Source organism: Girardinichthys multiradiatus, chromosome 2, assembly GCF_021462225.1.
Source record: "Girardinichthys multiradiatus isolate DD_20200921_A chromosome 2, DD_fGirMul_XY1, whole genome shotgun sequence".
Taxonomy (NCBI): domain Eukaryota; kingdom Metazoa; phylum Chordata; class Actinopteri; order Cyprinodontiformes; family Goodeidae; genus Girardinichthys; species Girardinichthys multiradiatus.
The window spans coordinates 16,944,434-17,074,937 of NC_061795.1; the positions used below are offsets into that span (position 1 = coordinate 16,944,434).

At 39.2% G+C, this 130,504-nt stretch overlaps 1 protein-coding gene and 2 long non-coding RNA genes across 4 annotated transcripts; 2 read left to right on the forward strand and 1 right to left on the reverse strand.

Annotated features, from left to right (window-relative positions):
- Positions 1 to 8,439: 8,439 nt before the first annotated feature.
- On the forward strand, positions 8,440 to 11,014 carry LOC124859240. The gene is made up of 2 exons (XR_007036041.1): positions 8,440 to 8,529; positions 10,744 to 11,014. It is a non-coding gene; the product is annotated as an uncharacterized LOC124859240 (long non-coding RNA).
- Positions 11,015 to 15,430: 4,416 nt separating this feature from the next.
- Positions 15,431 to 37,366, forward strand: LOC124880413. The gene is made up of 3 exons (XR_007041327.1): positions 15,431 to 15,753; positions 15,837 to 15,884; positions 36,787 to 37,366. It is a non-coding gene; the product is annotated as an uncharacterized LOC124880413 (long non-coding RNA).
- A 33,839-nt stretch (positions 37,367 to 71,205) lies between these two features.
- On the reverse strand, positions 71,206 to 116,677 carry wnt7bb (wingless-type MMTV integration site family, member 7Bb). 2 transcript variants are annotated; one of them, XM_047380666.1, is made up of 4 exons: positions 116,077 to 116,677; positions 104,429 to 104,655; positions 76,596 to 76,867; positions 71,206 to 72,603 (listed from the first exon to the last, which is right to left on the reverse strand). In XM_047380666.1, the coding sequence occupies exons 1-4, from the start codon at positions 116,145 to 116,147 to the stop codon at positions 72,124 to 72,126; spliced, it is 1,050 nt and encodes a 349-aa protein (XP_047236622.1). In that variant the 5' UTR covers positions 116,148 to 116,677; the 3' UTR covers positions 71,206 to 72,123. The 2 variants fall into 2 exon arrangements, with proteins under 2 accessions (XP_047236622.1, XP_047236612.1); XM_047380656.1 differs by lacking the exon at positions 116,077 to 116,677 and adding an exon at positions 110,866 to 111,417.
- Between the last annotated feature and the right edge of the window lie 13,827 nt (positions 116,678 to 130,504).

The following is a 130,504-nucleotide window of genomic DNA, read 5'->3' on the forward strand; positions in this document are numbered from 1 at the left end:
TTCTTTGTCTATGGTCTTTGCTCAACTCGCAAATATTCAGTTTCGTATCTACTGTCACTCATTGGACTTGTCATTTATTTGACTGTATAATAAAACAACATTTTCCTCCAAAACCAGGAGTACTAACTGTTTTCACAGTCTGACTGTTTTCACAGTCTTTCCAAAAATAGCTGCTGGGTTGAGGACAGAGTGGAGCTAAAACTGCAGAGTGCACTTTCTTACGCCCATATTTCCTGTTTACTGCATTATATTCTCATGTGCTGCTTCCATGCATAAGGTATTTTTGTATCCTCAAATATGTTAAGGAAGTATTCCTAATTCAAATATACAACTTCTGACATGTTTTGAAAGTGTTTCACAAAACAACTGGTGGCAGATGTGTATCAGAGCCACCCTTGTTTGTGTGAAATGTGTTTTATCCATGCGTGACTACTTCTTTGAAGAAACCCACAACATGGGGTCAAAGCCGCGTGGTGTGTTGTTCCACTGATGGATGTGCCATATAGAGGACAGGCATTTCCTCAAACAAAAATATAGGGGAAGCCCACAACTGTATTTTTCACTTGTTTGTGAAGCAACCCCTCTCTTTCTGTTTTACTGACAATATGAATTACTGTGGTTTGAGTAGACACTCTGCCTTCTTCTAAGGATCCTTTCATGGGATTTTGCCAAAGCAAAAGTAGCCTACTACTACTATATATATATATATATATATATATATATACAGGTCCTTCTCGAAATATTAGCATATTGTGATAAAGTTCATTATTTTCCATAATGTCATGATGAAAATTTAAAATTCATATATTTTAGATTCATTGCACACTAACTGAAATATTTCAGGTCTTTTGTCTTAATACGGATGATTGTGGCATACAGCTCATGAAAACCCAAAATTCCTATCTCACAAAATTAGCATATTTCATCCGACCAATAAAAGAAAAGTGTTTTTAATACAAAAAACGTCAACCTTCAAATAATCATGTACAGTTATGCACTCAATACTTGGTCGGGAATCCTTTTGCAGAAATGACTGCTTCAATGCGGCGTGGCATGGAGGCAATCAGCCTGTGGCACTGCTGAGGTCTTATGGAGGCCCAGGATGCTTCGATAGCGGCCTTTAGCTCATCCAGAGTGTTGGGTCTTGAGTCTCTCAACGTTCTCTTCACAATATCCCACAGATTCTCTATGGGGTTCAGGTCAGGAGAGTTGGCAGGCCAATTGAGCACAGTGATACCATGGTCAGTAAACCATTTGCCAGTGGTTTTGGCACTGTGAGCAGGTGCCAGGTCGTGCTGAAAAATGAAATCTTCATCTCCATAAAGCTTTTCAGCAGATGGAAGCATGAAGTGCTCCAAAATCTCCTGATAGCTAGCTGCATTGACCCTGCCCTTGATAAAACACAGTGGACCAACACCAGCAGCTGACACGGCACCCCAGACCATCACTGACTGTGGGTACTTGACACTGGACTTCTGGCATTTTGGCATTTCCTTCTCCCCAGTCTTCCTCCAGACTCTGGCACCTTGATTTCTGAATGACATGCAGAATTTGCTTTCATCCAAAACAAGTACTTTGGACCACTGAGCAACAGTCCAGTGCTGCTTCTCTGTAGCCCAGGTCAGGCGCTTCTGCCGCTGTTTCTGGTTCAAAAGTGGCTTGACCTGGGGAATGCGGCACCTGTAGCCCATTTCCTGCACACGCCTGTGCACGGTGGCTCTGGATGTTTCTACTCCAGACTCAGTCCACTGCTTCCGCAGGTCCCCCGAGGTCTGGAATCGGCCCTTCTCCACAATCTTCCTCAGGGTCCGGTCACCTCTTCTCGTTGTGCAGCGTTTTCTGCCACACTTTTTCCTTCCCACTTTTTCCTTCCCAGAGTGCTGTATCAAGGCACTGAGGTGCCTTGATACAGCACTCTGGGAACAGCCTATTCGTTCAGAAATTTCTTTCTGTGTCTTACCCTCTTGCTTGAGGGTGTCAATAGTGGCCTTCTGGACAGCAGTCAGGTCGGCAGTCTTACCCATGATTGGGGTTTTGAGTGATGAACCAGGCTGGGAGTTTTAAAGGCCTCAGGAATCTTTTGCAGGTGTTTAGAGTTAACTCGTTGATTCAGATGATTAGGTTCATAGCTCGTTTAGAGACCCTTTTAATGATATGCTAATTTTGTGAGATAGGAATTTTGGGTTTTCATGAGCTGTATGCCAAAATCATCCGTTTTAAGACAATAAAAGACCTGAAATATTTCAGTTAGTGTGCAATGAATCTAAAATATATGAATGTTAAATTTTCATCATTACATTATGGAAAATAATTAATTTTATCACAATATGCTAATATTTTGAGAAGGACCTGTATATATATATATATATATATATATATATATATATATATATATATATATATATATATATATATATATATATATATATATATATATATATATATCTCCTTTAAGTAAGTGTCTCCCCAATTCATTACTCAATTCTTTGAGTGGTAAGGTATTTCAACAGTAAGGTATTTCAACAGTAGGTTACAGCTGCTCTGTTTTTAGTTTTTCTTCTGGCTCCTCATGCGTTTTGCGGTTTTGTATATAATGTATTTGGCCACTGTGTTCTGATGGCCTGCCCTGTGGTCACCTTCAGTTTGGGTTTCCGCTTCACGCTCAGATTAGCAGGTATCTCCACTGGGCCTTTCCTGGAGGCTAACTCATTCTTTGAGTATTTTCTTGTGTTTTAGTGTGAACTGGCACAAGTTTCAGCATCTCAGATAAGCTTTTCTGTGAATGACTCGATTCCCTTCCAAGATCTTTTGTATACTTTTCTATGTCTTAAACCAATGATTCATACATGAACCGCTTTGAGGATCAGCAAATTTCAAAATGATGTAATAAACCATCGTATGGATCCTATTACTTACTATAGGTATTTGCTCCCTATAAACATCCAAAATATTCCTGTTTTTTGTCAGAGCTCTGTTTTATGTCTGATTGACTGTCCCGTCAGCTCCCAAACAGTCCTTTCAGCACTTTACTGACTGTCTCTGCTATTTTTTGTGTCTGTGCAATTAGCAAGATTAAACTATGAATGTCACAAAGGCTTCTAATATCCAGTCAGAACGAGAAGGTTTTGCATGAGATGAAGCAATACCAACTGTACTGCAGAACTTGAGTTGATGATACTCCTCCAGAGATTTCAACCCATAACTCAAACAAGATTAATCCCAATAAATCTGTCAGATTGTGCTTTAAGATTTCCCTTCTTGCAGCCTTCCCAAAGCATTATGTCAAAGTTCAGTGACATCTTTCCCAGGGATTTATTTAGCTGTGTTGCATGATCTGCTTGCTGGGCTATTCTTTCTGCGAAAATGAGTGTATGTGGTTGCCCCCGAACCTCAGTGAACAGCAGTGATTACATTGCCTTTCTGTAAACTTTATCTGTTAATCTCCTACTCCCATGCCTTAGTTTACTTTCTCACTCTACGTCTTGTTGGCAGGAAGACATTGCTGCCCAAGCAGCTTGTAGGCTTCATTCTCCCTTTAAGCGATAAGTAAAACCACAAAGACAAGCCAAGTGTTGTTTCCCAGACATTTACTAAAGGGTAATGCAGCAACTTTCTGACTTACTTAAGTCTCATTGTGGTGATTAGCATTTGTAATCAGTTTGGCTCTACTAATCTCATCCCTCCAGCATAAATCCAGTACTATTGTTGGTATTCCTATATGTCTGTTAATCTTAATTGCTCAAGATCTGTTAAAAGATTGTCTATAAAGAAGAGTCAATTTTAGATGAAGAAAAGAAACAAAAATGAAACATAACCTTTGGGAGGATGAGTTACAAAGCAATGGTAGAAAAGAGCTAGAATAGAATGTGACCCAAGCTCTGTCATTCACATATGAGCACTGCTGGTTTAGATTTGGAGGCCAAGGCAAAGTGCCAGGGGCTCTTTTCAGTGGGGATGAGCATCTAATCTGAGTTTGTGTCCCACTGATGGGGCTTCCTGACCAGTTGAGGATGTTGTCTTTATTGGTTGATGTTGAACTTGCTCATGGGTGGGTCACAGAAGCCTTTGCCAAGTAGTTGTAGGAGGCAAGAAGAGGAGGGAGACCAGTGACTTGCTTCAAATACGTCCTTTATTCCATACTAAAACAGTCATTTTTTTATTCAGTCCCACATTATTGTTTTACATTGCCATTTTTATAATAGAGTTTTCTTTTATTTGGGTGTATGTAATCATGGTTTCACTCTTGTTTGTGTGGTACTTTGTGGCAACACAAAACAGCAAATCCCACGATAACAGGGAACAGGGGAACCAGCTCTCCTAATTATATGATGTCATAGTAAATACGTAAGGCCGGTAAAGTACGGTTTTGATGGCACTTACTAACATGACATTATCAGAGCCAGTCAAGAAAACCAAAAACATTTAAATCAGTTACAAAGCTTTGTTTGTGAATCCTGGAGATTTCTGGGGGTGCACATGAACAACTGTGCAACTGTATAATAACAAAAAGAAAATTTTAAGGGTTGGCAAAGTTACCATATTAAACATGCATCAATACTAGAGATGTCCCAATAAGGATTTTTTACAGTAGAATAGAATATATAAAGTAATTCACCAAAGTTGTTCCAGTATCCATATTTCTTGACAGCGAATCAGATGGATGTTTCTCGACGTAACAGAAAGATAGGGAACGGAAGCAGCAAAAACATTTTCTCTTTTCGTCTAAATGTTATTGAACAAGGGGAAAAACACAGATTCTTAAGGAGAATCAGTTTTCTTTAAATCCACAAAAATACCTTGCAATGTCTATAAGACAGTTTTGCAAATGTGCACATAAAACTTGGGCTTCGTTAAAAAAATTGCCATGCAAATTGCGCCGAGATTGGGACATCCATAATTAATAAGAATGACAACAACTGTGTTATATCATATGCTGAAAAATAAAAACAATATATTTTTAAGGAAAAGCATTAATAAAATATATTCACATATTTTTTTAGATTCCATCACTGTGTCCTGATCATTGTACAAACCAGGAAGAAGAAATGGCTCTGCACTATTTGGAGTCATCATTGTCAGTTTAGAGGATGAATTTTGCTCACTAACACACACACACATCAAACAAATAGTGTTGGTCTTTGTGAGGCTTATTTATTATCATCTGTTTATTTTATTTGGGCTATTTGTTTTAAACAGTTTGATTTAAATACTCAACTATGGAGAAACAAAAAACAGGAAGACAGACAAAATGCACACTGCTGGAAGAATTTGCTTTCACGCGAATTACCAAAAAGCACAAATTTATCTTGGAGCTTATGATGCAGATACTGATATCCAGGAGTTTGGAAATTAGCGGTTGGAATTTGCATGAATCCCCCATGTAGCTTTGCCAAAATTGTGTAGATGATTTGCTGATTGCTGAGTCAGTCATCTAAAAATCTAAAAAATATTTGGATGTGCTCTCTATTACCATAAAAATACTAAAAAAACATCAAACACTATATGTCTTTGACTTTGAATTAAGCAGTCAAATGTGTGGGATCACAAGAAAGAAGAGATCTTAAAAATATGGCTCCTTTGAAGGGATAAGCAATGAGATGAATTGTAATTTTATGGTGAATTGACCTAAGTCTGCCCAGGAGAGATTAGCTGAAAAGGCTAAATTTACTTTCTTGGTTCCACCTTAAGGTGTGGGAATAGCACATTACTGGCATTACATGCCAACCCACAGGTGGGAGCTCTCCTGCTTAGAGCCTTCATGGGGTCATTGAATGGTGAATAAAAGGGAAGGGCTAGCATTGAGGCAAACAGAAAGTCTGACTCACTGCTTGTCCAGACAAATGCCTCCAGAGACCAAAGACAGATAAGTCTGCCACACTGTCTGTCAGCCACAAATGATGTAACAGAAACTGGACCCCCATTACCCTCACTACCACCCACCCCTCCTTCTCTGCTCTGCTCTGCTGTCTTTGTCATATGCCTGTTTTGCTGACAGCTTCTTATAGACCAAGTTGGTCCAGGCCATTTGCCACAGAGCTCTCCATTTCCTCTTCTTTGTGCCACATAGTCACATCTCCGTCTAAACCAGCTGATTCCTGCTTGTGACTGCGATGCTAAAAACGTTGCATTATGTGATTGCCATCTGCCAAGCCAGACATGAGCTGTATTCAATAAATCGTGCTCTTCTCTTCAGCATCCCAGACGTCCGGCTTTAAGATGCAGATGTGGATTCAGGCTTATATTTGTCACGCACCATTTTCCCTCCAACTAAGTGGGGCACACAGCAGCAGTGATAGGGTCTGGGTAAAGTTCATTGGCACTCATTTTATCTACATGCCTAACATTCATCAATCAGGTATGGAAAGGAATGCGTTCACAGCAGTCTTGGCTCATTGCACCTCAGACATCAAACCACCACCATGCCTACCAGCTGAAAACATTCAGGAGAGGGGGAAAACACAGTGCTGTAATTGCCATGGGAGAAAGTAAAAGAGGATAAAACCTATTTTTGTGGTGCCTGTGGTCATGTTGACCTCATGGAAAGTTTAACGTGTTGATCACGAACGGAAGAGGTCAGTTTGGTCATTCTAAGTCACTTCATCATTTTAGGTGTATATTGACATATGCGCATACACTGAGGATGCTTTATGCCCAACCACTACCGGTCTCATAGTAAGTGCTTAAATTGAAATTACCACATGGGGTCATGCCTTTACAACCCATTTAAACTTTTCAGATTGAAGACTATGTTAGCTCTTGGAGTTAGTGTCAGGAGTTAGCAGGACAAAACTTTGAAAAGTTTGAATCTAAGCCAGGGGCCTCCCAGTGTGGAGTTTGCATGTTCTCCCTGTGTATGCATGGGTTTTCTTTGTGTACTCCCACAGTCCAAAAACCTTTGAAACATGAAAGTTGACAACTTGTGGCTATGTTTAAAATCTCTTATTTTGTAGTACAAAAAGGATGTCGTTTTTGAGTTGTGTTGGTAGTAGGAGAATAAAAAGTGTTCATCAGGCTGTATGACAACACTCAGTTACAAAAGCACTGGAATAGACTCCATAAATTCTTAATTCTTAAAAAAAAGTTTGTATTGCAGCATTTTAGGCTCTCGGTAAAAAAAAAACAAATACACCTTGACAGAAAAGATACATATATGGAGGCGACTGTGGCTCAGTAGGAAGAGTAGTTGTCTTGCAATCAGAAGGTTGTGGGTTTGATTCCAGCTTCCTCCTGCCATAGGTTGATGTGCCCATGGGCAAGGCACTTAACCTCAAGTTGCCTACCGATCTGCGTATCGCTGTATGAATGTGTGAGCGTTAGTGAGTGCAATTGGGTGAATGTGGCTCTAGTGTAAAGTGCTTTGAGCGGTCTGTATGACTGGAAAAGTGCTATATACCATTTATATTATTTATAAGCACTGTGACAATACAATGAATGGTTAACATTTAGCCACAAGGAATGCACATGTTAGCATTTGTAGAGTTTCATATTGACACAAATGTACATGACTGTTCCACATTTTTTATTGAATCTGAATTTCATTAGACCATCTCTGGTACAAAACTTAAATTAATTCAAGAATCAAATTTGAAAAGGTTTTCTACAATCAATACATGTTTAAAAACATATTTCAAGACTAGGCTGCACGGTTGGTAGCACTGTTGCCTTGCAGCAAGAAGGTCCTTGGTTTGATTCCTGTCTGGGGGTCTTTCTGCATGGAGTTTGCATGTTCTCCCCGTGCATGCGTGGGTTCTCACCGGGTACTCTGGCTTCCTCCCACAGTCCAAAGACATGCCTGTTAGGTTAATTGATAACTCTAAATTGCCCTTAGGTGTATGAATGAGTGTGTGCTTGGTTGTCTGTGTGTTGCCCTGCAATGGACTGGTGACCTGTCCAGGGTGTACCCCGCCTCCTGCCCATAGACTGCTGGAGATAGGCACCAGCTTCCACTATGGAATAAGTGGTAGAAAATGACTGCCTGACTATTTCAAGATTAATGAAGAAAAAAGGGAAAGTGATTGACAAGACCTTTGCTCGAGATTTCCCATTAACAGTGATACAATCACGTCTCCGGTGTTGGATGTTTTGTTTCACCCGTTTATTGTATGCTGTTTATCCAGATCACACGATTGTATAAATTAACTTGTTAATGACTGTAGATGCCAGTCAGTATATCAAATGTGTTATCACATAATATTTGCAATATTGTCTCTGCCATATTATTACCCCTGGTTGTTTCTTTGAATACAACTTTTTAACTCACTCTTACTTTTAAAGGACTCCCTGCTTTTGGAAAATGGACACAAGAGCACCTAACAAAGCCTCTCCATACTACATCTGAAGATAACCTCTCCACTTTTAATTCAAATGTACTAACAGTATGATTTAAACCCGTGCTTTTAATCAAATACTGAACCGTTTTTTTTGTTGTTTTCTTTCTAGCATTACAAGGTGTGATATGAAATTGTGCCAAAACTTCAGCGATGCAGTGAACAATATGGGCTGGGAGCAGTGACAGCTGATTGGATGTGGGTAAGAGTTACCAGCAGGGCCAGTAGGATGCAGCTCTCAACACCCGGCAGCAGAGCGGCTGAGAGGGGCCCTGGAATTTACACGCATAATTATCACTCTCAGCTCTCCGGCTTTGAGAGGCTCACTCTACTGTTTATCTGCCTTTACATGTGTGTGTGTGTGTGTGTAAGAAGACATATGCCGAAATGTTTATTTGTCTTAGTGTGGTTTTGGGAACAATGTCAAATTTAATTGTATCAGCATCACTCACCTCTTGCCTAATTTATATTTTGGTATAAGCCTTCCTTCTGTTTGTTTTCAAATTTAATTGTGGGAAAAACAAACATACAGTGAAGTGTTGCTTTTTTGCTCTGTAAAGCATCACTTGCAGGTACTGTCTTGCAAAAGAGTGTCTGTGTCGCCTCTAAGGAATGTGTTTAACAGTAGTTTTGTCCAACACTAGGGGTCAGTGCTGTGCATATCTCTTAAAGGCAAATTGTTCTTTGTTACATTCAAACATTCTTTGAATATCTCACACTTAATATATTTGTGCAAGACAGAAAATGGATAACAGTCCAAAATGCCAGGATTCAAATGTTGCTTTTGCAGATCTGAGGAAAACTGTGAAGACATGCCACTGTTCTGACTATTTATTACCCCAAATATAAAAACCACCATACAACAAAGAGCATGCAAAACAACATTATGTAAATGCTTTCAAATAAAGCGTTTGAAGCTTGCTGATTAATTCATCTATCAAACCAACATTTATTTTTGTCTGAAGTTTTATGAAACACCCAATAAAAACTCTAGAACACATGTTAAAGCAAAAATCCTCTAATAAAGCTCATTTATAGATAATACAACTGGTTTGCAAGCCTTTCAAAGCTTATAAATCTGAGCCACATATTATAGCCTATTTGTCAGTGTACTGTTATTAAAAGAAAACTGTTAAACAGAGAAGCACTTGACCCGTTGAATGTGTTATTTTTTAACACAATTCAAACACACAAAAACAGGATCTTGGTGTGTTGACTTACCCCTGCATTAACAGCTGGAAAACAAATGAGGACCTGTCTGTAGGCTGTGCGCTTTAGATAATGGGGAACTTTAGGGCAAAATTGTGTTGCTTTTATATGTTAAATTTTTGACCTGATCCAATCTCTTTTTTTCTTTCTTTCGTCATTTCTTTTCGTCATTTCGTCAAGATTCAAATACAAATTATTTAATTTAAGAAGAATACTGGAAATATGAATTAAACATAGAACTATCATATGTCAATATCATAAGTATGTTGTTCAACAAAAATTTGGTTTGGCTATCAAAAACTTTTAATTATTATTATAATTAATTGATTAACAATAATATTTAATAAAGCTAATGATTTTAATCAAAATTAACATGTCAGAATATCAGGATTTATTAGCCAAACAGCTCTCGGTCTGAGTCTATGTTCAGATTCTTTAACTGCAGGGCTGGGACCACTGGACACACACAGCCACCTCTTAAAGCTTCTTCTCCTAAGATTCTTCATTGAAGGTTCAAAGTCTTACACTACAACCAACAAGCTTAACTTGCATACATGTGAAAGGTACTGCCTTTCATTGCAAGCTGTCGGGGACAAAAAGCAACTTCTGTCTCAACGAAGGCTTCATACCTCAGCGACATCAGTGGAACTTAAGCCACTTCAGTGAATGCAGGGATATGTCGTTTCTTTAATCTGTTTGTTGGGATTGCTGGGCCCAACAATTCATACATTTTGAGGAAAATTTAATCATTTCATAAGATGCCTGCCTTTTTATGCTGTTAACTAGCTTTGTAATTTGACACATTGTTCTGCTGGATTCCAGCCACATAAAATTATTAATATACAATACTCTCCACACTTAGCATTGCCCCATTTTAAAAATAGCACTAAGTCTTCACCTGTAAAACTTCACATGCAGTGAGAGGGATCTTTGACCAGTCCTTTTTGCACAATGTCCAGAGTCCTGGGTCCAGGACTCTAGACAATTGCAGTGTTCTGCAATAAGGGATAGCAAGAAAGCTCTGTAGAAATATAGCAGAACTTCAAATTGACCTGACTACTTGCCTATTCGCTCAGTAATTCTGGGCATAAACTTAACTTTTTAGAAATCAAATATTTTGGCTCACACTTGTTTCTTGTACAAGCTTGTGAAAGACAAAACAATTCCTGGTTGACTTGTGTTACACTGTGAGTCTATTTGTGCGCAGGCGTTCCAATGTGGTGCAGAAAGGTGTGTGACGCCAAACAAGACGAAGGCAAATGTTCAGTTGCCATGGCCACGAGGAAATGAACCCACATAAAATGTGTTTGTTTTTGAAGCGGGAACACTCGTGGTAATAGCTGTGTATCCTTTATCTGTAAAATCTTAAGTACTGTGCAAAAGTGTGGAGTCATCCCTCATTTCTTCATGTTCAAAGAGCAAATATATTTCAGAGCTACAAAATTCTTCTACCTGGAATTAAATATGAATAAACCCTGTTCTGTCTTTCCATTTTTTTCAGAGAGGCCAGATTAAAATGCAATTTTCTGCTTATTGGCACCACAAAAACAGAGATAGTGTACAATTTTATTTTCCACAAAGATAATCATGTCAATTAAAAAAGGTGAGATTTGTCAAAAGGGCAGATTTGAATTCACCTTTCAAAAATTGTCTTTTGGCACCGAACACTTTTTGACTTAGGACAATAAAACAACTAGCCACCTGGTTTCAAGGGAAGGAACAACCCAAGGCTGACCAACAACAAAACAACAGCGTTCAAGCCACGGTGACAAGATACCTCTGAGACAATTGACACAACTGCAGGTCTCATTTGTGAGCATAAACTTTCTTTGGTAAAAAAATTTGTTGTTTTCAGTTTTGATGTGTCCTTTGTCAGTAGACAATATCTGCTGATGTTGAGGATCACTTACTTATTTAATTAAGTAAGTAGACTGTAACTGCTGTGATAGCTGGTGTAACTGGAATAACATTTTAACTGTTGTTCTTCTGTAGTCAGTTAAATATAAATCTAACTGATTATGTGTAGAAAATATTTTAGTAAACCTATAAAGCAGAACATTTTCTTTTTATTACTTATTTTCTCTTTGTAGAGCAACACTGAAAGTATAGTAAGCTAATATTAGCTAATAAATTAGCCTGACTGTTGGCTTGGTTAGCTAGCGTGCAGACTGTTAGCTTGCCAAATGTATGCTAAACAAAGCATTACCTTAACAACAGTAATGAGCAGAACTGCTTTAATTTCCATGTATTAACTCCCAAACACATCACTTTCTTCTTGTTAACAAGAGAAATGAGAGTTATGCAGTACACTGCAACAGGTAAGTGAAGGGCAAATGAAGAATGCCTTTGCGCCTTACAGCCAGATAAACCTCCAGTGTATTCAAAACTTTGTTAGGCATTTTCTAGAAAAGACTTAAACTATAAGAGTGGTATGACACAAATGTTTTGTTATTTTCAAACCGTAACTTTTTGCAGTCGCGGGAATAACCTTGAGGCTGGTTAATTGTTTTAAGCTATAAACATTTGCATTCATTTTTAGTCCTGTTCAATTTTGAGAAGGATTTTTTTTATTTTTGCCAGGTTTTCATGCTGTCTTTTAAAGTGGCCCTAATCACTGTTCAAGCTTTCTTTTGTTCTTTTGTATGGGTCAGTTTTAGCATTGAACTAGTTTTGTTTTGTTCCCATTTCTGAAGTTAAATTATTAAAAAAATACCAATGACAACCGAGTTTAACACATGAAACAATTTTCAGATCCATCCATCCATCCATCCATCCATCCACCTTTCAGAACCAATAAGGTGATTTCCAGAAAGCAGTAAGCTGAAAGCTTGGCATACAATTATTAAATAAAAAAAAAGGGTAGTGGATGTCACAGATCAGACATGCTAGATTGTTTTAAATGTTGTTCATCTGGTGCAGATGGTCATATTAGTCAGTTACACACAGCTCTGTCATTGTCAAGTACAAGCAAAACACTAAATTTATAAAATGCTGTCAACGTTTAAAGAAGAAATTTGAAAGAGCTTCAAAAATCCTTTAAGAATAATTAATCATAACTGTGATCTTTAAAAACTTTTTATAGTACTTTGTGTTTCAAGTTCTCAAAGAACATGGGTATCTGTGTTGAACTGGGTGCCTATATGCATTTGCATGCTGTGCGTGTCCCAGAGGAAATTGCAAGATTATGCCTTAGGCTTGGCCAGTAGTAATTACAGAAGAAGTGGTCTATAATCTGTGGTTGCTTCATGATGTGTGTGAGCATTACTGGGATGGCATTGTTGTGCATAGTTTTGGAACTTTCTAAAAATGTTGTTTTTGGGTATTTAAAGGCATATGACTTTACACCTCAGTTTTAGGGCAAAATATTATGTAAAAAGATAACCCCGGTGTTTGATTGCAAAATTATTCATCCATTGTCTTCCGCTCAAATGAGATAGGATCAATGGAGGGAAACCCAGACATCAATCTCCAGCTAATTCTTTGAGACCCCAAGGGAGTCCAAGGCCAGAGGACAACCTATATGACCTCCAAACTTTTCTGGGAGTGCCGTGGGGTCTCCTCCCAGAGGGATGTCAATGGACAATCACCTCAGCCAAGTTCTTTTGGATGCAGTGAAGCAGCGGCTCCACTCTGAGTTCCCTCCACTTGAAATACTTGAAGGTTATTTGAAATCTTTTGCTTGAGAAAAGCCTGATCCCCAACCAAGTGGGACCATTTCACCTTTTTCCACCAGGGAACTGTTTTCTCAGATTTGGAGAAGGTGACTGTCATCCTAGTTACTTCAGACTCTGCTGGGAACCTCTCTAGTACACGTTCAAGGCTATGGCTTGCAAGGGTGATGAAGGGGTGGATATAGACAGCACTCTCCTACAAAATGCTTCAAGGGACATGGGATAAAGCCTTCTCTAGATCCACAAAACACGTAAACAGGACATCTAAACCTCTTTTTAGCCACACCATGATGGTTGAGATCTGGTCCACTAATCAATGGAACAGAAAAAAAAAATGTATGACAAGTTCAGGAACAGAATAATGTGTTTTATTTTCATTATATTCATTTTAATAACAACCTCAATAAGAACTATATTGACTGAAGCTATGAACATAGCAAAATAAATAAGACTATGCATATGTATTCTGGAACAACAAAAGCTTTCTTTCTAAAGTTCTGCCTTTGATCTCACAAGATTAGTGACATGTTTAATAAATCCTCTGTTTTTCTTGGCTTGTTGTCTTTTGCTTTTGTCACTGTTTCTCTTGCCACCCGTTTCAACATCAAAGTTTCTCTGAAATTATTGATAGACAAAAAGTTATAATAACCATCCTATTATAGTCTTTGTGTCATTAAGGCTTGATAAAAGCTATCTTTTGGGGAAGGGGAAAACACCTGCCGCACCTGGCCTCGGCTCTTCATATGCTTCATGCAGGAGCTGCCTTGGCTGGCCTGTTGCTGGTTCACGTCCAGGCCCTGAAGCCTTTTACCATCAACACTCACACGGAGCGGCTGCTTTAAGGTTGGTGACAAATGACCCCTGAAGTCAAGGCAAATTAGAACACCACACCACAGCACTTTGAAATAAACTGCAGCTCATGGCAGTTCATGGCAGCTCTGATCATCCTGTCCTAACCAGGGCTTTGACGCACCATGCCTCACTTACGTACGTTGGGAGGTGTGTGTGTTGTTGTTGCAATCAGAAAATCCCCAAGTAAAAAGATGAGAGCTTTAGGTAAAAACAGTCTGAAATAAAAGAGAGAATAAATCAGTGTATGTTCAATTTTGAATAGAATTCCGCCAAAGACATAATCACAATTTAATTCCAAAGACTTGCTGTGTTTTTATAGAAATTAAAACTTTATATAAAATATCCTAAAAATCACAACAAAAAAGCTCTAGTGTGAAATAACTTATTAAACTTAAACCCAGGTTTTCTACCAATTTGTGTATCAGTTTTGCATGTGTATCTTAGTTTCAAATTACTTTTCCCACTGTTCTCTGTTCCCTCTTTTTATACTGATTTATGGGCCAGTCGGTTGCTAGGGGACTGGCTAAGTGGTTCCTCATCAGTCTGGATTGAGGAGATGTCCTGCTGGAACCTGCTCCGGGATAAGAGCCAAGCAGGAATGCATAGGACAAATAACCATAAATACATTGCTAATGTAGGAAAGAGACAAACTACAAAAAATATTCGGATCAAAAAGCATTCAAGTCAAAGACATGGTCATGAACTTCAGTAGACTATTGCTGTTCCTCCTATGTAGAAGCTTAAGACTACTTGTTTTCACATCACAGGCCATGCTCCTGCAGCTAATTTGGCTGAATCTTTGGCTCTTCAGCTGACCCCAAAGATCTATAGACCCTTGTTAATTTTGCAAGTTCTCGTAATGTAATGAAATTAGACTAGAATAAATCCTTTGAAAATTTCTTCTGCATATATTGTGACATTTATTCCATGCAATTTAGTTATAAACAACATAAATGCAACAAAATGCAAAAACTACAATGCACCTTATTGCATAAATGTGCACACCTTTCAACTAAAACATTTATAAAGCACCTTTAATTTACATTCAGCCTTTAGTGTTTTTTTGGTAGAAATCTGTCAGTATCCCATACTTTGACTTCTGAGCCTTCTCCAGGTGACTCCACACATTTTCAGTCAAAATGCATTATGGACTATGGATGATTTTATTTTCATCTCATTGTTAGGGATCTGGGTGTGTTATGTTGTGTGGTGTCTCATTTCCATGGAGCTGCAGGCTTTACCCGGAGGGTGAAGTTTAGCAGTGTGCTCCTGCACACCTGCTTCTGATCAAGCTCATCAGCTAGAGCCTGATAGGAGCTTGCAACAGGTCTTGTGATGCCTGAATGTCAACCTATGTGGTACCTCTGGCCCTCCATAATTCTCATTGTTTTCCTAGTGTTTATGCTAACCCCGCTCTTTCTGACTTTTAACAAGGTTACCTCCCAAGCTCTTCCTTGGATCTGTCCCCTAGTGATGCCTCTAGGGTTTGCTATTTAAGTCTCCTTGTGTCATGACCTAACTTACAACTCCCTCCACAACTGGCAACATCCAATTTCCTTTCTCCATTGGAACCTCCAGCCTGACCTGTCTGCACTTCAATGCTCCACCATATTTTCCATATCGGCACATTAATCTCCACATGGATCAACACCCCCTGACTCTGCTCACACCTCCAAGCCATCAACCTCTGACCAGTAACATCAACTATCTGATTCTCATCTCTCTATATTCATCCCAAGTATTCACTCCGCTCATGTCCCGCCCTTTTTTCTCACAGTGATCCATCTCCCATCCATCTCAGTGATAAAGAAAGCCAGCAAAACAGGTAAACTTTTATACTTGTCTCCTGGGGGTTTCTCTCCATGTGGGACAGAGGATTCCCATAAAACATGACATTCCTAATGTAATTTGTTGATTTTAGATGTATACTTTTGAGTCACAGTAATGCTGTGACTCTTCAGCTTTCTAGCAGGCAACTAGAGATTTTGAGCCCAAACTGACTGGCATTTGAAACTATTTATAATGTTTTTCATAACAAAAACCTGAGTTCCATCTGAGGAAAAGTAACCCCAGATAATGCTGGCACCTTTGTGTTTCACTGTGGCTATTATGTTATTTTAGTGATGTGCAGGGTTTTTTAGTTTGTTTTGTTTAAAGAGATTTTAACCTTGCCTGCATGTTTTATTTGGAATAAAAGGCTTCTGTCTCACAGCCTTACTGCTCAGTCCACATGTGTAGACAGAACAAGAAAGTCTTACTGACAAGTTTCTATCTTTGTTTTTCTTCTTTGATTCTGTGCCTTTCAACATTTATTTTCACTTATGTCCCTTATTAATGACATCCCTTACTTTGATATTTTGGACCTGACTATGCTACATTGTATATGTAAATAGTTTATGAGAAATAATTTATCATGATCTCATTTTGTTCAAAAGCCTGGCACTTTAACCATTAGTGCACAATTCCACCTTCATCACTGCTTTAATAAAGCAATGAGACATTATTCCTGTGGGTGGATTTAACTGTTTATAGTTTGAAAATAGACATTGTCAAGACTGCCTAATACTTCAAAATTATTTACTCTGCTTCCATGTGACTTATTGATGAAATACAATTTAATGCATTTCTAGTTATTAATGCAAAACCAAAAATGACCAAAAAGTTGTTTTGCTTCATTAAATTAGCACGAGGCTTGTGCAATAGCACAGAGCAGGTGACATGACATAGACAGGAAGCTGTAGCAGTCAATCCAGTCTCTCTTGCACTGTTATAGAGGTTAAAAAACGGATACGGAAACCTAAGATTTGTTGAATCAACAATGTCAAGGATGCAGTTTTACAAGCCATGCAAAGGAAAACAGTGTTTAATAAAAAAAAATAAAAAAAAACTGGCTGTGCAAAATGCAGCCACTTGGAGGTATTGACCAACAGCAGACCATCAAGAGTTGATTTTCATCAGAGACTCCAATACTAATCATTTAAAAAAGCCTCAGAACATCAGATCAGAAATTAAATACATTGATAATTGTAAAACAATTGCTTCAATCTATGACTAACAGACTAGTAGACAAACCTTAGACCCCCAGTTGTAATATCTATTTTAATCAAGAGTCTGGTAACAATATGTTGGCTACCTTAAAATAAATTTTAGCTTCTGAAGAATGTTAGAAATTATTGAAATATACATCAAGTTGATAATGCAAAATTTGCAAATTTCCCAAAATGCAAAGTTTGCAAAATTCTTGTATTTTAAGAAATTATGTGAATTTATTCCATGTGTGTGCAGAGGTTTGCTGTTCAGTAATGTCGGAGCTTGGCTCACCCCTTTCACTATTGTTCTAATACCACTGCCTTATTGGGCTTACTGGACAACACTTAACAGACCAAATTATTATTTAATAAAAATATTAAAATTTTAATAAATAATATATTCGTAATACCAGATTCTACTAACAGGCAGTAAAAGATGACTAGTCTTTTAATTCAGTGTTATGGAAAACAGTGTTATGTTTTCTATAGCACTGAATAAACCCCCACAACTATTGACTAACCTACACCACAACAGTGATTGCAGCCAGGCGCATCCTCTCTCGAAGGATGAAGAGGAGGCACGCCTGCAGTCACGGCATATTTCTCTGTCATCACACCCATTAAGGGTATCAACATACACTCTTCTTATGGACTGTAACGCTGTATGGGTGTGATTGTATATTTGTCTATGTGCATGTTGTCACATGTCTTTATAGATTTGGTTCTTTTTCAGCTTTCTGCTTTTAGAAATTGTGTTCAAAATGAAAGAGTAAAACAAACATTTTGTCCTTTCACTGTGTGCTAGAACTTCACTCAGAAATACTTGTGCAACCAAGAACTGAACTTTCCTGGCATGACATGCTGGTGCGACCCACTATGTCACCATGCAGCCATAGTTTACACATGATTTTATGGTAAACATCATGTACATATCCAGAAAACTGCACCATAGAACTTGAGATAACCAGCTTAATCTAGGAGAAATGGAATGTAGAGGACACTTTATGATTAGTTGGGAGTTCCAAAGGGACAGCAATGGGATTAATGACAGCTTCAACTTTATAGGGACCAACATATCCAGGGGAATGTGTTTCATTTTAAGAACTTTGGGGAAGGTATCAGGCTAGTTTGTGACATGAAGATAATTAAAAACAAATCTGTATGGAGAGTGTTGTGTGGCCCTCAATAGGTTATGTTGAAATTGAATCTGGAAAAGAAAGGTGACCATCACGACAAAAGAGTATTGAGTCTCTTAAGGGGCAGCAGATAAGAGGTTGATTGTGCTCGCTATTGAACGTTCATCCCTCTCCAGCAGCTTCCTCGTAAAAACTAGTTGGTCAGAAACTATTTTTCTTTGATGTCGTTTTACTTTTTAGCAGGAGAAGGATGATGGGCGACAAGAGGTCTGGAATGTAGCTTTCCTTTAAGATCAGATCCCTGAGGGAGTACAGCTCCCAGAATTTGAAGCATCCACCTCCGTTGTCATAGAAATTTTCCAGGATCTGTTTTCACCTTTCTGTCCTTAAAATCCTGTCCCAGAAATGTCACTGATGAGTGAAACTCATACTTTGCGGGCCAAAAGATAAAGCCAATTTTCCAGAAGGTGTTAGAGGACTATGGTGGCAGCGTTTGACAAAATGTCAACAAACCTCGAGACTTGTTTGATAAATTACAACCTATGTTGTTCCCCAGCCATGGGATGTAACATGGACTGAACTGTTCACAAATGGAGTGGTAAAAAACTCTGAATCCCTAAATGCACTGCCTTAGCCTACATTCAGTTTAGCCCAGGAAGGAGTCAAAGCTGGAATCCCATTGATGTCATGGAGCCAAGACTCTAGCAAAACCCTTGTCCCGGCCATGCCTCTTTCAGCACAGCTGATCGCATGGGGAAGGCAGTGTGCAACCACCTAAAAGTCTTGAAACTCGCTGTTGAATGAGACTCTACTTTGAAAAATCCCTGGATTCAAAATTGACTTCAATCTGATGTTAGTGTATCTGACCATCAAAGAACAACCAAAAGTTAGGATCTGCTGTATTTGCATCCAACAAATCATGGGGGCAATTAAGACAAGCGGTCTTAAACTTTCCTTCTCAGCTTTTGCAGAAAAGGAATCTGAGCCAGAGGTTCCCATGGAAGAAAAATCAGAAGACGGCATCGAAACCACAGTTTTGCATGCCTGAAGCGCACAGTCGAAGCAGAAGCTTTCTCCCCTCCAAGCTGCTACTGAGAGCGGCCACCATGGCTTCTTTGTTCGCCATGCAACCCACCTTCGCAGCCCAACTCAATGCCCTTAGGGCCTTCTTCACTTCTGTTCATCAGAATGTTTCACCTAAGCTGTAGTGTCGGGGCATAGAAAATTTGTTTAGGATAAAACCACCTAAATATTTTATGTTTAATTTTGTTTGTAGTTCTAAAGCTAAACTATTTGAGTGTCTCTAAGGCCACTAAGCCTTTAGGCTAGTTTATTTGTCCTGTGTTGTTTTAAAGTTACAACAAACTTCATTTGAATAAGCGGTTTAAACACAGACTGGCCATAACGCACCGCTGGGTCTTATATACACCTTAAAATTTGCATTAATGGTATTTCAAGCACATGTGAAACTACAAGGGTTGCTAAATAGGCTATTTTCCTTTGTTAGCTAAAACCGCTAACTGCTAATGCTAGTGCCAGGAAGGTCAAATAGTCATATCTGGCTCATCACCAAAGTGTGAGAGTCCATAGATGTTCCTCTCCACCATTTTAGTAGTCCATTACTCCATGTGATGGCTTGTTAGCAAAATTAAGATCAACTGTCCAAAAAGGTTAATGATTTCTAATTCAGCAAATAATTCTTTAAAATATTATTTTATTAAAATAATGTTTTATCATCCCTTCAGGTTGATTGAATACATACGAATTGTTCCCTAATTAGTTTCAGTTTGGATGTCATTTCCAAATTGCTCCAAAATAAACAAAATATCCACACTGAACTGTGGTAATTTTTATTGGTCCCCTTTTCCCTTTTATTTGTATATAGTTAGTTTCCCTTTTTCTCTAATTTTGCTTGGTAGCTTTAGTTGAATTGTTTCTAGCCTAGTTAAAGAGATAATTCATATAAATATTGTAACTTGCAGTCAAATAGTTTAATTAATAAATCCTCATATATTTGAAGAGAAGTTGTTGTAAATTTATTCCATATGTCTGCAGTGCGCTGTTTTTAGAATGCCAGTGCTTGAATCACTCTTATCTATTGTTTTCATAGGATAACATTTGACAGACTGAAAGTTGTTTAATTAAATATTAAATAACCAAACTTAAATATATTATTGCACAACAGCCAGCATGGAGATCAAGTTTAGAGAAAATTTAAGCTCCCCCAGTACCATCAAAATGCAAGAAGCTCCATCTATCTGCATTCTAAAGAAAAAGGTCCCACTCAGAATAGGAAGAATAATATCTAATGATTCCTGCACCTGAAGCATTGTAGTGTTTCATTTTATGTTTTTCAGGTTGGAGAATGTAATAATAGCAGCTGGGGAAATGTCAACTCAAGTTTATTTATATAGCTCTTTTCAGCAACAAGGCACTCAAAGCGCTCCCCTAGGGACTCTATAGAGTCTTGTAAACCATAGAATGGAAAGGAAGGGCTTTATGTTTACTCAGCAGCTGTTGAAGGTGGTGGCACTCCTCAGGAACATTAGTTAGTGTTACAAGAGTTTATAGTAAACCCGGAATTATAGTTGAGTGTGAGGTGCTCACAAGGGTTGGCAATCATCAGCAGGCTGGGTTGTAAGAATTATGAGTGACTTTCCATCCAAAGCTAAAACTGATATTGACATGAAATGAGGCTCTTCACCAAAGTGCCAGTGTTGAACTAAGGCATGTTCCATGTTGTTGTGTTTGGATCCAGGGTCAGCTAAGACATTTTGTATCAAAAATAGGAGGATTGCCTCAAAGGTTTGGGATCACCTATGCTGATTGAGTTCATCTTTTAGTTGTAAAACATTCTATACATTAAGAAACATCTGTTTGTGTATCAGGCTGTTCAACCAAGAGTTGACTGCTAGTGTATTTCAAATTTGGCTATGAAGTGGCTTCTTTGTCTCTCTGAAGTTTATCTTCCTAGCCTACTCCCTGAACAGACCATTAATATGAGAGATTTTCAATGCATCATCAAAACATGAAGGAAGAATGGCTGAAGACTGGAAGTCACTGAAGTGCAGTCCCACTAAAACTTTGCACTTCGCCACTGAAACATTCTGGGGATGGGGACCTGGGATTGGAAAAGTATACAATTGGGTTGAGAAGGAGAATAATGATCATTATTTATCTCATGAAGTAATTCTGCTAATTGTTCCAAAGTTTGGCAAAGTTTTGATGTTGACTGAGAGATTGAAGGATTCAATCATATTTAGGTAAACGTCCAACTTCCCCAGATTTTGCAGTTCTCTGTGGATCTGTTTTGTGAGGATAGCATACAGGTCCTTCTCAAAATATTAGCATATTGTGATAAAGTTAATTATTTTCCATAATGTAATGATGAAAATTTAACATTCATATATTTTAGATTCATTGCACACTAACTGAAATATTTCAGGTCTTTTATTGTTTTAATATGGATGATTTTGGCATACAGCTCATGAAAACCCAAAATTCCTATCTCATAAAATTAGCATATCATTAAAAGGGTCTCTAAACGAGCCATGAACCTAATCATCTGAATCAACGAGTTAACTCTAAACACCTGCAAAAGATTCCTGAGGCTTTTAAAACTCCCAGCCTGGTTCATCACTCAAAACCCCAATCATGGGTAAGACTGTCGACCTGACTGCTGTCCAGAAGGCCACTATTGACACCCTCAAGCAAGAGGGTAAGACACAGAAAGAAATTTCTGAACGAATAGGCTGTTCCCAAAGTGCTGTATCAAGGCACCTCAGTGGGAAGTCTGTGGGAAGGAAAAAGTGTGGCAGAAAACGCTGCACAACGAGAAGAGGTGACCGGACCCTGAGGAAGATTGTGGAGAAGGGCCGATTCCAGACCTCGGGGGACCTGCGGAAGCAGTGGACTGAGTCTGGAGTAAAAACATCCAGAGCCACCGTGCACAGGCGTGTGCAGGAAATGGGCTACAGGTGCCGCATTCCCCAGGTCAAGCTACTTTTGAACCAGAAACAGCAGCAGAAGCGCCTGACCTGGGCTACAGAGAAGCAGTACTGGACTGTTGCTCAGTGGTCCAAAGTACTTTTTTCAGATGAAAGCAAATTCTGCATGTCATTCGGTAATCAAGGTGCCAGAGTCTGGAGGAAGACTGGGGAGAAGGAAATGCCAAAATGCCAGAGGTCCAGTGTCAAGTACCCTCAGTCAGTGATGGTCTGGGGTGCCGTGTCAGCTGCTGGTGTTGGTCCACTGTGTTTTATCAAGGGCAGGGTCAATGCAGCTAGCTATCAGGAGATTTTGGAGCACTTCATGCTTCCATCTGCTGAAAAGCTTTATGGAGATGAAGATTTCATTTTTCAGCACGACCTGGCACCTGCTCACAGTGCCAAAACCACTGGTAAATGGTTTACTGACCATGGTATCACTGTGCTCAATTGGCCTGCCAACTCTCCTGACCTGAACCCCATAGAGAATCTGTGGGATATTGTGAAGAGAACATTGAGAGACTCAAGACCCAACACTCTGGATGAGCTAAAGGCCGCTATCGAAGCATCCTGGGCCTCCATAAGACCTCAGCAGTGCCACAGGCTGATTGCCTCCATGCCACGCCGCATTGAAGCAGTTATTTCTGCAAAAGGATTCCCAACCAAGTATTGAGTGCATAACTGTACATGATTATTTGAAGGTTGACGTTTTTTATATTAAAAACACTTTTTTTTTAATTGGTCGGATGAAATATGCTAATTTTGTGAGATAGGAATTTTGGGTTTTCATGAGCTGTATGCCAAAATCATCCGTATTAAGACAATAAAAGACCTGAAATATTTCAGTTAGTGTGCAATGAATCTAAAATATATTAATGTTAAATTTTCATCATTACATTATGGAAAATAATTAACTTTATCACAATATGCTAATATTTTGAGAAGGACCTGTAAATGTTTTCATTATGTTTGAGAAAAATTTCATTGACCCAAATGCAGAAAAAACGTAAACATTGTGTGTATGAGTTATAATATTGTATACTATTATATACAAGGTCATGAGATTTTGTCTGGTGATCCAGGTAGGTTTTTCTAGGTTACAAAGAGACGCAATGCAGGTAATGAGGGGTCACTGAAAACATCATTCAAGAAAGCTTGCCGACATGAAGGCATTGGTGGAAATTGCCTCTGGTCCTTTTAAGCAGTGACATCATGAGGTGAAACACACAGGTGGATAGTAGTGCCGCAGAAGGAGCTTCACCCTCACAGAGCATTTGCAGCACATAAATACACTGCTCAAAAAAATAAAGGCGAACACTCAAATAACACATTCTAGATCTGAATGAATGAAATATTCTCATTGAATACTTTGTTTTGTACAAAGTTGAATGTGCTGACAACAAAATCACACAAAAATCCTCAATGGAAATCAAATTTATTAACCAATGGAGGCCTGGATTTGGAGTCACACACAAAATTAAAGTGGAAAAACACACTAGAGGCTGATCCAACTTTCATGTAATGTCCTTAAAACAAGTCAAAGTGAGACTCAGTATTGTGTGTGGCCTCCACATGCCTGTATGACCTCCCTACAACGCCTGGGCATGCTCCTGATGAGACGGCAGATGGTCTCCTGAGGTATCTCCTCCCAGACCTGGACTAAAGCATCCGCCAACTCCTGGACAGTCTGTGGTCCAATGTGATGTCGGTGAATGGAGCGAGACATGATGTCCCAGATGTGCCCAATCGGATTCAGGTCTGGGGAACGGGCGGGCCAGTCCATAGCTTCAATGTCTTCATCTTGTAGGAACTGCTGACACACTCCAGCCACATGAGGTCTAGCATTGTCCTGCATTAGGAGGAACCCAGGGCCAACCGCACCAGCATATGGTCTCACAAGTGGTCTGAGGATCTCATCTCGGTACCTAATGGCAGTCAGGCTACCTCTGGCGAGCACATGGAGGGCCATGTGGCCCTCCAAAGAAATGCCACCCCACACAATGACTGACCCACTGCCTAACCAGTCATGCTGAAGGATGCTGCAGGCAGCACATCACTCTCCACGGTGTCTCCAGTCTCTGTCATGTCTGTCACATGTGCTCAGTGTGAACCTGCTTTCATCTGTGAAGAGCACAGGGCGCCAGTGGCGAATTTGCCAATCCTGGTGTTCTCTGGCAAATGCCAAGCGTCCTGCACGGTGTTGGGCTGTGAGCACAACCCCCATTTGTGGACGTCGGGCCCTCATACCATCCTCATGGAGTCAGTTTCTAACCGTTTGTGCAGACACATGCACATTTGTGGCCTGCTGAAGGTCATTTTGCAGGGCTCTGGCAGTGCTCCTCCTCTTCCTCCTTGTACAAAGGCGGATGTAGCGGTCCTGCTGCTGGGTTGTTGCCCTCTTATGGCCTTCTCCACGTCTCCTGGTGTACTGGCCTGTCTCCTGGAAGCGCCTCCAGGCTCTGGACACTACGCTGACAGACACAGCAAACCTTCTTGCCACAGCTCGCATTGATGTGCCATCCTGGATAAGCTGCACTACCTGAGCCACTTGTGTGGGTTGTAGAGTCCGTCTCATGCTACCACGAGTGTGAAAGCACCACCAACATTCAAAAGTGACCAAAACATCAGCCAGAAAGCATAGGTACTGAGAAGTGGTCTGTGGTCCCCACCTGCAGAACCACTCCTTTATTGAGTGTCTTGCTAATCACCAAAGATTTCCCCCTGTTGTCTATTCTATTTGCACAACAGCATGTGAAATTGATTGTCAATCAGTGTTGCTTCCTAGGTGGACAGTTTGATTTCACGTAAGTTTGATTTACTTGGAGTTAAATTGTGTTGTTTAGGTGTTCCCTTTAAGGAAAATGTTTAACTTTGCAAAGTCAACCTGTCCCAAGAGGATACTTCAGTGCATTAGTCAGGGGTAAATGTGCTGAACTGGCAGCATGGGTCAGACAGATGTGAAAGGTGTCACTGTGATGATTTACTGTCTTTATTGTTTTTATAACCAGCATAGAGTACAAAAATGTTCTGCAGCTGGTTCATGCACAGAGCAATGGGTTATGGTTCTACAAAAAGTGTTAAAAAAGAGACTTGGATGGCATGTTTTTGAGTTTGCCTTTGCTTTGGCTTCAGGCAAGGCACTTTTTATGATGTTGTGGTAATTAATTTCTTTTTGTCATTCCTGCGGCCAAGCTTAACACGCACCCTGCATTTTGTTTTGAATGTATGATTAGTAAAAAAGTGAGTAAATGTTATTCTCTTGGCACGCTAAAAACATTATCCCTTCTGAGAAGGGAGATTTATTACACCAGAAAATATGGCACATATCAGAAAATAAAAGGCACAAAATAAATCTTGACCACATGATCTTAATTTGAAAGAATATGATGAAATCAAGGCGAGCTAATCAGGGACAGATGATTTTAATGCACATGTATTTGGCTAAAATCTTGAGCTTAAAATCTGCTTCGTAAAAGCCTTACAACTGTTAGAACCCAGTATGCTGTGAATTAGAGCCAAAATGCCAAACTAACCACAAAGCTGCCCGTTACTGAACTCTGGACTTGACCATGCTGATGTTGGTGCATTTCCCTCTATGTTTCCCCGTGCATATAAGTGTGGGAGTTAATTCATCTTCTCGTGGTTTTTCAGAGGACAACGAAGGCTGTCGTGCGGATATCCACGAGAGCAGTTTGTTGTGGCTTGGAGGGCATTTATTCATGGCAGCACAGTGGAAATGCGTTTTTCAGTTTGGGTTTGTCAAGTTACAGGAATTCAGAGGCCCACAGTCAGCCTTTGATTGGTAAACAAAATCATTATCAAACCCTATTTTAGGATTATTTCTTTAACTGTGAGAGAAAACGGATGAAAAGAAGCCTATAATATGCGCAATAAATGTCACAATATAGTTTGAGCTTGCTATTAGTATGCCAGCAGTTATAAAGAAGCTTGTAAATTGTATTAACTTAGTATAAAGAATTATAGTTTGTTATACTTTTATTTGAGCTTTTTAAAGTCTGACTATGACATTTCCTTTAGATCAGTATGTTTTTTTTAATTCATATTCTCCGTTTATTCTGTTTCCATATGTTTTATAACTGTTTTGCTGTTTTATAACTGCTTAACTAGTTGTTTTGATTTTTCTTTAGACGGAATAGGGGTCACGGGAAGGCACAAATTTAAGAGCTGGAAAGCACACACCTACACACATTAATTCTCAATGGTACTTGCGCTCCTGTGGCACACACAGCCTTTACCCCAACAGCCCCGGGGGATTAGTAATGGTTTCTTGGCTGAAAGCTGGGCTTCTAGCACCACTCATCATTGAGATCCCATATTGAGGGTATTTTCACCTCACCTCGCTGTATTTTTCTTGCACTAAATGCATATGTTTTCATCGTGAGACTACATGTTAAAAGAGGAGTGATCGTTGTAATTATAATAAAACATAGTTTAAGGGAGGGCCGTGTGTTTGTCTAAATGTGGTTTTAAATTGCACATGCTGGATTCCTGATTTGAGCATTAACGCTGCGATCTCATGACAAGTCTATTAATGGTTTTACAACTGCCTGTCACCATGGCAGCATGGACAGCCTGAAGCAGTACACTCTTGGAGAACAATATGAGTGTGCTGAGTGTCTTCAGGATTAGGATCACAAGGCTATTTTTTATCTTCTCTATAACCCACCAAAAAAGGAGTAATGGTGAATCTAATCTCCCTTCAGCACTTTTGGCCAAAGACAAGAGTAGGAGGCTTATGTGTGTATGTGTGTGTGCTTTCCTTTTATTGGCATTTTTAGGAGATTAGAGACTAAATGGTGCATGCTAACAAGTGCTGCCACAGAATATCAATCAGAGGCCTTAGCTTTACCAGTGCTTAGACTGAGGAGGGCTTCAGTATTCATGACACGTTCACACGCAAACTGCAACACACAGGCTTCAACTTCAGCTTGGTTCTACTGTGCGTTTCTTTAAATTCCCAAACAAAATCGGAAAAAGTCTCCTAGAAATGCTACTTTTCCCGAAATTTGCCATTTGTCAGCTAGAATTTCATTTTAATTTTTTTCAATTAATGCTTAGTATCGTTACCTCCTTTAAAGAGCTTGGGGAAACACAAACTGGAAAAAAATCTTCTTGCTGAGACAGCAAAAACAACCCTAATAAGGCTGACTCATTTCACTTGTGCATTGTGTGTGTATATTTGTGTGACTTAGCCAGTTCCCTTTGGTTTTCTTTATGTAAATTGGACCAAACATGGAGAAATATGCTGCTTTCCAATGATGGAAATACCATTGATGTTGCACCCACTTCACAATGTGTTAGCTGCAAGTGAAAAGCCAGTAGAATTTGCTAGCCATTTTGTTTGGTAACAGGCTAGGGTTATAGTATGATAGCAAATAATTTTTATGTTATCCTTTCAAGCATCATTTTTACAGTGAAACAATATCAGTACTATGTGTGCAACTGATTTAATGATATACTGGCTGGTGTAGGGGCATTACTGACGTCAAAAGATGTTTAATTTCCTTTATCCTTGTAAACTTAGCACAGACGTAAAGTGGACCATTTGGTTGATTATACCTTGATGTAGCCTTGTTGCAACAACTAGTGATGGAAAGCTTGCTCATCTATCTTTGGTGCCACATTTGTAAGAAACATGAGTTTGTGGTTTCAGCAGCACAGTTAAGTATGCGAGGTAATACATCAGAAAACTTGCCAAATGCCTTTTGCTAGTGCCAAACATCCTATTCTGCTATGGTTTTTTTTTTGTCCAAATTGTTTTATTGGACATAGCGGCAAAGTAACGATTTATTCATTTACTAAACAGGTGACTTAGTAGTGTGTGTACAAAAAAAAAAAAAAACCTGTAGACAACAACAATAATCTGTAACCTCCTTCTCATGTGGGTCACCTGCTTGGCTTTTAGTTACATAAAACCCTTACTACCGAGCTGCAACCAGTAATGCTACAGTTGCTTTGTTGGCAGATTGCACTTGTTTTTCTGACATCCTTCACAACCAGTGATGTTAGCAGGTCATCTGCCTCTCTTTCTTCTAACATAGCTCAGAAATATGGCGCGGTATCAGTGCCAAAATTAAGACTATTGCCCACCCAGTGGTGGCTACTTCTTTGTTGCGGGAGGCTATATCCATTCCAAAGCCAGGTACTTATCTGATTAATGATAGGCCGGCGCCGGTAATTGAGCAGCCGGCACTGGCAAATGAGAAGGAAAGTACTCACTTGAGTTAGCTCTGGAGAGGCTAGCAATAGCATTGGAGAGGCAGGCGGTTGCATTGGATGAGCTGGCAATAGCACTGGAGAAGCTGGCAATAGCACTGGAGAAGCTGGCAATACCATTGGAGAGGCTGGCAATAGCATTGGAGAAGCTACTGGCATTAGCAGTGGAGAAGCTAATGACTAGCATGCTTCTTGTGTTTATTGGCAGTTGGCAAGAAACTTGAGGTGTGCATTACTGCCACCAACTAGTATGGAGTGTGATTATGATCTATATTACATAATATATAATCATATCCTATTAAATAATTTAGTACATTAGACATTAATCAACATAAAGCATTAAGATTTTGCACAGGAGCTTTTAGAACAACCCCAACAACAGCACTGGAGGTAGAAATGGGAGAAATGCTGTTAGATTTGAGAAGAACACAATGAGCAATAAATTACTGGTTAAATCTACAGGGCAATAACCCAGATGGTCCTACACTTGACATCTTAAAGCCATGCTGGAAAAAAAGAGATATAAAAGGTTTTGGATGTCCCAATTGGAAGGATGACAGTAGAATTTCAAATACAAAATGTAGAAATAAATAATACTACCTCTACCTGTTTTACCATCCTGGATTTTACCAGAAGTAACAGTAGACATGACTTTATTGAAAATAAAAAAGGTAAGGACATGCATTTTAGATTCAAATACAATACAGGAATATATAAACAGTTATTATCAGTTTATTCAGATTTATACAGATGCATCACAAATAAATGGAAAAATAGGAGTGGCAGTCATAATCAAGATGTTATCTCACCATAGTGAAAGTTTTGCTGAGGCTTGGCTCCAAAGACATACATGGATTGCACAGACGTGAGAAAACGCTTACAAACTTTTAAGGACACTTGGAACACTTTTTTTTTTAGGTTGCCAATTTTGTCATTAACTCTGACCAAATTTAATCCTCTACAGTTTAAACACTTGCAGAATATAAAAGCACTAACAAAATGTAAACCCCTTCAAAATTTAAACATTGCACAATTCAAAACACATTTGCAGAATTCACAGCATGCAGAATTTAAAAACCCTTATAGAAAAATGAACATATGTACATAAAATGTGGCATGTAGTATTTCGTATTTACGTAAGGTGCAACTTGTGCTGAAACAGTCTATAAGATGGGCTGGTGGTTTGTTTGATTGTCAGCAGGTATGCTTAATGTCTGCCTGCAGGGGGACAACTGCCTTCACTGCTTCTGGAAAGAAACTATTTCTGAGCCTATTTGTTTTTTTTCTGTGTTGTTCCTGAATCGTTTTCCTGACTGAAGTGGGACAAACAGTGCTTTGCCCAGGTGGATGTGGTCTCTAGCAATGTGTCTGGCTCTTTTCTGGACTTGTGTGTGTCCAGATCCGGTAGACGACATCCCACAATCCCCTGTGCTGTCTTTACCACCCATGCTAAGTCCTTTATCTCCTGTGCCGTGCAGCTTCCATACCACACTGTCACACTAAGGCACAGGACACTTTCAATTGTGGCTCGGTAAAGGTTTGTGAGCAGCTGAGTAGAGAGTCCAATTCATTTCAGCTTCCTGAGAAAGAAGAGCCGTTGTTAGGCCTTCTTTACCAGGTGGGAGGTGTTTTCAGTTCAGGAGAGGTCACAGGAAATGTGAATGCCCAGGAACCTTATGCTGTCCACACGCTCCACCACCTCCCCCTGTATGTAGAGATGAGCGTGTTCAGTCCTCCTGGACCTCCTGTAATCCACTATAGTACCTGAGTTTCAGGTGGGGATTGGAAAACGAATCTCAGATGGTTTGTCTGTATACACAGGAGAAATGTTAGCAGTTTTGTCAGCAGTACAGTGGATGGAGGACATTAGACCATTAAATTTGTTCAGATTCAAGAGTCTAAAACATAATCATTCAGATGGCAGGCCAGATATTTCATTAGAAATACAACTAACACTATTCAGAATACAAGGGATGGGTTTAACAATGGCATTTTTATGGATACCTGCACATATTGGATTAAAAGGAAATAAAATCACAGATAGGATGGCTAAGAAGGCAACTCGTACCCATATAGAGTTTACAGTTCATATTAGTAAATTAGAGGCAATGAGCATTATCAAACAAAAACTGAAAAAAGAATGGCAGAAAAAGTGGGATAGGGAAAGTAAAAGAGGATGGTTTTATAGAATCAAGTCAGTCAGAGAAATAAGAAGTGTAAGAAGGAGCAGAAAGGAGAAAACGCTAATAAGATTAAGATTTTGACACTCAGGACTGAACAGTACACTTTTTAAGACACAACAGCATAATACAGGAAAATGTGACCATTGTGGGGAAAATGAAATGATACATGTTATATTAAATTGTCAGAAATATAAAATAGAAAGATTAATGAGGAGAGAACTTGAGAAAATTAAAGAAATGTTTAATATAATAGATATATTTGTAAGGAAATTTGGAAGCAAACAGATACAAATTATTAAAAAGATTTTTAAAAATAACTAAATTATTTAATAGAATTTGATTATATATTATGTAAAATAGATATGAATCCATCACGAATCATGGAGGCGGTAATGCACACCTCAAGTTTTTTGACACCCACCAATAAACACCAGAATAAGAATCATGCTAGTCACTAGCCTCTCCAATGCTAACACCAGTAGCTTCTCCAATGCTAAGGGCGTTAGCTTCTCCAATGTTACTGCCAGCCTCTCCAATGCTTTTGCCAGCCTATCTGCTATTGTCAGCCTCTCTAATGCTAACACCAGCTTCTCCAATGCTTATGGCAGCTTCTCCAATGCTTTTGCCAGCCTCTCCAAAGGTATTGCCAGCCTATCCAATGCAATCGCCTGCCTCTACAATGCTATTGCAAGCCCCTCCAGAGCTAACGCAATTGAGTACTCTCCTTCTCATTTGCGAGCGCTGGCTGCTCAGTTATTGGTACCGGCCTATCATTGATCAGAATAGTAGCTGGCTTTGGAATGGATATAGCCTCCTGCAACAAGGAAGTAGCCACCGCTGGGTGCACAATAGTCTTAATTTTGTCACTGATACCACGCCATACAGAAACAGCTTATCTTCCACTGACTGATTAGAATGCTATCGATACCTTTGAACATGCATGCACACTAGTACATCTCCTGCTTTCTTTCACTGTTCAATTAAGCAAAGTAAGGGAAATGCCCAAAAATGCCAGGTACCTCAGAATTTAAAACGATATATGTTGCACAGGCCAGTGGACAGACAATTATGACGAAGGAATGACATGTATTTATTGACCATGTCCCCCTGCTACTTGGGAAAAGTGTGACAGTTGGGCACACTGTCACATCTCTTACCGCTTTACGCTGTTTCCGTCTAAATCCATAGGACAATGTCAAAATTGATCATAAAATTAATACCTAAGTAGAAGCATTGCAGAGATTTCTTATTTCTTTATTATAAGGAAATTGTGTTGCCTCACTAGCATGAGCTGCCAGCTCTTCACAATTATCTTTTTAAATTTGATCTCTAACATCTTCATCACAGTTGTTTTCACCTACAGGTCCTTCTCAAAATATTAGCATATTGTGATGAAGTTCATTATTTTCCATAATGTCATGATGACAATTTAACATTCATATATTTTAGATTCATTGCACACTAACTGAAATATTTCAGGTCTTTTATTGTCTTAATACGGATGATTTTGGCATACAGCTCATGAAAACCCAAAATTCCTATCTCGCAAAATTAGCATATCATTAAAAGGGTCTCTAAACGAGCTATGAACCTAATCATCTGAATCAACAAGTTAACTCTAAACACCTGCAAAAGATTCCTGAGGCCTTTAAAACTCCCAGCCTGGTTCATCACTCAAAACCCCAATCATGGGTAAGACTGCCGACCTGACTGCTGTCCAGAAGGCCACTATTGACACCCTCAAGCAAGAGGGTAAGACACAGAAAGAAATTTCTGAACGAATACGCTGTTCCCAGAGTGCTGTATCAAGGCACCTCAGTGGGAAGTTTGTGGGAAGGAAAAAGTGTGGCAGAAAATGCTGCACGAGAAGAGGTGACCGGACCCTGAGGAAGATTGTGGAGAAGGGCCGATTCCAGACCTTGGGGGACCTGCGGAAGCAGTGGACTGAGTCTGGAGTAGAAACATCCAGAGCCACCGTGCACAGGCGTGTGCAGGAAATGGGCTACAGGTGCCGCATTCCCCAGGTCAAGCCACTTTTGAACCAGAAACAGCGGCAGAAGCGCCTGACCTGGGCTACAGAGAAGCAGCACTGGACTGTTGCTCAGTGGTCCAAAGTACTTTCTTCGGATGAAAGCAAATTCTGCATGTCATTCGGAAATCAAGGTGCCAGAGTCTGGAGGAAGACTGGGGAGAAGGAAATGCCAAAATGCCAGAAGTCCAGTGTCAAGTACCCACAGTCAGTGATGGTCTGGGGTGCCGTGTCAGCTGCTGGTGTTGGTCCACTGTGTTTTATCAAGGGCAGGGTCAATGCAGCTAGCTATCAGGAGATTTTGGAGCACTTCATGCTTCCATCTGCTGAAAAGCTTTATGGAGATGAAGATTTCATTTTTCAGCACGACCTGGCACCTGCTCACAGTGCCAAAACCACTGGTAAATGGTTTACTGACCATGGTATCACTGTGCTCAATTGGCCTGCCAACTCTCCTGACCTGAACCCCATAGAGAATCTGTGGGATATTGTGAAGAGAACGTTGAGAGACTCAAGACCCAACACTCTGGATGAGCTAAAGGCCGCTATCGAAGCATCCTGGGCCTCCATAAGACCTCAGCAGTGCCACAGGCTGATTGCCTCCATGCCACGCCGCATTGAAGCAGTCATTCCTGCAAAAGGATTCCCGACCAAGTATTGAGTGCATAACTGTACATGATTATTTGAAGGTTGACGTTTTTTGTATAAAAAACACTTTTCTTTTATTGGTCGGATGAAATATGCTAATTTTGTGAGATAGGAATTTTGGGTTTTCATGAGCTGTATGCCACAATCATCCGTATTAAGACAATAAAAGACCTGAAATATTTCAGTTAGTGTGCAATGAATCTAAAATATATGAATGTTAAATTTTCATCATGACATTATGGAAAATAATGAACTTTATCACAATATGCTAATATTTTGAGAAGGACCTGTATATTCAAGGTAAAAGGAACATATGTGGTAGAGGAAAGGACAATTTCAAAATGAAATCAAGTCTTCCATTTTTTTTAAACATTAAATAACCTTCCAAAATTTAACAGCACCTGGCTGCTTTCTTTGGTATTGTTTAACTGTGTTTTTCTCACAGTCTCCAGTGCCAGTCCTGCTTTTGTAGGAACTTGCAAAGTCTGCAAACATGCACACATTATACACACATTCAATGCATGTTCGGTTTATCATATTTAGATTTCACTTGCTTTCACATTAAAGCCTGAAAAAACAAAGAGCCAACAAACCAGGAGGGTACTTGTTGCGGACTCAGTTAGGGACTCACCGTTTCTGTTTTAGAGTAGACCACAACAATGAAACAAATCTCAAAAACTCTACTGCCACGTGTGTGTGTCTTTCAGCACAAGTGCTTACATAAGAGAGAAGATGATAGAACATAAAAGCATACATCTACACAGCCATGCATGATACTTAATAAAGCTGCCAAACTTACAGCGTACATTTTTCTTCTTTCTTGTGCCATCTATCTTTCCTGCTTTCCCTAAGACCATCTCTCTTTTCTCCCACGCAGTTTATGCTCTTAAACGCTCACATTTTCTACCACTACCGTCCTTATAAAGGTAATACAACAACATCTGGGATAGTTTTTCACAGTATTTCACATTATTTATACCACAGATTAAAGTTTTGCATCTTTAAAGTGCGAGTTTTCAGTAATTAGAAGTATCTATTTGCAAAAACAAATTCCAGTGTTAAGAAGTTGCTTTTCAATAGTGGTGGATAATGTTAAAAAACTGTTATGTATGTTACAATCGAAAAAAATCCTTTAACTCTACAGATAGCACAGCACCTGTAGTTGCGCCAGTTCGAGTTGTATCACTGAGTTCATACAATTGTCAAAAACAGACAATCCAATCACTGATACTATAAAAGCTTCAATGTGTTACATTAATTTTAGTAACTACTTTTTCCTATAGATGTCTGTTGGTAAAAAGTGAATAAGCAGTGTACAATTTTCTTTCATACTAAATTGTTAATGATTAATCTCCATTCACAAGTAAGACAAGGCATGAAGCACACAAAACTGTCATAATTTGTCTGTGATAGGTTTTGAGTTGCGGTTCCTAGTCTGCCTTCCCAACATTCTTCAGTTGCTCTTATTTGAGTTTATGATTTATCATTTTTTTATCCTTGTTTTTACTCTCTTGGATTCATGTCTTAGTCAATGTCTTAAGTTAGTTATATGTCATGTAGACCTGGTTCCTCCCTGTATATGTTCTTTAGTTAGTTTCATTGTTTACCTAATTCTCTTCACTTAGATGTTATTTTCCTGGATTCCTGCTCATCTGTGTTAATTTACCACCCTCCTTCGGTTGCCTATTTTCTCTCTTCCACCAGCTGTTCCTGATTCCCTCCTGATTAGCTCCCAGTGTTCATTGGTCCATTCTCCACTCTACCCCAGTACTTATACCTTCTGGTTTTCATTGTTCCACCGCTGGATCCCTGTTTCCCTGTTCTATGTCTCTGTGTTCCTGCCTGTACCTTGCCGGAGTTCTGTGTTCTCAGTAAGTCACTATTAAAAAACCATCTGCTCACCATGCGATTTCCGTCCTCTTTGGTCCTGCACCTCCAACCCAAAAACACCCCGTTATGACAAAAACTGTGACTTCAGCCGGGAGAAGCCCGAACGAGAAACACAAGGCAATTCCCCAGTGGGCCATCCACCTGCAGGGGGAACCATGGGGATATGGTTCAAAGAGGATCAGGCAGCGCACAAAGGTGGAGACCTCAACAACCAGGTCTCTGGGTGCTTAAACTGGCTTTAGGTCGAGAGATATTGGCTAGAAATAGTTGGTCTTACCCACATGCACAGCGTGGGCTCTGGAACCCAGCTCCTTGAGAGAGGTTGGACTCTCTTATACTCTGGAGTGACTCACAAGGAGAGGCAGCAGGCTGGGGTGGGGTTTCTTGTCGTCCCCTCGTGTTGGGATTTACCCCAGGTTTCCCCTAAGATTTCTTTCACACAGAATAATTGTCACTATGAATATTTCTCTACCATTCCTATTTTAATTTTCTAAAAAACTGGTTTAAATTTTTCAGGCAATTCAAATGACAGAAATCCTTACAGAATGATACTTCCATCGCTATGTGTTCTTGATGTGATAGTGTGCTTTTTAGGTACAGTGTCACAAACACCACTCATCATTTTTCTTTATGCATAACAGGTTCACTTTGTCACATATGATGAGAATACATTCTTCAGATGTTCTGAGGTATCTAACAGTTTTCCAGATAGTCTACCTTAGTAGAAAATCAAACTCTTAAAGTACAGAGATGTGCATAGATTTCTACTCCATGCAGTAGAACTTTGCTGCTTCCTTCTAGGCTGCTCTGAGTATTTGGCTCATCAACCAATAGTTTACTGTATGGTTCCCTGCGATATATATTTAAGCTTTGAGATAATTTTCCAGAACTTTGTTCTTAAACTATTTACAGATGCTTGTGACCTTTATTTGCTTGTTGTGCTATTTGCTTTTTGGTTCCCCACTCCCAGTAGGGCTAAAGAGTCTGGTGACTTATCCAAATGCACTTGTTTGTTGACCAGAAAACTCTGGCCAGGGTGTGATGTTACAAAAGTTCAATCAACCAAGCTGACAGAATGCCATTAGACATGAATGTACATAGTAACCTTTTAACTAGACCCTGAATTAAACAGAGGCCCTGTCATATCCTGGTCAGGTTAACTTAACCAACTCCCAATGTGATTGCACCCAAGTTAAAATAACTTCACTTCAGGCACAAGAACTCTGTGCCCAGAGACAACTTGATATCTGTCCACAAGACCAACACGGAGAGAACATAGCAGTGTTTCAATATCTGGATCATTTGATGCAAAATTAAAGCCATATTGTGACATGAGCTGTGATTTGGAAGAACATATCTAACAGTTTGAGAGTAAAAGATAAATTTAAAAAGCAATAGAAAAGACATACATGCATTTTTATACCAAACATTTCTAGCTAATACAACTGTCTTTCATTACAATCACTTTATTCTGGAATCAGTGAGTACCAAGCGATGGTAAATTTTCTTAACAACTGATGCCCTCATCAACATATTTCTACCCATTGTGTGCCCCGGTCAGCACTTTTCTCTTTTGTTTTTGTCTCTAGTTCCACAGCAAGCACAGCAATCCCTGCTTCCAATGTGAAACAGCCTTAGAGTGTCGGGAAAAAAATGCAAGAAAAGAAAGCATTTGCTGGAAATCAGGATGTCTTTGAAGAGCTCTGGACTCTTGCAAGCAAGACCTGCATGCAAGAGGGAGCGACATCTGTGGACAATCGCATGTACAATGAAGCTCAAGGGGGCAGTCACATGAGGAAGATTGTTATTTTTCAGGTTACATTAAGTCCCTCCTTAATTCACTCAGTTTTTGTGGGTGCAGTCCTCTTCTTATTGTTGGCTTTATCCTCACCAAGTCCATTACTTTTTGCAACTAACTGCTTTGCTTCATGTCTAAGTCAAGAAAGCTCTAACATTTAAAGCTTTCACTATTAAACATCTTTAACATAAGAAACTCTAAAACAAATAATTTTCCAAACCTAGAAATGTCAAAATTTCAGATTGTAATAAAATTTCAGACAGGCAAGGCAAGTTTAAACAAACAAAGAACTGTCATGATTTGGGGTTGTTTGGTTTTTGGTTTCGGGTTTTTCCTTATGTTTTTCACTGTTCAAGTTTTGAATCATGTTTCTGTTTATTTTCCTGGTCATGCTTTTGTTTTGTCGTCTTGTTCATGTTTTGTCAAGTTTGATTTTCGGATCTGGTTATGCTTTTGCTTCATGTTTTTCTAGTTTGTGTTCAAGAGTCTCTGTTTTGCTCCAGTCACGTTTTGTTCTGTTAATTAAGTTTATTCGGTTCACCTGCTTCAAGTTAATCTGTCTCCTTGCTCCACCTGGTTTTCACGCCATATATTCACACCTGTTCTGTTAGTCGTCGTGGAGACATTTCTCATGTTCATGTCTAGTTCTCTAACCAAGTCTTGTCTTTTTGAACATGCCATGCCTGTCTTGCCTGCCCGTTTGTTTTGTTTCTGCCTCCTGCTGAGTGTGAGTTTTCGTAATTAAACCTTTTTTTTTTTCACTTACCATCACACTGCCTGCTCGTCTGCATTCTGGGGTCCTATATCTTGCAAACCTTAACAAGAACAGTCTATACATATCATAAAATCAAAGAAACAAGTATTCTAAGAGAACTATATCCTGAAGTAGAAGTGTCCTTGGTTGTTCTTTTTTATTTGTAAAAATATCTTACATCTACCTAATGCCATAAATCTGTCCATCTTTTACACCCGCCTAATCCTTGTAGAGTCAAAGGGGGCATGGTAAGTTGTTATTCTCCAAAGGCCTACTGTCAATGGGTAAGAGGCAGGATACACACTGGGCAGATCACTAGTCCATCACAGGACTGCACAGAGACAGATGGGACATATTAGAGAGGCTTATTACCCAAACATGCATGTGTTAAGTGGAAGGAAACAAACGTTTTGAGACTAACCGTAATATTGTTGTAAAGAAACTTTCTGCTTAATTTTTTTCATGGTAGAAAATTGCAATAAGCCCAAAGCTGGGGAGACCCTACACGATTTTGTGCGGAATTGCACCTCTGATTGCCCATTCGGGAGAGTCTGTGTCAGTGCACACTAGTTGTGCTCAGTCAGCAGGGAGAGTTTCCACAAAAATCATTTAGTGTAAGATGGGCTGAAGACTGGACTTTTCAAGGGAGGAGGAACCATCCCGGTCTGACCTAAATTGCATCTAATCGATTTTATAGGGGATTGTAACTGAAAGAGACCTGTCCGGATTCTGAGAATATCTTCTCTTACCTTCATCAACTGTTGTGGTAGGTTCCTTTAAACTGTCGCCCTTGCCAGAGTTTTCACGCCACCAGTTCTGCTTCTATTAACTCACTGATGGCTGGAGCTATGGCAGCTGAAGCTCAGCCTCCAGCCATCAGTGTAATGCGCTGTGGAGTTAATTTTCAATTTCAATTTTTTTTTTTTTACTGTGTCAATGGACACAGAGATGGAAAAAAAGCAAGAATGAGAGAGAGGTGGGGCAAAAAGGAAAAAGGGAAAGAAGGAAGAAAGAACAAAGGAGAGAAAGAAAGGTGTAGACAATATCAGATAACACATGACTGCTTCTCCACCTGCACAACACCCCCCCCCACCAGAACCAGAAACAGACACGGAGGAGATCAGAGCCACAGACATCCAAAGGCCTCCCAGAGCACAGGGACCCCTGGAGTACCACCACCGGAACTATCGCAAATTGGGGCCCAGACTGTCATGGGACCGTGGAAATGGAAACCCTCACGGCACTTCAATGACACACCCGCACCCCAAGGCCCTACATGATGTGTGGGGAGGGAAGGACTGGGGGGCAACATGCTCTCTCAGGTAGCCAGCTCCCTGCCTTAGCCTGATAGGCACCCCCGTTCGCCGAGTTGCAACAAAAGGAGGGAGGCACAGGCACATCCAGTAGGGCCCATGGCTAGGGACAGGCACCGCCCCCGAGAACCGATCAAAAACCGGGACCAACACCTCCAGCACCGATCCGCAGTTCCGACACCCAGTCCTCCGCCCGACGAAGAAGCCACCAAACCCCAACAAAGAGGAGCCAGCCGGGAGCACACATTGACGATGAAGAGTGTGGCTCTACTCTAAGAGAGCAGACCAGCTGGCCCAGCACAACAAGAATACGCCATACAAAGGAGGGCACGCAACCAACATGCCCAACCACCCCGAACCCACTGTGCAAAGCCAGCAGAGCATCCAGTCCCATATGCCCCCCAGCCTTGCACTGGACCACACCCACAACAAGGCCAGCGGAGCAACAAAACACGACCCACACCAGTGCATGCAAGATGTGGCAGAAACACTTTAAGATGGAAAAGAAGGACAACAACTTATGGAAAAGGTTAAGCAAAGAGCCATGCCTGCCACAAGCACAACAAGGAGAGCAGAACTGTTCTACCAAGATGTACAGACCCAGCTCGACTGTGCCATTCAAAGTGCATTTAATATTGGTACTTAAATTGGATTGGACTTTTCTGTTCAGATGATTTCATGGGCATATGAAATATTTATCAGTAGTTAAAAAACAAAAACTCTAGTGTTAATTAAATATTAAATAACAATGAACAAAAATATTTTTGTCAGTTGATTTAAAATGTTCGGACCCCAAAGTGTTTGGATGATGGACGTAGCGGACCTCCTGCTATTTTAGTTGGGGACCCCTGACCTAGTCTTGCTGAGTCTGTGTGTACTGGAAGAGAGCACACTGCAATTACTTGCAAAGTTAGTTAAGTTTAGTTAAACTAATGACAAAGTACTTAACCACCAACACTTATTTTGCACCTTATTGTAGCCCTAACCCAAATACCCGAATACCAGTACAATTTCAGTTATGATGTTATTGTCTCGGGGGTTCATTAACTAGGAGTAGTTGATTTCACTCTGTCATGCTGATGGAATTAAAAGATCAGAATATTTTTTTGAAAAGGAAGTGATGTTTGAAATCATTCTTATGTCAAATGTGGTTACCAGCATGGTATAGTATGAGGGACCAAAAATGACAATATATTAGAAGAAATACACATATAAATGTATAAATAAATAAAAATAAATAAATAAATATAAGAAGAAATAAATACACATATAAATATATAAAATGCATAAATGAATAAATATAAAAATAAATAAATACAAGCATAAATGTATTTATTTATCTATTTATTCATTTATTTTCTCCTTTTTGTGCATTTATACACATTTATTCATTCATTTATTTATACTTTTATTTATTTATTCCTACATTTATTTCTGTATTTCTAAATTTCCACATTTATTTATTTCTGCTTTTCTGTCTCTGTATGTTAATGAGGTGGGTGGTTCTAACATTTGTCTTCAGCACCATTGGTTAGAATTGTGTGTATGATCCCGATTCTGCTGCTACTGCCTAGACTCCGGTACCGAAGTTCTTTTGGTAGGCACGATGGACGGTTCTCTTACAGCCATTGCCAATGATTTAAGGTCATTGGCAAATGATATTGACCAATCATGGAGGATTTCAATCAGCTCCAAGCTGAGATGGATGTGGAGGTTGACTCCACTATATTGGACTGTCTGGAGGAAGTTGGCCGACAACTTACTTCGGTAAAGTTAGAAAGATATTCACAGATTCAGCTTTTCCGGATCAATAACTCATCAGCGGAACCTTGCCTCTAGAAAACCAACACCTCTCTGCAATAGCATGTTGTAGTGCCAATAAACTCATAGCACACATAGAGCACCTCATCTTGAATCTTTTGAATAAACATAACATTGCCTTTATTGATGCAGACTTGCTTATACTGATAATGACTCTGTATTACAACCAAATAATATTAAACGTTTCCTTTACTGTTTGCAGTGTGTCACAACCTGAGATCGGACACCATTACATGAGCAGTCTCCCTTATAATGCAAGAAACAAGACAGAAAATGGTATTCAGGTGAACAGTATTTTATGTGCAGCTGTAAGGGCTTCTTTAATGTTGGGATTTTTATTATTCATTGTGATTTTATTTTATGTGATATTGCATGACCAAGCTGTAAGACTTTTTTGTGTGCTCATGTAATGGTGTCCGATCTCAGGTTGTGACACACTGCAAACAGTAAAGGAAACGTTTAATATTATTTGGTTGTAATACAGAGTTATAATCAGTATAAGCAAGTGTGCATCAATAAAGGCAATGTTATGTTTATTCAAAAGATTCAAGATGTGGTGCTCTATGTGTGCTATGAGTTTAATGGCACTACGACATGCTATAGTGAAGTTATTGACCATTTTATGCATATTTTACTGAATATTTGGCTATTTAGGCTATAGTCTTTGGGAAATTCCAATTTTTTTTAAATATTAATTTCCAATCCAAGAAATGTAGTATGAAAAACGTGAGATCACATACACATAAAATGATTTTAATGACAATACACCTCTCCTTGGCGACTTTATTGAATATTTCTCTATCATATTTTTCTGGTGTTGCAATTTGCAGACGGTCCCTGCACATTTGAGGAGCTGTGAGCTCTGCATAGAGGCCAATGCAAGTCTCCCAGCGCGGTGTTAGCCTCGTTTGAGGAAAATATGTTTGTTGCTCACTGTCTGCCTCGCTGTGGTTGCAGAGAGGTGTTGGTTTTCTAGAGGCAATGTTCCTCCTGATGAGTTATTGATCCGGAAAAGCCAAATCTGTGAATATCCTCCAGACAGTCCAATATAGTGGAGTTAACCTCCACATCCATCTCAGCTTGGAGCTGATTGAAATCCTCCATGACCCATGCAAAACGAAAATGGAGGTAGTCATTTTGGTCAATATCATTTGGCAATGGCTGTAAGAGAACCGTCCATCGTGCCTACCAAAAGAACTTCGGTACCGGAGTCTAGGCAGTAGCAGCAGGATCGGGATCATACACACAATTCTAATCAGTGGTGCTGAAGACCAATGTTAGAACCACCCACCTCATTAACATACGGAGACAGAAAAGCAGAAATAAATAAATGTGGAAATTTAGAAATACAGAAATAAATGTAGGAATAAATAAATAAAGGTATAAATAAATGAATGAATAAATACATAAATGTATAAATGCACAAAAAGGAGAAAATAAATGAATAAATAGATAAATAAATACATTTATACGTGTATTTATTTATTTTTATATTTATTCATTTATGCATTTATACATTTATTTGTGTATTTATTTATTTATTTATTTATTTATACATTTATATGTGTATTTATTTATGTATATGTGTATTTATTTATTTACATATTTATTTTTCATTTTGTCATTTTTGGTCCCTCATAGGTATAGCACTAAGTCACTAAAACTAAAGTAGCAGTACGGTTCAGGAATGAAGTCATTGAAATTTTGGGTCTGTGGCCAGGACCCGCTAAATATGTTAAGAGTGGAGGGCCTTTCAGAGAGTAAACATGCTAATTACTGCATTCTAAAAGTGGTTTTCGATTCTCTTTCCTGCTTTATTCTAGAGAACACAACATTGGCCCTTTCTCACACTAATGCCAATTGAGTCTGTAAGAAGACTTGTATTACCAGTAAGCAGGGCTGGTGAATTTAGTTAGTTATTAAAGAAGCCAGAGCCCACTGAATTGGGGTCTGGCGCTTCTGGTCCTTCACTGCTTTTGACCATTATGGCTCTTTCTTCATAGACTGTGGTTCACAGTTTGTTGTTTGCGGTGCATAGACCTGAGATGAATGCAGACTCCCCACTACAGAGCTCTTTCTTTTACCTCCACTGTTGCTTTTTAGCTCCTCTTCTCCAACTGGCTTCCAAGGGAACGCAATTATTGTGAGGAATTTTATGGGAGGATAGCAGTGGCAGGCAATGGAGGGCAAGCAGGCCAGTGAGGCTATTATCCGCCCCATAGAGATGAATGCTTTCACCCCCCAGAGTGAGGACAAAAGCAATGGTCAGAACCGTTGTGAAGAGCAGCCCCATTCCGAATGGTTGTGATCAGCAGCTGGTGGCTTAATGTCTGAAGATGATCACCCACAAACACTTTGGCTATCTGCTCATAATTTCAATTCACTGCTAGCTTTACTTTGGCAAAGTCTGACAAGTTTTAGAGGACAAAAACAGCAATTTTAAAACATCTCATTTTTTAGTAACATTAGTGTTAGCTGTTTTGTTAGGATGGATGATCAATATTTCAACATGTCAAATGGTTTCCAACTGAAAAAGCATAATATATCCATAATGTAGAGGTTTAATAGATATAACATTTTAATAAAATGTTTGGCATTTGTTGAAGCTGGTAGGAAAGACAGCAAAAACATATTTTTCCATCAAAATATGGTCTTTTTTACTCCTTCTAAGAACAAATACTTTTTAGTAATGGTAAAATTAGAGCAACAAAGATCTATAGTATGGGGCCTAAAACTGTCCAACAACTACCAGAGAATGTTGAATCTGAAACAAATGCTAAGATCAGATGCCTCCTCTAGCCACAGTTTGTTTATTTATTTTTTCAAAGCAGGTTGCACGGTGGTGCAGCTGGCAGCACTGTTGCCTTGGAGCGAAAAGGTCTTGGGTTTGACCCCCAGCCAGGGAGGTCTGCATGGAGTTTGTATGTTCTCCTCATGCATGTGTGGGTTCTTTCCGGGTACTTTGGCTTCCTCCCACAGTCCAAAAACATGACTGTTAGGTTATTTGGTCTCTAAATTGCCCATAGGTGAGAATGGGTGTCTTTGTAGTCATTTGTCCTGTGTGTCTCTGTGTGAGGAACTGGCGACCTGTTCAGGGTTAACCTTGTCTCTTGGCCATAGACTGCTGGAGATAGGCACCAGCTTCCCCACGACCCACTATGGAAGAAGTGGGTATAGAAAATAGATGGATGGATGGACTTATTTAAAGCTCCAGGGCTGATAACTGGGTATTGTTTTTAACTAAAATATTCTGTTAGGCTATGTTAAAATAGATTCATGTTTCAAATGTTAAGGTTGACCTGTGATCTGACAGCTCTCAATTTCAGGACCACCACAATAGAACCGTCTTACTGAGACAGATGTACGGTGTTTAACTATCATGCAACCAGGTTACCATTTTGTGCTGTTCCCTACTTCCTTCTATCTCAGCTAAAGGTCATTCTTTGGGACCTCAGACTTCGAGGTTCCCCATTATCAGTATGAATTTGAAGCCTTTAATTGTATGAAGTGACACTGAGCAGATATCCAAGGTGTGGACAAAACACTGAACAAATCTTGCATGACCTTTACACAAAAATAGACAAGTGTAATAAAACAAAACAACGTATGAAGCACACAAACAGAAAAAAAAAGTTGCAACCAAATCCAAAAGACCAGTACTCTCTCTCAGAAAAAACTTTATTGATGGGTTCTACGCTTCGGTGAGAGTTAGTTCGCCAGGTACCAAAGCTTTCTCATGTCATCATGAGCTGCTGGATTTACTTTTGTGTTTCTCCCTTCCCACCAGGTTGTAAATAAGAATCTATTCTTGATAACATACCTGGTTAAAGGTTAAATGAAAAATAAAAGTTAAATGAGGGACAAATAAGCCAATCAGAGGTTAACTAAGGGTATGAGGTCCTACAAGGACACTTTAAAGACAACTGAAGAAAAGCTGTTTTTTTTCGTGGTGAAATATCAAAACTAATGTGTTTTTTTGTGCACTACAATGGTTAACATGAGTAAATTTACACAATTGGACTGTGAAATTAAAAGGTTAGGCTTAGTATTTCAGATAGACACTTCAACGAACTCTTTCTGACACTCAACATTTAACAGATAAAGTAAATTTGAAAGAGCAGCCATCCATCACGTCCACAGCATACGATAGTATAACTTTCTGTCAGTGCACTAAACTGGATTGAGGATACTGAGCTACTCTGTGTCGCCTGTGCCTTGTGAGCCAGAATGCTTAAACAGAAAGTCTTTAATTTCCGACAGGGGAATGAAAGGTGGGAGTGGGGTCAGACTGTGGAGGACACTGAACTGGCAGCCATGCAGTCCATTGTTGGTGTTTGTTAACAGGTGTGTCTGTTTAAATGGGAGCTTTTCATTGGAGCTGTTACAAGAGCCCATGAGGCCCAAGCACCTCTCACCCACTCTCAGTGTTCTCATCAATGCCACCTTTTCAGCCGCCTGGGAGGAGAAGGTATTGGAAAGGAGGCTGAAGAGGCTGGCTGAGAGATTAGAACTGAGAGAAGAGACTGAACTACTGTGCAGGGGTACGTTTTTGGTAGGTACATCAAGTCGGTGAGAAAACATTTCAAGTTGAATGAAAATAACTGAACAGTAGTTAGCACTGTTGCCTTACAGCTAGAAGGTTTCCTAGTTAAATCATACTTTGGGGCCTTTCTATGTGGGACTTGCATGAACCATCCCGAGTAATTTTAGGTTGTTTTTTTTTTCCCACAGGCATAACACATACATGTTGGATCCACTGGAAAGTTTGAGTTTGTATGCATGGACGTTTGCCTTGTTTACTCAGTAACGAGCTTGTGACAACAGGGTTGCCTCTTGTAAGATGGTTGCTGGGTTTGACTACATCACCTCACCATGACCTTCAAAGCTGAAGTCCTTCCCACCCTTGGTTTCGCCTTATCAGGACAAGCAAATATGGTAAATGATTTAACTGTTGTGATCCTGGGATGGGGGCCCCTTTCTCTGAAATCTTAGTATTTCACTCTTCCAATCCCTCCCTGTGTTTCTACTCCTCCCTAAATACTCATGAAGTAACACTAAAATAATGGAAAGGAGTATTTCTATCTTTGAATGTGGAATATTATTTTTTTTAAGATCACCAAACAGAGTTTAATATTGGATGAGGATGGTCTGAGTAATTCATGAAGCAGTTTTCAAATGAGAATTTCATTAACTGAGGAAAGAAGGTTAAAGAATTTTAAAAAAGCAACCCCTGAGCTAAATATGTAAAAAAAAAAAAAAGAGAAAGAAAGTTATTTCTAAGGCTTTAGGATTCCACTGAACCAATGTGAAAGCCATTATTCACAAATTGAGAAAACGTGAACAGTGTGGAACCTTCCCCGGAGTGGCCAGCCTATCAAAACTGATCAAAGAGCACATCGACAACTCTTCCAGGGGGTCAGAAAAAAACTCATCTAAGGCACTGCAGATACTGCTTTCCTCAGTTAAGGTCAGTGATCATGATACTACAATTAGAAAGAAACTAAGCAAAATGGCCTCCATGGGAGAATTCCAATGAAAACTAATGCAAAAAAGAGGGTCCATCTCACATTTTCCAAAAAAAAAAAAAGCATTCTTGATTCTCAAGAATGCTTCAAGAATGCTTAGTGTGTCCTGTTAAATCTGTTGAAAAATGTCACAGCAGTTCAGAATAACAACCTAGCTAACATCTCCCAAAACCCTGTGTAGGAGAATATATTATGGTTTGATGAAACCAATTTTGAATGTTTGGCAGATAAATGAAATTATCACCAAAAGAACGCCATACCAACATGAATGCACGGTGGTGGAACTGTCATGCCCTGACGTCACCTTTCTCCAGATGCAACTAAGATTTTTGTCAAGGTATAAAAAGTTATAAATAATTCCAAATATCATATATGTCAGTATATATGTCTACCAGATAGCTGAAAAGAAGGGCATCATTTTCAGCATCACAGTGAGTCTTTGCGTACATCCAAATCAAGAAAAAAATGATTTCATTACAGAAAAAGGAACAATTTGAAGTAGCCTAGCCAGAGTGGAGAACAGACAATCTGACAGATCATCTGAAGAAGGCTATGGACAAGAGATGTCCTCACAATCGGATAGCTTTGGAGAACCATAAAATGTCCAGATATAGTAAAGCCGAGATGTGGGATGCTGATAACATAGACAAGCAAGACCAAATGTCAAAACTAAATCATACCGTACTTTAAAAGGTTTTAATGTAAGGGTGTGGACACTTCAAGTTTTTAAATCATTTTTTAGTGTTTAATTTTTTTTTCAAGACACTGTTTATCTGAATAAAAAAACAGGTTAATCCAAAGTTGGCCTTTCTCCAGATAGAAACAAAGTTCAGTTTTTGACTATTAGCACTCAAATATCAAAGGAAGTTTAATTCGCTCAATAAAGCAGCATCCAATATTTCAATCCAAAATAATATTTATATTTCCAAGCATTTAATTGCAAAACAGTGTTTTTCTTTTTTTTGTGGCTGTTTTTATGTTGAGACCTTTATCAAATGCAAATGACAGGGTGGGACATTAATGAAAAGTGTCACTTTTGCATATAGCACACAGCACACCTTTTCAACTTCCAACTGTACAAAGCTTGCAATTTCTCAAGGAAGACAACTTGCATTATTATAAATTTGGTCACACATCATTTGTCATGAAGCAGATCATTTGAAAACAATAACCCTGTGAGATTTGTTGGATGGATTAGTTGCATTGACAGGGGTCAAAGAGACCTTGGAACGACCCCCGTGACTCATCTGCACATGGGTTCTGAATCTTTATCCGGGAAAAATTTGCTTGCCGATTATAATTAAAAAAAACAATAATTCTTGTTCAGCTAAAACAGACAACAAGACAAAGCCTTCCAAAAGACACTGGCAGGAACAAAGGCAGAGACTCTGTGGTTTTCTGTTTTTCTAGCGCATTAGCCTCTGTGCTCCTGCCCAAAGAGTTGGGCCAGAGGAAGCTCTTAACTCCTCTCCAAGGCCTTGAATTTGGGAAGGAAATCATCTTCTCATTGTGTGAGACCAGACAGTCGTTCACCATGGTCAGTGACTGCACTCATTAGCATGGCATTAAATAGGCATGAATACAAGTCATAAACAATAAACACATGGCCACAAAAACCGCAACTACCTCCCAAACCGATTCAGAGCCAATCGCCAAAGAGAGTAAATACAATAATCTGTTCAAGATTTGTTTCACCCCACACTAGCCAGACAGCTAAGTGTTAGAAGAACTTTAAGTAATTTTTGTTTTTTCCTTTTATACGACAGAGGGAAGGGTAAAGAAACAGGTAGACCAGTACTGAACAGTGCTTCACACAGCAGTAGGCATGGGCCCGTTTGAGATTCCTAAAGGAGGATGACCTTTACAGCAAATACAATATCATAGCAGTATTTGGACGAAAATAAAACTATTTTTTCAACTGCTACTAAAGTCATGCCACAGCATGTCAAGTTCTTTTGTGACTTTTTAGATATGTCATTATTGTGCTCTTGGAGTAATTTAGAAAGGAAGTTTCACATGTTTTCTCCATTCAAGAATAATGGCTCCATTTGTGGTTTACTGGGGTCCCAAAGCTTTGTAAACCTTTTCGGGCTAATTGTCAATGAATTTGTTTCTAATCTTTTTCTGGAGTTTTTAGATATTGTGGCATGATGTGTTGCTTTTCCAGATCTTCTTGATGACAGAGAGGTTCTGGTTAAGTGATTTCTTGATTCTACAGGTGGGGCTAGTAAATGTGATTAGATGAAAAATTACTTTTTCACACTCATACAGGTTAGTTTAGATAGTTTTTTTTTTACCTCAATAAATGCAATCATAATTTGGAACCTGCTCAGATCTTTGTCTCATTAAAATGTGTGCGATGATGTCTAACATTTAAGTGGGACATAAAGAAAGACAAAATTTAAAATCTGTAAGGGGGAAAATACCTTTTACTCAAAACTGTGGCACTGTATGAAAGTATAAACATTTTTAGTTTGCCTTGTTTTATGTTTCAAAAATCAGCTAAAACTGGGGGTGTGTCTGACTAGTTGATACCCTCCCACTGCTCTGTGGAGTTATATACTTTTCTAAAGGCTCACAATGACATTAAATCTGCCAACCATAGTTTACCAAACTATTACTTCACACAATGTAACTTTTAAAAATCGGAAATATACCTTAAATAAATGTATAGTTGCACTTAAGTGCAATAGTTGGCACTCATTAAGTTCTAACACAATGACTGCCCATGTTATTTGTGACTGGAACTGTTTCTAACCAGCCAAATTTGTCTTTCTTGTAGGCAAAAGAAAGGCGTAGCTGCCTTCTTGTAGCCTTCTGCCTGGCAGTGAGCAGCACAGAAAGGAGAGGGATAGCTCTGAATTACGCTTGAAACAGCCAGAGAAAGCTTTGGACCTTCAAACACGTTGTCTGGCAGTTCATGAGAAATACTTTAAACTCTAGGAACCAAAGAATGAGAAACATATTTGGTTACTGTTTCAAATCAGTGTATTCCTTTACAGCAATAACCAGCTGCTACTTGAAAGACTCACAATACAGATGTGCACCATGACATTTCAAAATAAAACAATTTTGGATGTTGTGAGTCTCATCCCATGTCTCAGCTTTAATAGTCCACCATCAGAACTGATTTAAATATGTTTACGGAGAACTATGTTTCGGATAGTTCAGCCTATGTGGTTAAATTGGAGTAAGTGTGTGCAGAGGTGGGGGAATAGTTTGAGGGGACAGCTGTAACAGAATCACTTCATAAGTGGAATACCACTCCCTGTATAATAGCCAGCCACAAACCAGAACTATGGTGCAAATGTTTTCCAACATGGCATGGATGTATAGCTGCGTAGTGAGATTTAAAAAAAGGCATTCTTCTCTTCTTTCAATAGAGAAGCATGCAAAGGGTATTGTACATATTCGATCTAGGATTCCACCTACACCCCTTTCAAACTGTTTTGAAATATTTTAGAGCCTCTTGTCAGTTTTAAAACCCTCTTGACAGGGTATTGTTCTGATTGCAGTAGCCCCCAAGTTGATGATCACATACGTCTTCCCTGCTGTTTCACTGTTTAATTTCAGAGACAAGTTTACTGAGACAGCCTTTAGAGTTCCTGTTTCACCAAAGACAGACTTTTGAAGGGCATATAAAAGGCGCTAAAATGCATTCGTTCTACATAGTTTCACATGCTGAGAGCTACTTTGCATCCATCGCCCCGAAGGGTTAAGATTCAATAGCCTCTCACCCTGAATTTGTGAAATAGCCTTCCTGAGGATACCAAGGGGATGAACTACATTCCAGAGGTCTGCTGGGAGAAAATAAGATGGCCGTGTCTGATGTGTGGCTTTGTTGGCGGGCGACGGATGTCTCTTATGGTCATCAGGGTGTCAAAATCGGTTACCTCTAATCACTTCTGATAAACAACGATGGCCCTAGCACAACCGCAGGGCCTCGTGATTCAAATCACAACTGCTTAGAAAGAAGGCACCATGACCACACATTGACAGATTAACATTCCGCATGTTTAACTCATATCTCTGGAGTTGGAAATGAGAGGTGGCAAACTCCCTCCCAGATTCCACATCACATTGTTTGAGCTCTTCCTCTTGAACCCTTCCAAATGTGAAGCTGAAGGGATCGGAGGCACTGGAATGTCAAAGACAGAATTCCTTTGAATGGTCATTTGACCTGTCCCTACACTTAGTGCCAGCACAAGCAACACCATGGGTAACAACTGAATGCTAACTGAAGAGGTTGTTGGGACCCAGACCTCATGACCTACTGGGACCACTTACTCCCACAAGAGGACATATCCGACAAACCCAATTTCAACTTCAGCATCTATTTTTCTGCTTCAGGGATAGATAGAAAGAAAGCTTAGAATATATTTGTCTTTATATATTTTTTTATTTCATGCCTAATGACTAACATCATTGAATGTCTTTTTTAAAATTATCTAATTAATTTTTAGGCTTTTCTTCTATGGATGTTAGAATGTGAATGTGAATAAAAGTGTGCCCTGTTATAGACTGCCAACCAGTCCAGGGTGTACCCTGCCTTGCTCAGAGAATGCTGGAGATAGGCACCAGCCCCCACCCCCCATGATCCTGCAAGGAGAAGTGGGGATGGATGGATGGATGGATGAATGGATGGATATTTGACGTCATAGCAGGGGATTAAATATTTACGAGTAAATGTTTATCACAATATATTTGGCATTACACTTTAATATGCAGCTGCCTTTATGAAATGCCAGTTGGAATAACACCCGATTGTCTTTAACATGCATGGCTACCAACACAGGGAGGCCTCTCTTCATCACTTTTACCACAAACAGCTCTCCTTTAGCTTCTCTGACAAAAAACAGTGTGTGCCCTGTCACTTTTTTCGTGATATACAGTATTTGGCTCAGTCCTCAGGGTCTTCATGTGGATTTGGACTGATAGTTGGTTAGTTGTAAACATTAGACTCTCTCAGCGAGGGTTGCGGTGGTGCACCTGTTTACTGAAAGCCCCAAAAATGTCAGATTTGCTGTGGTACAGAGGAAACCTACTCTTCTCAAATCAGAGTGTCTGAGACATCTCATTGCTTACCCAAAATTGCAGAGCAGAGTTTTCCTCTGCACACAAAAACATGCCACGTTGGTTTCATTTGATATCTGATCACAGATTATGTTCCCTATTCAGAATTAGGAAATATTTCTTTAGGACACTTTATGCCAGAAATATTATATTATGGTTAAAGAAAAACCATACATGCAATGTTGAAACAGCAGGGCTTAAGGAAAAAAAAAAAAGATTTTTGATTAATATCCTCGTGCTCAGTCTCATTGGAGGCCTTTTTTTCCTCTTGTGCCCAAATAAGTTTAACCAACACTTGCCACAGGCCAAACCATCAAATAACTAACATGCAACATATTTTAAACCAAATCCGAGCAAGTTACCACAACAACTTTGTAAAAAACCAAGCTCCTCTCAGGCAGGGGGCTGTAAATGAGTCCAAATAATGACACAACACGACCAAGAAACAGCTGTGTGGAAGCGATGGGAAAGAAAAGTGTACTGTTGGGGTTGGGAGGACTCATGTGGGGTCCTTTTCAAGGCTGAGAAGGAGGAACCTGTGAAAGAGCCTGCCATTGGGGAAAAAGAAACCTCTCATGGCCCATTGTGCATGAATACACCAACCTCTAGACCTGTCTCCCTCCTAACCCGTTCCCATTACCCAGCCTCGCCTGCTCTCAACCAGTAGGAATGTTTGTGTTTGTTTATGCACTGCTTTTCTCCTTTCTTCTTTTCTAACAAGTTATTGTTTTTATTTAAAAGATGATTAATAGTAAGCCCTTTTATTAAAATATAAATTCTTATTCTTTTTATTTTTGAAATACATGAGTAAATAAGAGGATCTAGTAAATGTAGAAGGGTTTAATGTTTAATTTTTCTTTTTACCCACTGAAATATGTTATGTTTTTATTTACAGGAATTTATTCATGAGTTGTATTTTGGTTGATACAAACAAGCATGTATTTTATTGGGATTTTTGTGATAGATTACCACAGAGAAGTGTCTAATTGCAAAGCGGAAGGCAAAGAAATACATGGTTTTATTTTTTTATACATATCTGAATCTGAAAACTGAGGTGTGCAAATGTATTCAGTTGCCTTTACTCTGACACTCTTAAGTAAAAAGTCACCTAATTAATAAATAAATAAGGTCCACCTATCTGTAGATTATTTGCAGTATAAATACAATGAAGGCCTCAGAGGTCTGTTAGAAAACAGAGAACAAACAGACTAAGAAACTGAGTAGACAGGACATGGATAATGTTGGGGAGACATTCAAAGCAGATTACTATATAAAACTGTATCCCAAGATTTGAACAACTCACAAAGCTCCATGTAATTCATCGTCTGAAATCGGAAAAAGCATAGCACAACTGCAACCCTACTAAAAAATGGTCATTTACCTAAACTGGGCAAAGAGAGCATTAATCACAGATGCGTCCAACAGCCCCATGGTAATTGCAGGATTTGAGGAGCTGCAGAAGTCTACAGCTTAGGTGGGATAATCTGCTAGAGGACAGTTTGTAGTCGCACACCCTACATACCTGATCTTTGTGGAGGAGTGTCAAGAATGTTGGATTGTTGAAAGTAATGCAGAAGAAGTAAGTTCTGCACCTTCCCACAAGGCATGATGCAGACACAGCAAACATATGGATTGAGGGGTTGAATGCAAATACTATCCACACCTTTAAGATTTTTCTTAGAAACAAACATGTATTATTTTCCTTCTGCTTAACAATTATGCACCAGTGTGTGTTGATCTATCAAGTCAAATCACAACAAAGAACCAACCATGAAGTTTGTGGTTGTAACAGGACAAAATGTGAAGAATTTCTAGGGGTATGAAAACTTTTCCAAGGTCTTGGTCACAACATGTAGCTCTATTTGTGTTTAAGCTGCTTGAAACTGTTTCTTTAAACAGTCTGTATGATAAATTTCTGGTAAAAAAAAAAAGTAATGGACCGCTAAGAACAGAAGAAAAGTTGAAAAGGAAGCGTCCTTGAGAACACTAGAATGTTGTAAAACAGGTCAGTTCATTCTTAAGCTGAAAATAAAACATCAATTTACATGTCTGCTGATTTACCAGACCTTTTAATTTAGTAAATGCATGTGATTTGGGTCATAATATGTGTCAGTATTTTAATGTAACATGGAAAGAAATGAAGTTTGTGCTTTCTTAAATTTTAACCTTCCTCTTCTTCTCCCCCCCTCAGGATATTTTATGAATCTACATTCATCAGCTTGACTTTCATGTAGCCTCGGTTTGAATTGTGAGTATTTAATGCCATGGCTTAACATTATGGCCATTCAGCTCTGCAATCATGAGGCCTCCAAGGTACTAAGTGTTGAGTTAGCAGATAGTTTGCCTTACTGTACTCCCAACCTATAATCTAGAAGATTTACTACATACCTTGGCCCACCTCTGTAATTAGCAAACTTTCTAATAAGTCACCTCGTACTTTTAAAAACATTTACCCTTTCCACACATCGACCCACAACAGGAGCTATTGATGTGTCCAACTGAAAACACAAGGATGTTGCCATAGTGACGACCATCACTCACGCTAACCGAGCTTCAAGCTGTGTTTCCTGTTTCTCTGCCAGATCTGGAAATCTCACTGAGGGAACTCTGAGCAGCATGTTTTATGAACAAGAGGAGGTGTAGGCCATCATGTTCAAACAACAGAAAAACTATGAGCTATAAATAAAATTTTGTTTGGCTGTGAATGAATTCCATCAGATAAGCAAGTATTAATGAAAGCAATAGTGACAGAAAACCAAGAACTCAAAACTAGTCATGACAACTGTAGCCTCTTTCATTAGTGACTGGAAAGCCCAATTCAAAGATTTAGATCTTTTGGATTGGATCCCTTGGAAAAGTCAGTTCGTATCGCTCTCAAGCATCTCTTACTTGAAGTCTCCCATTTTAGCCTAATTTAACAGTTATGAATGGTTTTAATGTTTGTACGCAAATTTTTCAGCATTTTCATGAACACCTTAGTATTATGCCACGGTTTTTGTCACTGGAAAATCAGAACTGTATAACAATTTAATCATTTAGCAGCTGAATTCAGAACCACATGTGTTGATAAAGGTTTTGTATGAAACCTGCTCTGATCAATATGATGCTGCTTCTTTTTCGGTTTTCATTTCTTTGCTGCATTTAAATCCATCTCTCTCTCTTGGTCCATCTACATAGACAAGACTCCCATCCTTCTATTACATAGTCAGATTATCCTGTGACTGGCTGCACATTGTGCCTATCAACATAAGGACCTGCCCCTTCTGCATGGATTCTGCTGAGCTGAGGAGGAGCTGCTAAAGATTTGAATGTCTTCAACAAGAAAGTTCTTCTCCACAAATGAATGGGTCTCAGAGTCATTGACAAACAACTACGCCGCCAGAAGGTAAAGGCTGGTATGAGATGCTCACGGCATGATAACCTCCTTGAATAAAAATACCATGGTTTCATTGTATAAGGGTATTAGCACCAGGATAAGAAAAAAAAATTGTATGAAATGCTCTTATTTATTTATTCAAAACAGCTTGCGAAGTACCTCATAGCTTGCCAATGGCAGTTCTAAAACAGCATTGCCAATGTTTAAGGAAACATTTACAAGCAGCCCAATCTTGTCTTCCATGTATGTACGGAAAACATGTAGCAGTCTACTTTAAGCCAGCTGGCCAGTAATACGCAGCAAAAGGTGAGGAATGGGCAGCACTGCATTAGACATAACTCATACTTAGTAATCTATCTTGCTGTCCACTCAATCACAAAGCCTGTGTGACGTAATTTTCATCATCTCCATGGATGATGCGTGTAGCCCAGATTTTTGTGACAGCGCTGCCTGTGCATGCTGGCATTGTTAATAATACTCCCGGACAGAGGATGGCACTAAACACTCAGCAGATTAACAAAGTAAGATATCTCAGGAGAAAAACAACAACATAGCTTCTATTAAAGAAATACAGGAGATATGATGTGTTGTTAGTTTACCACTGACTGACATACCGACACAAGGAATATCAAGCCCTTTACTCTATATAACTGGAAACTACTTCAGCTACTTCACCATTTCTTCTGGCATCTCATTAAAAGGGTTTTAAACCAGAGGAACAGCATGAAGGAAACGTTTAGTAATTTTGAAACCTTTTAGAAACCTCTGTATACCTTGAAACCAGCGATCGACCCCTGCCTAGCTGCCACTGATGCTGAAAACCACACCATGTCCACCAGTAGTCTGGCCCACATGACTTGACCAGTAGTCTCAGATAGTCTCTGGGGGTCAACCAGTTCTCCATGGCTCAGAGCAGCAGGACAAGTGTCTGCTCGGATGGCCAACAACCACAATCTGACCTCTGCAACAGCAAATCCAAAGAGTCCAAGCAGACAGTTGGCCCTAGACAGGACAAGAAAGGACAGTAGAGGCCTGAGTGCTTGTGTGCTTCATCACTTCAGCTGTCTCAGCTCCATCTGGAGTAGTTTTTAATCTGTAATGACCCGGGAGATGGGACGTATGACTGCAGGTTGTTGGCCCGAGAGTTAAATAGATTTTACCACTGCTCCCGGGAACCTAATGACACTTCCCAGTGAGGTCTAATGGGTTTATGCATTTGTGGATGTCATTTTATTACCATTCAACTCAAGAAAACAGAGAATATAAGGGTAGGAGTTTTCTTTGGAGCGATGAGACGTGGGTCCATATGTTAAAACTGTGACACTCAAAATTAGAAACATGAATTTTTCCTCTGCTTTCTGCCCAAACCAGCTAATTGATAGAACATATCCAACAGCGGGTAAAGTGATCCTGTAATGATCATATTGTGCAGCTATTTTTTCAACCTCCTTTTCTTCTTTGTATAATGACTAATAAAAATCAGCGCTAAGTAAATTCTAAGAAGAGTTTTTTTACAAACCATTCAAAGCATGAAACAACAAAAAGCATAAAAAGGAAAAACTGAAATAATGCTGGATTTTAATGTGAAAACATAAATCTGATTTGTTGTGTATACAGTAATAAAAGCAAATGATCAAACTATTCTATACTTTAATAAGATTTACGACACATATGGCACTTCACAGACTCGTTAACGTCTCACAGAAGGAAAATAAGTTATTCACACAAAGACTCCATGAAACAATTCCGAATTACTAGATAATTACAAACACCAAGCTAGGCTTTAAGCAAAACTTGTGCCATACTCTAAAGATGTCTTTAATTTAAAAACGTGGTATCAAAGAGCCAAATAAAAACATAACAAAAAAACAGACTCTTATATGTAAAGCTTGGAGACCAATTAATGTGTTAAACATATTATGTAAACTTGTGGGACTGTTTCACAGTTAACATCTACAGAAAGAAACATGATGCTTCTAAACACTGACTGTATATCTCTATCATACCTCTAACATCAGACATTTAGTTTGATGTGCTCCTAACTGTTGAAGAGAGTGAACATCATGGTAAGTTTGAAAAGATGCCTGCAGCCTTTAGAAAAGAGATTGTAGAGTCTTTTAAGTCTGGTAAGGGATTTAAAGAGGACTCAAAATAATTTTAAATCTGCCATTGCACTCTACAGAAAATGGTCTACAAATGTTTGAAACAATTGCCAACATGCCAGAGTCTGACTGTCCAAGTTAGCTCACATTTGAAGCAGACAAAATGCTAAACGAAGTCTTGAACATCACACCTACAGCAGGTTCTTGCTACTGCTGATGTAAAAGAGCACGCACAATCAGAAAGAGTCTGTAAATGCAAGTTTCATGAGAGACGTGCAAGTAGGAAACATTTGTTTTCTGAAAACTTCTTGTAATCATCCATGAGTCCCTGACATTGGTCTGAGTATAGTTTCTGTTGTATGAAGGGTTTTTCTGAGTGTACAGTCGGTTTCTAGTCACCTCACCGCATCTCAATGAGATCAAGATCGGGGCTTTGATTTCTTAGTTTTTAAACCATTCTTGGTGAGTTTGCTGGTATGTTTTGGGTCATTGTCACGTTATAGGGTACATTTTCCTCAAGCTCCCTCTGATACATTCACGTTTTTCTCACAGAGCAAAGGTTAAAAGTTAAACCTGTGCAGTCTCTTTCTGATTGTTAATGCAAGTAGGCCTGCTGGAGGTGGACTGAGGCTGCCTGTGAGGGATTTGGGACGGGGGAAGGCATATGGCATTGAGGCCGTAACAATATGTGGTTTCAAGTGAGTCTTTACTATCACCAGCAATAGTCGTTAGATTTAAAAAAAAAAAGTCGCCAGAGGGGTCTCAAAAATTCCCTTGGAAAAACGGATTGATAGGTGAAGTAGCTGTTTGTTTTGTGGAAAGACACTGAGCTGGCTTATATGTAACTTATATGTGACTTAGAAGGTTTCTGCAATCATCCGCAGCCAAAGCAGTCAGGCAGAGGACAAACAGAATAACCTCTGAAAGTAAGAACTATTAATGTGTGTGTATTGGGTTTTATTTATTCTAACAGCAGTGCAATATTGTTTAAATCATAACTGCATCTCTGCAGTGTCATATAGTGAACAAATATAATTGGGTATGGTTTTATTTCTTCTGACAAACATTCTCACACTGATTTAAACTGATTAGGGAAATAGGGTTTGCTAATTTGTTACCATATTAAGTCTGTCATAATTGCTATTTTAGTGGGGTTTTTATTATAAATTTTATTTTACAATGCATACACACATTGTAAAATGAAAGAACATTATCTGTGAAGTTGCCAGCTTTAAAATATTAAATATCTGATCATCACAGGGTTAACATCTATTTAAATCACAGTGTACAAAACACACAACCAATTTCCTGATATCTTAATTAATTAAAGATTCATTTAAACTCGTTTCACTAAAACTGCTTCACTACAGCGCTTTGAGTGCCTTGTTGCTGAAAAGCGCTAAATAAAGAAACTTGACTTGACTCAAAAGTTGAAGCCAAATAATGAAAGCTAGTGAGAAACTGAGTCCCTTGCCAAAACCTGTGCGTACAGAAAATTGATAGATGGGAGTATGTAGTGGAAATGGACTCAATGACAGTCATGTATACCCTCAAATATTTACATTTCAATGGGTTCATTTCAAGTGGTCCAACTTATGTTTCTAAAAACATTACTGGGCATTTTGTTTTATTTGTTTTATCTCTGTTCTTGAATTAGCAAATGCTGATTCAGCAGTCTAATCTAAAATCCAAAATGCAATAAAAAAGGAAATTGAAAAAGAAAATCCAGTAAAAAAAATATCTAAATCATTTGGTTTTTCATTCATTTTCCATAACTGCCCAATTCCTATAGTATCACAAAGAAGCTGGTGCTGATCTCCACAGGTCCATGGGATAGAGGAATCCATTTGCAAACACGTTCACCTAAGGGCGATATTGAATTTCCAATTGAGTTAACATTCAGGCTTTTGAACTCAGTCAGAAAACAGGAGTACCTGAACAGAGCCCATGCATGCACAGGGAGAACAATATGCTGTGCAATATGTTGAATTGCAGTTGTCAATATCCATATGTGCAATATCGCAATTGCAGAGGACTGCTAGATGTAATAGTTGGTAAGACATTGTATTTCCGGTGTCATGCATGCAAAGTCTGCATGCCAAAATATATTTTACCTGTTGGATGGACTCTCTTTTCCCTCAATTTCCACACTGGATATTTATATTTATCTATTTTTTACTTGTATATTTTTGTGGCTAAGATGCTAAAGTTAGCAAGGAGTTGTGGGCATTGTAACGGATGGGGAGAAAGAAAAAGCTTGTTAATCATAACATTGTAATCACAATATTCAACAGTGGTGCCACAATTACATATTTACCAGATATTGTTGGGGAAACATGCTCAGTCCATGCAGAAAGGCTTCATCCCAGCATGCTTTGAGACAACAATGCTAACTGCTGCTACTTTTTTTGCGATGCAACATTTGTTTCCCCACCGTGGAAGTGAGGCCTGAAAGTTTTAGGAAATCACCGACCTAGAAAATCTTTTAACATCTTCAGCCATGTAAAGGTCCCCTCCAAATATTTAAAGTTAGCTCAAATTAAGAGTGTGTTAAAATGTTCTGTTGAAGTCTTTTCCTTTGAGAAATAAATCCAGTTTGCTGCTGATCTGTAATTAGGATGATTGATTAAATCAAACAATTCTTATTGCACAATTTGACATTTTAAACACTCCAGTATCTCCACCCACAGAAATTTCAACAATGTTGTTTCAACTCCTTAAGCCAAGTAAAATTAAAGAAATGCTGGCTGTACTGTACATTTAACAGATAAGAATCAAATTTTAAATTAACAATGGTGCATTAAAATACCAACTCTACATTGTCTTGGTTTAACAGCAGAAAGACTTAGTGAACAGACAACACTTTTAGTAAAATGTTTGCTTTTTCTCATGGTTTTTCCCTTTTGAGATCTGCTCTGTGTTAGCTTTGTTTGGGTATTAAAGAAGCAGAGGAGCTTGGAGGACTGTCAGTGCAAGAGCACTATCTTAAACAAAGACATGTGTTACCAAAGAGATGTCAGCCTCCCCACTACCCAGTACAATGTAACTCAATCCATATTCTAATGCACTGAAGGGGTTCATTAAAAGAGAGGGTTAACAGTGTTGATCAAAGACTCAACGACAGACCAAAGGATTTCTCTATAACATCAATGTGACCTTAGTGCCCCCATCAGCTATTTGGATGTCAGGACTGTGATGGCAATGAGGCGAGGCCCAGTTGGTTGGTAGAAAGTGGAGGGGATGTGTTTGAGGGCTGGGGTGCTGATGGGCTGATGTGGTACATGGGGAGCTTGTTGGGGAAAATGAGACCCACAGAGAGAAAAAAAAAGAGGGGAAAAACTTGGAGGAGCATAGCTGGATTAAAGCCCCAACCAGCCTCTAACTTTTCCCAAACCACAGGGAGCTGGTGTCCAATGCCCTACATATTAAGCATGTACACTTGCCCACTTCCAGCTTATGACACAGATGGTAGAAATACACAAGAGCTGGGATATCACGCATTTCTGATGCTGCTTTCTCTGTGGTGGTGTCCGCTGACAGGACTCTTAAGCCGTCAACTCTCAGAGCGGGAGATGGACTAAATCAATTTGTTAAGTGAACTTCTTCAACTTGCAGCCAAAATTACTTAAAACACATTTCGTTCTTTGTTGGGTTTGAACCAGCTAGAAAAGCAATGAAGATAATTTGCTTGAACAATAGAGCCTTGTGTGCCACGGGGCAGACTTAGTATTGCAGAACGATGTTTGAACTGTGTGTTTGTGTGTTGTTCCGGTGACCTTCCATTCCCAATGGAAAAGCAACAAATGCAGCAGAAATTTCCATGTGTATGCTGCCACATCATGGAACATTCTCACCTCCTCTGCTGATTTTTCCACAAGCATGACATGGAAAGAAGATCCAGTGTAGCTGGATTTTACTGGCACTCACTATTTATGAGGATTGGTTATTCCACGTAACTCACTGAACTGCATCTATAGATGCTGCTGTCAAGTGGAGGAGAAGGGTGTAATATTTTATTTCTACATCTCACCATATAAAAGCTGTGACCTCTTGTCAAAGTAAAGTTTGTCTGAAGAGAATGTAAGCAATGATAAAGAGTCCTGGGAATGAAGATGTGAGCTCTCAGAATTGTATTTTGGTTTGTATTGTCATAGTTACTCAGTTGCTGCAAATTTACCGGTGTGCACATCAATTTATCAATATTTCATCCCACCACATCTCAAAGGTGCTGCATTGAATTGAGATCTGATGACTGTGGAAGCCACTGGAGTACAGTAAATTCTTTGTAATAATTAAGAAACAAGTTTGAGATGATTTGAGGTTTGTTACATGGTGTAACCCTTAGCAACAAAAGTCGAGTATGTGTGTTTTACCAATACTTAATTGATATTATGGGGTCCACAGTGTGCCAAGAAAATAATGCCCACACCATTATACCACCACCACCAGGCTATACCCTTGATAGGCAAGATGGATCCATGCTTTCATGTTGTTTACACAAAATTCTGACCCAACTATCTGGATGTTGCAGCCGTTTTATCATTGGACCAGGCAACGCATTTTTAAATTGTTATTGTCCAAATTTGTTGAATCTGTGCACTGACAATGACAATTTAGCAACTTTGTTGTAACTTTTAGCAAATTTTCAGACTCTTCTAGTGACTCTTTAAAAAAAGAAGAAGTGACTGGAGACTCCGACTTGAAAGCACTTTATCCCACTTACTCCTCTCAACAGGGTGCAACTGTGGGCCGTCCCAGTTTTAAAGGACCCACAGCTATTCCTCTCGCAGCGTGACTGAATTCTGAATCCGTCAAGCTGGCTCATCCATTTGATGCCATTGGCTCATTTTCTCATTGTCATTATCTATTTTTTCCTATTGTCTTTTTTGGTCCATTTACATTATGAATTTAGAATGTAAACAATAAAATGTTAAAAATGCTTTAACGAAAAATGTTAATATTTTACTGTAAAATATAGGTTTCTAAGTGGTAAGGTTAAAAAAAAAATCAGTATAAAGTTATCAAAATAAATAATATGAAATACTTAATAAACAAACTAAGATGACAAGTAGCTAAAACAATTACATCTTTTATGATTTATTTTTAGAACCTAGATAGAGAGGGAGGGTTGGAAGAGTGACACTAAAAGAATACATGCAAATGGTCAGCAGTGCAAATTAGGTTTGGATGTCATTTAGCGACTTCTAGCAACTTTTTGGACACCCAGTGACTACTTTCCTTACTGAGGAGTTGGCACTGTGGAGCCTTTGCAAATTGCACCCTCAGTTTCCTATTCTTAGCTGAAAGCAGCAGCAAGCAAGCAGCAAGCAGCCTGGCATTCTGCAGCTGTAGCCCATCTGCTTCAAAGTTTAAATGTTGTGCAGTATGGGAAGGTGTTCAGCATACTTTGGTTGTAAAAAGTGGTTATTTGTGCTACTGTTTTCCTCCAACATGTCTGCCACTCTCCTGTAACCTCTGATATCAATATAGCTTATTAACATTCACAACTGCCACTCACTGGATATGTTCTCTTTGCTGGACCATTCTCTGCAAATCAAGGATAAGGTCCGAAATGTCCTGATCACCTTGTCTAGCACAAACAATTCTGATGCTCAGTTTAAACATCAGGTAAGTGGTGTTCACCATTTCTAGATGCTGATATGATACAGACTGATTTGCCATAATTGAATGGGTGTACTTAATAATACTCTTATTTTGAAGTAAGAAGGAAGAAGTCCTTTAGTTGCCCTGCTGTGTTGACAGAGTGAGCCAATAAAAACGTCTTGTCAGGCTAGTGGACAATACAGAAGTACTGGGAAGGTAACTGTTAGCCATTAATGATCCTAAAGTTAGCACCTGCGTCTTAGATTTCTGTCTGTGCTACATAAAAAGGTTATTTTACAGTTTTTTAATGAGTAGGGACTGTATTTGCACACCTGTAGTTCAAAATCTAAGACTTAGTCCTGAGCGGAACAACTTTGCACCTAACAGTTTCTTTAAATCATTGTTTGAGATTAATAAAACATTTATTTTAATTCAAAGGCACAAAAGGGAGCATTTTCAATACTTTTTTGCCCTTAGGACCGCCTCAGAATTAGACATGCATAAAAACTGTAATATATAAAATAGCCCAACATGGACTGAGTATTATTACACTAATTTCGAACTTTTTAAAACACAGTTTAGGATTTGTGAAACCTTTTTGTGAAAACAAAATAAATGGGAAATTTTACAAAACATATTGTTAAAGTCTCGTTTCCGTGAACCCGACATTGTGTTGTGGTAAACTTACTTTGAAGATTTACAGTGAAGCTATGAACTGCTTCAAGGATTTTTTTCTAATAGCATGGACAACATTTGGTGTGTAACTTAACAAACCCTAAGACCAGAATTTTACAAATAGCAGCTGTGGAGTGTCAAGTTCTGCGGTCTCAGCTGTGCACCATATTGATGTTGTTTTATCAGAAAGGATCATTTTGAGTGCAGAACTTGGAGCCTTTCTGAGATTCTTTGGTTTTGACTGAGGTAATTCATTGTAATTTTAGCTTTCGCTTCAGCTTATTATTTGCTGCATCTGAATGATATGTGAAATTCAACTCAAGAAAAAGTCATTCATGGATTGGAAAAGTGAATTGTAGAGCAATTGAGTGTAAAAAAAAAGAAAAAGGTGGTAAGCACTGGGGCTTGATCAATGTGTTGCCAACATCTGATTTTTCACTTCGTATTTCACTAACTATAAAATGTTGTTCTGCTTTATATCACAGAGCATGAGGTGGGCAAATTGCTAAGGAAAGAGGAGTCTAAGGGCCTTGTAGTTTTTTCCTGGGAGTTTGCTTTCCGAAGCCCAAATTCACATCGTGAAAACAAAGCAAGAAGAGTAAAATAACCTCAAGGTGAAACTGTGGCCTAACCAACCACTGGACATTCAGCAGCACAAAACACACATACAGAAACACTTCACAGCTAAAGAAGTGGCATTCAGACAGAAATGTGAGGTGAGCAGACGCCCAGAAAGTTTACACGATGACGAAAACTGTAGACATGGAAATACAATAGCGCCTGAGGGTAGATCTATCCCATCACTTCAGACTGCTGATGTTGTCCTCCCTGTAGGTGTGAGGCCTGCGGGCATCACCACAAGAGTATTAACCTCATTTTACAACTACAGCTCATTCTCCCAGTCCAATATAAACAGGTGCACAACCCAGTTTGAGCACCATTACATCCACCCAGACCATTCCTTTTCTAGGTGCACACTGTACAACACCTTCCTTCACTGTCTGTGAATTTCAGGTTATTTACAGTTTATTTACTGAGCATCTTTAATGCACACAGCCACAACCAACTGTTAGACTAAAGTTGCTGTGTTGCTATGGATGCCGGTGATTGAGATAAATAAGCAATAAACAGAAATCTGTTTAAAGGATAAAAACAATAACTCCTATTCAAAATAATTCTACTTTTAGGTAAGAAAGAATCTATAAATTTTTCACTGAGGATAAACAGCGCTGCAGAAAACGCATAAAGCGCCAGAAAGCCTTGCTGGTGCATTTTTTGAACAATCCAGTTGCAGAGGGATGAATAAAGTCAGGTTGTGTTAACAGACCTCAGCCTGGGGTCTCTATGATCCCCACTTTGCCTTGTGGTCTATGATGTCACGCAGGGATTTTTTTTTTTTTTTGCCTTTGAATGGCCATGTGTTCCTCACCACTAATATCAAACAGATGACAAGAAACCTCCAAGTGATGGTCTTTCACAAAGACAAGCAGTCAAAACAAAGATATAGCAACCGAGAACAGTTCTGAGGCCGATCATATGACACAAGAGACTGTGCCATTTTAATTGCTGCAGGCTGTTTTGTGGCCGCACAGCGCTCTGTGTTCATCAAAATTATTGAAGGTTTAGGTCTCACATTGTTGTATGACAGCAGAAAAGTAAAGTCAATATCCAATCCAGTGAAGGTACATGTACTAACAGATGCCATCTAAGTTATGGTGTAAGGACATAGCAAGGTTTTAGAAGATCACAGTTTCAAAATGTTCGGTCACACTATTACTTCAGTATTTTAAACAACATACCAAAAAAATGTCAGAGTAAATCGTTTTCTCGAGCTGTACAGTGCATGCAGTGACAGAGAAGCCAATGCTGCACATGCCAATCAGCTGGCCTAAAGCAAATTCTTACAGCTCAAGTTACATCTAATAAAATATAATAGAGGAACACAAAAAAAATATATTTTAAAGTTTGGGATTATAATGTGACAAAATTCAAGTAACAAACACGTTATTAATACTAAGATTTTTAATGTAAAAATTATCTGGAGTTTATATCTTCTTTGAGCAGAAACTTAGCCCCTTCAGCAAAGACTCTACATTGCCTCTAAATAACAAAAGGCAAAACAAATTTGCATTCAATCTGTTTGTGTTTGCACGTGAATCGTCGTGAATTCAGAAAGTAAAAATAACAAACACAGAAGGATCTTGCGGATCAGAACATATCTCACTGAACCAGTGATCCTGACATCACAACAATAGAAGGTGTACACAACAGACACTCTGGCTCTTTAAATCATATATTTTTAATCACAAAATGTGAAACAGACTGATCTAGTTTTTCTCAGCCCAGGGGGGTTCCGGTCCCCTGGGCTTCAGACAACTAACAAAACACATCTTACTTCTGCTCTGCTGCCCACCTACAATGCTTTTCACACACACAGGGGATGACGGGGGTGAGCGTCCAGCAAATGGATGAAGCAGCGTGGCTTTCACATCATAAAAAGAATTTAAAGAAACAATAGAAACTTACAATGGGAAATTTCGTGTTTTGTAGCATCTGATTATTAAAGTTTCTTTCAATTTAAAAAGGAACAGAATCTATTTAAAAGAAATTTCAAACTTGAAAAAAAGGAACGTTGACAATTCAGGAGAGTGTCCTTAACATTGTAAATAACTTTAACTATGCTCATAAATTTAATTTAACTACTCTCTGCACCAGTAACCAAGTTGCCTCAACAGCTGCGCCTACTTACACAGTATACCCACTCTTTCTTTAAAAAAACCACCCTCAATTAGCTCCTCTCCTAAATAACCGTTCTTTTCACTCACAGTTTCCGGCTATGCATGCACCTCTTTTCATCAAGCCATCCCATCCATCTCCGAAACACCCCCACAAAAGGTCTTACACTCCTCTCTGTGTGTCCATAAACAAGGGGCACACTGAGCCACTTCCCATTCACATTGGATCATTTGCATGAAGGTCCTCTTCTCATTTCACGTCGCCAAACTAGCTCTGGCCCAGCAGTAAACACAAGGCTCAAGTGCTGAACCGGTTATCCTTTCATCCAGTATGAAAATGCTTTTATTTATTTATTTTTATTTGCTGGATATCATGTTTTTGATAATAATCTTTGCTTCAAAGAGTTTTAAGGCTTTGACCATTCCTGTTAGATACCTCCATTTTAACATTAATCATTGAAACCAGATTTTTATATACACCGTTAAAAGAAAATGTACTGCTTTTAACACAATCAGTTAAAATCACAACAATTAGTTCTATTTGCTGAATGCCAGAATAAAGATAGATATATTTTCTTCATTTATTCAGACATTTACATCCACTAAGATTACTATGCCTTCAAAAAAACGTCAGAGGCCCAAAACGATGATGTCAAGGCTTTGTAAGTCTCTGATAAGTTAATTCAAAACATTTAACAGAAATTTTAACATGCCTGTGGATATATTGTAAGGCACCCTTCAGACATCCTGCTTATTTGTATGACATCATTGAAAGAAAAATCTGCCAGCATATCAGGAAGAGAATTGTGGAACGCCACAAGTCTTGTCCATCCTTGGATACAATTTCCAGATGCCCGAAGGTACCACATTTATCTGTTCAAACAATTATATGCAAGTATAAACAACATGGGAATGTCAGGCTATAATACCATTTGGGAGAAGGACGGGTTCTGTGTCCCAGAGGGAAACGTGTTTTGGCTTGAAACCTGCATACAGACAGCAGAACAAAGGCAAAAGACCTTGAGAAGATACTGGTTGAAGATGGTGAGAGAGTGTAATTTTCACCAACATGTCCTGAAAGGCCACTTAGAGAGGAAGAAGCCATTAATTCCAAAGCAACATAAGAAAGATTCCAGTTTGCAAAGTCATTCCTCAATATATGAAAGCATGTCCTGAGGTCTGATGGAACTGATATTGAAGTGTTTGGCCATAATGTCCATCGCTACATTTGGAGGAGAAAGGGTAAAGCTTTTAAGCCTGAGAAACTTCTCCCACTTGGGAAGTACAGGGGTGGGTGCATCAAGTTGAGTGTGTTTCACTGCAGGAGAGACTGGTGCACTTCTCCAAAAATATGCTATCACGAGGAAATATTAAAGCAGCATCTCAACACATTAACCAGAAGGTTCAAGCCTGGACACAAATGGATCTTCCAAATGGACAATTACCTAGAGCTTAAAGGACAACAAATCAGTGTTGTTTAATTGGCCATAGCAAAGCCCTGATCTCAGTCCCATAGAATGTTGTGGACAGAGCTGAAAATATTTGTGACCAAGAAGCCTACAAACCCATCTCAGTTACTCCAGTTCTATCAGGAGAAATGGGCCAAAATTCCTGTAAACTATTGTGAGAAGCTTGTGGAAAGACACCCAAAACGATTTACCAACATCATACAGCTTAAAGGTAATTCTACCAAATGGAAAACAAGGGCGTCTAAGATAGTAATCAAAGTTTCTTTAAAACTTAAAAGTTTCTCTCTCATGCTGGCATTTTGCAAATAGAATTAGTTGTTTTAATCTTAACTGACCAAAAACAAGAAAAGTTTAAACTGATTTAATGTGAGATAGTGTTTCCCTGGATTTCAACTGTAGAAACTTTTTGTTTTTTTTATTCTTGTTCAATATTAATTCCTAGTTCTAATAATCACAGGAAATTACAAACATCCTTCTTTTCCCATCAGTGTTTCTTCCACATCATTGTCAGTTGGTTCCTATTATCTGTGCTTATTGCTCATCATTTTTGTGATTCTGATCACATTTCATAGAGCTGAAGACCGTTCTGTATGCGAGCAGAGAAGAAAAATGAATTTTTCTTCCATGCAGACCACAATCAAGACATATGACCGCAGCATATTATGAACATATGCTGTGTACAAAATAACATCGCAATCAGCTGAATGCTTGATTTATTTAGGTTTAATTTTTAATGATTTATGCTTCCCCAATCCATCCGCCAGTTGTGTGAGTGTGTTTCTGTCTATGTGTATATTTCCCTTCAAAGAGGAAAAATTTATGCAAATAATAGCTTGGGAAGCTTGTTGAAACAGTCGAAACTGGCAACTAAACGTAGAAGAGAAAATGTCATGTACGGACATGCAAAAGCAATAAATGAAGAATGTGGAGTTCTTACTCCGCAGGGTTCAAGGATATGCCTGTGTATGTTTCATAATGTAGATCATCAGCTTTTATAGGTAAAACATGATTTCTTTTCAGTATACAGCATGAAAATAAACCGTCTTAAAATAAATGAGAATATGCTTGATGTGATATCTCAATAAGTTATTTAACGGAGTATATACCCTTACTCATTTACATTTGCATTCAATTCTTCTGATCTACAACTTAACTATATGAACTTAACTTAAATATCCCATAAATATCCCATACTATACAGGTCCTTCTCAAAATATTAGCATATTGTGATAAAGTTCATTATTTTCCATAATGCCCTGATGAAAATTTAACATTCATATATTTTAGATTAATTGAACACTAACTGAAATATTTCAGGTCTTTTATTGTCTTAATACGGATGATTTTGGCATACAGCTCATGAAAACCCAAAATTCCTATCTCACAAAATTAGCATATTTCATCCGACCAATAAAAGAAAAGTGTTTTTAATACAAAACACGTCAACCTTCAAATAATCATGTACAGTTATGCACTCAATACTTGGTCGGGAATCCTTTTGCAGAAATGACTGCTTCAATGTGGCGTGGCATGGAGGCGATCAGCCTGTGTCACTGCTGAGGTCTTATGGAGGCCCAGGATGCTTTGATAGCGGCCTTTAGCTCATCCAGAGTGTTGGGTCTTGAGTCTCTCAACGTTCTCTTCACAATATCCCACAGATTCTCTATGGGGTTCAGGTCAGGAGAGTTGGCAGGCCAATTGAGCACAGTGATACTATAGTCAGTAAACCATTTACCAGTGGTTTTGGCACTGTCAGCAGGTGCCAGGTCGTGCTGAAGAATGAAATCTTCCTCTCCATAAAGCTTTTCAACAGATGGAAGCATGAAGAGCTCCAAAATCTCCTGATAGCTAGCTGCATTGACCCTGCCCTTGATAAAACACAGTGGACCAACACCAGCAGCTGACACGGCACCCCAGACCATCACTGACTGTGGGTACTTGACACTGGACTTCTGGCATTTTGGCATTTCCTTCTCTCCAGTCTTCCTCCAGACTCTGGCACCTTGATTTCCAAATGACATGCAGAATTTGATTTCATCCGAAAAAAGTACTTTGGACCACTGAGCAACAGTCCAGTGCTGCTTCTCTGTAGCCCAGGTCAGGTGCTTCTGCTGCTGTTTCTTGTTCAAAAGTGGCTTGACCTGGGGAATGCGGCACCTGTAGCCCATTTCCTGCACACGCCTGTGCACAGTGGCTCTGGATGTTTCTACTCCAGACTCAGTCCACTGCTTCCGCAGGTCCCCCAAGGTCTGGAATCGGCCCTTCTCCACAATCTTCCTCAGGGTCCAGTCACCTCTTCTCGTTGTGCAGCGTTTTCTGCCACACTTTTTCCTTCCCACAGACTTCCCACTGAGGTGCCTTGATACAGCACTCTGGGAACAGCCTATTCGTTCAGAAATTTCTTTCTGTGTCTTACCCTCTTGCTTGAGGGTGTCAATAGTGGCCTTCTGGACAGCAGTCAGGTCGGCAGTCTAACCCATGATTGGGGTTTTGAGTGATGAACCAGGCTGGGAGTTTTAAAGGCCTCAGGAATCTTTTGCAGGTGTTTAGAGTTAACTCGTTGATTCAGATGATTAGGTTCATAGCTCATTTAGAGACCCTTTTAATAATATGCTAATTTTGTGAGATAGGAATTTGGGGTTTTCATGAGCTGTATGCCAAAATCATCCGTATTAAGACAATAAAAGACCTGAAATATTTCAGTTACTGTGCAATGAATCTAAAATATATGAATGTTAAATTTTCATCATTACATTATGGAAAATAATGAACTTTATCACAATATGCTAATATTTTGAGAAGGACCTGCAGAACATAAATCCTACAAAGTGCAACATTGGGCTTAATCAGTGTTTAAAAATCTGTTATGTAATTAATAATATAAAAATTAGAAATTATAATAAAAAATCATATACACTTATCTGAGATCTAATCCACCATCTGAAATGTAAGTTCTGTATGTCTCACATTATTTGTGTTTAGATATTACTACAATACTTCTATTAGTATAATAATAATAATAATAATAGATGAAAAAGAAGAATCTTCTAGGGATTAATCCAATTCTCTGGATTAATAAAACTACCTGATTGTAAAGGCTGTAAAAACACAAATTTCAGTTAATTTTGAAGAACATACCTTGAAGATAATCCAATCCTAATATTTAGTTTTTCAGAAAAGAAGAATAAAACATAAGACCAATAAAAATTACATTTTTATACAGAAACTTCATCCCATTTGTGGAGGATGTCAGTGCCTAATGGATAACGGTCAAGTCAGCAGTCTTCTCATGGTTGTGTTGGCCGAAACATGACCATAATGTAACATTGTGTTAAAACATCTTGTTTTAAGCATTGGTTCTATGTAATGTTTAGTTATTTTGAGTTATTCTAATGGGTTCTCATTAACTATGACCTAAATTCAACAAAATCTACACAAATGAACACATGAAATGTGTCACTCTGTGTGTTATGAACCGGCATATGGGTTTCACTTTATCACTGACTTACTGAAATAAATAAACTCTTCAGTGATACTCTTATTGTAATCCCACAGTCACCATGTTTAAAGTATAAAATCTTGCATTTTTGTGCAATTTTGGTTTATTACCATGTTTCTGTCATTCTGTCACTCAGCAGTGACCATTAGGAGTACTTCAATCAATGGTAACTAAGGTCCGTCGGGAACTGCTCTGCACCCGCGAATGAAAATGTACATTTTCAGACATGAGTTTAGGAATTAAAAAAACAGAAACTTAAAACTATGAAGTCTGGAATTATGTATTTTGCTGTCAACACAACAGTAGAAATGAAAGCTTTTTTGTTTCCTTTTCTAAAAGATAATGTAATGTCTTAGAAATGGCGTGGTCATTTTCTAATAGTTTATGCTAAGTATTTTTCATTACATTTAGTACAAAAAAAGACATCTCTACCCGTTAGTGTTTTGTTTTACGATACTATAACATAAATAGACAATTTATTTTCAGTGTTCAGAACAGACAGTTCCAGTGTTACTGGAAAACTAACATTCTCCACCGTATTCCAGTTGGCAGCAAAGGCTTTAACAGAGTTCTCCACTCAAATTTTGGTGCAACACATTGCACCACACCTACAAAATGTTCTTCATTTCTCGGCCTCTAACACCGGACCTAGACAATCTAGAGGGTGTGAGTCAAGATTCAGTTAATTTAGTGGAAATAAACAAAAACAAGATCTATAAAAGTTGTTTTTTTTAAATCATAGATTTGACAGATCTTTCCATTCACCTTAAATCAGCTGTGGTCATTTTTTTGAGATTTCTATGCGTCTCTGAGTTCATCTCTGTGCAATACTTTAAAAACTGACACATTTCCCACACTGCAAAGCACAGCTCCCACCGAGGGCCATTTTCCTTATGGGCAGTCCAAACTTCACTGTGGATAAATCAGAACATGAGCACAATCCCTATCTGACAGTAAAGTTCTGGGCTATTACCTACTGATATTTAGCAATTACTTTCTGAAAAGCAATTAGATAGATTCTGGTGTGCAAAACAACGCCATGAAGAGCTGATAGTGTAAATTCCATTTGTTTAGTTATACAATTTCTCACTGCTTGAAGACGTGTGGATATCTCGCTCTGTCGGGTCTTTATTCAACTAGTCCTTGGTGTTTCACCTGCTGATGATGACATGCCTTGCAGCCTTATTTGCAAGTAAAAACTTCCGTCCTCTCACTGCAGGTGTTGCATTTGACGAAGCAGCACCACTGGAACTTACAGTTGCACTGCCACACTTTGGTGTACTGGTGTGTGTTGTAGCCGCGACCGCAGCACATTAGGTCACAGCCATCTGTATGTAGCGAAGTGCGGTTGCACAGGCGTCCCTGGGTGCCCACGCTCCCCGTGGCTGCGTCCTCCTCGCAGTAGTTTGGTGACCTCTCAATGTAAACAAGGTCTGTCTCCATGGGCTTTCGGTAGCCCTGAGTCTGCTTTACCTTCAGGTGAGTGGGCTGGCGCAGTCGGCTAGCCCGGACCACCTCCACGTGAACGGCCTCGTTGTACTTCTCCTTGAGCACGTAGCCGATCTCACGGAACTTCGGAAGCGTCGTCCAGCAGGTCTTGGTGGTGCAGGAGCCGGAGACGCCGTGACACTTGCACTCCAGCTTCATCCTTTCTTCCAAAACCTGCAGAGTGATAGGGAAGACGAAACAGCTATAACTAGAGCAGACAAACACATATCACCAAGCTTCCATTTGTTTAAAAATGTTGATATTAAATTCTTTGTGACTGTTTTGTGATAGGATAAAGGCAGTTATTCAGAACTATATATGGAGAAAGAAAACAAAAAAACAAAACAAAAGAAATGCTAGACAATGTCTTAATTAACCAGTCAACCAAATAATCACCCAACCAACCAACCAATAAAAGAAACTGACCAATCAACAAATCAGGCAATTAACCAACAATCAAATCACCCAAATAACCAACCAATAACCAGCTAATTATTCAACCAACCAACAAACTAACTTATAAAAGAATTAACTAGCCAACTATTTTACTTCACCACCCAATCAACAAATTAACTAAGCAATCAACCAATCTCCCAGGAAACTAACCAATCAACAGGCAGCCAATTAACGAACAAATCAAGCAATTTATCAGCCAACTAAGCAACTAATCACCCACTTTTGCAGACTGAATAGCAATCTGTGGCAAAAAAAGTATATCTTTGAATGCTTGTAGATGTTTTCTTTTTCATAAAGATTACAACTTTGTGAGAGGGTGTTGTTTATAGTTACCAGCCTAGCATTGTGTAAGCTATGTGCAAAATACCTCTGCCATCTTCTCAGCATTAAATTACATGTATGAAAGTGGAAACTGAAACTGAAATATAAGGCTTCTTTACAAGCCTAAAATGAAAGGCTTATTGTCAATTCTGAACAAAAAAAATGCATGTTATGCCTTGTGCTGATATTTCCAGTAATGGTGATAGTGCTGATCACTTGTAGCCACGGGCACTTCATCAGAGGCTGTCAGTCTGGATGACTGCTGATCTAGGTGAACGAATCCAAACATATCTTAATTCTCCACTCTGCATTTAGCAGCCTGTCCTGAAAAAAGGTAAATTGTATGTACTAGTAATGTCCTATCCTGTAATTTTCTCTATCTTCTCTAAACCACATCAGTTATAGATGAAAATAAGCCATCAGTCATCCAGACAGAGTTAAATCAAGAATATTGTTTTAGGAAATGTGTTGCACATGCAAAACCAAACAAAGATCAGCTTATTTATGGGTTCAAATTTTAAAGGGTAACTATTGTGATGCCTTGCATAATATGCTGGTAATTAAATGAGTAAACTACTATATGCAACCCATTACCAAAAGAAAAAAAAGATTTAGACTTTTTGGTTTTAGGTTTAAATCTAATGATCAAATGTTTAAGACTTGGTGTATGTGTTTCTTTGTGGTTATCAACCACATATGGCAAATATGATGAAACATCCTCTAGTCTCTGAGGATATGGTGACTATTGTATTCTGTCACTTCAAACTTCAAAATCATTCACAGTAAAAGCTGTACTTTGTGGAGGTTGTGCTGAATCATTCTTAAAGGCAAGGGAACATAGAAACAAGGGAGTGAAGTTCAAATGGCTCCCATTAACACATCTATAATAGTCTGACATGAGGCCTTTAACCCAATTAGGAACCTTCTACTTGTCTGAACTAAGCATTTGACTTTTTGTATAATATGCTGGTTGGTTGTGCAGCTTTTTCCTGGCACCCACCCTTTCCAGAGGCAGAAGTCATCCCTTCTTATGAACACTTATGAACATTCACAATTGACGTTCAGTATCTCTGTCGGTCATGTCTGCGCACCCATGTGGTCACAGTTTCCCAGTTTAAGGACGTTTGATTGAAAAAACATGAGTTCCCCTGACTACATAAAAGGCGGGGTCAGCTGTCAGCTCCGCCGCGGATGTTGATTCAGAGTGAGGATTTCCAAAAATGCACAGCACAAAACCCACAAGGAATGCCTGGCATAGGGAGCCTGACAGATGCATGGAAACATTTACTTAAACTACGTCGATCAAAGCCTCCGATCTTTTACTGATTAGTCCAGCATAACCAGAGTCCCATCTCAAGATTGCTTGTTAAACACCCCCCCAACCCTTCCATCCCTGCAAGATTTAAGCAGTGTGGTGTTTCACTGGGTGTTCTTTTACATTTGTTTTGGTCACAGAATATAATATTGTAGTTAGAGTCTGCTGTTTTTATGATGGCCCATATTAGTGTTTGGAATAAAATCTTATCCCTTCTTAGCCATAGATTCTTCCCTCATCAAAATCTGGATGTTTTCTTTTATTATTGGCAATACCTATATTAATCAAGACAGGAGTTTTCTAACCAAACGTTTACGGCATCAAATACCACAAGTGAGAGAAATCAAACTTTTTGTAATTGAAAGAATTCCCTTTGCAAGTGCATTGTACTTTATGTTCTGGTGGCATAAAAAATATTTTTACTCCACTAGCTACATAGTTGAAATGAAAAAGTGATTTGCTCTCTGTATGCTTTCCAATATCACTGATAATTATGGAAAAAAAATCCACACAGAAGGAAAAAAGATTTTTTTCTTACCGAGTCAGAATGAGTTTAAAAAAAAATAATAGTATGAATAAATGAAGAAAATGTTAATAGACTTGCACATTTGCTAGTGAGAAAAAAGAGCAAAATTGTCAGAGAAAGTAAGTTATATTACTTAAGTTATGTGGATGTAGGAAGATATTATAATGTCACAGTTAGGCACTGGCCCTGTTTCTAATATTAACGTATACCAGCGTTTAAGTTAGTCTCAAAAGTTGTCATTTTTTTACCGATCAGAATATCACACCGCTACCCCTTCCTCACCAGGTCGGTCGAGCATGCACGTTTCCCTTCCGTACAAAAAAGTCAAAGTCAGCTGTTTGAAACATCATTATAGGGAAACTAAAGCAGTGCCACCTATCACTCTTATCAAGGTAACAGCTGACTGCAGGCTAGCTACCGGAGCAGGTAGTCCAACTAATACTGGCTAATTGTTAACCACTAGGACTCTAAAGGACCACCTTAAATTGAAAAATAGAAGATTTTTGTGGAATTTAACTCTGCCTCAGACCTTCTTGACTACAAAATCCATTTCTGCCCAAACATCACCAATTCTTATTCCCAATTTAATATAGAATCAAGCATTACCTGTCACCATTGTTATAAGTGATGGTTGCAGAGTAGAACCAGTTCCATTAAGCATGCTGGTAGGGTCAAATTAATAAATCTTCTATCTATTTAAACCCGAAATTTAAAAAATGCTCTGAAATACTGGAAGTAGACTGGGTACACTGAGCCTGGAGTTTCCAGGCTCAGTTTCCGTGGCCCAGGGTGAGACCAGAAACAGTGCCAACCCTTACAGCCCAGCATGCCAGCAGCCTGGCATCCACTAACCCTAAGCCTGATCAGTCTGATCTACTAACACCGCTATTGTCAGCCTGCTTTCACACCCTGAATAGATGCAGTCAAATGGGAGTGACATGTTTTGGTATTGTGCAGACAACTACAATAATATCCACTTCCTGACTTCATAATTCCATGAACAGAACTGGTAAGAAGGGAAGACACACCATCTGTCATCTACTGGGCAGGATATATTTTCCCCCAGGTTAAAGAAAAACTAAGCTATTAATCAGATTAATTTTTTCTTTTGATTTACAACTTTTTTCTCTTTTTGCATTCATGGCTGTTCTTAGAAAATCGTAAATTGAAAACTGAACAAGTGATAATAATTGGCTTAAGCAGAACAAGCTGCTGAAACATTTCCTTGTTGATCAATCCCTTAACAATGATAAAAGATAATGAAAAAGTATTTATGCCCCTTGAGTGTTTTTGTTCATGTAACAACTATAAATTTAAATGTAGTTTTAGGGCATTTGATGTGATAAACTCAGACAAAGCAGCACATAATTGTTTTGAAGGAAGTAGTACAAAAAGCACATGTTGATTAAAAATGTTTTACAAATGACATTTGTTTCCTTCATCCATTGTTTCATGACCCCATATCCTCTGTGACAAAGCCTCAAAATGAGGTTTGCTTTTCTTTTCAAGAGTCCTAAAAAGTGTGAGGCATTGGGAAACAATCTTTACCTTTCTGCCGGCCTCGTTGTTGTGCAAGTTCATCAGGCGACGGGGGGTCTTTTTAATCTCACGGGCATCCACGAAGCGCCGTGAGAACTCGATGCCGTACTTGATGTCAGCTGAGCAGCCTCCCCACTTCCAGCCTTCCTCCTGGTTGTAGTAGCCCTGCTTCTCCCGGTCGCAGCCGCACTGGCTCAGGTTGCCCTGGCTGCAGGCAGCTGTGATCGCATGGGCCACCCCTGCTGCTGTGATGGCATAGGTGAACGCTGCTTCCCGACTGCCTAAAAGAAAGACAGTAGATTGATTTTAGAAAAAAACAATAATGGTTTTAAAAGCAAACATTTGGGAGATCAAGGAAATATAGTAAGTACAATGTTGATTTCAATACCTATTGGTATAGGTAAATATCAAGTTATAAATAGAACAGATTCAAATATAGCACATCATCTTAGTGAATCACCACTTTTCCTTTTCTGCCCTGGGCAGCTTCCTCCCTGCACCTTGGTACAAAAGTGGTTACATTCCTGACCGCAGTCCTTGGGCCCAGCCTGTGAGGCTGCAGCGTCAGAATTCCAGAGTGGGGAGAGCTTTTTAGGTGCTGTCCAAAGTGCTGAATTCCTCTGCAGGAGCACCTTGTTCTGCTGCCCACACTGCACACTTGCCCACACTGCACACTGCTGGGGTCTGCAGGTCTTGCTGCATTCCCTTCTGCATTCCTCATTTACGGGAAAGGAATCACTTTGCCATGTCTAAAGGGCATGTGATAAGGTGTTCACAATACAATAACAGCTGGTAAAACTACATGGGTGGTTTAAAGCTTCTTTAGGGTAGTGTAAAACTCAGGATAATCCAGTTCTATGCTTTGGCCCTGCAGCCATCTTTTAAAAAAGTTTCCAGTCTTTCCAGTACAAATCACTTTGAAAAACTATGTAAAAATATGGAATCTGATTTAAGAATGTTTCAGGTCTGGATAAATGTGGAAAAGTGAAGCAGTGTTTGGAAATAAATTTGGATTTTCAGACTGTGCAAGCCCTATTCTTTCATCCATCCATCCATCCAGCCATCCATCCATCCATCCATCTTGTGGTCTGTGGTATCCTGTATAAAGCTGACCTCTGTAGAAAGATCTATTATACCTTCATGGTGGAGTTTTAAACATTTCAAAATTTGGATATAGGTTTTAATACAGAATGTGAAAACTCACCGACTTTAAGAAGCTATATAAAACAATCTTTAATCAAGCTCAGTGGTAACTTTTTTTGTTTTTAGCGACATCAAACATGTCAGTGAGAGTGTGGGGGTTTGCACTTGAGTTGCGCTGCTTGTTACCTCATAGAGTGAATTGGACAATGGCAATGCATTTAGCCATCTACACATTTGCTAAAGGTTAAGCAGAGCATCAGAATTGGGAAGAAAGGGAACCTAAGTGACTTTTGAAAATCATGTGAGAATGATCTGAAAAAGAGAAAATATCCGGTGAGCTGCAGTTGTGTGGTCAAAACAGGCTTGTTGATGTCAGAAGACAGAGGAGAATGGACACATTTCTTTAAGATTATAGAAGCGTTTTAGTAGCTCAACGCATCGCTCATTACAACCAAGGAAGGTGTAAAACTATTTCCAAGTACACAATGTGTCATACTTTGAACCAAATAGGCTACAGCGGCAAAAGACGATTCCTGTCAGCTGTGATTAAGAAACTGAGGCTACAGTTTGCTCACTCAGACAATCGATTTTAGCTGCGACATTTGGATGGCAGGGTCAAAAACAACAATAAGACAGGTCTGGTCCATCCCACCTGGAGACGATTTAAAAGCACAGCAAGCCGGATTCTCTACCTGAAATAAATACTGGTTTTAATGCAGCACAATGTGAATCAACAAAATGACTATACATATCACAAGCAGAGACTAAAAGCAGGAGGTAGCTAGATGAATATAAAGAGTGTAGCAGTCTCATCCCGTAATGTTTACACAGCAGACAACTAAATCCTGTTTTCCATGGGAAATATTGCAACTATTTACTGTCTAATATTATCACTCATGAATGATCCCTTTAGAGGAGTTTGAGCTTAACACTATAGAGTGTTAGTTTTCACTCTTAAACATAATTTAGGGCGTCAAATGTTGCAGACATATCAACAATGATATCCACCATGGAACCAAATGTGAATTACATGTTTAATCATATGCAGCAACAGAAAAACTTTTAAAAAAGCAAAACATAAACTGCCTTAATTGCAAGCGGAAAAATAAGGTTACCTGCATAATTGTTCCGGATCAAAAGAACTCTGAACAATTAAGTCAGAGTTAGAGTTCTTTAATATCATTGCAGTCTGATAAAAACTAAGGTCGAAAGTTGTTACTATTGTACCGATACTTCTTTTTAGTGATTATTTTGCCTTTTGTACTATGATTTATGAGACTTTCAAATAAAAAAAACCAATTCATTTTTATGTACTGCTAATTATAGTGCATTTATGATGCCATTTGCAGCTGTTTTACAGCTGATTTCCTCCACAGATGGGCTTTTTACACCTCTTATTGAAGTCTCTGGGGTATTTTCTCTCCAACATGTTTTCACCCAAAGCTGCTGTTAATTTCCCATCCCGGGACTCGCAGTCTGCCGCTAATACCGTGGCCACAGGTTTGCCCAGAGGGGACTGACTCACAACCGCTTGCTTCTTTGGTTAGCAGCAGAGCTGTGCCCCAACAGCTTGTGGTAATATTCTGCTGCCCCTACCTCACACACATACACACAAATGGCACAGTATAATGTGCATGGATGCACCACAAAGTGACTGGCCAAGTAATAAAAATACACTACATGCTCACACTGTCCTCCACCCTGACACACATTGACTGTTTAAAAGGCATTTTGCACATAGATGCACAAACAGGGTGACACTGTAATGTTTAAAACAGGATAAAGGTAGTTTCCAGAGAAAGGGTGGTTCCCCAAGCCTTATAGCCCCAGCACATTTCTGGGCCTGTTAAGCTCTGCTGTTCATGGGGTAACGCATGATGATAAGGTTGTAGTGGTTCTTACCCCTCGATGGGTCTAGGGTCAGAAAACAGGGTGGTCAAACTTCAAAAGTGGAATTTGGGACTCAAGCACAGGGTTTTATTTGTGAGGTTAATCAAAGAAGACATAGGAAATTGGATTATTCGCATTAAGTTATTTGTATGAATTATTCTGCATTTGCAAAATAACTTCACTCCTTTTGCTGTCAATGCCACATTGACCGGAACTGCATTAAATGCACCCATTAGAGCATCAAAAATCCCTAAAGAGTCTAGCCCAAAACGTTCTGACAGTCCTCCAGGAGGAACCACCCTGGGATAGCCTCACTAGCTGTCAGTGGAAAATTGGACTGACTGGAGAAACCTCAATGAATTTGGAAACATCCAGCTGAGAAGAATGGGGGCTATATTAAACCAGATGTCTAATGGAGTTTAGTGGCAAGTGTCTGCTCTGGTAGCCAAGAAACGAGGCGAGCAGATCAGCATTACTTTCCCCAAAATGGGTGCAGGAGGTTATAAACAACCAAAACATATCCTGTTATATTCCCCATGTCAGTAGCAAAAAAACAAAAACTCCCTGAAGGATATTGACTCACTACGCTTATGGCCTACACATTAAACACCCACATCATTTTGGACACTGGCCCCTGCTGAGATGCACACCGTGTTTTTTTAATTTTTTTTCACCATCTGTCGGAACCAGGATACAAAGAAAATATAGATATATATTTATATATATGGATGTAGCGGCTGTTTGTTAAAATGGCAATCTGTGTTTAGAGATGGAGGGAAGCATTCAATATGACACAGCACACGAGATTTACAACCAACAATACTGTGTAGGCAGCGCTGGTGTAGCATAAACTAGACGATGTTAACACAGCCGCTGACCTCAACAGGCCTTGGTCTGTCCGCTGATCATAGACCACGGCTAGGCTGTGCTGCTGACAGGAGAGGAAAGTGAAAAAGATATACTGGTGGGATTTGGGCAAAGGGTTGGCTGTGGAGAAGCAAACAAAACATGCAGCATTTTTGTGTATGAATGTGACTACATGGAGACTCTTGAAAGAGAATACATACCGGGTGAACTTCTATGCATTCTGTCATGTTACAACCATAAACTTCAATGTATTATACTTGGATGTTATCAGATAGACCACTGCAAAGTTTCACATAATTATAAAAAGGGAAGTAAAATTGTTTGTTTATGGTTATGTACAAACAAAAATCTAAAAAGTGTTGAATCCATTTGTATTACGTGTTATCCATTGTCCCTTCAACTCTGACCAGCCCTCCTGTTCCTGCTGAAGCAAAGCAATGCAACAACATGGAGATACCACCACCACCAAGTTTCAAGCTGGTGATCTCGTGTTTAGGGTAATGTGCAGTGTTAGTTTTCCAGTCGCTGTTGCTGTGTCTTCTACATGTCTTATGGCAAAGGATGATTTTACATCAAACCAAGAAATCTGTTTTTTTTTTTGGTTTATAGCATTCTCTCTGGGCTGCACGGTGGCGCAGTTGGTAGCACTGTTGCCTTGCAGCAAGAAGGTCCTGGGTTCAATTCCCGGCTGGGGGTCTTTCTGCATGGAGTTTGCATGTTCTCCCTGTGCATGCGTGGGTTCTCACTGGGTACTCCGGCTTCCTCCCACAGTCCAAAGACATGCCTGTTAGGTTAATTGGTAACTCTAAATTGCCCTTAGGTGTATGAATGAGTTTGTGTGTTGCCCTGCGATGGACTGGTGACCTGTCCAGGGTGTACCCCGCCTCTCGCCCATAGACTGCTGGAGATAGGCACCAGCTCCCCCGTGACCCACTATGGAATAAGCAGTAGAAAATGACTGACTGACTATAGCATTCTCACTAATTAACAGGAAAGCCTTTTTTGGCATTACAGAAGTTAAAAACTTTCAGTAATTGCTGTTAAGGTTTTTGCATCGTTCCACTGCTATTTTTGCCATTAATCTTTGGTCATAAGGTGCAGGCGTACGAGATTGGAAAGCCTCCTTCCCATCAGTCTAACCTGTAGCTGCCTCCACATATTCTCAGATTTGAAATGGCACTCTGACTGAGCTTTCAATCTAAACCTGTCGGGTTTGATATGCTAATACAGATGAAATACAACCAGACCCATGCCTAAGCTGCATGGATGGGAGACTTAAGAAATAAAAATGTAGAAAAGCTACAGAATGCTAAATTATTTTCTTTTTTCTATTACGCACTATGGTGCACCATATGTGCTTAGAGGTAGAAACAACATTATTTTTTCCTTGTCAGCATAGTTGGCCCTGAAACATGACTCCAATCGTGACTATTCAGGTTGCACAAGCACAAAGAAAGGTGTGCAGCTCAAGCAAACAACAGCAGTGAAGCATGCAAATTGTTAAGCATAAGGAGCAAAAAGAAAAATAAATAACAATCGATCTGACTTTACAAGGTGAGGAAGACCTGATGTGGCAACAGGAGCTGCAGTTTTATGTGACAGACAAACACCAAGAAGCATAAAACTGTGAAGTGAAAAATATGAATGGATTTCAAATACTTCTTTATTCCTTACAGATAAAAGTCTTGGATGTGTAATGTGTTTTTCTATTCAGCCTCTTTTACTTTGATACCCTTAAATACTATCCAGTGCCACCAACTGCCTTTAAAAGTTAGTTACAGAGTAAAATGTGGTTACCTGTGTGTCTTTTAAATGCAGAAAAAATCAGAATGATGGCTTTTCCATCATTGGGTTGGTCGGAGGATATAAAAGCTTGGCTGGCCCTAAACTGTTAAATTTCAAAGAAAAGAAAATAGGGATGATTGTGTTTGGACCAAGAGGCCCCTGTGAGCCCACCACTGTCGATTTGGGACCCCTGAGAGCATATTTTACACCAACTGTTACCAATCTGGTTGTTAGGGTAGACTGTGCTTTTAAATTGGACAGTCAAATTAGAGCTGCTGTAAATTCCATCTTTTATTATTTAAGGTGGTGAAATCTTTCATGTTTTAACTGGTACTCAAAAACAGAACACACCACCGATGTTTTGGCCTCACTCCATTGGCTGCCTGTGTTTTTTGGTGTTCATTTTCAAATGTTATTTTTTGTTTATAAATTTTTCAGTGGCCTTGCCCAGACATACTTGTCTATGTTTCCTAATCCCTACTTACTTTGTCGGTAAGTAGGGATGAAATTAATGACCTCGTTACCAGACGTCGACAGAGCTGAATGACATCCTGATGAGGGAATTGAATTATTTAATTCAGATGTGCTGGAGCAGGGATAGATCGCAAAGCTGAGAGACAGTAGCTCTCAAGGACTTGAGCTGGCAACCCCTGACTATGATCGAAGTACATTCCTGTGTTAGAATGGTCCAGTCAAAGTCCAGACCTAACTCCAAATGAGAATATGTGGCAGGACTTAAAAATGGATGTTTATCTGTCCTCTGTTGTAGCTTTGCAGATCTACAGATTGATGTGCAAAGCTGGTAGACACATAGCTGTATGTGCCATAAAAGGCAGTTCTACAAGTTTTTCAAGATTTTTATTTAAAAAAACATTTTGAAGACAATGTGTCATTTTCTTACACTTCAACAGTATGCGCTCGTGTGTGTTGTTCTGTCACATAAAATCCCAATAAAATATACAGAAGTTTCTTTTTGTAACGCGACTAAATGTAGAAAAGTCCAACGGATGGAAATACTTTTTTTGCAAGCCACTGCATCTGAGAAGAACAACAGAAGAAAAAGGCCAAATGAAAGAGGCTGAAAGCCTCGCAAAAGCAAAACACACACATGCGCAAAAGCTAAGACAGATTCCCAAACACACAGACACCAGCAGAGTCTAGCACAGCAAGCTGAATTGCCTCTCTCCACACAAGCCAAGCCTGTTTGTGGTGGGGCAGTGAAGGGGAAAGCTTTGTGAGTCCACTCTTCCCAGACGTGCACTCACACCCTGAGGACACAGAAAGCTTGGATTGCATAAAAAAAGACATCTCAGCCGGACAGTGACACAGCTGAATTTCATGTCCATTAAGAACAAGAAGATCCTGTCGCTGACAAACAGTACCACAAAGAACAAAGGGGAAAGTGTCACCTGCTGGTGGTCACGAGTCTTTACACTGATAATGTTAACTGACAGTCTGAAAACTCCTGACCACTCTTTCTATCGAACAGTTATAAAACCAGCTATATATCCTCAGAAAAAATTAATTATTAGTTTTTCTCTGTACTTTTGGAATTGGAGTGCTGTGAAAAAGTATTTGAGTACTTATAGATTTTTTTTGTTTGTTTTTCTCTAACTTACACGAAAACAAAGCATTACTGCTGGAAAGTCCCCCAATTCTGCAAGGAAGAATGAGCCAAAATTCTTCCACACCAATGTAAATGTCTCATTGCCAGTTGCCAGAAATGTTCGGTGGCAGTTGTTGCCACTAAGGATGGTAGTTATTAGTCTTTTCAGCCGTAGCTAGGTTGGCCTGGTCCTTGATAAATAAATTAATCTTTTAAAAACGGCTCAGGTTATCTTTGTCTGATATTAGAATTAAATTCCTGATTTCTAATATTTAGGTGAGACAAAAAAGGAAAAACAAAAGAAATATGTAAGGAGGCCAATGTTTTCTTCTTTTTTCAACTGCTTAAAATTGATTCAGCCATCCCCCTAAAACAAAACAGTACACAGCAAATTCGAAATGGGAAACTGCAAAACTCTGCAAAACAGCTGAGTAAATATGAAAATGATAATAAGCAGAAGCTCAAGTCAGATACATCAAAAAAGAGAGGACTGAACATAAAAAGTTATGACACCAAAAGCACTGAAAATAGGCTCTAACCAAAGCCAAGCCGATCCTGGAAGTGTGTCTCCGGGGCCCCGAGAAAGGGAAGGAAAGCTGGAGGAAAACCCCTAGCTTTGTATACCAATCACTGAACTGACTGCGGCCCTCTCCACTACTGTTTTCCGTTCCGCTTTATGTACCGTTGCTATGAACATATGCCCCTAGCAAATTATAGACAAAGTTGTGGTCTGTGAGGTTTTTCAGCTCGAGGAATTAGCACAGCCATGTTCCTGTACAATAAAATAATATTGTTTTACCAGAACTGGGCTCCACATTCCCTCAGAACTAGCATCATAGAGTCGAGCAAGTGACACGCTGTGGTGCAGCTGCTCACTGATGGGTCCCCAGTTTGATTCACATAATGAAGAGGGCTTTAAGCAGTAAAGCTAACCCAATTATGAGAGTATTCAATGTTGCCGGTAGAGTATTAAATGCTGAGAGTTTAAGTAAGCTGCCTCCTAGGCATAGAAAGCTGTGTTGGCAGAAAACATTGTTCAAAAGCATCCTTTTTCTTCTCTGAGCTCCCTGAGGTGGATATAAATCCTTCTGACTGAACACTCAAACTTGCTAAAACAAGCACAAATCCCCCCCTTCCCTCTTCATCCTAATAATGACACTAAATCAGGACCTCACCTGCTTGGATCTGAAAAATGAGAGCTGTACAAAGCAATTATCAAGTTCAACCAAGGTGAGTGTTGAGGATTTTCCTCAGTTTTGATCCTATTTGACTTCTCTTCATCTTTGTCAGAAACATATTTACTGAGATATATACCTGGAGATGCCTTTATCATTATTACTATAATCATCAAGTCAAATATGCCTCTGATTACATGTTTCCTTTCTCATTAAAAATGGGTCTCCAGAGCTAAGACCTCCATATGCAATGCATTCAAGTCAAACTCATTTTCTCACATTACAACCACAAACTTATACTTGTTTTATTGGGATTTTATGTGATAGTGTCATGTATGAATGTTGTTGAAGGCCCAAAAGGCAACAGGACAGAGGCAGATGCATGATGGAGTGCAGAATGATGGATTAAACAATGGAAAAGACTTAAGGGCACAGGAAACTGGATCAGAACAGCAGAAACCAGCAATAAACCAAAGAAACCCGAGAGCTTATTACTGTGGAGGTGTGATTGTGACATGGAAGCCAGGTGACAATCAACAGAATGAATGGGAGCTTGAGTGCAGAGCAAGCCTAAGGAGCTAAGAAGACTAGGCTAATGACAATGCAGAAACAGAATAATTACAAGTACAACCAAACACTACGAAAACAGAGCTAAATTTAGAAAATACAGAAATGACTCAAAATATAGAACTCAGACAAATGTAATCACAAAGTCAATGGGTTTTTGAGTAAAGAAGCACATAGTTATGAAGTGGAGCCAAAATGAGCTATGAATTTCAAAATATTTTACAAATAAAGATCTAAAAAGTGTCTAATCATTTGTATTCAGCTTCCATAAAGTCTATTCTCATACGAACTATTCACTTAATTCAGGAGAGTTGGAGAAGGGATAGTAGGCCTCTAGGACTGGACTTGGGGAGCCCTGCTTTAGGGTGTCTACCAGCTTTGCACATTTAGAGACTCAAATTTCTGCCTATTTTTCTTTGCACTGTTTCTCAAGCTTTGTCAGTTTGCACAGAGCCCATCTGTGAACAGCAATTTTCAAGTCTTGCCCCAGATTCTCAACTGGAATTGGGTTTGGACTTTGACTGGACCTTACTAACACATGACAATGCTTGGATCTAAATCATTCCACTGTAGCTTTGGCTGCATGTTTTAGATTATTGTCCTGCTGGAAGATACATCTCCACCCCAACCTCAAGTCTTCTGTAGCCTCTGACAGATTTCCTGTCAACTCTAACCAATATACCTGCTGAAGAAAAGCCTCCACTAGCATGATGCAGCTACTGCAACACATTGCGTTTTGCAGTCAGGTAAAAATGTTAATGCCCTGCGATGGATTAGCAACCTGTCCAGGGTGTCCCCCACCTCTCGCCCGTAGACTGCTGGAGATAGGCACCAGTTCCCCCGTGACCCACTATGGAATAAGCGTTATAGAAGATGAATGAATGAATGTTCAGTCCTGAGCACCTTCTTTCACAAGTTTGCCTGGTCCCCTACATGTTTGTTTACTGTCTGCTTGCTTCTCTTTCATGGAGACCAAATTTGTGGAGCGCTCAACTAGTTGTCCTGCTGACAGATTATATCACCTGAGCTGTAGATCTCTGCAGCTCCTCCAGAGTTACCATGAGTTTCTTAGCCTATAGCTCGGACAGTCAGTATAGGTGGACAGCTTTCTCTTGGCAAGGTTGACGTTGGTGGGGGTTGAATACAAATCTACGCTAAATCATTTTCCTTCCACTTTGAAATAATGCACCACTTTTAGTTGGTAAATCAAAATAAAATACATTGAAATTTGTGGTGGTAATATGACACCTTATCACAAATGTTCCTCAATTCTTCAGCCTTTAATCCAGCTTCAGCTTTTCAAAAAATCCTCTCCGTCCTGCAAGTGTCTCTCTTCCCCAGACCTGCTAACTCTTCCCCACTTAGCTAAAGAGGCTAGCAGCAATGTGATTGTTGACACATGTAAGTGTCCAGCATGCAGAGAACACACCGATCAGCCTGGGATTGTGCGAGACAAAGCGCGCTGCGAGATTACAGTTGATCCTTCCGCATCCTGTTTCCTCCCGCGTCTGTCTGTGTCAGTGGCAGACACAGACGGACGTAGATTCCACCGATAAAACAGTGCTGCCCTCCCTGCAGCACTGTGGACCCCAGGACCAGGGTCCACAACAAACCTCGGAGGCCAAGTTTGTAGACAAATGGTGGGTGGGCATGACAGAATTTAGTGGGATCCTTGCTTCAGACACACCCACACAAACAGTGAAGGAGACAGAATTGATGAATGAGCAAGTGAGCGGGGGCAGCACTGAGAAGTCCCACCCTGGACACAAGCACATGGTTTAGATGGGGAGGGGATGTGAGGAGAAATAGAGCAAGCGATGACCTTTACTGAACCATGATGACCACAGAGCAACAAAGCATCATACTCCCTTATCTGATAAAGTTGAGTTAGGGTGGGGGAACCTAAACTTACACACACACACACAAACACACACACACACACACACACACACACACACACACACACACACACACACACACGTCTGTACCGCCACACTGTTTTCTCTGGACTCACATGCAGGAGGGAAGGGAGGATTACTGCAACCCACATGATGATGGCCTGAAAAATAGGCCTTCATCCACCATCGTTCCACCATAACACAATGCACGCATCATTTCCACGATGTTATCCACATGGTGTCAAGCACTTGGCAGCCAGGGAGGGAATCTGCATTCTAGCTGGTAGCTCAATTATAAACAAATGGGTATGCAATATATGAAGAATTTGGCTCGTTACATCACATGATAGCGACAGTTTTTCTTGTTTTTGCCTGCGGAGAATAACAGAAACAGATGAATCGTTACATATCCCTACTGATAAGCACAATTTGCCTGCAGGGTGTAGAATCAGAGTGAAATAAATCCCAGAAAGGGAGGGAAAAAACTCCAAGACTGGGAAGATTGATGGGATTTTAGGGAGTCGAGTCAGAGTATCCACTTGTGCGTTCTTGAAATCCTCTCCAGGTTTGAAGAATGAGGGTTGGACTGTCTTCATTAAGCTAACTCCTGCATATCACACTCACTGCCAACTGATTAGGCTCATATGTTAAACACTGTCTCTAAGTCATTTATTAAAGCGAGACTCCTATCAGTGAACCCTCCCTCTCAAACAAGGTGAGATACAAATATTATTTTAGACTCATTTAATTTCTCAATCTATTTATCATTTTGAATAATAATGGGTCTGATTGTGTTTGTGGCTCCAGTTACACTGAACGACCAGCAAAGTAAGTTTATCCTTTTCATAATTTTCCACTTGCATGTTTTTTTTTTTAAACAGAGCTGATTTATAAGGAGAAAAATGTTCAGCTTTAAATAAATATTTCAACTTGCAGTTATATCTAAAAGAGGGAACAAACCACGCACAGAACCACAGGCCATTGGAATGGGTGTTCTCGGCCGCTCATTATTAGCCTCTCGGCTGGACTGAGCTGATGTTCTTTTTGCATTCTGCCGGGATACAGTTTCACCACAATGGACCATGAGTCGATTCCGAGAAGAGGAAGGAGCTCGGCCAGTGCATTTATTATCTGCAAGGGCTTTTGTTGTCCTCAGACCAAGAACTTGTAGTGGAGCATATATTGGCTTCCTACACATTGTTCAACTCAAAATACTGCACTTGTCAAGACTTGTATTTTCAGACTTCTCAGTCTACTTAATAAAATGTTTTAAGTATAAATACAAAAGTTCACAATGGCTGTATGGCAGAGATTTCTATAGGTTAGACTGTAAATATGGAACCTGCAAAAACATAGTTCATAATAAAGGGTTGACAATTTGATGTCGATGGATGGAGGGATGGATGGATGGACGGATGGATTGGTAGAAAGATGGGTGGAGAGATGGAGAGACAGATAAATGGATGGACTGGTATCTAGACTTGAAAAGTATTTAACTCAAATTCCATACATTTTCACACCAGAGTAGGAACCCAAGTTATAGAAATGGGGAAGATGGTAGAATCAGGGGAGAACCCAAGGTATGGCCACCTCAAAGGTAAATAACGCCAAATTTGAGTATAATGAATGTAATGAATTAACTACTAATTATCACACAAAAAACAAATCTATCCACCTTGTTTAACCTTAAACCAAATCATGGTATCGCAAGGGTTGTTTTCTAAACAGGCAAGAGGTTGTGAAGAGAGATTTCAAGTGCATCACAGAGCCAACACCATAACCAGCCATGCACAAACTCAATCCTAAGCTCACTTTACTCCATCTATCTGTCCATTAGCTTCAGCTTATCAGTGATTCTCCAGCTTATTATAGGGGATCCCAAAACATTCCTGGGCCAGATGGAATATGTAGTCCCTCCAGCCCCAGGGTCTCCTTCCAGTGGGGCATTCCTCCAAAGGGAGGCTGAGGCTAAGTCCAGCTACCCTACAGAGTCAGCACATTTCAGGATCTTGTACCTAAGATTTTGTTCTTTCTGTTATGATTCATCTCTCATGACCTGTGATGACATTTAACAACAACTTAGAAGGACTGGTACATCACGAGGTACGCTTCATGACTTAGCTGTTCAGCTTCATCACTACAAACCTGAGCAGCTTCTCATCTACTGCAGGTAAGGCTCTAATCTGTCAACTCATTTCTCACTCTACCCAACCATAACTTTGAACAACACACTAAAATTGTCAAGCTCCTCTGCTTGAGGAAGAGCCTTACCCCAAACTGTCCACCTTTTTCCAATTGGAAACCTTGGCCTTGGACTTAGAGCAAAAACACCCTCACACCACTCTAAACCACATCCTCTATTGAAGCTGTTCTTTTCTGATATTTGGAAAAGAAAACTCATCCTGATTTATGTCTGGCATAATCTGTCTAAGGTGACCATTGGAGGGGCAGCTCTGCCTTGAAGAGCCCTGACACTCTAGCTTCCAACCAAGTACGTGCCTGTGGGGGAGTTCTTTCCACACAACTGGTTTTCAATGAGCCTGCTGACTTCAGCATCCTTTATCTGACTAGGTGCTGATTTGGCCCCTGCAGCCCAGCTGTACTGGCAGGTGGATTTACCTCTGTCTTCACCATGCTCTGAGCTCCTGAGGTGGAAAAGGAACAAAAGCTGGAAGGTGAGACCATACAGGATGATAGTAGCATTCAGGTGTGTACACACCCTCTATCCTCTGAACTGTGTTAGTGTCTGTGTTATAACAGACGTTTTCAAAATTTCCCATGCATTTTTGTCCTGTCTTCCTTTTTAACTAACAGTAATAAACATAGTTTGTACCTGAATGTGCTTAAAAGGATAGTTTGAAATATTTTGAAGTGATGTTCTGTTAAAAGTTAATATAGATAATGTTATCTATATTAGCTATATTAACATGTTAATTCAGTAAAATTCCTGATTATTTGCTAAGGTTGAAACTAACAGCTTGTCTTAGAGGTGTCGTGAGCAAACACACTTCTATCATCTTAAAACATCTGTAGTCTCATAACTGTAATTGGGATTTATGGCAAAGCAATGTTCGGCATGTGGAGCCTAATGCAAAACTGGCTTAATAAACTCAAGCATAAACACTGTTGATTTTAGCACCATCAATGTGTGATCACGCATATAGCGTTAGTGGACAACTTTTAAAGTACTTTGCCAAACAAATCATGGTAAAAGATTTTTTTAAGAGTAATTCAATTAAATTCAATTCAGTTTTATTTATATAGCGCCTATTCACAGCACATGTCGTCTCAAAGCACTTCACAAAGGGTTTGGAATGGTGCGGGGTTGTTGGGGAGGTTAGAATAAACTACTGAGTGTCAGAGTTTGGCCATTTTAGAATGGGTTATGTGTAAGGGTACTAAGTAAAATAATAAACTGATAAAGTTTGTCCATCTAGAGCCCACTGGTGGCCATTGTTATACAAAAACCCACAAGGATTGGGATACCTCTCGCTGTCAGATTGACCATAACCATCGGAAAAGAGAAGGGGTCACACAGGTAGCAGAAATAGAGAGTGTGTTTGCACCTCAACCATAACTGAGCGGTTTAGGCTAAACCCGTAGCTAAGACTGCTGAAAGTACAGCAACATTTCAGAGGGAGACCAGTCCGAACTAGATCAGTAATTGTCTGCCGACTCAGCAGAAAGGATTTAAGAGAGGATTTAAGTGTTGTCCTTTACCAGCAAGTGGAAATGTAAGAAGAGCTAATGTATGCTTATGTTGTTTAGCTGTGAAATAATGTTGAAAATAAGAAAATAAATACATCCTCAGGTGCATAGAGGGAAGTTCTTTGTTTACTTGTGTGCACGACTGCTAATGGGCCAGCTGGGACAATTGTCCCGGGGCCAGGTTAGAGGGGTGCCCCAGAACTGGGCCATCCAACCATCAAATTACGGTGAAGAATGTACTTTTCTCTTTCACAGAAAGGCCTTTTTTCTTTCAAAATATGCATGTTTGTGAAGACAAATGTAGGCCTAAATATTTAGTTACAAGAAACCTTATTTTTTCTTCCTACTTGCCCTTGTAGTTTCAGTCAACAAGCCTTCCATCCCAAACACAAAAATTGTATGTCTTCTACCAAAACATCTGACTTTGAGTTTATTAAGTTTATTATTTAATTTATTAAGGTATACAATGCTTGTTGCACTACAGGCAGCTCTCTAGGTCAGGCATTTTAATATAAAGAAACAGTACTGCTACTGACAGATGAGAAACATGCCTTAGGCTGCAGGTATAGCTCACCTTCATCTCTGTATCGTCTGCTGTAAAGGAGCTAACAAACTCAGCAGTTTCTGTCAGAGACCTATTGTGTATCTTTGCTAGTGGAAGTTATAATTAGAACAGCTCCGATAGGAAACGCTTGGATACTAGTCAACATTAATGGCTGTGCTGTTTTTGAACTTGGTCTAGCGTAAATTTACTACCAGATTTACTACCGTCCTCACTACTGCACCTGCACACGGGATTTGTGGCTGGAGGTGAAATGAAGATACTGCAGTAGAAACCCTGACCCAACAAGGGAGGTTTGGCCCGTGGCATTTGGAGCACAAATCTAAACATGTAAAACAAAAAGAGCCTAAAATATGAATTATTTGGACCACCCAGCATGTGTGAAAAACAGTAAGTGCCACAAATTAATAAATTAAAATGTCTAAAAAAAACTGAGAATTGTACATGTGGAAATTATAATAAAAACTGGAGATGCATGTGTCAAATAGGGCAACCTATCTTTATCTTGAATAAATAAATGCAGACATTACTTTTTTAATTTAAATTCTAAGTAAACATTTCATAAAAATTTTACTTCATGGTCATGTGTCACCAATTCAATTAGTTTATTAAGTAATAAATATGTTGAAAAATATTTTTATTTATTTGATATATACTGTATATTTATTTACAAATTTTCTTTTCAAATGATCACATATGACAGTATTTAATAAGTTATTGATTTTGAGGATTTCTGTCATTGCTAGCTTTCTATGGCAGGAATATAATCTGGTCTAAAACTAAAACAAGTCATAAATATGGAGCAGATAGGAGGGGGAAGAAAGGAAGAAGTGAGTAAACAGAAAGCAGTGTCAACCATGTTTTTAAATTGTAAATATTTATTATTTTTCTACTAGTTACATAGTGATATAGATGGGGTTTGCATATGTGTGAACTGCTAAGAGACCTTCTTTTACTACTTTTTAGGCTTTTAGTTTGCTTGGTATTTTGTTTTGAAGTTTAGTTTCAACAAAAAAATGAAATATGTAAATAGTTTGGTAAATAGTCTGATATTTTGTTTTAAAATATATACAACTTTCTTACATGGAGCTTGTTCTGACTCCTTTTTGTCATGCATAATAGTAAAATTAGCTTTTCATTTTGTTTATGCATAATTTCCTAAACCTTTGCTGTGACTGTAAATCGGGATACGAATTATTAACCCTGTGAGTATCACCTTTCAGTAGAGCCTTCACTGATGCCTGTCAGCTGACGAATTCAGGAATTACAGCCTTTTGAAGTTCATTTATACAGGCATTTTCCAAGATGGCCATTCGCAGACTCCAAAGGGCTGGACATTTCTACAGAAAAGCCTCCCAGATTCGTTATTTTTTGTGCTATTATTATCAAATTTGAAGTTGCAGCAGTTAACACTTCGATCTACAGGCCTATTGAAGTCCATCTGAGTCCATATCTTCAGCCCTTTATGTACAGATAACTTCTCTGAGTGAAAAGTGATTTTATTTCTGTCTCACAGAGGAACCGATGTAAAATAGTCCCAAGGTATTGCTGCAAAGCACCATCTCTCCTCTTTTCGCTGTGGCAGAATTATTGGTTATGAAATCTTCAATTCTTATTTCGGTACTTGAGATCCCCCTCCACACACACACACACACACACACACACACACACACACACACACACACACACACACACACACACACACACACCACCACCATTTGGACCAGTACAGTTAAATGTTCTCTAGTTACACATTTCCACACAGTCTGGAATAACTTTACTAGTCTCATAAACCATTACCACTATGATGCAATCTAAGACTAATTCTGTGTTGGTCTAATTTTATTGATATAATCACATTCTGCTCTCTGCTGTTATGCTGATCTCTGTCACTGAAGCTGAAGCAGGAGGACGACCCTACCAGTATGTAAACGACTGGTTTTGGTACCTACAGTGGCAACACACCAAACTGATAACCTGTACAACATGAAGGGTTCCACACATCATGAGAGTTATCTACTGCAGGTAAGGTATTAACTACTTAAAACCTTTTAACAGAACACTTATTAAAAATTGTGACCTTTCTCTTTAAATGGTTTAATTGTTTTGTTTTGTTTTCCTTTCGCTTTACCTCTAGCTCACCAAGATAGTCGCAGGATGATTTAATTTGTCATATTTCACTGCCAGCACAACAAGAAACTTCATTCAGATAAAAAAGCATGAATCAGGTTGGTGACAAACTGGCTGGAAAGTCAAACAGGGAGTAACCAGAGCAGGCCATTTTATGACAAGGGGTCCAGTGTTGGCCTTTGATGCTGAGTGTAGCTGTTGAAAGGTGTCCACTTTCAAGCTCTAATCGCTGACTTCAAGTGCACTGCGGTTTGAAAAGAGCTGTAAGGTGTTCAGAGGCAGGTCTTTTAAGTGAAGGGCATCTCTATTACAGGTGGTTAGCTAAAGGAATGTACCATTGCACACAGAACAAGGCTTTCCCAGTCAAAACATGCCAGCAGAGAGGAAAAAAGTGCAAACGCATCTAAGAATTGGTAATGTCACAGTGGAAAATTGATGATGGGATTGACATTAAAAGCCAACCTTGTTTGCCTGCCCAAATAATGTTAGAAGCCTAAAACAATTCACATTAAGCTAATATTGCACAATGCACAAAAATGGCCACAAACAAATAAAGTCAGATAGGATGATTCAAAAAATATTCTGCTAGCGTGATTCATTTCAGGCCTTCTGTTAACCCTGACTGGCTGATGGATTTGGCTATAATTCTGTTATTAGTTCTTCAAAGACTGCAACAAATCGCTCAATAACACCAATCTCTTTTAGCACACGATAATTCAATCCACATTTCCACGAAGCCACAGTACCAACTCATGCCAACACCACAGCATCGCACGAGGAAACAAATGCAAAGTACGTTTTTTTGCACAGGAAAAAAAGAGATCCTCTTAGACTCCCTGTTTTCAATCCAATAGGGGTTTATAATGTAGACTGTCCAGTTTGTCAGCTGGAGAGTAAAATTAGGGCCTGAGACCAATTAGATGTTTCACATGAGTCCATCTAATGCCAAGTTGTGTGTTCTGAATCTCCCCAAAATGATTGTAATAAAATTTATTCAGCCTCAAGTGATCAAAAATGTAAACCTTGGTGCCTTTTTCAGATTTTGACTCATTACAACTACAAACATCTATTTGTGTGCGATTTTATGTAATAGACCAGAGCAAAGTAGTTATTAAATCTGAAGAGGAAGGAAAAGAATACATGGCTTAATTCACTTTTTTACAAAATAACAATTTGAAAAGTTTCCTATGTACTTTTATTGTGCCCCTTTACTTTGACATCCCATACTAAAAGAAGCAGTGCAACCAATTATCTTCAGAAGACACCTAATGGCTAAGACCTCAGATGTTTGTTGGAGAACTTTATTAAAACACATGAAGACCAAGAAACACGGCGGACAAGTCAGGGCCAAAGTCGTGGACAAGTTTATAACAGGGTTAGGTTATAAAACAAACAATATAAAACAGGATCTCAAAAAACACTATTCAGCTAATCATCTATAAATAGAAAGTGCGTAACACAACTGCAAACCTAACAAGACATAGTCATCTAACTACACTGACCAGCCAGGGCAGCCAAAAGGTCCACAGTAAGTCTTGAGGAGCTCCAGAGATCCATAGCTCAGGTGGAAGGACAACTATTAGAGGTACATGCTGCAAATTTGCCCTTTGTAGAACAGTGGCAAGAGGAAATCCATTGTTAAAATAAAGCCATAAGAATTTCTATGCAGATGTTGTCACAATGGCTGTAACAGACACAACAAACATGTGGAACAGGAGCTCAGATCAGATGACTAAAAATGAACTTTTTGACCTATGCGTGGATAATAAAGACTATACACCTTGAGCACACCCATCCCAATCCTGAAATACGGTGGTGGCAGTATCATACCGTGGAAAGGCTTTTGTTCAACAGGCACAACAAAGCTGGTCAGAATTGATGGAAATATTGACGGAGCTAAATAGAGAACAATATTGTAAGGAAATCTGTTAGAGGCTGCAAAGGATGGAGATGGAGGTTCGCCTTCCAGCAGGACAACAACCCTAAACATACAGCCAGAACTACGATATAAGGGTTTAGATCAGTTGGCTTCCAAAGCCAGTTCTCATGGGCTTGGGTCTCATGTTTTATATGGTTCACTGGTTAATCGCACCCGAATCAAATGAATGGGTCCAAGAAGGCTCTTGGAAAATCGGATGACATGCGGACAAGCTAATTCAGCCATTTGAGTCTGCTGTGTTGGAGCAGCAAAACACTGAAAACATGCAAGCAGGGCTCCTAATGACTGGAGTTGGACACCCCTTGTTTAAATAAAAATAGTACCATGTCAGTATGGCCTAGTCAAAGTGAAAACTAAAGTCAAATTGAGAATCCATAGCCAATCTGGCTGAGTCTGAGCCATTTTGCAAAACAAAACTCCATTATTTTGCTAGTGAACTGCTTGTAAAGACCTACTCCAAAACACATGGAGCTATAACTGCAACACAATGTGATCAACAAATTTTTGACTGAGAGGGCTGAATGCAAAGGCATGCCTCACAATTCAGATTTTTATTTTAAATAATATAAAAATAATCTATACCTTTCCCTCCACATCCCAATGTTTGTGGGAAGATCACTGAGAATCCCATTGAAACACATAAAGGTTGTTGGCTATCATGTGACAAAATGTGGAAATGTTTGACGGTAATACATGCTTTCATAAGACAATGTAATTAATGTCTTCTTAATAAAAATACGTCAGGCAAATTTATGCTAAATACACCAACTATTAATGTGTGGTTCCCTGGAAAGCAAATGTAACATAATGGAGCAGCTACAGAACAGCGGAGAGAACAGAGACATGCATAACAGGTGTGGTCTGCTGATCTTCAGCTCTCTTTCAAAAACAAAAAAAATCTAAAGTCTCATCCTTAGAGTCCAAAACTAAGACTGCATCACAGAGCAGGGGGGAGATTTAGTACTCATACTTTGTGGGATCTGAGTGAAAAACTTCAATAGGAACAGAAGGCGAACAGCTTTTTGGTTCCGAGCTTGATTATGATGATGTTCCCACATCGACATCTGCAGATTTGTAGACATAATCGGAACATTTTGATGAAGGACTGTATTCCATAATTGCATATTCCATGCTACCGTGGGCCTTTGGAATATACAGACACAGTTACAAAACCATAGTTAGATTTTCAGCCATGAGCAATAAAAATTGGAAACCATCACAACTAAGAATATCTATGCATCTTGAAATTAGGGTGTTTGCAGAAAATGGTAATTGTTCAATTTCCACTGACAGTGTCCACATTATACTGCAGCTGTGCAGCATTTGTGGTTTACACAGTTTTTCATGGTGACATACAGTGCCTTGCAAAAGTTTTCACTGCCCTTTTCCACAACCAACCAATGTAGCGCATAAATGTGAAGTAGAGGGAAAGTGATGCATGATTTTCAGATTTGTTTATAAATCAAATCACCAGAAAATATACAAATGTGTGACATGCATTTCATTTCAGACCCCTTTACTGATACCCTTAGCTGAATCCAGTGAAAACAATTGATTTTAATAGTCAAATGGTTACAGAGAGAAACATTAGGATGCTCTCTGACTGAGGAGGCCATATAAACAGCCATAAGGTATTTGACCAAGACAACATACGAAACACTGATCTCTTATAAATGTAAAGATAATATGCACAGTATGAACTCAAGGTGGTTTGTGAATTATTTCCTGACAGAAAACTTTGTGAATTACTTAATTCATGCATATGGGAAATTTAGCAAAGTGTGCTTAAAATACTCTACGTAAAAAACCAAAAATACCAGAGAAAACATATCTACAACAGAGTTGGGAATCTGGACCAGCAGACATACTGTTCAAACCTTTTACATCAGCTATAAGTCACGTAACCTTTTTTACCCCACTGTCTGACAATAAATCAGACTAAAGGTCATGTTGGATAAGCAAAATTATTTATATTTGCATTGTTACATCCTGATGCAACATCTACGTTAAAAAGAGGCACACCCGTGGATGTATTTTAAGGCAGCACCTCAGACACTTTTCATCATCACAGAAAAATCAAAAGAAATTAGGAGGAGAACTGTGGACTTTCACAAGTTTGGTGCATTTTGGGTACAATTTCCAGATGCCTGAAGGTGACAGATTCATCTGTTTAAGTAATTATATGCAAGTGTAAGCACCAGAGGAATGTCACACTATCATACTGCTCAGGAAGGAGACAGCTTCTGTGTCCAAAAGATGAATGTGTTTTGATACAAAATAGGTGAATCGACCCAAGCTATGGGCAGGCTGAATGGCCACTCATAGAGAAGGAAGCTATTACTCTAAAACCAACATAAAAAAGCCAGATCACAGTTTGCAGATACACATATGGACAAACCCTTACATTTTGAAGACATGGTGAAACTAAGTGCTTGGCTTAATGACTAGCGTTACATTTGGGGAGAAAAGCGGTAAACTTGTAACCCCAAGAACACCATCCCAACAATGAAGAACGGGGATGGAACCATCCTACTGTCGGGAAGTTTGCTGCAGGAGGGATTGGTGCACTTCACAGAATAATTGGCATCCCAACAAAAAAAAAACATTATGAGAAAATATTGAAGCAACATCTCAAGACATTAAAGCTTGGGTGCAAATGGTTCTGAATGGTTACAAAGTTACCAAGTGGCTTAATGACAACAAAGTCAATGTGTCCATCACAAGTGTCCATCACAAAGCTCAGATCTCAATCTCGCAGAACATTTGTTGGATAAGCTTAAAATGTGTGTGTGAGCAAGAGGCGCTATAAAACTGACTCAGTTACACTAGTTATACTAGTTAAACTATCAGAAGAAGTGGGCAAAAATTCAAGCAAACAGGTGTTTCTGAAAAGACAGCCAAAACATTTGATCAAAGTCATTCAGTAAATAAAGTAAATTTTACCAAATACTGAGGGAATATATGCAAACATCTTAATTTGAATGAAGTAATTAATGAATAATCTCTTTACATCTAATCAAACACTCTCTCATGACCAAGACATTTTATCAAAAACATAGAGTTTGCATGTTCTGTCCAGTTACTCCGGCTTCCTCCCACAGTCCAACAACATGACTGTTAGGTTAAATGGTCTGGTGTGAGTGTGTGTGGATGGCTTTGTCCTGTGTGTCTCTGTGTTGCCCTGTGATGTACCCTGCATCTCGCCCAATGACTGCTGGACATAGACACCAGCTCCCCTGCGATCCTGCACAGACAGGCGTGTTTAGACAATGAATATATGGATGGAAATAACTGCATGGTAGACCTACCTTTAAATAATTGAAGGTACCAGCACACAAATCTAAATCCTATAAATCCTCTGAGAGTGGAAGTTCTTATCAAGTCACTTAGTTTTGGTAAATGCGTAACCAGCTCTAAGAAAATGCAGATAAGGTGTTCAGACGCTTGTGATGTGTTGGTCTGAACTAAATGGCTCTTAGAGCTGGCTCTTTGAAGTAAACGACAGGAGCCAGCTCCTGTCGTTTACTTCAGGAGCCGTTTTTTTGCCCTGGTTCTCTCTCTCTCTCTCTCTCTCTAGCTTTTTTCTCTTCAAACCACACGTGATTGGTTAATATGTGTCGTCGTCATCTTTGTCTGCACTAACAGAGGTGTGGAGGGGAGGCTGTTATACACATTGGTTATTTGACAATGGCTGTGGCCAGCGCTCCCACACCATGAGCGACGTTCCTGTTACAATTAATGGAGTCTGTTCCATGTTGCTGCTGAGGTTGGTAGTCAATGCTAATTTTGTGAACTTGTGGTTGCATGGTTTATAACACACTGGTTTTCTGCAGAAAGTGGGATTCTATGTCTTTTGGTATTTTGTACTCACTGCATTTCTCAATAATAATTCAGTTTACATATATTTTTATGGTGATGTGGGCTATAAATTAATTCAAGTAGCAAAAAGCTTAGGAGCCATTTGGGAGCTAAAACAGCTGAGCCTAAATAACTATTTTCAAAAAGGGGCTGCTATTCCCATCACTATAAGACCCACCAATTAAGAAAATCTGCTCTTAGAGCACAGGTGCTGCAGGATTAAATACGAACCAGACTAAACTGACTTTAACCAAGTTCATTTGTGAAGAGCGCTGAAGTTAATTTAGCAACCCCTTAAGAGCAAACCCACTGAATTATACACACACTCAAACCACAGGGCAATGGCAAAAAAATTTTTTTTGAAGAAAGCAAAACATACAGAATGATGCTGGAAATCTGAAACAAAAATAACACAGAAGATTTTTTATTATTCCAAACAAAATCACATTTACAGTTTGAATGTTTGCAAGCTTTAAGCTATTTCCTGTATGTTATGCACCTTCTCTCATGAAGCAGCCAGGCATGGACACAACCAATTTAACTCAATTAACAACAGCTGTGTTCATCTATTCTGTCTCAACATGACTTCTCTACAATAACACCATTAGCTGTCTCCTCATTTTAGATATCATTTTTCAACCATAGATTTTCCCCATTAGGTCTAAAGCACTACTTTTTCTATAGCTTTTCCATAACTTTGACAAGGCCAGCAAAGGCTGCATGCTGCAAACCCTGACAGAAGCAGACGCTCCATCGACAGAAAGAAGAGCCTGTTGGAAGAGAGCATCTTTGAGCTACTTGAATGCAACTCCGATGGAGTCAAATCAGCAGTATGTGAAGCTCTTGTGAGCACGGTTGGTGAGATATATGTTAAACGTACTGTGTGTTACTGATTTGAGTTTTAAGCTGCATGATGTGCACAGCTTGGGTTTGGCTCGTGATGAGACACACGTCACGAGGTTCAGCGGGTTGGGGACTGGTACCAAATGTTTCAGATTCTTCATAAAACCAAGACAATATGATGGCAAGCATTATACAACTTCTTTTCTCTCTTTTTAAATAAGACAAGGGCATTATGCTTTTTTTTTTACTACATTACTGTTAACCAAAACCGTTCACCCAAAGCACAGTCTTGCAAACGTATTCATACCACATTACAACCAAAAACTGCAATGCATTTATTGGGAGTCTGTGTAATAGAACAACTGTGTATTGCAGGATTTTAAGTGACACAAAACGTTGTTTTAGTTTTGTTTTTGACTAAAAACTAGTGTTGTACATATGTATTCAACCATCTTTACCCTGTTGTCAGTAAATAACAGACATTCCTCCCAAGTCACCTAATTAGTAAAGCTCACTGCCACCTGTGTGTCTTAATCTCAGTAAAAATATTTACTATAAATTAAAGGTGTCAGAGGTTGGTATGAGAATATTAGAAAACAAAACAGCATCATGAAGATCTAGGAACACACCAGACAGAGCAGGGATGAAGTTGAGAAGTTTAAAGCTGAGTTCAGTTATAAGACAATATCCCAAACTTTAAGCACCTCAAGGGCTCTGTTCAATCCATCATCTGGAAATGGAAACCCTGTGGGACAACTTCAAACCTACCAAGACATGGCCGGCCACCTACAACACCAGAAAAGCAGCCAAGAGTCCCATGGTAACTCTGGAGGAGCAGCAGATATTTACATCTCAGGTTGGAGAAACTGCAGACAGAACAACTATGAGCTGTGCACTCTTGCATCTTGTCAGAAAGCACAAATCATCTCACTCTGGCTTCATATACAGGTCCTTCTCAAAATATTAGCATATTGTGATAAAGTTCATTATTTTCCATAATGTCATGATGAAAATTTAACATTCATATATTTTAGATTTATTGCACACTAACTGAAATATTTCAGGTCTTTTATTGTCTTAATACGGATGATTTTGGCATACAGCTCATGAAAACCCAAAATTCCTATCTCACAAAATTAGCATATTTCATCCGACCAATAAAAGAAAAGTGTTTTTAATACAAACAACGTCAACCTTCAAATAATCATGTACAGTTATGCACTCAATACTTGGTCGGGAATCCTTTTACAGAAATGACTGCTTCAATGCGGCGTGGCATGGAGGCAATCAGCCTGTGGCACTGCTGAGGTCTTATGGAGGCCCAGGATGCTTTGATAGCGGCCTTTAGCTCATCCAGAGTGTTGGGTCTTGAGTCTCTCAATGTTCTCTTCACAATATCCCACAGATTCTCTATGGGGTTCAGGTCAGGAGAGTTGGCAGGCCAATTGAGCACAGTGATACCATGGTCAGTAAACCATTTACCAGTGGTTTTGGCACTGTGAGCAGGTGCCAGATCGTGCTGAAAAATGAAATCTTCATCTCCTTAAAGCTTTTCAGCAGATGGAAGCATGAAGTGCTCCAAAATCTCCTGATAGCTAGCTGCATTGACCCTGCCCTTGATAAAACACAGTGGACCAACACCAGCAGCTGACACGGCACCCCAGACCATCACTGACTTTGGTTACTTGACACTGGACTTCTGGCATTTTGGCATTTCCTTCTCCCCAGTCTTCCTCCAGACTCTGGCACCTTGATTTCCGAATGACATGCAGAATTTGCTTTCATCCGAAAAAAGTTCTTTGGACCACTGAGCAACAGTCCAGTGCTGCTTCTCTGTAGCCCTGGTCAGGCGCTTCTGCCGCTGTTTCTGGTTCAAAAGTGGCTTGACCTGGGGAATGCGGCACCTGTAGCCCATTTCCTGCACACGCCTGTGCACGGTGGCTCTGGATGTTTCTACTCCAGACTCAGTCCACTGCTTCCGCAGGTCCCCCAAGGTCTGGAATCGGCCCTTCTCCACAATCTTCCTCAGGGTCCGGTCACCTCTTCTCGTTGTGCAGCGTTTTCTGCCACACTTTTTCCTTCCCACAGACTTCCCACTGAGGTGCCTTGATACAGCACTCTGGGAACAGCCTATTCGTTCAGAAATTTCTTTCTGTGTCTTACCCTCTTGCTTGAGGGTGTCAATAATGGCCTTCTGGACAGCAGTCAGGTCGGCAGTCTTACCCATGATTGGGGTTTTGAGAGATGAACCAGGCTGGGAGTTTTAAAGGCCTCAGGAATCTTTTGCAGGTGTTTAGAGTTAACTCGTTGATTCAGATGATTAGGTTCATAGCTCGTTTAGAGACCCTTTTAATGATATGCTAATTTTGTGAGATAGGAATTTGGGGTTTTCATGAGCTGTATGCCAAAATCATCCGTATTAAGACAATAAAAGACCTGAAATATTTCAGTTAGTGTGCAATGAATCTAAAATATATGAATGTTAAATTTTCATCATGACATTATGGAAAATAATGAACTTTATCACAATATGCTAATATTTTGAGAAGGACCTGTATATACACAAAGAATCCTAAGTAGCTCCTAGTGACGTCATTCTAAGAAAAATCGTAGATTTTCTCAAATTCCAAGATTCTAGAGAATCTTCTCTCTTTAGAGAAAATATTCTGCAATCTTCTTAATAGCTTCTGAATGGCGCACGTAACAGAGCTGCTCACATTCCAGGCTGGTGCTGAAAGGAGAGAGAATGACACATTGATCTGCTCGGGAATGCCTGTTTGGTCGCACCGTGATCCCAGGACCAAATCTACATTTCAACACTCCTCTCTTCTCCTCCACCAGTAAGCTTTGCTGATCTATTCAGTTCAGTTTTCTCCACCTTTTTTTCTGTCTTGTTTTGGTAATTTTACCAAACTAAACCTGATTACAAAAGAAGGAGATCACAGTAAAGTGCTGAATTTTAACATTAATATGAAATTAATTAATATGAAATAGATGCAGCATGAAAATGACCAGCATGACGAGTAAACATAATAATAAGCAAATCAGAATAATGACAAGCTTGTAAATAAGCTACGTTTAATATGATGACGCTGTGTGACAATTAATTTAATTTTGCTAAGTCACCATTATGATTTACATATTTCTGAATTCAGTCTAAATTCTATAATTGGTTAATTTCCCTCACAGCTCTTAGAAGACAGTGTCACAACGGGTGTAAACTACATCTCCTCACTAAGATAGGAAGTTCTGTCATCTCCTCGCTCAGAGTTGCTCTCAGCAGCGAACTGAATCACTCTTTAGCTGAGACTCCTTGCCAGGACTCTTTAGGCTGAATCAGGAGCTCTCTGAGAGGACTCTGAGAATCATTGTGAATATGGGCCCTGATCTTCATAAAAGAGTGACCAGAAAGTCATTATTGAAAGAAAGAACTGTCATTGAAAGCTCGCTACAAGACTAATTACAAAACCTCTTTTAAACATTAATAAGATGTGATGTGTTTTTTTTAAAACATTGGAAGTACTATATTTAGCTTCCTTTGCTTTTTTATTTTAAAATGACATTATTTTATGTTGACTATGTCAGTGTGTGATCAAATCCTTTTTGCCAGATTTACCACATTGCAACTTCTTTGACATTTGACCTGACATAAATCTAAATGTATCTCACTTCCAAAGATCATAAGGAAATAAAGCTTGCTTAGACAAGAAGCCAAGTGTAGCCAAAATTACATCTCTCTGTAAAAAGTATTTTCAGAGCTACAAATGCTAAACCCTTGGCAGGTTTCTATAGGGATATCCATAGAAAAAAGCATATATACACACACAAACGCACTGTGTCTTTTCTCTGCAGGGAAAAAACCCAGACTGACCTACTCGAAGCTCCTGACCGAAGACTGTCCTCTCTCCCAGCGCCGAACAGTTCCACCGTCCATATCGAAACTGGTACTGACACTCATTGATGCCCATTTGGGCGCCTTCGCCCACAACAATGATGGCGTCTGGGCGGCTCTGGCAGATGGCCCGCTGGCGAGGTGCCAGCCCCGGAATCTTGTTGCAGATGATGTTGGCGCCCAGAGCCACCACCGAGGACAGGGCCCTGCCATAGGAGGAGAAACACGACACCAAACACACACACACACACACACACACACACACATACATTCAACAGACACACACAAATAGAGTGAGTTAGAACTTGCTCAGGATGAGCTGCACAGCATACAAATATCCATGGGTGGTGGATAACCTTGGAAGAAATTGTGCGCACCCCTGGTAAAGATGTTCAACTAGCCTTAAAATAAGTTCACCTTTCATCATAGCAGTACAATTTCACACTGACAATTTTAGAAAAATCAAACCACCTTTAAAGACTATATCTATTTTGCTTTCAGTACTTTGTACAACACCTTTTGTGAAAAGGACAGCACTTAGTCAGCTTGAAGAGTACAGAGAGAGGGATCTTTGACCATTTCTGTTTGTACAGTTTCTCTAGAGTCCTGGTTCGTCTCTTATGTTCTCCTCTCTTCATCTCACCACATGGGTTTTCTGATTTAAGTTTGATAGCTGTGCAAGAAGGTTGAAACATGTTTATTTGGTCATAAGTTTCAGATCATTATCCTGTTGAAAAACCAAATGGCAACTCATTTTCATCTTTCTGGCATAGATGTTCCGATTTTTATTTAGAATGCCCTGGTCGTTTAAGGAGTTAACAACGCCATGCACTTTAACAAGACTTATTTCTCTTCCGTGGCCTTTGGAACAGACAGGCCCACAGCATCACATATCCTTTTCTGTAGTTGCCACATGAGGTGCTTCTCTACTTGTTGTTCCTTTTGTTTCACACCTGGTCTGTCTGTTGCACAAAAGATCAATCTTAGTTTCATCTGACCAGAGCACATGGTTGAAGTTAAAGTCCCAGAAGAGTTCAGCGAATGCCACAGTAGGGCAGAAAGGTTTCTTCTAGGCATGCATGTAGATAGCATCTAGTGGGAGATTCTCAAACGGTAAGCTTTGCAGTTCCAGAAATATTTGATCAGTCTAAGTATAAATGAAAAAAGGTTTCTCTTACATTTTTAAAGGAATTGTTAGGGGTACCAGCAACCCTGTTACTGGTGATTGTGTTATTACGATTTATTTTCTATAAGATGATTTTCAGGTAAAATGTAGCTTTTGCTGCTGCAATAAAACATTAATATCTTTGAAGCTTTTTAATAGATGTACCCAGTTGGAAAGCAGTATGAATGTCTGACTACTGACAGCACTCAGTGCTGGTTTGGATGATTGGAGTCTGACTAATGAGTTTGGGGGTTTTGTACTAAGTGTTTGGTACCTTAGTGCTGTGAAGGGCTTCCAGGCTTGTATGAAGATACATTGTACACCAGTGTGGTTTCTTTCGGTGTGGAAGTAGTGTCCCCCTTTTAAGCAAATGTTGCACAAAGTAATCTCACGGTTTGTTTAATTGCATGTTTGAGACGGACTGTTGAGGTAAAGTGCCGCCTTCGCTGTTCACAAGAGACTGCTTTTTTTTCACCCACATCCTATAATTAATTTGTAATGAGTACATAAAAGGGTTTTCAACACAAATCGCCATAATTCAAGGGGTTATTATGCTTTAGAGAAAATTACACACCTCCTCCTCTGTTCTTCTCAGACAGAAACAACAATACACATGCAGTAATTTGCTGTAAATACACAGAAAGCATATGTTTAAGGTAGGCTCTGCAGCTGCCGAGGAAGCCAAAAACAGATTAGCTCCAAAACAAAGTGCCGATCCCTCCAGGGCTCTGTTTACAGCCATCAAAACCGTGTAGATACATACTTTTCAAACATGTCGAGGACGGGCAGCCAGAAATGAACTTGGAGGAACACTGCTGCTTGGAAATACGACGTTGACTTTGAAAAGGATTAACCGCATACGGGACGAATGAACTCAGGCAAGTTGTGTGTCAGAGAAAATGGGATGGCAGAGTATAAGGAGGGGAAATGGAAGAACAAGTGAGGAGGAACAAGGGTGAAGAAACATAATCTCCTGGATTAAGATTTAAGTTCACAGAGCTACTGTTGGAGACCCCAGACTAAGAACAGATATATGCTTATTGGGAAGAAATCACTCTTAGATAATCTCATTTGGACAGTTACCTTAGTTCTTCCTAACAAAAAACTAAATTTGCTGAAGTCTTAAACATGCAAACTCAAACGAATTTTCAGACTATTAGTCTCGCAGTGCATTTAAACATTTACGTTGCTTTGCTATTTTACATGTATCTATAGGAAGTACCTGCCCTATGGGTAATGTAACATGTATTTTATTGGGATTTTATGTGACAGAGAAACACAAACTACAAGTTTTTACAAGCAGAAATCAAAAATGTGTGGCATGCATTTGGATTTAGCCCCACTTTACTCTGGCACTCCTAAATTAAATTCAGTGCAACCAAATGCCTTTAAAAGCCACTTAATTAGTAAATAGAGTTCTCATGTGACAAATTTAATCTCAGTTTGAAAAGTGAAAAAATACATAAATAAAAGCTGCTTTGGACAAATGAGACCATGGGAGTTGGTCAGAGTTGCACTGGATTTCTTTAGGAATAGCAGAATAAAGGGGGGTGAATACGAATGCATGCCACACTTTTCAGGTGTTTTTTTTCATAACAGTTTTGAAACCATGTATAATTTTCCCTCAGGTGTACAACTATGTCCTACTTCTTTCCAGTAAAATACATCAGGGTTTGATGTTATAACATGGTAAAACATGCAAAAGTTACTGTTTCACAGTTACTCCTGGATATTTTCCAAATCTTTCTCTGCAAGTTGCAGCCAAAGACTGCTATGGGAATATGTAATGCAGTTGCAACAAGAGAACTTGAAATGTTACAGCCACAAAAGAAGAAATTCGTCACGGCGGAGTTTGACTGGGCTGGGAACAAGACATTTGTCAAGTGCACAGCAAACACTGCAGCCGGCTGCTGCTTTCAGGCCCTCTTTGCTCTCTCCGCTGTTTAAGAGGATTGAACTGCTCTGACCCTTTGTGACCCTCAGCTGTATATGTAGTTGTTCCTAGCAACGATGATGTCCCGCCTGTACAAGCTGAAAGGGCAGACTCATTTAGGAAAAGCAATTTGCCACTGGAGAAACATTGTATAATGGACCCTAATGTTGCCAATGCTCCTATATGGGCTGCATTTTTTATTTCCACTGTTGTTTATGTTTCCTTTCTTGTTTAAGGCAATGCGAATCCCCGCAGACATTTTATCTGACAGCAAAAGCTGGTGTCTTCTCTTGAGCGTTTCTCTTGTTCTTTACCCGATAATTTCACTAAAACGCAAAGAATATCAATGCCGTTCCAAACCATCATATACCAAACAGAGAATTCCAGAGCTAAGCTTTTAAATCCCTGCATCATTGCAGCGCACAAATGAATTTGCTTAGCCTCTACTCTGTGTATGGCAGCAGCTTGGGGACAGCTTGGCCATGGCTGAACAGCTCTCCCATGAGAAAAAAAAAACAACTAAAAAGTGTCACAAAGTTGTCTCTGTAAAGTTCTGCAGCTGCTGAACTGATTGAATACCAGAGAAGCCTCAGCCTTTCTGCAGTATTACCCAATGTCAATGGTTTAAAACCAAAAAAACAAAAAAAGCCTTGCAGGTTTTATTACTGAACAGGGTGGCCCTAAAAGAAACCATACCCTCATGGCATACAGCGCGCTTCCAGCCACCCACTCCATCACATGAAACACTATGAACCTGACTGAAACACTGTTAAGCTCCAGGGGCATGCATCTTCCACTGAGGAATGCACTTACCAAAATGCCTGGGACATAACTGAGTCAAGCGAATAAAAGCAGGGAATCACTGTTGTGTTAATGCTGAATATGGCATTTCCTCCTTTGCTGCTCTTTTACTAACTACATGATTATATAATCCGCACAGCACCTAAACATTTAAGAGAACTTTCATTGATCAACTTCTCAGGCTGTATGGCATAGAAAGTAACACAGCACATCCCCTCCCCAACCTTTTGCTGCACAATTCTGGCTGTTACACGTACTACAAAGACCAATTTTAGCAGTCTGGAAACATTTTCAGAAAAACCACAAACAGCAAATAAATGTTATAAACACAATATTGTAACTATAGTGGTCAGCATAATGCATTATTTTAGCAGCAGTAGGAGTTACTTTATGCTCCGGTTTTACATACAAGCAGCTGAAATAAGTTACACCATTTTTTAACTTTGTTATTAGCATGGTGCTGCGCTATGTTTTTCTCAGGGTTATCATTCAGGTAGAATCTCATACGGGCTCATGCCTAGCTGGAGAGCATGCTGATGTGCTGCATCTCAGCGTGGTGCTCCAGCTGCAACAGGACAAACAACAGGAGTCGTAAAGAGGACATGGAGGGGATCTGAAAAGGTCATTGGAGTGTCCAGGATCTGTTTCAGAGCAACAAAAGGAAAAGGGCTGAGAACACTGTCAGAGATTCCTCACTATTTGTTTTATTACTGTTAGCTAGTTTACTGTGTTGTCTGATTTCTGTTATATATCTAGTATTTATTTATTATTCAGACAGTTGTAGATCCTGAACAAATGCCCATTTTGTTGTAAATGTAATAGCATAAAATGAAATATGAATAAATTGATAGAAATAGATTTAAAATGTACGTACCAGTGCTGACCAGACAACTATGATACATGCCTGTACGGAAATGACCTGAATACTTCTTATAACAACAATATTCCTCCAGACATTGGAGAGTTTGTTATCGCCACATTGCCACAGGCATTTAAACAAAATGTATGAAGTAACTTGTCGAAATATACAGTTAATAAGACACAGGCATATTCATTTTACGTCATATTGAATTTGTTCTTAAAGGCTAAGCATACATTTTCTTAAGATAATTAAAACAGACAGTGTTCTGCAAAGCTTTGATGTGCAAGCCATCCCTATTCATAGTAGTGGAAACCACATCTATTTTGGATTCAGGTTTGGGGTCTCCGGGCAGCAAAGAGAGAAGAACAGAATGGAGTGGATGAAAAATTATTTTTGGAAACTTTCAGAAAGCCGGCGTTCTACTTTAGAAAAACGAGGAAGAAAGGAGGAAGGAAAATATGTGTTTAATGCAACTGGTATATTCAATGCAACATTTAACAATTACATCACCATCTCAAACCTTTCCAGTATCATGCAGCCCCAGTGTTAGCACTATAATGAAATATGGTTGCGCACTGCAGCTGGCTGATATTGCAGCAGACAGTATCTGATTTGCGGCTTCTGAATCTTCTCTAAAACAAACGGTTATTTCAGTTCAGTTATTTTTATGGAGTCTGGACTGCATTTGGTCAACTCTAGTTCAACATCTAAAAAACTGGGGAGTGATCAAACCTTAACTGGAGTTTTTTTTTTTTTACACTGAACAGAGGTTCCTTAAAACACAATTTGAGGCAAATATTATAAAAATATTATAATATTTGTGAAAACAAACATAAAAAAATTGTTTTTCTGTGCTTTTTTTGTGGCCATTAAGAACACCTTACATTACGACAAGCATGGAAACTACAATAGAGGAGGCACATATTTGGTGGGAAGAGGGGGCGTTCATCCATTCATGCATACCATTCAAGAGGGCGCCACTGTATCAATCACTTGATGCCAACAGATTTACAGGTAATAGGATGCAAGTTCTAACACTGACATATACAAGAACTAACCAAAATGATGTAATACGGCACACAAATAAACGCAGACAATAGCGCATACATTACATTTCCTCTCAGAAAGAAAGTAAAATCTGAATATCCACATCCGAATTGTCTAGAACACCTCTGCCACTCAGCGGCCGAAATGAATGCATGTACACGTTTCTGAAAAATTCAAATATGATTTAACTTTGTTGGTGGATCCTGCTGAAGCGATAGATTAATCTATCAACAGTGACTCATTACGCACGAGCTATTCGCGTGGACACGCCACGTTCAAATGTAACTAATTAGAAGCCCACTCCCACGTGGATAGGTTTCCCGACTATCTGCACATTGATCGGAATGTCCAATTTCATTTTACGATTGAAAAAATTGGGAAAATCGGAGTAAAAATCAAGAAATCCGTTACGCATTTGGTTACGCGCTCTCCAAACAGAGACAGATTAAACACCTTAAAATGGATCTACAACCTCTTAATCCAAAGAAGTGAGTGTAAAAAATATCAGCATATAAACCAAGGGCGGGCGTCTCCATGTAGCTGTGGATGAGAGCGCGCAGGCTGCAGACTTAATTAAGGACCAGTTAGGTTAATTGGCTCTAACTTACAGGTAGCTGCCGCTCGTCAGGATCAGGAAGATCTGCGGGTAGTAGACTGACAGCAGTACACTGCGCGACGAGAGGATGATCATGATGACATTGAGCAAATGGTCACGCTCGGACTAGAGTGAGATGACGCCGACAGATATAGGCAAAAAAAAAAATCCCTTAATTTATTCCCGGTATTAGGTCCGTTCCGGAGAGGATCGAGAAGAACCAAAGATCTCATGCGCGGCGCTTCTACTCAGCTCCGAGCTCCATGCAGGACCGTGTTGGTGCGGAGGTTGGCTCTGACATCTCTCAGCAGCCGAGGCTTTTACACACCACTGTGGGCTCTCCGACCCGGAATGATGATGGTTTTAGGGATTCTGCATGGCAGAAAAGTGCCTCTCTGCGCTCTCATGAGGATCGTGCCTGCCATTGGGCAGGAGGAGACACTGCTATCCGCCCACTTTGCCACGGCGGGACAATGGGTTGACACTGATCCTAACCCCCGCTGGATGCGAAGGAGGTTTCATTCATGATCACCCTCCATAACCACCAGCACCGCTACTACCCTAGACTCATCCAGCCAAAAATAAACAAACATAGAAGAGGGCTGCGTGTCTGAGCCCACACTTCTCTGACACGACCTCTTTCTGATTCAACAAGTTGTTACCAAGTTAAAACGCTTTGTTTGCGTATTTTATGATACATAAAATCTATATCTGGAACACACATTGACATGCATATTAAATCATTAGGGCCTCTACGGGTATTGTGCCATTTCGCGGGAAGTTTTATTATTTTAAAATAAAAACAAGGTGCTTTGACGTCTAGAACCTGTCTGTTCCGTCTACCTGCTGATAGCTGATGATTGGCATTTTATACAATTTCATTCATTTTGAGACCCCACTGTATAAGAATTGTCCTTGGCCTGATATAAGCAAAAGAAAAAATTGAAATACACTGTTAAAACAAACTGTTAGAATCTAACCCAAAAGAATTTGTGTAACAATTTGAACATGTTTTATTTCAGGGGTTTTAACAGTTTAAAAGCTAAAACAAACTTGAGAAATAGTAAAATTTTCATGTAGTTTCTAAAATATACCTACTTAGAATGTGTCTGTAACATCTGTCCTCGAATTAATTGAACTACTTGAGAAGTTCGTTAGGTTCTAACTATTCTGTCATAATAACTCGAACTTTACAAAACTGCCAATATATGTTCATTTGTATTTTCTAAATGAAGTAAAGTATAAAACATCTGCACAATCAGCAGTTTGTTGGATGATATAATGTATTTAAAATGTTCTCATCCATCTTCCAAATGGATTTGAATCCAGATCAAACAATACCAAATATGTTTCTTTATTACAGATATAGCTTTACAATCATTCAGTATAGACAGCAGTTTTTCTTTAGACAGTACATTCTCTTTAGTCTTACTCTTGGACCAAAATGTAATGTAGTTTTGGTCGCAATTTAGTCATTGTTCATTATTTAAATTTTAGTCAGCTAAATATATTGTGATTACAGTTTGTTGTTGTTGTTTTTTTTTTTTTTTTTTGCTATGTTACCTGAAATATAATTTTGTCACCAGAAGTAAGACATGCCTGTCAGCTCTTTTCTTTACTCCCCGTGTCGACATTTTGTCGCTTTTTTTCCCTAAGGGTCCTGTTTGCAGACAATGAGGAGAATCTCCACCTGCAACATGTGGCCTCGATTTCTGTTCAAGAAGATTAAGTTGCATCAGCAATTTTTTTAACTTTATCCCACCTTCCCACTTGAATAAAATGAGATCTGGTTGTACTTGATCTCCTATGAATATTTTCATATCATTTTTATTTGTTGATGAAAATGTCAATCATTTCCAACACACGTTTTTATTTTGTTTTTTTCTCGTTCTAGTCTAGTAAAAAAAAAAAGGGTGATTGACAAAAACTATGGCTAAGATTTTTTCTCTCTACTAAATTAACACTGGTAATGAATTTCATGGATGCACTGGATCCTCTTTATCACAACTGATACTTCTGCTGGGTCCTTCTTGGCTAGATCATTGTAACAAACACTTTCACTATTTCTTCTGTTGAATTACTTGTTTCGCTTTTCATTTTTAGAAGAAACAATAATAACATGCAATTGAAGTAGTAACAAACTTTCTCTTCTAAAAAGATGCATATCAGCCTTTTCCCTGACAGCCACTGCTAAGATGGTCCACTTATTTGCAACAACTGTCTTAGGGTTTAGAAGTTCAATTTCTAACAAAATTGAGTTTAGCATTAGCATTGTTGCTAAACTAGCTAAAGCAGGGTACAAAGTTTTATTACGGTTCTTAACTTTTAAAATTTACTTGATATTTGCAATATAATACAGCCCATTTAAACATAACAGTTTTACTGTTCCCTGTTGGACACTAATGCTAATGTTTGACTAACCCAACCCAATCTTCAGTTAAATTATTTTCAAAATATTTGGTAAGATTTGTTACCAAAATAAAGTAGATAACGTTTAACCATTATCGTACATTACAGTTACAAACGTATATACAATTTTAAGAATTTTAATTACTCATATTTAATTTAATTCTAGTTTCTTTTTTTACAGTGAAGGAGTCTTAAATCACCTAGAAATGATAAGCCTAGGAGTCCAAAATCTGAATGCCTGCTTCCTCTTTTTTATACTATACTACTTTTTGTCCTGGTGATATGTGATGGTTAGCATTTTATAACACAACATTCAGTTTATCACTGTAACAAATAAAAATGTCATTACATTTTAGCTGATATATTTTTAAAAACACCTGAGACAAACTGTATAACACAAGTGTTGCCTGATCTGATTGGATCTTAGCAAAGAAATAAAACACAGGAGATTTTGTTGCAGAGCCTATTTTTTCCTTTTTTTAAATCACCTCAGAATCGTGACTCTCACTCAACACCTTCAAGCTCTGAGCCATTGCAAGCAAAGACGGTACCCTGAAAGATATTTAGCCCGCAGTGAAAGAGATGGAAGGACTGGGCCAAGAGCTCAGGATTAGTAAACATGAAGATGGGTGACTTTTACTTCACCGTGGAGCTCCTGTCATGTGATAGCCCAGGGTGCCTCCAGAAGGTTTTGCAAGGGGTATCCAGATGATGACCACTGATAATGTTGGGGTGGCACGGCAAAACAATGTTAGAATGGAAATTTTATAGGGGAGACTGCTTAAAAGTAATAAGTAAAGAAATAAAAATAAATGTTCAACTAGTTAAAGCTCATTCTATTATGTTTTGAATTCATATTCATGTTCATCTAAACTATTAGGCATAAAAATATGTTTGGCCAAAGGGAGAGCCAGCAAATTTGCAGAGGTGGCCACTGCGCCCTTGCTCTACTCCCCACTGCTACTGGTGATAACAGCAGAAAAATGACTAAGTTGTGGCTTTGTTAGAAAGGAGTGCCTCCAAAAACCTTTCAAATATGTGCCTAGATTGGGGCCTACTGATAATCTTGGGGTAGTACACCAAAACCAAAAGCCATAACAAAATTGATTTCAGTTTTATTATGCTGCAGTTTTATGTGAGGAAGTGGGTCGATTACTGAGTGACTGATTTTACAGTGCCTCACTATGAAAGTTTGAAATAATCATTAAGTAAAATTAAATCTATCTCCAGCGGTCTTCGGGTGAAAGGCAGAGGACGCACTAAACAAGTTTTCAGTCCATCACAGAGCTTCACAGAAACTCACAGGAAAAACAACCACACACTCACTCACACCTAATTCAGGAACTTCTTGCTGCAAGGCAGCAGCGCTAACCTCTGAACTATCACACCATCCTACCACTGCACTAGTAAAATTATTTAAAAAAAAATCTATATCAGTACTTTATCCTAAGAGCAATTTATTTATCAAATAATGTGACATTACTGATGGGATTGCCAAACAAAACACATTCTGTTATATTGTCAATTTAATCCAAAGTTGATTAACTAGTTAACTGTAAAATAAGCCAATTAAATGCAGCACGCAAAAAGGATGAACCATATAAAGGGAAGCATTTTATGCTTATAAAACATCTAAAGAATCTCTAAATTAGCAACAGATTGTTATGCTTAAATTTGGAGATTTATAGCCTCATATGAAAAGTATTTTTCGAGAAAAACAGTGAACTCATGATCTCTTGATTACAAGCATACCATCTCAACCAGCTGACCTACACAACTGCAATTCTAAATTCAGCAACTAACATATAAATTTGCGATACCTCGTCTCAGTGATTTGATTTTAAAGGTTCTGAGGTGCTGAAAATTAGGATTTGTGAAACTTGTCTTCATTTTCACATAATTCACTCACATTCACTAAAATTAACAAAAGCTTTCTCCACAATGATGTTATTACCGCAATATCACAACGAGAAGAAATTGGTTACTTTTCAATTTCTGGATGATTTACACTTTTTGCGCTGCTTGTTACTTTGCAATCAAGGATTTGGGATATTTAAATTAACTTATAAATAAATATTTAAATAAATGCATAAATATACCTTTATCATAGGCACACGGCTAAATAAGGTCTATATATATAATTTAAACTAACCTATGTCTCAATGAGGTCTATCCATATCCTTAAGTTGAAATCAGGTCCTCTGCTGAGTGGGGTGGAGGTGGGCCCCCCAACAATATTGTGCTGTGGACATCATAGCTCCTTGGATGGCTCTGGCAAAATGATATATTTTACAAAGCTGTACGCCAAAATGATGGCAGATTTGCAGAATGAAGGCTTTTGACCTGTCGTGTTTTTTGCATTAAGTTGAGCTATTGCAAAACAGGTAGAGACGTAAAACAATCAGTCTAGTCATGGAATGTGGAAATACAACTCAGTCTACCGCTATTAATGAAGGTATGCAGGGTCGGGAGCAGAGAGACACTGGCTTGTGCAACGAAAAAGAGCAAAGAGGCTCCTGAAATAAGCCAAATACAGCCTCTCACAGCGAAAATGCACTGCAGTTAGCGTATATGAGCGCTGCTTTTTACGCACAGGTTCTTAAGGGATTTAAACTACAACATGCATCTACTTTTAAAGAACATGCATTTGATTTTGATATTTAATACCTTTTTTTCGATGTTAGGTCAGAGGGCATTTAACGTCTTCACATCTTGCGCAGGTTTTTTTTTTTTTTTGGTCAAGTTTACTGCTTGCGCATGTAAGGAAGTACAAGGCATGAGTGAACAAAAAAAGAACCAAAACAAATAAACTCACCCGAGTCTGAGGTATATGATGCCAAAACACAGGAACACGTAGAGACTCCGCTTTCGGAGGGGTTTGTGCATGATCGGTAGCACTTTATCCAGAGGCCATGCACTGTTAACACAAAGTGACGTTCACATCTGCAGCTTTCCTAACCCCCCCCAGATGAACGTATATCGCCTGGTTCCCGTCACATCAAGCTCCTTGGAGATCTTCGACGGCAATAAACCCATCGTCCAGAACAGGTGAGATGCTAAGAAGAGTCCGAAAAGAAAGCTGGAATATGATCGCACTTGAAAGGTGAATGAGTTCTTGGAGGAAGTGCCTCCTTTTCGTCCTCCCTTTTAAACGGTGAATTCTAATTAACTATTCTCCCCCTTGGTGCGCCTTTAATGGTAGAAAAACCTGCTGCCTTCCGCAGGGTCCAATCCAAACTCAGAATCTGACATGAAGCGTCCCTCAAACTCACAGCATGTTACAAACTTCCAACAGCCAGGTAGTCTGGTACAGGTAACAAAAGGGTTGTGCGCCTCCTTCTCCTTCTCCTCCTCCTCCTCCTCCCCTACCTGCACAGATATGCAGTGAATGGGACGGGCTTCCAGCCTGAACTCAACACGTGTAGTTGTTGTACAGAAAACTAACAAGGAATGAAGTGAAATGGCCTTTTTATAGGCCTAACTGGGCGCTTGCAACATCGGCTTTGCCCCAGCAGTGTGGCCTCCCCCCGGATGAGCCACACCACAACAGTAAGCCCAGTAAAATCAAATGGCTTTCCAGCTGTTTGCATAACAAAAAAACAAAAAACAAAAAAACACGCCACTGCATGACTAATAATGAGCAATTATGATAAACGGGCTTTCTGATAAATATGTGGCATTGGTGCCCTGTCAGTCACACTGGAGCAACAATATAGAGAAAACAGATATTTTGTCGAGTTATTGGGGTGTGAATTTTGTCCAGATGTTTAAGAATTCCTTTAGGAATCATCCCATAATTTAGTAGCCTCCCTCTGCTGGCTGTAAGACAATGATCCAGGCTTAGTCTCAACATTATGACAGGTCTGCCTAAATTATGACATTCTTTGAGCTCTATCCAGGTTTTTTACATTCTAATCTGAAATCTTATTATCCCTTGTGATATGCAAGCCTCATATTGCTTGAATGCCTTTTAAAAAACTGCGTCAAAAGCAACCAAAGGCCATTTAGCCATAATTTGCATTCAGTTCAGCTTTACTAAACATACAACTCCTTACAATAGCATTTAGACCCCATTAAGCTTTTCCACATTTTGTCACGTTACTACCACATACTTCAACGCATTTTATTTTGATAGATTAACACAAGGTAGTGCATACATAATTGTGAAGTGGAAGGAAAATGAGACATTATCAGTGTGGTGTGCATTTTTATTAACCACCCTATACTTCAGTGCCCCTAAATACAATCTTGTGCAATCAATTCAGAGTCGGCTTAGAAAACAAATTTGTTTTATTGCATCAAAGTTTTATTTTGGTGTTAAGTGTTGGGGACATTTACTTTGATAAAAAAGAGGAGAGGTTCTTGTACTTTGTTTTGTTTTCTATTTGATTCTAAACTGCCATCTCTATGAAACTACCTGCAGAAATTTTTTTTTTCTCTTGTATGTGTAGGCATCCTTAAAAAAATGAATGTAAATTTCAATTGGTCAAAATCGCAACCGGTCAGACATCAAAGAAAATCGAAAATTGGTATCAGTATTGGCACTAGCCTGATCAGTGCATCCCTTGTTAGACTGTAACAAAGTATCCCACAGTTTGAATCTCCCACGGTTCACTTGTCTTGTTGAACAAAGACCTATTTGCAGTTTAGCACAAGCCATGTAAGCCAGGGGTCCCCAACCCTGGTCATCAGGAACCATTGTCCTACATATTTTAGGCGTTTCCCAGCTGCCACATATGCTAAAACGAATGGATGATTAACAGGCCTCTGTAGCACTTGATGTCATGCAGAAGAAGAAGTGCAATCATTTAAATCAGTTGTGCTGAAGCAGAGATACGTCTAAAACATGTAGGACAGCGGAGCAGGTGTTGGGACCCCTGATGTAGGGGACACAGCAAAAATGCGGAAGAAGTTGCTAATGGTCGAATGCAACCAAAATAAAGTTTTTTTTTAGCCTGCATGCAAACTGCTATTTGTGGTAGAAAACTAACACTGCACACAACTTCGAGCACACCTTCTCAATCATGAAACAGTGATGGCATCCCCCTATGCTTTGGGGATGCTTTCCTTCCTGACCGACATGAAACCTGATCGAAGTTGATGGAAAATGGATAGAGCTGAATACAGAGTAGGTCTGGAACAGAACCATTAGAGGCAGCAAAACTTGAGACTGGAGTGGAGGTTCAGCTTCCACCATGGCAACAACCCTAAACATTCAGTGAGAGCCACGATGGGACGGTTAAGATCAAAGCATATTTATGTGTTAGGAGTTATTTGACGATTCTTGTAAGTCAAAGACCAAACCCAACTCTAACTGAGGATCTGTGGCAGGAATTAAAAATTAATGTTCATAGTTTGTAAATAGAGTTCACTTGTGTAAACATGTATGCTTTAGTCAGAAGAAACTAAACTGAACTCTCTGGTCTACATGCAAAACTAACCCCACACAACACCTTTTATATATAAACCCCTCCAGCAGCATCCTACTTTGGTGATGCTTTTGAAGTCCGACCCTAGTCCAAATGAGAATCTGTGGGAAGACTTGAAATAGATTTTCACAGACACTCTCCAGCCAATTCACTGTATTTGAACTTTGCAAAAAAGAATGGGCAGATACATTCAATCTCTAGATGTGCAAAGCTGGAAGAGACTCACCCTGAATGCTTTACAGCTGTATTTGCAGTGGAAGTTAGAGCCACAAAATAATGACTTAGGGGGATGAATACACTGTAACACATAAATGAAGCAGGTTAGCTTTTTTGGATGCAGTGAAAATCTGACTTTATCTTTGGAATTCCTTTTATAGTCCAAATGTGGCTTTGTAAAATAATAGATGACCAGAATCATCCTTTCCGACCGTTAAAAGAAGACATGAACAATTGCTAACGTGTTGTAATAATGACAGCATAAACTAAAATTACAGACATGAGTTTCCTGAGTGCACAGACTGTGAGGCTGTTGTTCAGCACGAGAAACAGACAAAACCGCAGAGACCCTTTGTTTCAAGACATCCCCGCTTTTATTGTCTCGAGGCCTTGTTTCGTTCAAAACATGCCCATCAAAATTCCAGATGGATTTTCGAAATAATCAAAGTCAACTCTAAGGAACCAGGGTGACATAACAAAGAGATTCATTTGATGTCTACCCTGTAAAAGATGGTCTTGTTTGTCCTCGAATGTACATAAATCAAAGGCCTGGGTGGGGATGGTCCTGTTTAGTTTAATTAAAATGTTCAAAGACCCAGCTCCGTTTTTATGGTGGCAGGATGCAGACCGGGGACAGTGTGCGTCAGCGTTATTTGTCATTCCGCTGCTGTCACTGCTGACAAGTCACACGCATCGACTCTTGCTCGTTGATGGTGTTCCCAGTACGCGCTCATACACATTCCCAGGCCTCCCGGCGTTCACACGTGCAAGGAGCTCAGGCCCACAAATCAAATCGGAGACACAAGCACTGTGCGTCCTCGCAGACTGTCTCACACACTGTAGCACTTGGGTGGTATCTGGAGGATCTTATGACACACTGTTTATCCAACTTCAAAAAGCCAAGGCAGGGGATGAGAGCATTCGGGTTAGCAAGGACATCAATCTGAGGACGGCACATCACTGTGCGTGCTTTATGCTGCACATACAGGCCATTGCATGTGAAATATTTCCACTTAGAGCCTCCTGAAAGGATGTCATTGTCCTCTTTGTGCTTTATAAGTGTTCGCCAAGCTTTTTTACGATTGTACTGCATTGTTAATCTGCTCTCTTTTTTTTTTTATCTGCATGCATTTTGTACTAACTTTAAAGAAGCAGAGATTCAGAAGAAGAGAGGAAGATCACATTTTGGCAAGCACAGGATGCTATGTCGCTCTGTCTTTTTTAATATTATTAAGTACTCTTGACCGACAACTAAATAAGAAAACCCACCGGTCGCCCATGTGTTTGCATGGGAGCTGGTTCAACTGGAAACAGTGAGAGGGCTGAAATGCAGAGTGTGCCAAACCACGGAGTGGCGTCTGGGGCTGGGTCCACCGCATCTACTCTGGGCCCCAGGCAGGAGGGGAAAATAGCTGTACTTCTCTTGCAAAGTCCCCCTTTCCATCTCCATCAGACATCTCACTAGAGCTCTTAGCTCGTCTTGAGTTTAACACTTCCTCTATCTTTTTTTTGTGAACATTGTGCACATTGAAACTCCAAACAGAGGGGAATCACTGGAGTTCTTTGTAAGGAACTGACCTGGATGTCAAAGGTTAAATCAACCAACCCAAGTCTTCCTATTCCTAACTATAGGTTTGACCTTTTCGTCTACCTCATTTTGTCACAGCTTAGATGTGGAAACCCAGTGCTGAGTGATTAAATCCTTCTCATACTCACTGGTGTAGCAGGTTCCTCTATATCGTGTACACTGGTAATTGTGAAACGTTTTATAACAAGTACCACCTCAGTGAATACCGCATTTTCAAAGTATGAGGATCTTGATAGTCTTGACAGAAGTACAACTAAGCCTGGACTTTTTAAGGTCGTTTCATACCATGCCTTGTCGATTGTGGCTCAGTGGAAAGAGTAATCGTCTTTCAGTCTGAAAGTTGTGGATTCGATTCCAACTATATATATCTGTATATATATATATATATATACACATATATATATATATATATATATATACACATATATATATATATATATATATATATATATATATATGCATGCATATTTGCCCCCAGTGCCTCCCCAGACCCCCACCCCACCCCCCTCCCCCCTCTAGCTCCGCCCCTAAGTACCGGCAAGAATTTAAAACTACTTTCGCCCCTGGCTATATAATTTCATGACAGATTTAGTGGAAACACATAGTGTTTCACGCATAGTACTAAACAACCTCCTTTGATGAAAAGGTCAAGAGGTTGCCACAGTGCTTTAAAGTAAACAAAAATTGCACTGTTAGCTGTCATATTTATAGTAGCTAGCCTGGTCACTGAGCACATCAATTAGCAGGGAACTGGATCAGTCATTCCCAACAAAATTTAGAAGTAAGAGGATCAAGGTATAAGGCGCTTTAGTTCGTCCTGGTGTTTCCTAAAACTGTCTCCACAGCTCCTTTGAGAGGTTTCTCATGAGAGAAGATCAACATGGCTGTTGACTATTTAGTAACTAGCAAACAGTTATCAAAATGTTTTGAGCAGCACCCAAAATAACCACCAGTTCTGCTAGTTCTACAGTTTGAGAACCATGGCTATAGATCATTCTTCTAAACACCTGATTGGTTTAACTGAAATGTTTCACGATAAAAAAACAGGCTTTTAAATGGGTGGTCCATAGTGCCCAATTCAACAAGCAGGGCTTGTTAAAAGCTTGAAAATTTGTTCAGAGAGAGATAGTTTTCTTCCTCATGTTAAATCCCTCAAATCCTAATTTGCAATATGTTTTGTTTACAGAGGTCCCTTTTTACCAAGCCTGTGAGCCAAACTGTCATGGGTGTTTTTTTGATCAGGCCAGAGTTCTGAGACAGAACAGGGAGGTTGGATACATTTACCTAAATCTGACAGTATGGGACACTGAGCCAGAGCTGTAGCCTCTATTCAAGAGCCCACTCAGTAAAACAAAATGAAGGAAAGAAAAGAGTCCAGTTTCAAGTTAAGAAGGCCTTGGAATGAGTGAGATTAGGTTTCTACAGTGCCATGTGTGCAGAACTGACATATAAATGCATGCAAAGGACATATATAGTTTCACAAAAGGTAAAGTAATAACCATTTAATAAATGTTGTATTTGCATGCGGCGGTTGAACAGGAAAGGGGACTGATTCCACTACCGGGAACCTCTGTCAGACACAAAACAACATAACTTATGGTTTTTTTGTCTTAATTTATTTGGTCTGCACAAACACTTCAGATTTATTTGCAAATCAGGAGGAAAATAAAAGCAATGCCAGAAAGAAAATGTGTTTGTCTTTTTTGGTTCCAACACACCCATTATCTGAAATACACCAGAGACTGTTGTTTTTGAACGTTGTTTTTTTACATTATTCTTCTTTTTCAATATGGTAAAACAATAGAAAGAAGATAATTAATGGGCCATTTTTTGGACTTTGTAGATCAACAGCAGACAATGCATTGTTTTTCAGTGGTACATTACTTTCCAGTCTTCATCATACTAAACTATAGGATGATTTTTCTTTCAGTTTCCCCATACTGAGCTTTTATTGTGACAAGTCTCTCTTCAGTTCCCATCCTTTTCGAAAGTTAATAACCAGAGTTTTTTGATAAGGATTCAATTGGATATGACAAAATAAAACCCAAGAATATTTCACAATGACATTTCTTTGCTGTCTTACAAAGTGCTATCCAGTTGCTATCAGCATCTGGTGAATTAATCTATTGTTATTAGCTATTGATATGATGGAAATGATTTTAGGTCTTGTATATATTTGTAAAACTCTTGATTTGAAGAAAAAAAGGAAGTAATTGTTAAGTGGGCCTGTTGAGTTGACAGAGGTGCCTCATTAAAACTGCAAATGGCACTTGGCTACAAAAGCACTGAAGAGGCTCCTAGCACTTTAGAATTGCCCATAAGGCAATACTGTAAAAAACAAAGCAATGACAGAAATAAACCATCTTAAAGCATTGTGAGAATACAACTGGCTAACCGTAAGCCACTAACAGCTCTAAAGTCAGTCCGTAGTTCAAAGCTTCCAGCGGCACTAAACTAAAGGGCTAATTCACATTTTTTAATGAGTCTGGTCTGAATTTGATGAGTTGTAAAATAATCAAATTCGGGCTGCAGCACGTGGCACAGTGGTAGAGCATGCAACCCATATACGGAGGCCTCAGTCCTCAAACAAAGCTGTCCCAGGTTTGATTCCTGACCCCGCAGGCTTGTGCTGCATGTTTTCTCCTTCTCTCCACCCCACCTCCTGTCTGTCTACTTTTGAAACGAAAAGAAAAAAGACCACTAGTGCCACGAAAATATTTTTTTAAAATCAAATTCTGTGTGTAACAGAGATTTTTAACATGCAGTTTGGACTTTATGAAACCTTTGCATTTGTGATAAAATGAAGCATTTTTAAGGCCTTTAGCATTAGTACCACATTAGAATTAGACAAGTATGAAAACCAAAATGTGTGAATTATTCATACCTGGATTAGAATATTCTGCATAGATTACAGATAGAACGTTATTTGAAAAAAGCCACTTTGTTCAATTTGCAAAAACAAAGAGACTTGTAGCTCTCCCATAAATATAGCAAAACTCTCGTCTCTTTTTTCTGATTCCAACATGGTGTCGAGTGAGCAGGAAGTACTACTGCATTTCGATTAAACTACCATTAGAAAGAGTTTTTCAACTGAACAGCATGGATTTCAGTTCACTATTTCTTTTTCAGTTACATTCTAAATGATCTAATAATCATGATAAAATTCTACCCTTATAGAAAGACCACATGGCTCTGGTGACAAAAGCAAAAGATCTTGTAAAGATACTGGCTGAAGTTGGTAGGAGAGTCTCATAATCCGCATTGAAACAATTACTGATTGACAAGAGGTAAAAGGGCAATCAGAGAGGAAGAAGCCAGTACCCCAAAAGCAACATAAAAAAACTGATTATGTTTTGCAAATGGACTCATCCTGTGTTCTGATGAAACTAAAATTAAAGTGTTTTAACATAATAACATAATAATTACATTTGAAAGAATAAGGGGCAAGTACTGAAGCCATGGAAATTCATCCTTACTGAAGTATGCAGGTGGTAGCATCACGTTGTGTGTGAGACTGGTTCACTTCACAAAATAGTTGGCATCACTAGGACAGAACCACATCTCAAAACATCAGCTAGAAAGTTGTGGGTCTTCCATATAGAGAATGAAATCAAATGAATATGAATGAGAATGAATTTTGAAGAGGCAATCACAAAGCTCTAATTTTAGTCTCATTTGTCGGCAGAGTTGAAAAGGTGTGTGTGACCAAGGTGGCCTACAAGCTTGACTCAGTTATATCAGTTCTGTCAGGAGGAACGAGCAACAAACTATTGTGAGAATCTTCCAAAGGAATGCCTAAAAGGTGTGACACAAGTCGTAAAATTAAATTAAATCAAAAATTCTACCAATTACTAAGGAAATGTATCTAAACTTCGGAATTTGAAGAGAATTTTAAATATTATCTCTCTCATTAGTCTAGTATTTAGGAAATACCAAAAATGCTTGTAATCCAAACTGACCTAACCTAGTATACGTTTCTTTGAACTGTAATTGTTTTACAATGCATTTTAACTAAACATTGAATTCATAATAAAGTATTTATATGAAAGAATAAAGCAGCATTAGAACTAAAGAGCACCACGTCACTATAGCCTAAAGTGCTTCAAGACATCCGTCTCTGCCCTTGGTTTCAAATACCTATTGGTCTTTCGTATCAGAGAAGATTATGATCTTGTTTTGCCTCAATAAGGGGAAAATGCTGAGGATAGTCTTGCAGAACAGCATTAGGTATTAACTTTCCTCTCCTTTTGGGTAAACTTGGCGCATGCATCAAATGCATGCTTTGGCACTGGAATTTACATACCTGTGAAAGCTAAACCGAGTGGCATTGACTTAAGGTGTGGCGCTATATTTGCATCTGACCGCAGCAATGGACGAGCACAAGTGCATGGACAAGAGCGCACACACACACACACAAACACACACACACACACACACACACACACACACATATACATGCACACGCACCGTACCACCAAACAGCTGGGAGTGTTTGCAGTGTGAGGAGGCCGTTGGTTCTTCTCTCCGTCTCATACAATGAGCCGTGCGCTCTCTGTGTTTGCACTGCCCCTAACTCAAACACCACTGTGTTTCCGTCCCCTTGCCATTCGAGCACAATCTGAAGTTTGCTTTTGTGAAGGCTCGGATAAACTGGAAAAGGCTTGGCCTCGGGTTGCACTTGCAAAAACAAGGGCCAAGTTCATTGAGAAATCACGTGTAATTTCATAGATGCACCTGATCCGTTTTTTTCTCGTCACTCGATAAAGTTTCAACATAGCAATCAGGGTCACTGAGATAACATGCTGTTTAATTTCCCAAGCAATGGAAGTCACGAAGACAAACATGCAGCCAAGACAAAGCTGGTACGCTTAAAGACTCCATTTTGGCTCTGTTGAAAAGTGGTTAGTAAAAATGTGGAAAAACAATGAGCTCCAGACTTTTGTTACAACACAAAAAAAAGACTCTTTAAACCCGCATTCTTTATGATTGTCTTGAATTACATTATAAATTACTTGCATTCTGAAATGGCATTAAAGTCAGATTAGCCTCAGACAGAGCAGGCTTGCTTTTATTTATTCCAGAGTTTCATTATTTTACTGATGATCCCACATAAATATTCAGGATGAGCGAAAGTAATTTATTCATATAATGTGGGTAACCGCTGCCTACTCAACCTTTGCAGAGCACTTTTCCTCAATTCATAAACAGTTCATGTCAGAAGTTAGCAAACACTCATCACAGGAATGACTGTCATATCATTTTGTGACTATAAATGATGTATGTGAACTGTTCTTTTTTACGTGGGAATTGATTATACAACATACACTTGGAGTAGTGTGTGAAGGTAAGAATTGGGTACACAAGTTTGAATTAAAATTCTTTAATTTTTCCTCAATCATAAAGGGTCAAAATTGGGCACAGAGTCTAATTTTGTGGCTCTCCTTGGTGGATTTTGTTTATTTAGGTGAACTTGTTTTATGCATGGATCTGGCTTTCAGGTGTAATAAGCAAATCTTCAACTGGACTGAGGTCAGAAACACCACATTGTTTCCAAGTTTAAAATATCTGACCCAAACTGTCACCTTCAGATGAAGGGAATATGGTTTGGATGTTCAGGAATATAAGGATGACTGAGCTATTAACTGCTTATAGTTGCTGATCCTAACTTCGCTGAATTTGATAATTGCTAATATAAAATGTTAAAAGTTTAAAATGTCAATGTCCTAAAAGATTTGTCTTTTTTTTTACAACTTTCAGTAAAAACCTTTTGTTACAGAAACTGCTTTCTCACTCTTTGTCTTACACATACACACACACACACACACACCAAAACACACACACTCACATATACAAACACACGCCTATATTCTCCTAATATAGATAATTATTAACAACTCTGAGGACTAGAAAAAAATACATTTGAAGGCTGTTCGGTAAAGTTCAAAAAGGGAGAAATCTAAAGTGGCCAGGAAACTGATTTGTGTATATTTACACATTTACTGCTGAAACAGGATATTTACCCCAACTTTAACAAAGGACACAACATTTTTTCTATCTCTGTCGTACAATTAACTCGACTTCTTTCTGTTGAAGTTCTGTTATCAATACCACAGTAAAAGAGGGTTTATGTCAGAGAAGTTCTGCTCTACTTTGTTCAGGTTTACATACATTTCCTTAATTTGTGGTAGAATTGCCCTACAGTAACTTGCTGTAATTTTGAGGCCGATTCCTCGTGACAGAACTGGTGTAACTGAGTTGGGTTTGTAGGCTGCCTTGCTCACACACACTTTTTCAGCACTGCAAGCATGTTTTCTATGTGATTAAGACCACTGCTTAGTGATGACCACTTTGTAGTCCTGAAGCCACTTTATAACTAATTGTGGTGTATGTTCAGAGTGATTGTGCATCTGGTAGACCCATTTGCGCTCAAGCTATAACTCCCCCGGCTAATATCTTGAGATATTGCTTCAATATTTCGATATAATGCTCTGTCCTCATCATGCCATATTTATAACCCCCTTAACATGATGCTGCCACCCCCATACTATAGGTAAATTGTAGATGGTGTATTCATCTTTGTATGTTTCTCCCTCATTCCACAAAAGTAATGAAAATCATTATTGTTAAACACTGTAGTTTTAGTTTTATCTGACCTTGTGACCCTAAGGTTTTGTCCTTGTGTGTATTTGCAAACTGAATTAAGACGTTGTATGTTGCTGTTGTTGCATTGGCTTCTTCCTCTCTGAGTGACATTTCAGCCTTTGTCATTACAGGATTTAACTGCGGATAGGGAATGTCTATTACCAGCTTCAGCAAGCATCTTCAGTAAGAACTTTCACTTTTCATTTGAATTAAAACTCTGTTATTCATTTTGATTATTTGAAGATAAAACCTACATTGTCCTGTCCATTGGTGCCTCTGAATGCTGTTCAAGCGGTGGCCAGATGGGGGTACTTAAACTTCTGGGATGACATACCAAAATTAAAGCCATAACATAGTTATGGAATTTTATTGTGCTGCAGGACCAGCAGTAAAAACAAACACAAGCATAAGTAAATTAACTGAAAAACAGACAACTCTTCGTCATTGAATCTGATCCTCTACTCTATTAAATTCTGTTTAAAAAAATTATGCCTATAAATGCAAATTTACCCCCTGTTCCTCCCTTGAAGATGCTCATGTCCGAGGGGCCCTCAACACCTTTATTCCCGAAAAAATATTTTCAAGGCTTCTCTACAGGGTCAATGTTTTTGACAGGAGTTGAATTTTCCTCACCACGATATGTCGGACATGTCTACTTTTTGTCCTCTAAAGTGCTGAACATCCAAGAAGCAACATTAAGAAATCCTTGTTAGGTGAAAATTCTTATTTTTATCTTTGCTATGCCTCTTAAAGAGTCAAACCTCAATGGGTTCAGAGTGTCCCGGTCTTCCCTGATGTCCTCGGAGCAGGCTTGGCATCAGACTGCTCGTCAAACACAGGTTTTCTTTGTTGTGTCAGTTGCACATTGACCCTTGCAGGGGCCTCACATACACAAAGGAATGTTTGGATGGATCCATTACACAGTCCCGCACACCGCTTGTTTGGCTGCTTTAACCCACAACAGTAATCGGACGTTTTAAATAGGTTCGGGAGCCTCTTGGAGGTCTCGGACACTCGATAGTCCAAGAGAGAAAATGCTGTAGGAACAATACCATCATTCTTTGAAGGGTGACTTACAGAACTGTCCCACAATGAAAAATAAATTGAATGTGCATTACCTTGCAAAAGTATTTATCAGTTTAAATTTTTCACATCTTGTTGATTTACAACCAATGACTTGAATTTTTCTTATTAGGGACACAAAATAGTGGGTAGTTGTGAAAGGCAAGGAAAGGAAAATGATACATGGTTTAGATTATTTTTACAAAAAAGGGTGAGATACATTTTTATTGAGGACAGCTATTGTAATACACTCCACAAATTTGGCCTTAATGAACGAGTGTCAAGAACAAAGTCACTGTTGAAAGAAAGTCATAAGATGTCCCATTGAAAGTTTGCACAAGCAATTTCAGAGAATTTCTCAGTAAACATGCGGAAAAACGTGCTCTGGCCAAACAAGACCAGAACTGAACCTTTGATATCCTTGCAAAAAGCTATGTGTGGCAGAAAACTAACATTGTACATAACCCTGAACACACCATCTCCACAGTGAAGCATGTGGACACGTGGTCACAGGGACACACATCTATACAAATGTGCGAAACTGGGCCAGGACAAAGTAGATATCTCAGTCCATAACTGAATGGTGCATGCAGGCCCATCTTTTGGCACCACAACATGGAGGTAGAGGATAACACGACAGTCTTGACTTGACCATGTCATAGTCTGCTGATTTAGCAACTACAGGGTATTAATGAATACACATGATGGCATTTTTTCCAGATGAAAATCATTCCTCCTCAAGTAAGGTGGCAGTTAAGTGTAACAGCGCATTAATTGATGTGACTTGGCTGTACACTTTTAGGTACTGATCACTGTACTCTTCTTCTGTACTCTTAACGTTTCCTCTCTGCTATTACGTTTCGCTAGGTAACATAAACACACATTATTATAGATTTCTGTTTCTTTTAGATATATTATAAGTCAATATAAATAGTATAACCCCCCACCATTTCTTGGGGAATGAAATGGCCACTGGTGTCAAGACTAGAAAATGAACGAACACTTTTCAGAATTTTGTTTGTAAAAAAACATTATAATAATGTGTAATGACAATATATTTAAGTTTGTGCTGGCAATATGACAAAACTGAAATATTATAAGGGGAGTGAATACCTTGTTATCCAAAGCTTGAGTTTTTGTTTAAAAATAGTTTACTTCAGTTTCATTTCATACATGCATTATTCATCCTGTGTAAATGGCATTTAACACACAATTTATTTCATCTCTCATATTGCTCCTGGCCTCCACTTAACCCCACACTTTTCTTCCTGTGTGTTTGTGTCTGCAGAAGCCCACTTTGTTGTGTCTGAGCAGTGAAGCATCGCAGTGAACAATGACTTCCTGTGAAATGTGACTGCTATTTCAACTCCAGAGCGCAAGAGTGCCTGCGGTTTGTCTGTCTGTTCGGTCTGTGTGTCTGCCCTCAAGTTTTCCCTTGGCTTGCAGAGGAAGAAGACGTTTCCGCAGACGCAGAAAGAGTGACAGTTTGGGTTCCCAAAGCCTGTCGGCGAGCTCAGCTTGACTGCAGTTTGCCACAAGAGAGGATTCAGGGTTGTTTGACAGCAGGAGGGCGCAAAGGGCACTTTAAGGTTTCATCTGAGTATAGCTGCTCTGAGGCCTCATCCTTTACTTCCTCCTCCTCCTCATCTCAGTGTGTCTTCTTCATAAGCTCTTTGGGTGAAAACTGTGACAAAACAGAAGAGAAGGCATCTTTCCCGCTGAAGTTAGGGCCATTACCTTAGCTCCCAACAGCATTATAGAGACATTTACAATCATAACGTAAACTCATCATAAACTAAAGTTTGCAACACATGAAAGGCATTCCATCTGGTTTTATTAGAATGTGATGCAACCATGTTTTATTGTACTCTTTGCTGTTTTGGACTTTGTTTTGACAATCATACTAAGTACAGAAACAACAGTCACCATCTGCATCTGAAGAGATGCTGTTCTAAGTTTGGATTGGCACCAAAAAGGTACAACTTAAACATTCATGTGTAATTCACTCTGCCATAGTTCATTTTATATTGCATGTTAGTTACTTCAATTTTTTTTTACTTGGGTAGATTTTAATCAGCAATTCTGGGTAGAACATCAGTAGGTTTAAGAGTAAAACGTGCTTAATTAAATTCCAACCAGTTTTTAAAATGTTCTTTTTCACATTTTTCACATATTAACAAATTGTTTAAGATAATTTAGCTCATCTGGTTTGTCCTTAAAAAGAAACAAAACATAACTTCTTTGTGATTATTAGGTGTGCAACAAGGCACATGATCTTGCGATATTAAAACACCAAAATGGTAGCA

What these genes read in the sequence shown, in the direction of transcription:
- wnt7bb (XM_047380656.1), bottom strand. Translation starts at nt 110,948, where the DNA reads ATGATCATCCTCTCGTCGCGCAGTGTACTGCTGTCAGTCTACTACCCG. An exon ending in CGGTCAGGAGCTTCGAGTAG is followed by an intron (nt 76,868 to 104,428) that starts GTCAGTCTGGGT and finishes TCTTTCTTTTAG; the next exon opens with GCAGTCGGGAAGCAGCGTTC. An exon ending in ACAACGAGGCCGGCAGAAAG is followed by an intron (nt 72,604 to 76,595) that starts GTAAAGATTGTT and finishes ATCACTCTGCAG; the next exon opens with GTTTTGGAAGAAAGGATGAA.